General features: G+C 48.7%; 2 protein-coding genes and 1 pseudogene across 4 annotated transcripts; 2 read left to right on the top strand and 1 right to left on the bottom strand.

Annotated features, from left to right (window-relative positions):
• Nucleotides 1-41,716: 41,716 nt before the first annotated feature.
• Nucleotides 41,717-121,091, top strand: LOC101444137 (butyrophilin subfamily 2 member A2). Of its 3 annotated transcripts, none has more exons than XM_058285359.1 (8): nt 41,717-41,743; nt 99,591-99,743; nt 100,388-100,735; nt 114,510-114,791; nt 115,778-115,978; nt 116,365-116,385; nt 116,477-116,503; nt 118,446-121,091. In XM_058285359.1, exons 2-8 carry the CDS (start codon nt 99,629-99,631, stop codon nt 119,030-119,032), a joined length of 1,581 nt encoding a protein of 526 aa, XP_058141342.1. In that variant the 5' UTR covers nt 41,717-41,743; nt 99,591-99,628; the 3' UTR covers nt 119,033-121,091. The 3 variants fall into 3 exon arrangements, with proteins under 3 accessions (XP_058141342.1, XP_058141343.1, XP_058141341.1); XM_058285358.2 differs by lacking the exon at nt 41,717-41,743 and adding an exon at nt 99,086-99,386; XM_058285360.2 differs by lacking the exons at nt 41,717-41,743; nt 99,591-99,743 and adding an exon at nt 99,085-99,386.
• Nucleotides 42,846-61,353, top strand: LOC101410994 (butyrophilin subfamily 2 member A2-like). The gene is made up of 6 exons (XM_058285116.1): nt 42,846-43,092; nt 56,794-57,075; nt 58,060-58,281; nt 58,642-58,692; nt 58,784-58,810; nt 60,767-61,353. Exons 1-6 carry the CDS (start codon nt 42,846-42,848, stop codon nt 61,351-61,353), a joined length of 1,416 nt encoding a protein of 471 aa, XP_058141099.1.
• LOC101427172 (butyrophilin subfamily 3 member A3 pseudogene) lies at nt 95,812-98,811 on the bottom strand (annotated as a pseudogene).
• Nucleotides 121,092-138,196: the final 17,105 nt, after the last annotated feature.

Here is a 138,196-nt window from a genome sequence, read left to right as displayed (position 1 = left end):
CTCGAGTGCGCACTGGTGCCGTGGACTGTGGATGCGAGGGGAGGGCTGGAGCAGCAGGCCCCAGGGGAGGGGCCACCAGGGAGCCAGAGAGCCGGGAGGGGCCATGGCTGTGAGGGTGGTCACACTGTGGTCCTTGGAGCTGGTGGCCCATCCCCACCCAGCTCCAGATTTCCAGACCACACAGTAGAGCTTCCCAGGCCTAGAGCTGGGGGGAGAAGGATGAAGGCGGCGCCCACGTGTGGATCTGGCCTGGTTCAGGGTCCCTGTAGCACACCAGGGGCCAGCCTCAGCCTTCAGGCGTGGCTTCAGGTCAAGGCCCCAGCTAAGGTGAGTTACTGAGCCAAGCTGGCCACAGGGTCCACGCTTGGTGGAGAGGGCAGCAGTTTCAAGCTTTTATTTTTTAAAGGAGGTACCTGGGATTGAACCCAGGACCTTGTAGGTGGTCAACCACTGAGTTACATGTTTTCCCCAGTTTCAAGCATTTGAAACTTAAAATTGTTGTGGACTCCAAAGAGTTTTTGTGCGTTTGTGGTATGTCTGTCAATATTACTGTTTGAATCTGAGAAAGTTTGAAAGATGTATTAATTTATATTAAGATAATAATAAAACAATTACAAGTTAATAAAAACATTTTTATGAAAATAACTTATTTCCAAAGCAAACTAAATTTTAATTTGAAGTGTGGCAAAGCTACGATCTATGTTAATAGAAAAGACTGGATTCTCATACTTGCTTCTGCATTCCATCTGTGATGATATCAGGTCATGTAGGCTCTAGAAAACTTCACTGCATGCATATGAGAAAATGAAAACGGCTAATAATGTCTTAGTATCATTACAGAAATAGTTTTGACCTTGTTTCTCCCGAAACACATATCAGGGAGTCCCATGTGTCCCCAGACCATATTTTGAGAATTGAGATAAAGGATCCTGGAATTGAACTGGACAGGTAACATGATGGCTTCAATGGCGATGCTAGGATTTCAGATAATTTAGGATCCAACTTTAAAATTGGGTAGGAAAAACATTTTTTAAAAGTCCAAAATTTCAGCAGTGCAATCACAAATGGACACAGTCTTGAAAGAATTGGGATCATATGCAAATAGTTGATTTGTTAAGATGGCAGACGATGGGTTGTTTATGGGTTGTGTGATTTGGCTTATTGTTGGCAGGACAATAATATTATTTGAACTGTTCTAACTAAAGACACTTAGACCCAGCAGTAATTGTTCCATCTCCTTGAAAAAGCCTCCTTGCACCACTTCCAACCAAAGGGATCTGTCCTGTCTCCAGAGCTCCCCAGTCTAGAGCACCGGTCACACTGTTCCCACTGGCTGCAGGAGCGCCCCGCCCTTCTGCCCACAGCTCCTGCCCTATCCAAAGGCCACCTCAAGTGTAAGCTCCTCCTTTAGGAGATGTTCCAGGGCTGTGTTTCCCAAGATGGCTTCTTCTGTATTTTTTGCTGAAGTGTGTGAAGTTCTTTTTATTTTTTAGGAGGTACTGGGAATTGAATGGGGAACCTTGTACATAGGAAGTAGTCACTCAACCACTGAGGTGCACCCACTCCACCAAGTTCCAATTTTTTTTTTATTTAATTTTTCCCACACCAGTGTTTCTCCCCTGCCATAGTTGAACTCCTCTGTGATCCAAAACTTATTAAAAAATGGAGGCTAATATATTGCCAAATGCAATTAGTAGGAAAATGAAATAGTAATGATAGGTTTCAAGATTAGAAATAGAATACACACTATTTTAGAAAAACTGAAATAAAGTAAAAATTAATTTGGGGTATTAAAAATAAAAAATATAAAACTTTGGCATTTGGCCTTTCATAACTGTAATAGATGTTGCCCTGTATGTACAGTGCAAGGCCATCTCCTCCATTCCTTCCTCAGTGTCTACATCCTTTTTTTTTTTTAATTTAAAATTTTGTCTTCAAAAAAGTTTTAGATCACAGTAAAGTCACATATACAATATAGGGGACTCCCATAAATCTGACATCAAACCCTTTTGCTCATTCTCCACCAATGATCTTTTTACAAGTTCCTATTATATTTGCCACAACTGATGTACATATAGAAACATAGCTACTAACCTTGGTTCTTTTTTGGTTTACAGATGTTTATATTTTAGACTATATAGTTTACTAAATTTTTACTTACATTATGGTTTACATTTTACACTATACACTTTTATAAATTTTTGGTGAATTTTAACATGTCCTGTATCCATCATGCACGATCTTATGGAACACCTCCATTGCCACCCAGTTACCCCACTTCCATCTCTTCTATTCCTCTCTCCCTCTTCCCTCAGGGCCCACAATGACAACCAAGCTTCACTGCTTGAAGGACCAGATTCATAGATACTTGCCACAATGCTGAGAGCTTGACATACTAGATTGTCCTCCTGCATTGGGAGCCACCAACACTCTCGAGAGACACCCTTCCCTCTGTTTGAGAACATCAGGCCTCCCCAGGATGGAGGTACACCTTCCCACTAATTATATGGGTCTCCACCCCATGATATAACACAGTACGACAAGGTGAGCACTCACACACTCCCTAGAAGCCTGCCCCTGTGCCAGATGCCCCCCATCACCATCTTAAACAAAAAACCCTTCCTTATATTCTCTAAAGAGTTTTTGCCACATTATAGTTTCAACCACATACTCAACAATCTCCAATGTTCTTGTGCTCCCCCCAACCCTCGCCCCAATTCCTTGGTCCTCCCAACCCTAGTCCCGCTCCAGCCTGCAAATCCCCACCCAATAGTATCTCTGTGGCCCCATTTTATCCCTTCCCTGCTCAACTACTTACCTCCAATTTATCATAGATTTCACCCACGTAGGCGTCAGCTCACAACCTTCCTCTCCCTCCCCCCCAATTTCCGGAAAGCCTTTACATGGGAAGTAGTCGCTCAACCACTGAACTCAGCCTGCTCTACCAAGTTCCAATTTTAAATGCCCAGGTGCTCCTACTCATGGTTTACCTAGACCCGCTGTGTGTGCATCTTCCTTTTCTGCAATTATGCACTTTGGTGTTTATGAGGAATCTATTAAAGAAATAAGGCCACCTTCTCTCTCCATTGCCCTGGGACCTGATCCTGAAGTCCACGTGAGAGCTCAAAAGTGTGGGTGGCCCTGGCTGGTCCTCAGAGCCCCAGGTGCAGTGGAGACCTCCACCTCAGAGAGCTGAAATCTGGATGAAGTAGACCTGTTCACAGAGCCGCTTTGTGGATCATCAGAGACACCTCCCGGGTGAATGGCCTTTCTTGGCCAGGAAAAGATGGTAGAGACTTCCATGACACCTAAATTGTGGAATTGATACTGAGTGTCCTTCAGCGTCAGAGCTCCCCCTTCGGACACCTGCCTCGCAATGACCTGTGGCCAGAGTTGCCTGCTTATTCAGGAACAGCTCCTAGAGATACTGATCTTACTCTCCAAATTGCCCCATAAAGAACCTGACAATTAATAAAAATAAAAGTCTACAAAGGAGAGAGGCCTTCAAGGAAGCAGACTTCCTTGAGCACACTTAGCAGTTCCAGATGAATCTTGAGAAGGTGAGAAAGGGAAGACATGAGACTCTCCAGTTGAAGGCAGAGTCCTTTCCTCACTTTGTCATATTTTGTGACTGCAGAGGAAAAGTGCTATTTCCCCCATAAAACTCACCTCTCCCCATCCCCACTCACCTCCTCCCATTCTCTCATTTCCTACATTGCCTTCATCAGTTTGGGAAGATTTAAACATCAACTCTAATTGTTTAATTCCATTCTTTATCTCAGAAGCCCTTCACAAAACATCTCTGATTGACTCTCTGCATTCTTCTTTTCCCCTCTCAGAAAGGGTCAAAGTTTCTGAAAATATCAGGTGGAGTTGAAGACACCATTTTTGCTGTGGGAGAGAAGTGTGAATTAGAACACCGAGATGGATGGGATTGGAAGGAGAAGTCACCCTATGCCAACTCCAGTGTAATCAGGAGAAAACCTAAACTTCCCCAGAGTTTCTTACCAAACTTACTGGGGCATTTAGTTTTAGCTGCAACAAGCCTTGGACTTCTCATTCTGCCAAAACTTTTCTTTTGGAAACAAAATGGGGGAAAAGAGAAAAAGGAGAAGAGAGGAAGTTTGAGTTTGATCCTCTGCAAATGGCACCATTTCAGTTTACTTGTTTGTTTCCTTGGAGGTTTAAACTTTAGAGGTGATCGAATTCCATACCCTTTACGATGAATTCCACTGAGAAATCATCTTCATCTAGAAATCTGTAATCTAAAACAATGATTATCGCATTGTAAAAATTGGAAAGAACTATCAAGGTTTCCAAACCCCAAATACCTTTAGATCCAAGGGAGAACACAGAAGAGCAGAATTATGAAATGCTTCAGGCACCAATGATGAAAATAATGCAATGGTCATTGAAATTGCTTTGATAAAGAATTTATTGGGTTAAGTGGACTTGGCCCAATGAATAGGGTGACAGTCTACCACATGGGAGGTTCGTGATTCAAACCCCAGGCCTCCTTGCCCCATGTGGTCAGCTGGCCCAAGTGTAGTGTTGATGCAGTCAAGGAGTGCCCTGCCACACAGCAGTGTCCCCTGCGTAGGGGAGGCCCACCTGCAAGGAGTGCATGCAGTAAGGAGCATCACCCAGTGCAAATGAAAGTGCAGCCTGCCAAAGAATGGTACCGCACACATCGAGAGGTGGCACAAGATAATGCAACAAAAAGAAAGAGATTCCCAGTGCTGCTATTAAGGATGGAAGTAGTCACAGAAGAACACACAGCGAATAGACACAGAGAGCAGACAACTTGAAAATGGGGGTGAAAGGGGAGAGAAATAAATTAAAAATAAATCTTTTTTAAAAAAAGAATTCATTGGATTCTTAGAGGTGTTACGATGAGGCATTAGATGTAAGTGTGTATATTAGCCAAAGAGGTGCTGATGGAAAATACAAGAAATTGGTTGGGTTTTTTAAAGGGTATTTATTTGGGGTAGGAGCTTACAGATACCAGGCCAGAAGCATAAGTTACTTCCCTCAGAAAATCTATTTTCACATGTTGGAACAAGATGGCTGCCAATGCCTGTGAGGCTTCAGGCTTCCCGGGTTCCACTGGGCTCAGCGCCTCTGTTTTCTCCACAAGGTCAGCTGTAGACTATGAGGCTCTCTAGACTTAGCCTTTCTCCACAAGGTCAGCTGTAGACTGTCAGTGAATGGCTCTGTCTCTCTCCCTGGGGTTTCTGCTGTGTCTAAGGAGCCGTCTCTGTTCCTGTGTTCTTCTCCTGGCTCTCGTCCTCTCTTCCTGGGGTGGCTTCTCTTTCCCCTGTGTGCTGACTTCCTGGGGCTCCAGCTTAAGACTTCAGCATCAAACTCCAACATCAGCAACCCTCAGCTCTGTCCTTTGCCATGCCTTTTATCTGTGAGTCCCCAGCCACAAAGGGGTGGGGACTCAATGTCCTAATGATTTGGCCCAATCAAAGTACTAATCCTAACTTAATCACACCCAGGTACAGACCAGATTACAAACATAATCCCATCTCTACTTTTGGAATCCATAGCCATAACAAATTGCTGCAGTGAGCTTCGCTCAGATGTGCATTATGGTGCATTGGGTGTGAGTTCAATGTTAATGAATCAACGATAAGATTAAGTAAGGGGCCTTTAAACAGGAACACACACAAAAGCCTGTGCACTGGCTGAGCACCAGCAGCCTGGCCCAGGGCCTGTCACAGGGAGCAGCTGCCAGGGAGCGGCCGTGGGCCCTGCTCCCACGGGCCCGGGAGTGGAAGGGCAGCCGTCACAGGAATTTGGGGGGAGAGGTCTGTGGAGGGGGGTCTCTGAGCAGGACCCAACAGAGGTGTCAGGGGAGGCCGAGGAGGGCGTTCCAGCAAGGGGCACAGCGCCCTAGGACCTGGGCTGTCCAAGGCGCCACGGGGCAGGAGGGCAGCTGAGGCTGAGCTGTGAGGCTCTGGAGCACTGGCTGAGGAGTCAGCTGCTCTCCCACCCGCGGCGTGGCGGAGGCGGTTAGTCTAGGAACGGGGGTGGCCTCTGGTCAGAACAGTCATGAGACCCCGCCCAGAACCCCCCGAGGGGCAGCTGCAGCTTGAGAACTAAGCTTAGCCCAAAAGCCCGCCAGCACCCTGGTCACGAGGTCCCATTTGAAACTCAGGGGCCAAAAGAAGCCCCGGATACCTCCAAACAGATAGGCCTCCCCACTGGCCCGGAGAGCTGACAGGTGGGCTAGAAAGGCAGCCAGTCGGGACCGCAGGGAGCTGAGCTCCCTCCTTGGTATGTGTGGAGGGAAAAGGTCCTCAGAGGCCTGCCCAGGGCCCTGCCCTCCCCCTGCAGCACGCTGCACCCACGTGTGCTGCCTCTCTTCCTGTTTCTTAATAAGCTCTTCTTACTGGCCCCATTAAAAATAAAAATTTCTGTATTAAAGAGCTGATGAAGACGTGATATGAGCAGAGGCTCACAGGAACGAAGCCCTGTCTGTCCACCAGGAGCAGTGGCCCAGCATTTGCTAGTTCAGGCTCACGGTCACTGCACAGAACATGACTACCTCTCCTGTATCTGGTAACATGTACGGCAGGCCACATGGTGGTAAATGCTGAGGACACAAACAAGTCAGAGTAAGGAAGATGCAAGTGCCATTTTAAATAGGTGGTGATGAAGCGGGGAGCCAGCTCTAGGAACACCTGGGGGAAAAGCATTCACTTACAGGGAACAGCATGCCAAGGCCCAGAGGCAGGAGCTGCACGGCTTGTTTGAAGAGTAGCAAAGGAGCTGGTAGCTAGAGCACAGGGAGGGCCAGGGAGCAGAGGAGGGGGTGATTTCAGAGGGGTTTCAGATCTGATACGATCTTGAAAGCCTTCGTACTCTCTTCATCTTTGCCTTGAGAGGGTTTTGAGCAGAGGAGCGACCGGCTCTAACTTATGTTTTGAGAGTTCCTCCAGGGGCTCAGCTGAGACTAACCTGCAGGCAGCAAGGACAGAGGGAAGCTGGGAGCTACGTAGAGGTCCAGGCAGGAGACCCAGGGGAACTATGCCGATGCTCAGAGGTGGGCAGGTGCCATGTTTATTTTGAAGTTCAAGTATAGAGACTTTGGGGATGGATGTGTGACTCCAAGGTCTTAGGCATAAGAAATTAGGAAAATGGAGTTGCCGTTTACCGAGATGGGGAAAGGGGGAGAGAAGCAGGCTCTCGGGCCAGAGAAGAGGAGGCCTGGAATTGTTAGTTCAGTTCCGGATGCCTTAAGGTCAAGGAGCCTATCAGAGACCCAAGTGGAGAGACAGAGTGGGCGTTAGTGGCTCCAGGCGTGCCGCCGGGTGACAGGTGAGGGCTGGAGGTGTAGGTTCAGCTTTGGGGCCTTCAGTCTCCTCGTTGTCCCCACTGGTCCCTTGCCCGCCCCCTCTGCCTCGGGTACCTCTTGTTGTTGGGCTGCAGCCCAGTGGCTTACACAGGGCCCGTTGGTCATCTCAGTTTCTGGTGGCGACAAGTCTGGGCAGAGCTCAGCTGGGTCCTTTTCAGGCTCAGGCTGTGGTCAGGGTGTGGGATATAGGCTATGGGTGGGGGACTGTTCATATCTTCATAGATCACCTGAGCTGTGTGTGTCCTGAGCTGTGCGTGTGGACAGTGAGAGCTGCAGCCCTGCCCTTGGTGACCATGACAACAACTCATCCCAGAAAAACAGTTAAGCAATGCAGACTCTATAAACTTTAAATATTCAGGGAAAATGCAAACCAAATGTGCTAAAAGCTTACCTAGAATGTGTGAAGTCCAGGCTAAAAGCTTACCTAAAATGTGAGAAATATGTGTTAATTTAAACTTATTGAGCACTGAAACAAAAGACCATTTAACTCTTCCTCTGTATAAAAGGAACCCGAAAATCTTGTTTGGGGCTCGGATATTGAATAAAATGTTCTGAGCCCGGCCGGCCTTAAATAAATTCCTTTTTCCTTCCCAAAATTAGTACTGAGTCCTGGCCTTTTCATACGCAAGTAATTAAACCTCTCTCAACACGTCCACGGGCTGTGGTCCCACCTGGGTAAGAAGCCCTGGCCAAGCGCACTCAGGCTGTTGGCAGAATTCCTTCCTTTCCTTACACTGGTAGGACCTTCCTCCGCTCCCCTGTCTGCCGTGATGACTGACCCCTGCCTTTACACACATGAAACACGTCCCTGCCTCCCAGCACGGGGGCAGCACCCTTCTCTGGGCTCTCTTCATGGGCCTCCCTAGGGAGGGCTCCCCCGTTCAATCTCCAGGGCCCCTTGGTTCTTTCCAGGGGCTCCTTTAAGTCTAGCCCTTCTGGGTGTGCCCCGAGCCCCAGGCCCGAGCTCTCTCCTCACCCCATGCTCTTCCTTGGGGCCCAGTGCACTTTCAGGGCTGGAAACTGCCTCCAGCCCCGGGTTTCTGTCCCCAGCTGTCCACTCCCTAAACCCCCCGAAATGCCCGCGGGATGATTTCCCATTAGAGGCCTCAGAGACAGTGTCCCGAAAACTAACCTGCAAACCCTGTCCGAGTGAATGAGCCACTGAACAGTCCCTTCCAACTCATCTTGCTCTTCTTGGAGCCTCCACATCAGGCTAATAGCCCAGTGCTGCTGCTTGCACTTCCCTTAAAGCAGTGCCACTTGGTGGTTAGAAGGGAGACTCTGAAAGGAGACTGCCTGGGCTCAAGTTCCAGCTCAGCCAGTAACCCTTTGTGTGGCCCTGGATGAGCTCTTTACCCTCTCCAGAATCCAGTTCCGGACTAAATGGGGCAAATAGGCACCTCCACCTCCTCGTTTTGTGCTGCGTGCTGTGTTAATACAGGTGAGGCCCTAGAGCAGTGTCAACCACTAGGTAGGTTCTTGTTTAATATTCAAGTCCGCTCCTCTTCCCATCCCCAAGGCCGGGGCCTAGCTTCATTCCCCATCATTTCTTGCCTGGAGTGTCACAATAGTTTTCCACCTGACACCTGCCTCCCACCATCTGTCTCATCATCGAGTACCAACGGGGGGTACCATGCCAGAGAGAAAAATCTAAACACGCCCCTGCTCCCCTCTTTCCTGCCCCATTGCTAGTTCCAGTGTGCATGTATTCTCATGCCAAACTTGTCAGGTTTCCCCTTCACCCATGGGGAAAACCCCAGCTCCACAGCCAGCACATTCACTGAGGTTTAATATGTGCAGATGCTGTGCTTGGTTCTCCCCACACACGTTCTGGAGCAGATGCTGGTCTCCTGCCCACCTTACAGACACAGAAGCAGGGACATTGATTGAATTACCCAGCTCCTGGTTCCATGCCTAGCGAGTTGTGGAGAACAACATATGGAGTAGAGGAGAGCAGTGATCAGGGACCTGTAAGCCATAGTGCCTGGAAGAGGTGACTTCACCACCATGAGGAACGGATGATACCTGCCATGCCGACTAGAAGTAAAAGGCAGATCTCCAGCCACTGGCTGCACAGGGCACTGCACCAGGTCTTGAGAAATAGGCAGGAGATGACAGAGTTGAGCACGTGGCCATGCGAGTGAGCAGACCAGGGACACAGGAGGTGAGAGGTGGACCCCGACCACTTCTGTCCTGTCCAGGGCTGTGCCCCACATGCTGGCTCCACACATGTCTGCATATGAGAGTACTGTCGGCTGCTGAGGGACAGATGCCACCCAGTTTGGAGGAGGAGGATGGATGATGTGGTCCCAAGCTATGTTTGAGGATCAAGGAGGGGAAACCGAAGAGCCCATTTCCTCTGGCCTCCCTCTCCCTGGAGTCTACCCTTGGGGGGTGGCAATGCAACCCGGGAAGGCTGGAAGAGAGTGAAGAGGACACCAAGGATGCACAAAGGGCCATGAAGCCCTTGTTTCTTGTGGCTCCAGCCAAAGAGCAGTCACCTCTATTTAGTTGTTGTTGTTGCAGATTGGAGAGCAGTCCAAGCCTGTGGCCTGCTCTCCACAGTCTCAGGCCAAAGCCCCCTGAGGAAAGAAATTAGTGCCCAGCCCTCTTGCTTCCAAATAGTGTCCTGGTGGGGTGACCTAGGGAGAACCCAGACCACCGAGAGTTCATGCTGCCCCAGCCCGTGAGCACCTGAGCCTTTGCCTTTTCCAGACATTTAGCTCTTCCTTTTTTTTACTTCCTAAGCCCTTCCCACCCATTTTCTCTAGGGTTTTTCCATCCTCCTGAATATTTTCTGTATTAAGCTTAAGGGTACAAGTCCATTCAATGAATGTTCAGTCTCAAACAGGTTATGTGCTTCTTAGGGGAGATTTGGAGACTGATCACCTAATTTCCTCTCCACTCGGAGCAGAAGTACAACTTCATCATTGGTTCCCCCATGGAAGACTCTAAAAAGGAAGAATAAATAAATCTTGTAGAATGACTTTTTAAATAGTTTACTGAGCAGCTACTACCATGTGCCAGATATTGGTCCAAGGCTTTCCATGCGGCCCCCCATTTACTGGTGCAGCAGGCTAGAAGGAAGGAGTGTTGTTATGCCCATTTACAGTGGAGGAAAGTAATCCCCAAAGCTTTGGTCCAAATCACACAGGCAGGGAGTCTGGCCCCAGAGCCTGCACTCTTAACCAGTAGGCCACGCTTCCTTCCCTGATCATTCAGTTTGGGACAGAACTACTCCATTCCTTCATTCTTACAATCCACAAAAGAACACCCAGAAATTTCAGATAACCTGCTCAAGGTCGCACAGCTGATTAATTCTCACTCCAGGGATGCTGACTCTTCCTTGTCCATCCCTAAATGTGGTGTTCCCAGGGGTTCCGTGGTCTACCTCTCACTCTACATGTGCTCCTTGGGCAGCCCACATGCAGAGCATGCCCATGTTCCTAGCTCGAGGTTTCTTTCCCAAGCTCCAGGCCCACCTACCTCTAAATGTGTCCCACAGGGTTGGCCCACAGGCACCTCGGACCAGGCTAGATTCAACACACTCCCTACCTCTCCAATACACGTTTCTTCTTTCTCTGGTATCTTTCTTAACAGCACCATTATCTATACAACTGCCCAAGTAATGATTTCATTCATCCAGGATTCCCCCTTTTTTTACCCGACTCGAATCAGTAAATTCTGTTGGTTCTTCCTTCTAAAGGACCCTCAAATCCATCTTGCATGCTCCCTGCCATTGCCCTGGTGCAAATAATCCTCCTTGATTTATTACTTCTCTTTTGTTATTGCCTCATTTATGCAATACATAGGTTCTAAATGCCTTTCAAGTGCTAGGCTATGGAGAAGGCTAACGGGGTGCAGACACAGAGAATGAATGAGGAAGACTTGTCATGGGAGGGAGGTCAGGGAAGGTGGCATTTAAGTCAAGACAATGGATGGGACAGAATCAGCTTGTAAATACTCCAAGTTTGCCCTGTTCCAGGCAGGGGTTGGGGGTGGATGCAATGGTCCCAAGGTGGGAAAGATGGAGACTGAGGAACTGGAAGGAGGGCTAGGTGGCTGGAGGAGCAGTGTGAGTGGGAGAAGTGGTCTGAAAGACAAGCCATGACCTCATCATGGAAGCTCTTCCAGGGCATGGCCATGTCTTTGGATTTATTTGAGTGTGATGGAAACCAGGGGGACTTTTGGGCTCAGGAGTGATATCATGATTTTTGGTTTTAAAAGGTAGGACTTTGGCTGCTGCTGTGCTGAGAACAGACTATGGGGAGGCAAGAGGGGAAGCAAAGGAGCCAGTGAGGATGCTACAGCAGGAGCCCAGACAAGATGTCATTGCCGCTTTGATGGAGACCGTGAAGAGCGTCTGATGGAGTTGGGTTATATATATATATATATATATATATATATATATATATATACACACACATATATTTTTTAAAGCTTTATTTATTTATTTCTCTCCCCTTCTCCCCCACCCCACTTGTCTGTTCTCTGTGTCTATTTGCTGTGTGTTCTTCTTTGTCTGCTTCTCTTGTTGTCAGCGGCACAGGAATCTGTGTTTCTTTTTGTTGCGTCATCTTGTGTCAGCTCTCTGTGTGTGCGGCACCATTTCTGGGCAGGCTGAACTTTCTTTCATGCTGGGCAGCTCTCCTTAAGGGGCGCACTCCTTGTGTGTGGGGCTCCCCTATGCGGGGAACGCCCCAGCATGGCAGGGCACTCCTAGCCCGCATCAGCACTGCGCATGGGCCAGCTCCACACATGTCAAGGAGGACCGGGGTTTGAACCCTGGACCTCCCAAGTGGTAGACAGATGCCCTAACCACTGGACCAAATCTGCTTCCCTGGATTTGGGTTATATTTTGAAGGGAGAGTTGAAAAAGACCTGCTGATGATCTTTTCTGATAGGTCTTTCCAGAGTCTTTGGCCTAAGAACCTGGATGAATAGTATGGAATTTCTAGAGTTTAAGAATTCTGCTTTGGACTGGTGTCACATAGGCAGTTGAATATATGGATCTGGGGACCAGGAAGACTCCGGAGCTGGACCTTGGGAGCTATGTATGTAAATATGGCAGTTTAAATCACGGGATGGGAAGGGTTTCCTTTAGAGTGTGCAGATAGGGGAGGAGACAAGATGGTCGCTGAGTGAACTTGCGTTTGTGGTCTGTCCCAGGAAGAGACGGCTGGGCGCGGCGGCAGGTTCTCCAAGGCGAGGCTTTTTCGGGATTTTTGCAGGGCAGAAGTGCCGGGACATCGATTGGGTGGAAAGGTAACGGAGAGGATTGGTCTAGAAGATATAATTTGGGTTCTATTGCCCGCAGGTGAGACCCGCGCACCGGCTCCTCCCTGTTGGGGGTGGGGGGAACCGCGGTCCTGTCCTGGGGTTCCACTTTTGGATGGCTCTGAAGGGCTAAGGAGTACATGAGCTCTGGGCAAGCTGTTGACAGATTGATGTGACAGATCGCCTTTGTAGATTGATTTGGGAAGATAGACAGTGTTTTGCTGTGAAGCGGGAGAAACTTTTGAGTGAGAATATAAACAATAGCGCTTCCGCCTGAAGCCCCGCCCCCAAAAGCCCGGCAACCATTCTCCAACCCAAATAGGCTGTAGGCAATAAAGAGAAGTAATTGGAAAATTGTTCTAGGCTGAGGCAAGGGGGGGGGGGACACGTCTGGAAGCTGATTAGGGAATATTCTGCGAAGCTTGAGAATTCCGGGTTTCGAATCTGTTTTCGGCGTCACAGGCCGGGCTTCGGATCTGTACTAGCAAAGTGGCTGCGGTATAGAGGCGCCCTCTAGTGGTAGTGGTTTGGAATCACAGGACGGGAGCTGTCCAAAAGCTGAAGTGAAAGATAACATACCAATGAGTCCAGCAAAGTAAGTGAATTGCAGGTTTCAGTCACAATATAGAGTTTGCGGATCTGACCTCCCCCATAGGGTTGGCACCCAGCTGTGGGGATCCCTGAGGGCTGTGTTACACTGAGGGGCTCCCAGGCTTCCTGTTGACCAGATTGGAGGCTGCCAGGTCTGAATTCCCTAAATTCTGGTGGCCCACACTACAGAGACTCACACCTCTCGAGTCCGCAATATCTCAGACTTCCCATCCCTGAATCCATCACGCACTGAGGTCCATCTGAGGTCCTTAAATGCCCTAGCCTTCAACGTTGGCGTTTTTTCTTTATCGTTTCATTTTGTTTTGTTTTTATTTTCATTTTGACTTATTCTTTACTTTTTTCAATTTCCTGATTGCTAACACTGCATTATCCCCTAGTCTTCTCTCACAGCGCATCCCACAAAGTCTTTTTTTACTCAGTTATTTAAGGTTTTTTTTGTGTGTGGTAGGTGCTGTGTAGTGGGTGTTTTAATTCTGGTTCGTTATCTGTTTTGCTTTTTTTTTTTCTTTTCCCTACCTGTTCCCCACCCCTTGCCCACCCTCTTTTCCTTTCTTCCTCTCATCCCTGCCTCCCCCCCTTTTTTTTCTCTCCCTTTTTTTCTGTTGTCTCTCTCCCTCTTGTCCCTCATATTCTACTTAGTTTATTTTAACTCAGTTATACAAGAGGTGCGGCAGGAAACACCTCACATTCGCTGGGTTTTCTCATCCTTCACTGCCTCATTTCTGTGTGAACTGATTTAGGGTACCTACACTATCCTTTTTCCCCTACATCTTGATATCCTTCACCATCTACTGGCTTTCCTATATTCCACCTCCCACCTCCCTTTCTTCGATCCACGAAGGGTCTAAGTCTTAATTTCTAATACCTATGTTTTGTTTTCTGTCTGTTATCCACTCTTGAAACTATTACCTTTCTTTTCTCTTTCCCTCTCTCATGAAATCAATAGCTTTTTAGCTCATACCATATTCCTCCCATATTCAATCATCTACCTCATAATAGGTACTCTACCTACTGCTATAACTCTACACAATTTACATGAATCTAACCTCCATCCTCCCAGATCTCATATTCTTGCTTTGATAACATATATCACCAATACTACTTTACACTTTTCCCTTGCTTACACAATTGCCTTTCCCCAACACTAATACTTTCCTTTAAAGTGAACTTAACCAACAACAAGAAACTAGAATAAGAAGAAAAAAGTGACAAAGAGAAGATATAACACCTATGCAAAAATAAAGCTAATTAACCTCCAAGAGCAGACAAAGAAGCTAAGGAACTGATTAAATCCGTCAAGATAAAGAGATGACCAGAAAGCAACAAAAATCTACAAACCAAACCAGTAATCAGGAAAACATGGCTGAATCCAATCAACAAACCAATAATCACGAAGGGGAGCAAAACTTGGCACAAGCAATGAAAGATCTCAGAACATTTATCACCGACAAATTTGACGAAGTAATGAAAGAGGTTAACAACATGAAGACATCACTTGGAGGGGAAATTGCAGACATACGCAAAAACATAACAGATATGATGGGAATGAACACCACAGTTCAAGAAATCAAAAATACACTTGCAGCAAATATCAGCAGACTAGAAGAGACAGAGCAGAAAATTAGTGATGTGGAAGACAGTACATCAGAAATCAAACAGATAGTAGAAGGGGTCAATAAGAAGATAGAAAAAATCCAATTAGGACTTAGGGACCTGAATGACAATGCAAAACACTCAAACATACGTATTATAGGCATTCCAGAAGGTGAAGAGAAGGGAAAGGGGTCAGAAAGAGTGTTGCAGGAAATAATGGCTGAAAACTTCCCAAACCTACTGAAAGAGACAGATGTACATATCCAAGAAGCACAGCGCACTCCACTAGTCATAAACCCCAACAGGCCCACCCCAAGACATATACTTGTCAAATTATCCACTGCTCAAGACAAAGAGAAAATCCTAAAAGCAGCAAGAGAAAAGAAAACCATCACATACAAGGGAAGCTCAATTAGATTAAGTGCTGATTTCTCTTCTGAAACCATGGAGGCAAGAAGGCAGTGGTATGATATAGTCAAGGTACTAAAGGAAAAAAATTTCCAACCAAGAATACTCTATCCAGCTAAACTAGAATTCAAACATGATGGAGAGTTCAAAATATTCGCAGACAAACAGAAACTGAAAGAGTATACCAAAAAGAAGCTTCCCCTTCAAGAAATTCTAAAGGGAGTTCTGCAGGAAGAAAGGAAAAAACAGGAAAGGCAGAGTTGGAGGAGAGTATAAGACCAACAACAACAACAAAAAAGACAAAAAAATATACAAACAAAATATGACAAACACAAATCCAATCAAAATATGGCTAACACAAATAATTCCTTGAAAGTAATAACACTGAATGTCAACGGATTAAACTCACCTATCAAAAGATTCAGACTGGGACATTGGATAAGGAAATATGACCCATCCATATGCTGTCTACAAGAGACACATCTTAGACCCAGAGACGCATGGAGATTGAAAGTGAATGGCTGGAAAACAATCATACAAGCTAACAATAACCAAAAAAAGGCAGGAGTAGCTATATTAATATCAGACAAAATAGACTTTAAATGTGAAACAATTGTGAGAGACAAAGAAGGATACTACATTTTAGTGAAAGGGAAAATCTGTCAAGAAGATCGAACAATCATAAATATTTATGCCCCTAACAAGGGTGCCTCTAAATACGTCAGGCAAACGCTGGAAAAACTAAGTGAAAGAATAGATACATCTACAATTATAGTGGGGGATTTTAATACACCACTATCAACTCTGGACAGAACATCTCAAAAGAGAATCACCAAAGAAACAAAACATCTGAATAGTATATTAGAGGAGCTGGATCTAATAGACATATATAGATCGCTACACCCAAACACAGCAGGATATACATTTTTCTCAAGCGCACATGGATCATTCTCCAAGATAGATCATATGCTAGGCCACAAAGAAAGGCTGAATTAATTCAGAAACATTGAAATCATACAAAACATTATCTCTGACCACAGTGGAGTCAAGCTGGAGATTTGCAAGGGACAGAAGCCCAGATTTCACACCACGATATGGAAATTAAACAGCACACTCTTAGAAAAACAGTGGGTTAAAGAGGAAATCTCAAAAGAAATCAATGACTACCTTGAAACAAATGATAATGATAACACAACATACCAAAATTTATGGGATGCAGCAAAAGCAGTACTGAGAGGGAAGTTTATAGCCATAAATTCATATATCAAAAAAGAAGAAAGAGCAAAAATTGAATAACTAACTGCACATTTGAAGGAATTAGAAAAACAACAACAAAGTAACCCAACAGGAAGAAGAAGGAAGGAAATAACAAAGATAAGAGCAGAACTAAATGAAATAGAAAATAAGAAAGCACTTGAACAGATAAACAAGACCAAGAGCTGGTTTTTTGAGAAGATTAACAAAATTGACAAACCTTTAGCGACACTAACAAAGAAAAAAAGAGAGAAGATGCAAATACACAAAATAAGAAATGAGAAAGGCAATATCACCACTGACCCCACAGAAATAAAGACTATCATAAGAGGATATTTTGAAAAACTATATTCCAACAAAAATGACAATCTAGAGGAAATGGACAAATTCCTAGAAACACATAAACAGCCCATATTGACAAAAGAAGAAATTGATGATCTTAACAAACCAATCACAAGCAGAGAGATAGAATCAGTTATTAAAAATCTCCCAACTAAGAAGAGCCCAGGGCCAGATGGCTTCACAGGTGAATTCTACAAAACATTCCGGAAAGAACTGACACCAATCCTGCTGAAACTATTCCAAAAAATCGAAACAGAAAGAACATTACCCAACTCCTTCTATGATGCCAACATTACCCTAGTACCAAAGCCAAACAAAGACATCACAAGAAAGGAAAATTACAGACCAATTTCTCTAATGAACCTAGACGCAAATATACTTAACAAAATACTTGCTAATCGTATTCAACAACACATTAAACGTATTATACACCACGACCAAGTGGGATTCATCCCAGGTATGCAAGGATGTTTAAACATAAGAAAATCAATCAACGTAATACACCATATAAACAGATTGAAGGAAAAAAATCACATGATTATATCTATTGATGCAGAAAAAGCATTTGACAAAATACAGCACCCTTTCTTGATAAAAACACTCCAAAAGATTGGAATACAAGGGAATTCTTTGAACATGATAAAGAGTATATATGAAAAACCTAAAGCCAATATTGTTTACAATGGAGAAATCCTAGACTCCTTCCCTCTAAACTCAGGAACAAGACAAGGATGCCCACTGTCTCCGCTCCTATTTAACATTGTCTTAGAAGTACTTGCTCGAGCACTGAGGCAAGAACCAGAAATAAAAGGCATTCAAATTGGAAAGGAAGAAGTCAAAATTTCATTATTTGCAGATGACATGATCCTATACATAGAAAACCCTGAGAGATCTACAACAAAGCTTCTAGAACTCATAAATGAGTTTAGTAAAGTTGCAGGTTATAAGATCAATGCGCAAAAATCAGTAGCATTTCTGATCACCAATAATGAGCAAGATCAGGAGGAAATCAAGAAACAAATACCATTCACAATAGTAAATAAAAAAATCAAATACTTAGGAATAAATTTAACTAAAGAGGTAAAGAACTTATACACCGAGAAGTATACAAGATTGTTCAAGGAAATCAAAGAAGACCTGAATAATTATTAAGACTGAACATTATTAAGATGTCTATCCTACCAAAACTGATCTACACATTCAATGCAATCCCAATAAAAATCAACACAGCCTTCTTTAAGGAACTAGAAAAACTAACTATGAAATTTATTTGGAAAGGAAAGAGACCCCAAATAGCCAAAGACATACTGAAAAAGAAAAACGAAATTGGAGGAATCACACTACCTGACTTCAAAACATACTACAAAGCTACGGTGGTGAAAACAGCATGGTATTGGCATAAGGAGAGACACATAGACCAATGGAATCGAATTGAAAGCTCTGATATAGAACCTCACATATACAGCCACATAATATTCGATAAAGCCACCAAACCCTCTCAACTGGGAGAGAGTGGCCTATTCAACAAATGGTGTCTGGAGAACTGGATAGCCATATGTAGAAGAATGAAAGAGGATTACCATCTCACACCTTATACAAAGATCAACTCAAGATGGATCAAAGACCTAAATATAAGAGCCAAGACCATAAAAACCTTAGAAAGCAGTGTAGGGAAACATCTACAGGACCTTGTAATAGGAAATGGATTTATGAATATCTCACCAAAAGCACGAGCAGCAAAAGAACTAATAGATAAATGGGACTTCCTCAAAATTAAAGCCTTCTGCACCTCAAAGGAGTTTGTTAAGAAAGTAAAAAGGGAGCCCACACAGTGGGAGAAAATATTTGGCAATCATATATCTGATAAGAAACTTATAACTTGCATATATAAAGAACTCCTATATCTTGAAAATAAAAAGATAAACAACCCATTTAAAAAATGGGAAAAAGACTTAAATAGACACTTCTCTGAAGAAGAAATACAAATGGCAAAAAAGCACATGAAAAAATATTCCAAATCTCTAGCTATCAGGGAAATGCAAATCAAAACTACAATGAGATACCATCTTACACCCATAAGATTGGCAGCTATGAAAAAAACAGAAGAATACAAGTGCTGGAGAGGATGTGAAGGAAGGGGAACACTCATCCACTGCTGGTGGGAATGCAGAAGGATCCAACCATTCTGGAGGACAGTATGGCGGTTTCTCAAAAACCTAGCCATAGATTTGCCATTTGACCCAGCAATACCACTGCTGGGTATATACCCAGCAGAACTGAAAACAAGGACACAAACCAATATATGTACACCAATGTTCATAGCAGCATTGTTCACTATTGCCAAAAGTTGGAATCAACCCAAATGCCCATCAACAGATGAGTGGATCAATAAAATGTGGTATATACACACAATGGAATACTACTCGACTGTAAGAACAAACACACTACAAACACATGTGATAACATGGATGAATCTTGAGAACCTTATGTTGAGTGAAGCAACCCAGGCATTGAAGGACAAATACTACATGACCTCAATGATATGAAATAACCAAGCTGCCCTAGATAGCAAGAGACTGAACAATAGGCTTACAGGAAATTGGAGGGTGGAGGAAGGATGTGAGCCGATGTCTGCAAGGGTGGAATTTAAGACGAGATGGTGGTAAGTATGAACACAAAGAAGAGATAAAAGGGGGGCAAGGGGTTGCCTTTGGTTGGGGCTTTGCGGGTTTGAGGGTGGCTGGGGAGGGACGGATGGGTAACATTGCCCAAAAGTGGGGGGAGGGAGGGGTAGCATACGAACACAGGAGAGGGTCAGGTGTTGGTGGAGAGTAAAACGCCGAGAAAATCATATCAAAATATAATAAAGAGGGTTACCTGTTTAGAATGCTCGGAGGGGAGGGTCTGATGCAGGACGGGCTCCTGGGGAATGTCTAAATGCTCATTCTGCCAGAGTGGGTGACACCATGGGGTAGAAACCCAAGTAGTGAGAGTGGGGGTGGACCCACATCCTGGGGAGGACTAATGCCACCAAATAGAGGGAACTGTATCCCTCGAGAGAAAGGGTGGCTCCCAGGGCATTGGGGCAGTTGAGCAAGTTAGGCCCTGAACACTATTCCATCTATATCTGGAAGTGGCTCCTCAGGAAATGGGGGTTGGCTGTCACTGTGGGCACCAAGGTGGAAGGGAAAATGGACGTTAAATGTGTGGAACCAAGGTAAATGGGGGGTAAGAGAGGAGTTTCTTGAGAGTACACAAGGATGGATATAAAACATGTAATATTACACCATAACATATAGGAGATAACAGACTGAAAATGTAAACCATAATGTAAAACATAGGATAACTAAGAATGTAAAAAACTGTGTATCCTAAAGTATGCACCATAATGTAAGCACAGATGTCACCTTGTTAGAAAGCTAGTGTCTCAGACTCTGTACATCACGTTAAGTAAATATGATGTGAATAGGATGTAAGAGTAGCACTGTGGAAGGGAAAAGGTTTTGTGGTGGATGTATGGGAGTGCTGTATATTATATATATGCATTGCTGTGGTCTAGGGCTCCTGTGAAGAGAAGCTGAATAATTAGGGGGGGAAAAAAAAAAAAGAAAAAATAGAGTGTGCAGATAGAAAAAAGCAGAGGTTTAAGGTACTGAACTCTCAGGACCCTCCAAAATTCAGAGGTTGGGAAAAGGGGTGTCCAGCAAAGGAGACTTAGAAAAGGTGACCAGCAGAATGAGAAGAACACGGGGAGAGGGTGGCATCCAGAACTCAATGGAATAAATACTATCAAGAAGAGGAGGGACCTGAGGGAGAGTTGACCTTGCCCCTGACCCCTCCTCAGGCATCCCTGCTCATGTGTAGCAGTTTGACATAGTTATGAATTCCAAAAATAGATATTGGATTATGTTTCTAATCTGATCTGTACCTGAGCATGATTGAGTTATGATTAGAACTTTGATTGGGCCATGTCATTAGGGTGTTGTGTCCCTACCCCTTGGTGGGTAGGGACTCACAGATAAAAGGCATGGCAAAGGACAGAGTTGAGGGTTTTTGATGTTAGAGTTTTGATGTTGGAGTTTGATGCTTAAGCCTTCCACTGGAGCCCTGGGAAGTCAGCTCACAGAGGAAAGAGAAGCCAGCCCCAGGAAGAGAGGAACCCTGAGCCCAGGAAGAAGCAAGCCCTGGGAAGAGAGGAACCCAGGAAGCCTGAACCCTCACAGCCATCAGCAGCCATCTTGCTCCAACATGTGAAAATGGACTTTGGTGAGGAAAGTGACATGCATTATGACCTGGTATCTGTAAGCTCCTACCCCAAATAAATACCCTTTATAAAAACCCACCAATTTCTGGTATTTTGCATCAGCACCCCTTTGGCTGACTAATACACCATGACTCCCTAGAAGCAGGCCCAGCTTTGACTGCTATACACGTACACATTGCCTGTGTCAAGCACATCTTGTTTTGAAAAAAGCACATACCGAGAGGTGTTCCCATAACTTACATACAAGCCCTGGCATTAGCCACCTTTGTCCCTGAACTATATGGTACCTGTAGAGTGGCAGCCATAGGTGTGGACCTATTGGAGTGAATTTACCAGTTTCATTGTCCATTGTGAGGTAGCTGCAGCCCTCCGTGTAAACAAAACTCCTAATAAATGCTTTTGGATAGATTTTAAAAAAAGAGTAGGGAAGCAAATATGGCTCAAGCAACTGAACTCCCGCCGACCACATGGGAGGTCTGGGGTTCAGTTCCCAGTGCCGCCTTAAAAAGACAGTGAGCTGGAGTGATGGGCAGGTGCAGCAAGCTGACACAACAAGAGACACAAGAAGAGAAACATAATGAGTGACACAACAGAGCAGCAAAAGGAGATGGCTCAATCATTTAGGCATCTCCCTCTCACATCAGAGGTCCTGGGTTCAGTTCCTGGTGCCTCCTAAAGAAACAAGAAAGGCAACAGACACAAGTGCAAACAACAAGGGGTTGGGGAGAGAAAAATAAAATAAATCTTTTAACAACAAAGAAAAGGAGGAAACATTCAAATATATCAGGGGTGGCTGTGAGTTCGAATAAGGTGGGAACTGAAACTTAACCATCAGATTTGGCAAAATGAGGCTGGGCACTGAACTTTGATGACAAACAGAAAAGTAGAGTTGGAGAATTAGAGACATGGCGAGTGTTTGTTCAGGGAAAATAGTAGGAACATGGTTTGAAGTTGAAACGTTTCCATAAGGCAGGCAAAATATGTGGGCTTAGGAACACCAGCCTTGACTAGATGGAACACCCTCTGGGCAGCATGAAAAAATGTTTGTGTGAGGAGGTGTTTGAACTTTGTTCAACCTGTTCCTTATTATTGTAATTGTTGCACTCATTCCTTATTATTGTGAATAACAAACAGCGGCTTGTTATTTCCCAAATAAATCCATTGTGCCAACTAGGGTTGGCGCTCTCAGTTCCAGAAGCCGGGAGTCCCCTGGTCCCATCTTTATTTCCTCTCTTGTGTCTTTCTCTTTCTGTCCTTTATTTCTTTAAGTTATGTCTTGCCTTCCTTTCGAAGTTGCCCTGCAAGGCGGGGAGTCCTGTTGCCACACAGGGGCTGGGCTCCGTGGAATAGGCCTGCCAAAGACCTGCCAGTGGGTTTGAGCTTCAGAGAATGACTCTGACATCAGTATATGTAGGCTACTAAAATAGGAAAGTAATACATTACAGAGCATTCTCTGAAGTCAATGAGATGGAGAATAAAAAATCAATTTGAAGGCTTTTGGAAAGATGAGCCAGTAAGATTTTCTAGACCTTCTCTGTGAATCCAGCATGATTTGCTTCTTTCTTTTCTTCTCCATGACACTGAGCGCCTTGAGGGCTCCTCAAGGGTGGGGACCCTGTTGAACCCTCTGTCAAGCCTCACCGTCTAGTCCATGAAAGAACTGTCTCATTGTTTTCACAGAAACAGCCTGTTGTTTTGTTGTAAGGAACAACACTGAAATCTCCTGAAGGAAGCATAGTAAAAGGTTATTTCTTTGTCTCTTCAGAGTTCAAGGCAGATCATTTGGGGGAGGGGAAAGCCCCACACAGATCTCCTAGGGCAGCAGATGCAGATGGCAGGGGGGCGACATTGTACAGAAGGTTTCCATGGGCCAGGCCTGGAAAGGGTTAACTCATCCCTGAGAACTGGTGGAGGCTGGGACATGTCATCCTGCTGTGTCCCCCAGGAGAAGGAACCAGTTTCCCCCACATGACTCTTCTGAGCTTTGTGTCTCTGGGAAAATCTGTAAAATACAGGCCTTGACTAGACCAGGGATCCTGCACCATCGGCCACAGCCCATGCCTCCTGCCCTCTGCACGACCCCCAGCAGCCACAGGGGCAGCCAGAGGCTACCACAGGACTGTCCCCAGCCCTTCATCCACACACATTTATTGAGCACCAACTCTGAGCAGGGACTGGCTGTGCCAGGCAATGAGAGCACAAAGATGAGCAAACAGTCCTTACCTTCCAGCGGCCTAGTCTAGTGGAGAAGAGAGACACAAACAACTGCTAACACCACTGTGGTGAGAGCGGCTTGGATGAAATGCTGTGACAGATGACAGCACGGAGGGGCTGGCTCCTGGTTGGCCACCCTTGGTCCCAGGGACTCTGCGATTTCAGGAAATAAAGACCATCTCATCCTTGTAAGAGTGTCTGAGCTCCCCTGTGGCTCTTTTTTTTTTTCCCATGTTTACATTAATGTTTTTTATTTTTGAAACATTTTATTATGGAATTTTTCAGTCATATACAAAGGAAGAGATAATAATGAATATACATTGCCAAGCTTGAACACGTAACCACCTGAAATCAATCTTTTTATTTTTATTAAAATTATTTATTTTAAAAAATTACATTCAAAAAATACGATGTCCCAATCAACCCCACCGCCCCCACCCCCCACTCCCCCCACAGCAGCACTCTCTCCCATCATCGTGAGACATCCATTGCACCCACTAAGTACATCTCTGAACATCACTGCACCCCGTAGTCAATGGTCCACATCATAGCCCACACTCTCCCACGTTCCATCCAGTGGGCCCTGGGGGGATCTACAATGTCCGGTAATTGTCTGTGAAGCACCACCCAGGACAGCTCCACGTCCTGAAAATGCCTTCACATCTCATCTCTTCCTCCCATTCCCCAAACCCAGCAGCCACCATGGCTACCCTTCCCACACCCATTCCACATTTTCTCTGTGGACATTGGATTGGTTGTGTCCATTGCACATCTATGTCAAGTGTCGGCTTAGATTCCACATGGATACAGGATGCACTCCTCCTGCTTTCAGTTGTAGACACTCTAGGCTCCATGGTGTGGTGGTTGACCTTCTTCAACTCCATGTTAGCTGAGTGGGATCAGTCCAATAAATCAAAGTGTAGGAGCTGAAGTCTGTTGAGGCTCTGGGCCTGGGTGTCATATTATCAGTCCAGAGATTCAAATCCCCTACATATATCTTAAACCCCAGCACCAACTACAATTCCAATAAAGTAGCATGCAAGTCTTGTGAGAAGAGATCCCCTCCGAATCCAATTCCATCATGTAGAAACACCAGCTCCAAAGAAGGGCCATCTGCCATGGCAGTGAACCCCATCTGCCATGACCATAGAACCCGTGGGTCTCTTTATCCCTCAAAAGAACCAATACCTGGGGTTGTATCTACTTTATCTGTCTCTTAGACTCTGCTCAATTGTGCATAAGGGCATTCATTCTGACAACCTCCAGACTCTTTTTTAGAGACTCATAGCCTTATAATCTCATTTCTCCTCTCCATTTCCCCCTTACATTAGGTCAAACAGCATTTTGAAGTCATGTTATTATATATAGACAGGGATATTCTGCTGATCCATATTGAACCTTTAATTCAAGGTCATTTTCTAGTTGTATCTTCAGCTGGTATGTGGTAGTGATCCCTCGTTGCCAGGGAGGCTCATCCCCGGGTGTCATGTCCCACGCTGGGGGGAATGCACTGCATCTACATGCTGAGTTTGGCTGTGAGAGTGGCCACATTTGAGTAACATGAAGGCTGTCAGGAGGAAACTCCCAGGCACAGTGCTACTCTAGGCCTTGTTCTTATTGCAGGTGTATAGGCTCAAAAGCATAGCCATTAGTATCAGGAACCCACTGTTGGGCCCTCCTTCCTTCCTGGTTCTTGCCGTTGCCCCTGGGGGACTGCCGCTGCTCCCCCAGGGTCCATGACAGTGACCCCCGGCCAGGGGCCCAGTACCCCCCCAGCTGTTGTTTTTAATAGTTTCCACTATGAGTATATCTAGACATTACTATATAGCCTGGGCATATGCCCTGTATAACTCCCTGTCAGCCATATATATCCTGTCAATAACATCCTATATCAGTATTCCTCCGCTGCCATTGTTGAACCACTCTGTGATCCAAAACTTCCTGTAAAGTGAATCCCAACATAATGTCAGCTTCACAAGAGTCTTAGATAACCAAAATTCATATATACAATATACAGTAATTCCCCAGATCCACCATAAAACCTTTTCCCTTCCACAGCAATTATCTTTTAGCTTATTCATATCATATTTCCTGAAACTGATGTACAGATTCAGAGACAATAGCTTTCAAACAAGGTGACATCTGTGCTTACTATGTGGTCCATACTTTAGATTGTACCATTTTCTAAATTTTTTAGTTATCCTATGTTTTGCCTTATGGTTTAAATTATTAGTCTGTCATCCCCTATGACCTCAATGATATGAAATAAGCAAACTGCCTCAGAGAGCTAGAGTCTGGAAAAGAGGCTTACAGGAAATCGGGGGGTGGAGGAAGGATGTGAGTTAACGTCTGCAGGGGTGGAATCTGTGATGAGCTGGCGGTAAGTATGAGCACAAAGAAGGGACAAAATGGGGGCAAGGGGTTGCCTTCGGGTGGGGCTTTCTGGGTTTGAGGGGGGCTGGGGATGGGAAGAGGGGTAATATTGTCCAAAAATTGGGGGGAGGGAGGGGCAACACACGAACATGGGAGAGTGTTAGGTGTCCGTTGAGAACAAAATGTTGAGAAAATCTTATCAAAGTATAAGGTGGGACACCTGGTTAGGATGCTCAGGGGGTATGGGCTGATGCGGGACGGACTCAGGGGGAATAGTTGAAGGCTCAATTTGCCAAGGTGGGTTGTACCATTGGGGAAGAGACCCAAGAAGTGAGAGTTGGGGTGGACCCACATCCTGGGGAGGACTAATGCCGTCAAATAGTGAGAACTGTATCTCTCGTGAGAAAGGATGGCTCCCAGGGCATTAGGGCAGTTGAGAAAGTCAGGTCCTGAATACTGCTGCAAGTATCTCTGGACATGGCTTCTTGGGAAATGGAGATTGGCTGGCGTTGTGGGCCCCAAGGGGAGGGGAAAATGGATGTGGAATGGATGGAACAAAGGTAAATATGGGGGCAAGAGAGGAGTTCTGTGAGAGTACACGAGGATGTATATAAAACATGTAATATTACACCAGAAACATATAGGAAATCAATCTTATTTCATCTCTTCCATACTAATCACCATGGGATTTACTTTTTAATGTAGAATCCAGACATATTTTATTTTTTCAGTATTCATCTTTAAAATCTGTGGCTCTGTGGGGCCTGTCTTGGAAGATAGAGGGGGAGGGGGGGTATTTTCACTCCAGCTCTTTAAAGATGCAAGGAGGAGTTCGGGTTTAGGGCCAGCTTTTGCTGGCTTCTTCCCAGCCGTCAACATCCCCCAGGCCTCCTTCTCGGGGCCCCACCTGCTTTCTTCTGCCTCTGACCATTGGCCACTGAGGCCATCGGTACCTGGACTTACTCCCAGCTCCACCTGTAGGGCAGAAGTTGGCCCCGGGGACAACAACCCTTGAGCCCCTGTAGCCAGGCATGGATGCTGAGCCCCTCTCACTTCCTGCTCTCAGAGCAGCAGACACTTCTTTCCCAGCCCTTCCCAGGTTCAGAGGTACAGGCAGCCGAGAAGGGACAGCTGTGACACTACAGAGCTTTTCGGAAGAGTTCGTCTGTCGGAGTCTTGGTCGGTGACCCGAGGTATCGGGAATGAAAGACAAAGAAAGACTGGGTTCAGGGGATCTGAGAGTATTGATTTCTCAAGCTCATCAGACAACTTTATTGAGTCGAGGTGCTAGTATATATACCCCTAACATACGTGACATTCAGCACAAAATCAAGTTACCTATTACCCTTACCTTATTCTATATTAACTAGTGATTGATGAACACCAACAAACTACTGGAACTATTATTATAAAAATCAGTAACTATACTCATAAATCTTGTTACTCAGGTTGTTCTGTTCTATATGTTATTATTCTGCCTGCAGGTGTGCTTTCCCAGCCAAGATTGTGATCCGCACCGATAATCACAAGGGACAGTTTGACTCAGTGGTCAAGGAAGTAACTTGCTTCCATGGAAACAACATGCCTTTGTTTCCCACATTCGTCTGTTGTTATCCCAGCGAGAAACTGGCTAAAACAATTAAGAAATCTCAAGGGGAGAAAGCAGAGACAGGAAATACTGATGGAAAAGTCAGGGACACCGACCTCTGACTTCCACGTCCTTGCTCCATAAGGAGAAGAATGGCAGATGCCTACTAGCAGTGGGGGTCTCCAGTATTCCCCAGAGCAAGACCATTAGGAAGCTCATGTGCAAACATTAGATTTGTTTTTGACCACAGACAACCCTGGATGATATTAAGTAGAGCACACAAAGAAAAGTCACCTCTCCCAAGTAGCCCCAGATACTGGACTTGACATCTAACATAGTATAGCAATTTGACATGGTTATGAATTCCAAAAATAGATATTAGATTATGTTTGTCATCTGGTTGTACCTGGGCATGATTAAGTTATGATTAAGGCTTAGACTGGGCCACATCATTAGGGCACTGAGGGGTGGGGACTCACAGATAAAAGGCATGGTGAAGAACAGAGTCGAGGGTTGCTGATGTTGGAGTTTTGATGTAGGAGTTTGATCCTAAAGTCTTAAGCTGGAGCCCCAGGAAGTCAGCATATAGAGGAAAGAGAAGCAAGTCCTGGGAAGAGAGGACCTGAGCCAGGAGATGAACACAGGAATAGAGACAGCTCCTTAGACATGGGAGAAACCCCAGGGAGAGAGACAGAACCATTCACCTGATAGTCTACAGTTGAACTTGTGAGAGAGGCAAAGTCTAGAGAACCTCCTAGACTACAGCTGACCTTGTGGAGAAAACAGAGGAGCTGAGCCCAGAGGAACCTGGGAAGCCTGAACCCTCGTAGATGTTGGCAGCCATCTTGCACCAACACGTGGAAATAGACTTTGGTGAGAAAAGTAACTGATGCTTTATGGCCTGGTAACTGTAAGCTCCTATCCCAAATGAATACCCTTTATAAAAACCAACCAATTTCTGGTATTTTGTATCAGCACCCCTTTGGCTGACTAACACACTCTTTTCTCTGTAGGACACAGCACTGCCTTCTTGTGCTTAGAAACACTGGACAGCACCTCAGCACTACTCTTGGGGGACATTTTAAACAGTGAAACTCCCCCTCAAAGAGCACAAAAACATGAAACACATGGCACTAAATATACTGTGGAAATGTCCCTTGTTTATGTCTGAGAGCTGAAACAGGAAGGCAGCGCATCGCCTTGGTCACCCTCAGCGGGGAATGTGCATTTCAGGGGACTCGAGTTCTTCGCCACTTTGCCCATCCATGAATAATTGTGGCAGTGCTGTGGGTGTTGATTTGGGGATTACAAATAAACTTTAGTAAGCGGGCAAATTTGCAAACATGAGGATCACCTGTGTTTGTTCTCCATCTGCTCCCATCACTGGGAATGGGGACTTCCTGTTCTGTTGCTTCTGGGCCCCCAGTGTCTACAACGATGACTGGCAGGCGGATGGTGCTCGAGGAGCCTTGCTGGATGAAAAAAGGAATGAATGATCTGAGCAGAGAAGCCCAGAGGGAAGCTGGAGAGTGTGGGGGGCAGGACAAGGGTGAAGGATGACCCTCGGTCAGGAGAAAGGACAGCTTCTTCATGGAATCAAAGGAAAAGATGAGAAGGGGCAGGTGCAGGTGGCAGGGCCAGAAGCTGAGGCCCTCCCCTTCAATTTTTCTCTCTGAGGTGGGAGGTTGGGTCGCCATCTGAGATGTGAGAGAAGGATGTGGTGATGAGGATAGTGGATAGCAGACCCCAGCCATAGCTGTGGTGCTCTCACAGCGTGACTCGCTTCCTAAGCTCTGCTCCGGCTCATAGGCACAATCAAGGGGAGAAAAGGAGAGGTTCAGAGAGGGTAAGGACCCTGCCCCAGCAGAAAGTGTGCAACAAACAGGGGCTAGCCAGGTGTGTTGACCTGGCAGAGGAAATGGTCTTAGAAGCAAAAACTGCCTGATGTGTCTGGGGCACAGCAGGTGGTGTGGTCAGCCAGAGGGGTGGCACGTGCCAGGCAATGTTCAGAGGGAGCAGAAGTAGGAAGAACTAGAGTGCCAGGTGCCTTTAATGCAGATAAAGTCGAGGGAAGCTGTGCTTATTTACAAGAAACTTGGTTAGGCAAAAATTAATTTCCGGAACACACCTTAGACCATATCCTCATATCCCTGAGGAAGGTGGGAACCAGTTTGAAAAATGCTGCATTGAAAGTTAAAAATAGGGAAGCGGATGTGGCTCAAACAATTGGGCTCCTGCCTACCACACAGGAGGTCCCTGGATCGTTCCTGTTGCCTCCCAAAGAATACAGTAAGTTGGCACAATGGGCAGGCGCAGCAGCAGCAAGAGACAACAAGAAGAAAAACATAATGAGAGACACAACAAAGCACAGAGGTGGTTCAAGCAATTAGGTGTCTCCCTCCCATATCGGAGGTCCCACATTCGGTTCCTGATAACTTAAAGAAACAAAGAAGACCAACAGACAAACAGACATAGCAAGTGCAAACAACGAGGGGGTGGGGAGAAATAAATAAATAAATCTTTTTTTAAAAGTGAAAACTATATCATTAGGGAACTCATAGTCACTGATTATAAACATAGCAATTAGCTTTGCATTAGGAATCGCTGCAAAATTTTATAAAGATATCAAGCACATTAAACAGAATCTGCTTCACTTGGGTTTTTTAAATATTAGGATTGGCATAAAACAATTTTTTTAATTTAAGAAATTATTTTAGAACTCACATATCTCCATAGCATTACCTACCCCATTAAGACTGCAAGAGGCAATGGGGAGCCACAGAAAGTTTGGGACTCAGAGGAATGTAATCAGGTTTTTGTTTTAGCAAGTTTACTCTGAAATTATGACTATGCTAAATACTGTAATAACTTTAAAAAGCAATATGCTGTCTATGCTGGCTGTTTTTTCAGATTGTTGTTGGTTTGTTTGTTTTTGATACCTATTTAAACTAAATGTCTTAAAATGGAGAAGGTGGCTATAGATTTTGGGGGGAGGACAGCAGAAGCACAGGGGGTAGAGTGGGTTGTGGGTGACTGCTGTTAAAAGAAGGACCATGGTAACGTGAGTCCCAGGAAGCTGTGATAAAAGAAGAAAGAAAATATTGGGGAGGTGGAGCCTGCCTGAGAAGGGGCTCTGGATCAAGCAGAGCAAAGGGCTTGCCTACTGAGGGGGAGGAGAGAGAGGTGTCCGCTTGGGTGGGTGGTGGCACAGGAATTCAGAAGGGGGAGCAGGCGGGAGGGAAAGTGTGTGGAGTGTGAAGAACCACTGGGGCACCCACGAAGGGATGGGCAGATGGGATATATGGATTAGGACTCCAGAATGTGAAAGATGGAGCAAGGCCTCAGGGAGAAGATGGAAGGTAAAGGCACCTATTAAACGGGGCAGGTAAAGTCTCAGGAAAGCAGCTTTCAGTTTACTCACCATCCACTTTCTGGGCTTTTCTCCAGCCTGTGATAGAACAAACAGATGTCATGAGGCAACGATAACCAGCATGCAAGAGGACGTCAGATGACACACTGAGGAGAGGGGAGCACAGAACTCACCGAGCTCTCTTTGGAGTTTCTCTGACAAGGAAGATAAATTACTTGGTACCCTCCACAGAAGAGGAGGCAGTTCCATTTGGTGAAGGGCCTCCTGGAAACAGCTCCCCTGGGAAGTGTGTGTGCACGGAATCCTGTGAGCTGCCCCAGAGCTTGGAAGTCTAGGTCACGGTCAAGGTCACGACTTGGGCCAGATCAGTGGAGGCACTGAGAGAGGAAGGACTCCATCAGAACCTCAGTAAAAAACCCCGATCCTCTTCCCCTCTTTCCATCACCTCTGCAACTCACTGTCTCAGTCCTCCGACTGCTTTATCTTTGAGCTGACATTCTCACTCTTTCTCCTGGTAAAGTTTCCAGATGATGCTAGGAGCACTCACCAGGGGAATCCCAGGACAAGCAAGAGTGAAACCTGAGCTGCTGCCCAGGAAAGCCCTTTGGGAAGAGAGCACCTGAGCCGGGGCTGTGGAGCATCCTTCCTGCTAAGTCAACTGGAGAAGGCCAACAGCTGCAGGGTGCTGGATCCCAGAGAGGTGGCCACAGGGAATTCCCAAAGTCATTGGCCAGTCGGCCCTGCTGGACAGTGGCTCCAGTTCTGCTCCATTTTCTTGCACAGGGTGGTTGGGAAACCAAGAAACCTGGAGAGTCTCCATAAAAAATGTGGTGTGCTGGGGTTGGTGTATGCCCAGGAGACTTGACTCTCAGGACTGGCCATGTGCCAGCTGGGCCCTGAGCCACAGGAGAGTTGCAACTCCTACTCTCCAGTTCATTGGACATACCCAGGTCAACTAAAAAGGAGATGAAGATGGTCAACCACCACACAAGGGAACCAAGAGTCTACAGCTGCAAGCAGGAGAATCCCATCCATCAGGCATGTGGGATCTAAGCTCCCTCTCAATTTAGAGGTGGAGTGGACTTCACTATCCCAGGATCCACAGGATGGAGGAATAAAATATGGATTAGAGTGGACTTACTGGTATTGTACTATAGAACTATTGTGACTCTAGCAATGGAAGAAAGTATATCATTGATGTGGAGACAGTGGCCATGGGAGTTGCTGAGGGCAGGGAGAGGGAAACAAAAGTGTCACATGGAGGCATTATTGGAACTCGGCATTGTCCTGAATGATATTGCAGGGACAGATGCAGGACATTATATATCCTGCCATAGCCCACTGAATGGACTGGGGGAGAGTGTGAACTACAATGTAAACTATGGTCCATGTGGTGCAGCAGTGCTCCAAAATGGACTCATCAAATGCAATGAATGTGCCACAGTAATGAAAGAAGTTGTTGATGTGGGAGGAGTAGGGGGTGTGGGGAATGGAATATATGGGAACCCTCTTATATTTCTTAATGTGACATCTTGTGTGACCTATGTATCTTAAAAAAAGATAATAAAAATAAATAAAACATAAATAAATAAGGAGGCACAATCACCCCGTGGAATACAGGACTGAAAGTGGGGTGCTGAGGAATTGGAAATTGTTCCATATCCTGTGAATTATGAGAAGAACCACCTCGAAGGCAGGAGGACCCCAAATGGCAGCAATTGGTGTGTGAAGTGTTTTCAGCCGGAAAGAGAATGGCGGGGTAGAAATCCAGGGCCTGAGCACCAGCCCACCTCGGCCGCTGCATGCAGCCTCAGCCACGCACCCCGTGTCTCACCGTCTTGGCGTCTTTCCTGTAAAATGGAGAGTTTGGTAATATTATCTGTCCTATTCACACTCCCAGGTCAAATAAGAAAACTGTCGGACTAGAACTTGAAAATTCATACTGAACTTTTGTTCCTGGGTTTCTTTTCCTTTCTCCTTTGCTAAGCCAGGAAAAATAAAAGGATCCCCTGGGAAGAGAAATCCTTTTCTAGGGGTTTTCCACAAAGGAAGCCTCTCCCTCAGAAGCCGGCCACAGTCCCCCACACGGGTGGGGCCTCTGCTTTATTTTTGGCCATTGCACTTATGTTATAACCACCTTTAATTTTTCCCTGTTTATTATCTGTCTCCCTGCTCTAGAGTGTAAACTCCATGAGGGCAAGGATGTGTGTCTGCTTTGTCCTCTGCTGAATCCCCAGCACCTAAAAAGGAGGTAGGTGGGTTGCCAGGTAAAATCCACTGCCTTTCCATTTGTGGAGGACTCGCAGTATGCATTTGTGGAATGGATACATAAGTTTTGCCACTTTCCCAGCAAGGCAAGGGCAGAGGGAAGCTGGAGATGGCCCTCACCCATCCCTGCCATGAACAGAGCTGCTGCTGCAGGTGCCTGAGGAGACAGAAGGGGACAGATATGGGCAGGCGGTGGTGGGTCCTCAGAGAGCCCAACACAGGCAAAGGTGAGCTGTGGGGAAGCAGATGCCCAAGCATCTGCAGCAAGATCTTGAAACAGTAGGCAGTCCTGCTGCCAGGATGATCACCCATTTGCCCAAAACTGTCCCAGTGCTTTTCTCTATTTTCCTCATTAAACAAACAAACAAAACCCACTAGTTACTTTAAAAACCAGAAAACCTAGTGTGGTGGTTGGGAGCTGTAGGTACCCCAGAAAAACATGTTTCTAAACTTAATCCAATCCTGTGGGTGTGACCGCATCGTAAGAAGGACCTATTGAAGAAGCTACTTCATGTGGGGTGTGTCCCCCCTCATTTAGGATGGGTCTTAGTCCTATTACTAGAGCCCTTTATAAGAGAATGAAATTCAGACTAAGAGAGAAAAAGCCATGCAAGCTGGAAGCTGGAATCAGCGAGGCGCGGAGGAGAAGGAAGGGACCAGCAGAGGCTGCCATGGGCTCGCCTGGTGGCAGGGGAGACAGGGTGGCCACTGGCCGGCCTCAGGACACTGGCCTTCAGGAAAAGCATCTCCCTAATGATGCCTTGGGCATTTTCCTAGGCTCAAAACCACAAGCCAATAAATTCCCATTGTTTGAAACAACCCATTTCATGTTATTTGCTTTGAGCAGCATGGGAAATGAAAACACCCCCTGTTATGTGAGAGATGTTTTTGCCAATGAAGAGGCAACCCCCCTTTCCCTCCGGGGCTAGCATTCTAGGAGGGAAGGGGGGTAGATGTTCTGACTGGTCAAGCTCCCCCACCCCACGCAGAGCCCGCAGACCTCACACCACCATTGTGTAGAGGGCCTCAAGAATTACTTTCCCAAGGCACAGATCTAAATGTTGTCATCAGGTACCAAGTGTTTCCCTTCTGAGTCCATTTAAAACTTTGCAGTTAAATGCTCCAATGGCTCTGCAGGTGCCTGATGCCCCCTACTGCACTCTGGGGCCAGGACTCAGCTTCCCAAGCCACTCTCTTCCCCTGAATCACTCCCTCCACTCTGCCTCTTGAAATCCTGGCCAGCCTTCATGTCCACCTTCTCCAAGAAGTCCTCCCGGATGCTCCCAGACTGGAGTGTTCTCCACTTGCGCTGACTCCCAAGGATTTTGTGTCTGCCCTGGATTCTTGTTCTCTGGCTCCCAGTCATTTCTTCCTGGTACTTTAATTATCTGCTCCTCAGGGCAGGCACTTTCTGATTTCTCTCTCCCATAGAGGGCCTCGCCCTCTGCTCTGAGCACAGCTGCCTGCCCTTCGATGCATGCCCAGAAAAGCAAGCTCAGTGTGAGGCCCTTCCCCAAGAGCAAGACCCAGATGGCAGCAGGATCAGACCAAGAAACTCAGGAGCTCTTGGGCAGGGGGAGGCAGTCAAATGGACCACCCAGAGTTAGCTACCAAGGCGGGTTTTCTATGCTCTGCAAAGGGAGATTTTGACAAGATAAAAGCATCCTTCTCATGCAGCAGCCTTATCCATCCCCCAGGCTCCTGGTTTATAATAAAAGTGGGTTCTGAGCTGAGCAGCCGCTGAGAGCAATGTCCTAAGGGCTGGGCCATCTGGGTCCTCCCGCCTGGAGCTGGGTTGCTCTTGGCAGGGACTGGAGAAGAGGCTGTGAGGGTCTAAGAGCCTAGCTGGCCCCAAATCCAGCCTGAAGAAAATAAGGTCTGGGTTCCGGAGCAGCTTGTGCCAGAAGCAGCTCGTGTAGCCAGGTGGGAGCCCCCGGCCAGCTCCCTGGGTCCAGGGCAGGTCCCTGAGCTAAAGGTGAGCTTGTGTGCTCTGAGCAGGAGGCCCACTGCCCACCAGGTGGCCCGGGAGGAACCAGGCCTAGCTGGGATGACCCACGCTGGACAGAGGTGACATGACCCAGCCAGAGTCTCTATCTTGGCAAGAATACGTGCAGAGGAGGGTCACCTCTGCATGGCTCTTCATGGCCCCAGGGTACCTGCCAGTCCTGGAAGAACCAGAGTGGCCACTGACCCCCTGGTTTCCTTGCAATAAGCTGCCATCATGGGAGGCAGGCTGACTGTGCCTCTTCCCTCGAGTCCCCTCGAGCCACGGGTCTTCCCAGGCAAGGCTACAGACATGGAGCAGCAGAGTGGCCGTTCCTGCCTCCCTGTCCTAATTCCTGACTCACGGAATCAATAAGCATAGGAGAATGGTCCTTCTAAGCTGCTAAGGGGTAGGGTGCAGCAAGCCTAACAGGACCATGTACCCTATCTCATGAGAACAAATTTCACAGAACACGTGGCAGGGAAACTGGATCCCCAAAGGCACTGGAACCAAAGCTGGGAAAGTGACCCAAATGCCCTCTCCCCCTCAAACCCTTGCCTCTCTCTGCACATCTGAGACCACCTTCCTGTGCCTCTCTGGACCACACTGTGGGTGGAAGGAGACTTCTCTCAGCTTCCATGCACTCAGGTGACACCTCTCAGAAAAGTTCAGTGAAAATCCCTGAAGCTGGATTCAGCCCCAGACCAGCCCTTGTGGAGGGGCAGGGGCCTGTGGTGTGGACACGTTCCTGGGCGGCCAGAAGTCACCACTGCTAAGTGGATGGGGTGGGGAGGGCAGATGGGACTGAAGACGCCTCTGTCGCATTCCCAGAGGCGGAGCCCCATGAACAGACGCTGCTGATGCTCTATGCCAGGTACCCTTGACCCACCTCAGGCCACCTGCAGCTGAGAAAGTCAGTTTCCATGAAGGTGACAACCCGAGACCTGGGGCACCTGCCTCTTCTCCTCTGCCTGAGGGCTTTCTCCAGCACCACCGAGGCTTGCTTCCTTGCAGGTCCACCCTGGAAGTACACCCCTTCAGTGGATGGGAGAGGGGAGCTGTGGATAATGCTGCAGGCTCCCCGCTCTGCTATCTTAGCAGTCCCAGGCTTCTCCCACAATTCCATGTGGTATCTTAGAGAGCCCTCGGTGGGACTGGCCCAGCTGCCTGCACTGATAACCCACTTGGTGCTTGTTTTATCTTAATCGGCTTTTGGTCTTTTTTGTCCTCACTTCCTGGAATCAGCTCCCAAATAGACTACCTGCTCCCAAGTCCTTGACTCGAGGTCAGCTTTTGGGAGGCCCTAACTAAGAGATTCTGCTACGTAGAAATTTTAGCACATGCCATTCAGTCGTGAGAAGGCTTTTTTTTGGAGATGTGTATTGACATGTATCATTGGATCTAAGAAGTGAAGGAAGGGCTACAGAGAAATTTTTTTATTTTTAAAGATTTTATTTCTTTCCACCCTGCCCTCCCACCCCCAGTCGTCTGCTCTCTGTGTCCATTCGCTGTGTGTTCTGTGTCTACTTGCTCTCTCAGCAGCACTGGAAATCCGTGTCTCTCTTTGTTGCATCATCTTGCTGCATCAGCTCTCCACTTGTGCGGTGTCACTCCTGGGCTGGTTGCAATTTTTTTGTTGCATAGGCTGCTACCCCTGCAGGGCACACTTATTGCACGCAGGGCTCCGCTATACAGGGGACACCCCTGCATGGCAGGGCACTCCTTGTACATGCATCAGCACTGCACATGAGCCAGCTCACCACAGGGGCCAGGAGGCCCTGGTTTTGAACCCTGGACCTCCCATATGGTAGGCGGACGCTCTATCAGTTGAGCCACATCCTCCTGCCCAGAAAAAATTTCTAAGAGTCGCCCTCACTGAGATTCAGGGGAACCCTCCAGCCACGGGGGCACTTGGTCTCCACAGCAGCCATACAGGGTGGAGGCCCCTCCTTCCGGGTGAGCAAAGCGGCCGTGCCTTATGACACCTGATGACCACCCCACCCCACCCCTGCCGCACATGTCCACACTGGAACCTCTACAACCTGCTACTGTCATGACAAAGGGCCTGACAGATGGAAAGAAGGTTATGGGCCATGAAACAGGAAGAGGATCTTGGATTACCCAGGTGAGCCAATCTAATCACATACATGCTTAGAAATGAAAGAGGAAGACGGAAAAGCTGGTGGAGAATCAAATCCCCAAGAGGGACTCGACCTGCCACCGCGGGCTCTGAAGTTGGAGCAAGGGCCACACTGGGGAAGGCGGGAAGCGCCGAGAAGCAGCGAGCAGTCCTCACATCCCACCAAGGATGAGGCAGGCTCCGTCCTGCAGCCCCAGGAGCTGAATTCTGCCAACAGCCCCAACGAGCAAGGAAACAGGGCCTGCCCCTGGCCCCCGACACCCGGCTTAGTCCAGCGAGACTGTGTCAGACTTCAGGCCCACAAAACAGTGAAATGGTGCATCTGCATGGTTTTAAGGTGCTAAATGTGTGGTCACTGGCCACGGCAGGAATAGAAAACTAATACAAAGAAGCTTTTGTGGAAATGTTGCCATGAAACTAACTGTCGGGAGTAGACTGTGGGGGCTCATCAGAGTTGAGGAAAAACTCAGTTGAACAGTGAGGACTGTTAGGAAATTTATTTACCCAATGTAACATTAAGCCGCACACGAGGTAGACAGGAAACTGTGGTGGGTGCTAAAGGTGAGGATAATGAACAGTAGTTTTCTTTAGCACATCTGCTGCAAGGAACATCAGCTACATCAATCAGTGATGGGAGAGGAAAATACCCCTTTCCCAGAGAAAGCTGGTCCTCTAAGATTTATCACGTCTAGTGATAAAATATATCCCCGAAGTTCATCCAGCTGCCTTCCTCTCAGATTTCTTGTTTATTCTGACACCTTCTGTACAGCCTAACATTCCCCTTTGCACCACGTTCATAACCCCAGTTCAGGGGTGGAAGCACTTCCGCAATGTCGTGCTACCCGCACCACCATCCAGTACCCAAACCCTCCCATCACTCCAAACAGAAATGCTGCACCGTTTAAGCATTAGCTGCCGGTTTTAAAGTTTATTTTCCAAGGGACCCCACCCAACACGTGCTGATTTTTTTCCTTCTTTTCCAGAGAAGCTCAAGCATGGACTCAGGAAGTTCCGATTGCGTGAGACCTGCGCGCCCCTCTCAGCGTGCGCGCTTTAAATGCCCTCATGACTCCTCGCCCTTTATTCCTTGCAGAGTGGAGGAGGATCCAGTACATGACTCGTGAGTGGCGCCGGCATCTCCTCTGAGTCAGGACTCTCCTCTCGGTCACTTTGCAGGCCCTTTCTCTTTAGCCATGGCTGAGAAGGGCCCTGGAGCCCTTTCTGGCGGAAGAAAGTTAGGATGGCTGATTGCAGGAAGGACAGCGAGAGCCTTTCTTTCTTTAAAAGGAAGAAAAAGTGCTGTCCATCTCTCTCCACAAGAGGCCCACAGGCTCTCTAACCCTGCAAGATGCCGAGGAATATCCAGGGGTGCACTTCAAATAAAGGGGCTGAGGAGGATGGAGCCCCGTAGGTGAGCTGGCCTCCTTGTGCCAGCAGACTGCCAGCTGCTTTACACCTCTGCAGCCCACAGAGAATTTAAAATAAGGAAACATTAAAAAGAATGAGGAAAGCAGAGATGGAGGATAAGATACGGTGTTTCTCATAAAGAGGAGAAGAGTGGTGCGGTGGTTACAGATTTGTTGCACCTGCCTTTAAAAATCAGTGTCTGAAATGGCCTCGTTGAGTTTTTCAAATTCTCTTCCAAAATAGGCGGGGAACAATATAAATTGAGAAAGATGGATTCTAGTATACCTACTGTGTACAAGCAACACCTGCGCCCAGGTATGGTGCACACACTGTGCCCTACTCGGTGTCTGTGACAACGTCAGCTCGTGAGCGGTGCTTGCAGGCCTGCTGTCTGGGAGGAGGGAGGATGGAGTTGGACCTGCAGAGGCAGGAGGTCGGGGTGGGCTGGGCCTAAGGAGAGGCTGGAGGGAGGCGAGGGGAAGAGAAAGGCAGGGAGTCAGCACACGTGGTCCAGGTGACAGCTCTGCCTTTCTCCCAACGCAGGAGGGAAGAAGTCCCCGCACTACCCTGGTGAGTGGTCCAGACTTTGCAGGAGCACAAGCCCTGGCACTTTCCTCCGTGGCTGGGGCTCCCAAGAGGAATAATCACATCCAGCGCAGAAGCTCTTTTCCGTGGGAGCGGCGACACCTGCTTTTCGAGACCCGAGAGGAACTTCCAGATACAGCCTCCATGTGTCTTTGGCTATAGCACACGCAGGCACCCAGCCGTGTCTGATCTGTCAGCGCTCTGCAGAGGGGAGGCATTGGGAGACAATCTGAAGGGAGAGAGAAAAGAAAGAGGGAGCGGGAGAGGTGGGGGATGAGCCGAAATAACAGCCTGTTCTTCATCTCGCCTCCTTTTCAGAGTGGAATAGGCCCTCTTCCAAGCTGGTGAGTGAAGTGCAGGCTAACGACCAAGGGACCTTCCCCCCTTTTTCTCCTCCAACACCTGAGATCCTGGGGAAAGAAGCCATTGCACCCTGCGCCTTCCAGCTGAGAGCCCAGAGAGTCAGGGAGAAGGGCTCTCCTTTGTGGGTGGAGCCAGGGAAAGGAGAGGGAGACAGAACAGGAATGCAGGGAGAGCGAGGTGACCATGACACAGGAGAAGGCAGTGTGCCAAGAGCGCAGCCTTCCCATGGCCCCCCAAAACTCCTCGAGTTACCTAAGGCCTCTGCCTTTAGAATCCTCATTCTTAGGTAGTGCGCATAATTCCTGGTTCTCAGGGGTTGGGGTGAAGACTGAATGAGGTCAAGGCTGAAGGGGAGGGGCAGGGCCATTCGGGAGCCAAGGGGGCCCTGGTCCCAGGGGAGGCCTGTGGGCAGCAGACTTGCCTTGCGTAGCCGCTGGCAGGGAGGAAGCAGGGAGAAGAAGGGCTCTGTCCCTCTCTCTTTCCTGTTCCAATCTTCTGCCAAACCCAACAGGAAAGCAGAGGCAAGGGAGACAACCAGGAAGTTCTATTCCTGGAGCCAGGAAAAGGGGAGAGAAGGGTAGCGAGGGCAGTGGAGCACAAAACCCGCCCCTGGTCCCGAGTACAGAGTAGGCATGGCAGTGCTGCAGCCTCCGGCATGTCCTCCGGTGTACCCTTCTCTAGTGTGTTCCCTGTGTTAGCACAGTCAACCCCAGAGAACGGTCTTAGCCCCAGTTTTCAGATGAGGAACAGGAGGCTAGAGGTACGTGGGTGTCACCTGAGTTGGATCTATGGAAAGAGCATGCAGTGTTAAAAGGAAAAGCCACCTAGCCAGGTGTGGCAGAGCTGTGGCTAAAAGCACAGGTGGCCAGAGTAGGTTGGGGACAGAAGCAGGAGAGTGGAAGAAGGGCTCCATGCTGCCACCTGAGCCTGCACCAGGTCAGGAAGGCGTGTGTGGCATCTCACCACCACCCCTTCCCCACGCACACTGGACACCAGTGCTTTCCCTCTGGCGGTTGCGGGGAGGGTCACTTTCAGGGCAGGCTGGGGACCCCAAGCTCTGGGCTCAGGACCTGGAGGCTCTGAGGTCCAGGCAGATGGGCTGACCGCACGGGCCACCCTCCATCCCCTGCAGGGGACGTGGTCCTGGACCCCGCCAGGGCGAACCCCATCCTGGTGGCCTCCGCAGACTGGAGGAGTCTGCGGCGGGCAGAGGCGCGGCGGGATCTGCGCGACCACCCCGAGCGACTCGCCTGGCATTACTGCGCGCTGGGCAGCGAGAGCTTCACGGCGGGAGACGTTCCTGGGAGGGGGAGGTGGGGACAGAAAGGAGTGGCATGTTGGGGTGTGCAGTGACGACGTGGAGAGGAAGTGCTGGGTTAAGATGACACCCGAGAACGGATGCCGGACCATGGGGCTAAGCGCCGGGAACGACGACCGCGCCCTCACCCAGCCGCCGACCAAGCTGCCCGTCGCATGTTCAAAGCTCCTGGCTGCCATTACTTGAATTACACCATGTAACAACTCTGTGACTTTGGTATCCCTTTATTGTCCTCTTTTTGAAAAAATGAATATGGAATAGGCTCCATTTATTTAGGCCTTCTTTGATTCCTTTTGGCAGTGTTGTATAGTGTTCTGTGTACAAGTCCTTTATTTATTTATCTTTAAATTTAATACATATTTTTATTAGAAAAGTTATGAGTTTACAAAGCAATCATGCATCACCTATAGGTTTGTCATATGGGTCTGCACCACCCGTATCTTGCATTGTTGTGAAACATTTTTTATAATTGTTAAAACAGCATTCCAATACTACTAACAATGGTCCATAAATGTATTGGGGGCATTTTCCCCATAAACCACCCTGTTTATCCTCTTTATACACGTGAAGAAAACTGGGCTGCAGAAAAACGAATGAACTTTTCAAAAGCAGGAGAACTGGGATTGGAATAACAGGCTCATTGGCCTAGAACTTGAAATGGGCAGGTGCCGTGCTAAGTACTTTAAGTGTAACACTCCCTGTTTATCACTCACAGCACCCCTGGGAGATGTCTCCTTTTGTGGGTGCAGAAACCGAGCAGAGCAGAGATGGGAGGCCCCTGGGGCCCCACTGCCTGGCCCGCAGCCCGGGCTCAGGGCGGGAGCCCCGTCTCAGAACCTTGAACTTGGCAACCACAGAGCAGACACGGCAGGGCCACACAGCTTGGGACCCACGCCTGCGGGAGGGGAAGGCTGGTTCTCTGGTTGTGACTGTGTCCAAGGGCGCATTGGAGAGACCGGGGGTGACAGGAAGCTCGTCTTTAGGGTCCCAGGGGAGACACCTGGAGAGGAGCCCTGCGCGGTAAGGGGGCTGAGCTCCGGGTGGGGCATGAACGCAGGCGGCTGCGCAGGGAAGGCGGGGTCCAGGCCTGGGCTCCCCCCGCCTGGCTGGGGCGGGGAGGGGAAGGGGCATGGTGGGCAGGAAGCCTCCCGGGTCCACCTGGGGGGGAGGGGGCATGAGGGTCCTGGCGTGTGTCCTGGAAGGTCTGATGACTCATCTCTCTGGAGGTACCTGAGCCGGGAGAAGAAGGGCAGACGTGGCGCCGATGCTCCCAGGGGGCCCAGGTCTGGGGCTGATGGAGCCAGCCGCTTCCCTGCGCGTTTCCCCACAGGGAGGCCTTCTCTTCCTCCTCTTCCTCAGCGCCTTTGGCCAGCTCTCAGGTAGGGGTTCAGGCCACTTGCTCCTTCCCAGAAAGGAAAAGCTGCACTCAGGCCCCAAAGCAGAGGAGCCCGGGCCCATCCACTCCTTGCGGGCATCTTCCTTGAGTGTCCATCAGCTCTGCCCCCTAGAAATAGAGCGACAGGCCCAGATGCCAGCCTCCTGTGTAATTTTAAATTCTAAAGTAAGGCACTGCCTTCAGAAAAGTAAACACATGAAATAAATGGTAATGGCATATTTGATTTACCCCGACATATGCAAAGCATTTTTATTTGATCATTAGATTAATGTAAGAAATTTTCCATTAGATTTTTTTTTAATATACTAAGCTTTTAAAATACTATGTTTATGTTACATATCAGGACTTCTCAATTCTGAGGAGCTAGTGGCCACCGTACTTCAAAGCTCAGGCTTCCACTACCTTCCAGGCACGGTGCTGGCCTGGGGAGTCGAGGAAAAGATCCTTTGGGGACAGTTTCTCCCCTAACAGAATTCACAACCACACCCAGAGGTGCCTCCCCGAGGACCCACACCCATGGCACCCCTGCGACCCCAGAGAGAAGCCGTGGCCCCTGCCCTGGCAGCCCTTCCCCCTGCAGTTCTGGCTGCTGAGGCCCCTTTCTGATCCCACCCCCTCGTGAACAGCCCAGTTCACCGTCGTGGGGCCTCCCGAGCCCGTGCGGGCCATGGTGGGAGAGAGCAGCATGTTGCACTGCCACCTGTCCCCGAGAGGAGCGCCGAGGCCATGGAGGTGCGCTGGTTCCGCACCCACTCCTCCGCCGCCGTGCTGGTGTACAGGGGCGGGCGGGAGCGGCCGGAGGAGCAGATGCAGCAGTACTGTGGAAGGACGAGCCTCGAGGGCGCGGGCCTGCGCCAGGGGCGCGCGGCGCTGGTCATCCACAACGTCACCGCCCACGAGGACGGCAACTACAGCTGTTCTTTCCAAGAAGGCACGTCCTACGAAGAGGCCATCGTGAACCTCGAAGTGGCAGGTAGGTGGCCTTTCCAGTGGGACTCCTGGGGAAAGGGCTCCCTGCTCACCGCACTGCAGACCAGCGGTTTTTGCTGGAATCCCACCTGCTCGCCCTGTGCTCCTGGGAGCAGGTTTGCCTGCCAGGCCGCGGGCGTCACAGCTTGAGGAGCTCACACGGACCTGGCTGTGGCCTGCAGCAGGGGGGAATGTTCAGTCCCACAGATGGGTCTGCTTTCTCTTTTTCCTTGTTATTAGAGCGACATATATACATAATTCAAAATTTCCCATTTTACCACTTTCAAGTGTACAATTCAGAGTTGTTAATTACGCTCACAGTATTGTGCTACAGTCACTAACATCCATTACACCTTTTCATCTCCTCAAGCAGAAACTCTGCACCCACTGAGCAATAACTCCCCATTCCACATGTCCACACACACACAGACCCTGGACCCCTACTGACCTGTCATCTGTCTATCTCTGAATTTGCTCTCCCAGCTTCAGATCAGTTTCATGCTGTTGTAGGGAAGTGGGGTGTGCGTGGTATTGAAGGCCAGGACACGAGAACTCAGAGAAGGAAGTTGGTTTATTTTGACTGGCCGGACTTGTCAGACTCTTGTCCTAATAAAAACCGAGCCCTGAATAGCATTTTTCAGGCTCTTTTATACAGAGGTTTAAGGTTAGGGAGACAAGGGGTGATGGTATGCAAACAGACCTTTGGTTAGTTTCTTCAGTGTTTGAGCTGGGTATCAGGTAGGTTATTTCCTCCAGGTGAGTTACATATTCCCCACATTGCAAGCCAGCTTGGATTTAGCATATCTTCCACAGCTGGGATTCAGCATATCTTCCACATTCCATCTGGATGCAACCTTGAATACACCTTCAGTCTTACATCCCTTCTGAACATTCAAAGACTGTAGGGCCTATACTACTTATTTGGCCATTTTGGGAACTAGGTACACTTGGAAACAATTTTGAATTTACACACAGGCTCTATCATATTCCCCCCTTTGAGGCCAAGCTTAAGTTATAATGCTTTGGCATCACTATTGTCTGAGTCCCTCTGGACTGACTGGTATGTATATAGAGCCATGAGATGGGAGGCTGTTTGCCTTCTTACTATACCATTTATTAGGGTTCACAATCTTTTTATGTTGAAAGGGAGGAGGCATGGAAGGATGGTGTATGCGCCTATGAAAAAGGCAATTATTCCCAGTAGATGCTTGAAATTGTTTACTATTGACTGCCAGCTTACAAAGGGATTCTTTAAATTCCAACCATTCCAGTTTTGCACTGGGACATGAGCAATTTTTACTATTTTGCTTGTAGTTTCATCAGTAACCTTTCCAGTGTTATCTAATTCAAGGGAGCAGTTAGAGACATTGAACTTTCCACAAACTCCCCCTTCAGCGCCAACAGATAGTCTAGGGCAAGACTGTTTTGATAGATAGCATTTCTGAATTTAGTTTGCTGTTGGGCTAGTAAGTTTAGTGCATGGCAGTTTCATTAGTTATTATCTCTACCACAGCTTGTAGGTGGATGATTCAGCTTAGCATATAGATAGGGGTTCGATAAGCCCACATGCCATCCTCTGCCCAAGTTGCTGGCCCGTAGTATTGGATTATATGCTCACGGTCATTCTTCACCTCACCAGGTTGTGACAGCCCTTTTTCCTCTTGTGTTTTGATATACTGGCTGGTGTAGCTCTTTCCCTTCTGTTAAGGGAATGAGGAAGAAGGAGGGTTTTATTGTACCAAGCATACATGTTCCACACCAGTTTCGCAGAAGTTCTCAGAATGCACCCTTCCCACAAATCCAGTAGAAACCATTTGGGGCAGTAAAGGTGCCCTTTGCGGTGGAGTTCCACACTGTGATTAATTTGGGGAAAGTATAATTTATGAGAACGAGGTCAGATTCGTTCCATGTTTCCCAAGGCTCTGTTATTTTGTAGTATAATTTTGGAATGTTCCCCCTGTACATGTTAGGTTTCCAACAGCTATAGAGGAGCTTAGGCAGGCCCTTGAAGCACAATATTTTCCTATGACAGATATTTGCAAGGGCCACAGACTATCTCGGGGGACAGCCGGGAGGTCAGTTGCATTATATGGTTGGCTGTAATTGTATTCCCTGGTTTCGCAGGGCCATTGGTCTCCCACATTAGTACCTCCACATACGTAGCATGAGGAGACATTTAAGGCTGCCCCTTCCACTTCAGCCAGGTTTATAAAGAGGTTTCTAGCTGCTTTTGGGATGGAAAAGGGCTTTGCCATTTCTTCACAGAAAGAGTGGAGCACAGAATGAGCTTTACTTGTGAGTGGGTATTCCCGATACCCAACCCAGACGTAGGCTCCTAGGTCTATTCCTTTACCATCAATGCAGAGTCCGATTTGGACTCCTGAGTCTGCCAGGATTCAGGTTTAAGGATGGTGAGGTTTAAGGGGTTACATTGACCACGTGGACAGTTACCCGGGGCCATTCCCTTGGTGAGGATGGTTGTTTGCTGTGTCTGTGCTCCAGGTGGCCCAGGTGACACAGGACCAGCAGGGGCAGTAGTATGCACCTATGTACTTGCACCAAAAGCCCCTCTCCTTGGGCTGCACTTCCCATTTCTGGAGCGCACATGTACTTATTGTTATGAGTATACATCTATTCTCAGCTGAGCCCTCCACAATCTGTGTTCCATGGTATCCCGGAGTCTATAACTTGACATGCGTCAAATAGGAGGGACACTCGTTGGTTCTGGCTCATGACTGGTGTGGAGGAAAGTAGCTCCCCATTTTGATCAAGCACTCTTATTTCCCATTTACGGGAGACTCCTGGGGGTCTAGGGTCATAGCAGGTTATTTGGCCAGATGCATTACAGACACTACAGGAGATTCCCTGAAACTGACAGGTTGTTACCTGGCCCTTGCAGGTGTAATGACTATGATATATTAATGACTATGATATATTAATGTGGTGTTGACATTGGCCGCTGTACGTACCTTTTGAATACATGGCTCACACTCTGTGGTGTTGACCTGGGACCAGGGGAGGGTTAGGGCTAGAAGCAGGAAAAATAGCCAAAGGGGCATTTAATGGCTTAAACCAGATTCCTAATTGTCGGCTGTGGGTAGACTTATCAGCTTTCCTTGTGTGTCTGGAGCAGGGCTTGGTGTTCTGTCCTCACTCTTCAGCCATGCGTGGACCCGTCAGCTTCTGGGGTGTGACTGGAGCAGGGCTCAGTGTTCCCCTTTTTTGCAAGATGAGTTTGGTTGAGCTGTGGGTATCTGGAATACAGGTCCAGGACTCTCGCTTGACTCGGCTATGTTGTATCCAGGGGGTGATTTCAGCTCTTTTAACTGCAGTGGGTGTGGATAAAATGACAAGATAGGGTCCTCACCATTGAGGGGATGGTGGAGCTGACTTCCAGTGCTTGACCCAAACTGCATCTCCTGGCTTGTACGGGTGTACAGAGCTGCTTAAGCTAATGGGGGCTCTTTCTTGGGCCCAGTGATGCAGATTATGTAGGGGCTTTCCTAAGCTGATCATCTGCTGAGCTATTGGTAAGTTTCCTGTTTCTCTGAGATCCCCTTCTATATCTCCAATTATGGGAGGAGGCCTCCCAAAGAGGATTTCATAAGGGGTTAGCCTTAGTTTTTGGCTTGGGCTGTCTCAAACTTGTAGGAGAGCACTTGGAAGTACTTGCACCCATGTGAGCCGTTTCTTGGCAAATCTTGGCAATATAAGTCTTTATTGTATGGTTCATTCACTCTACCTTTCCTGAGCTCTGAGGATGGTAAGCAGTGTGCAGTTTCCATTGGATGTGCAGCGCCCTTGCAATCTTTTGTGTGATTTCGGAGATGAAGGCAGGTCCATTGTCAAAGCCAATCGAGAGCAGTAGTAGCCCACAGCGAGGAATGATTTCCCTGAGGAGAACCTTAGCTACTTCTTCAGCTTTTTCTGTTCGAGTGGAAAAGGCTTCCACCCAGCCAGTAAACATGTAAACAAGGACTAGGAGATATTTATAAACTCCAGATCGTGGCATTTCTGTGAAATCAACTACTAGATTTTCAAGAGGCATACGGCCAGTTCTCTGGACCCCTGGGGCTCCTGTGGGCCCCTGGCGAGGGGTATTCCTTGCACATGTCACACACCATTGGCATACAGCATGGGTGATAGCAACGAGTCTTGGGATGTCAAAGAATCTTTCTAACATTTCCTTCAAATGGGTTTTTCCCAAGTGTGTGTTCTCATGGTAGTCTTGAACTACAGTTGCTGCTATTATTTGTGGCACAACTATTCTGAGATGAGGCCATGTCCACCATCCATTTTCTTCTTGTGTCCCTCCCTCAGAGAGAATCAATTCTCTCTTGGCTTGTCTATATTGTGACTCTTTGTGACTCAGAGGCTGTGGGATGAGAGCAGGAAGTGTATACTGGAGTTTCTGATAATTTAGAGGTTGAGAAATGAGAGTGGTGGTCAGGTTTTCAGATAGAGACCCTTCCCAAGCCACTCCTTTTGCTTCAGCATCTGCCTTACAACTTCCCTGGGCAATGGGTATGTGGCTTCTCTGGTGTCCCTTACAGTGCATTACAGCCACTTTGACAGGCTCCCAAACTGCTTCTAATAGCTCCAGAATCTGTGTACCATATTTAATGCTCTTCCCTCCTGAATTAATGAGTCCCTTTTGTTTGTATAATGCTCCATGCACATGTAGTGTAAGAAAGGCATATTTCGCGTCTGTGTAGATGTTAACTTTGGCTCCAGCTGCAAGTTGCTGGGCTCAGGTGAGGGCAATGAGTTCAGCTGTCTGTGCTGATGTGTTATCTGGTAGGCTTTGCACCTCTACTGTGGTTTCAGATGTTACTACAGCATATCCTGCTTGCCGATTGCTGTCCTGCATAAAGCTACTCCCATCTGTGAAGAACTCCATGTCAGGAGTTGCCAATGACTGGTGTTGAAGGTCTGGCTGGCTGGAATATACTTCTTGCAATGTTTCCAGGCAGTTATGGGCTGGAACCCCTGACTCCACGAGTAGCAGGGTGGCTGGATTTAGGGGTTTTATAAGTTCCAGCTAGTTGGATGTATTTTCACATGATAGGGTTTATTATTTAACCAGGTGGCTATTAGTAAACCAATGTGTTTCTATGGTTTCTAAGATTGTAATTACTGCATGCAGAACCCGGACAATTATAGGCTGCCCAAGAGTTAGTGTTATAGCTTCTACTGTAAGCATGGCTGCAGCTGCTACAGCTTGCAAACATGAGGGCCATCCCTGGACTACAGTGTCCACTTGTGTGGATAGATATGCTACAGGTCTTTGCCAGGAACTGAGGTATTGAGGGAGTATTCCTACTGCAATGCTTTGGCGGTTGTGAACGTAGAGGTAGAATGGCTTAGTGATGTCTGGAAGTCCGATGCTCGGTGTTTCCATTACAGTTTGTTTGAGAGCAATATAAGCATTTTTCTGTGGGCTTTCCCAGAGCAGGGGATCACGATCTCCTCCCTTCGTGGTTTCATTTAAAGGGCACATGAGGACCACAAAATTGGGAATCCAATTGCAGCAGAATCCACTTGCCCCAAGGAACTCTCGCAGCTTCTGGCAGGTATTAGGCTCAGGGAGACTACAGATCGCTTTCTTTCTTTCAAGTCCCAGTTCACGGCACTCCTGTGTTATTTTATAACGTAGATATTTGACCTGAGGTAGGCAGATTTGGGCTTTTTTCTTAGACACCCAATAGCCCTTTTACTGTAGATGCTTTAAAAGAGCATGGGTTCCACCAGCACACTCTTGATAGGTAGGACTTCCGAGAATGTGGTCATCTACATATTGGAGGAGAAAACAATTATGGCTTTCTGCTTTAAAGGATTTGAGATCTCTGGCCAGGGCTTGTCTAGAAATACTGGGTGCATTTTTAAATCCCTGAGGCAATCACATCCATGTTAGTGGCTGCTTTTCACCTGAGTTTCAATTTTCCCATGTAAAGGCAAAATTGGCTGGCTCTGGGGTGCTACTGGAATGCAGAAGAAGGCATCCTTAAGATCTAGGCATGAAAAGTAGATTGCCGATGAGGGTATTATGCTGATGACAGTATAAGGATTAGAAACCGCAGAATGAAGGGTTATTACTGCCGAATTAACTGCTCATAAATCCTGGACTGGGTGGTAATTTCCATCAGCCTTTTTAACAGGGAAGAGTGGGGTGTTCCAGAGAGACTGGCACGGCCTCAATGTGCCCTCATTCAGTAATCTCTGAATATGTAGCTGGACCTTTTCTTGCACTTCATGTGGAACTGGATATTGCCTTATGCTTACTGGACTGGCCGTTGGATTTATTTCAATAATAATTGGAGGAACGTCATGTGCCATCCCCATTGGGTTACCCTCTGCCCACACTTCAGGAACATCTTCAAAGGGGAGCTGCATGGCCATGGATTGGCCAGTCTCACTGAGGCAAAACAGTCTCCATTCCTCCTGCAGAGGAAGGGTTAGCACTATTTTTGGAGGGTCCTGTGGCCCCAGTGTCAGTGTGAATAGCCCCGTGGCATCAAAGATAATTTGAGCCTGTAGTTTAGACAGCAGGTCTCATCCCAGGAGGGTTGCTGGGCAATCTGAAAGATAAAGGAATTCATGAGTGACGTCCTTCCCCCAGTGTTGCAGGTCCTGGCTTGAAGGAAAAGCCATTGGGCACTTTTGCAGTTGCCCCGATAGTGGGTTGTCTATTTGATAGAGGCTCAATTGGCTTTGTCATTACAGAATGTTGAGCCCTAGTGTCATTGTATGGTACGGCCCCCAATTTGGACTCCAACCATAGGCTCCTTGGGGCCGAGAGAATAGGAGCCCAGTCTGTCCTAATAATCTCTCTCAGACTCCTCCATTCCTGCCAGTCCAATGATCTGATCTATAGGGTTTTTTTCTGAACCTCTTTGGACCCAGCATTTGGGTTGTAAGGCCCCACTGGCTTTTCTGGGTAATGTTTTGGCCGCAGAGTCCGGGTCAAGTGGCCAGCTGGGACACTCTCACTTCCAATGCCCATCCTCTTTGCAGTATGCACACTGATTTCACCCTAGATGTGGGCCTTTCCCTCTCCTTGGGGCTGGGGCTTGCCAAGTTACTTTCCTTAGCACAGGAATGGATTTTTCCACAATTGCCGCTGCCAGAAGATCTGCCTTCTTTTTCATTTTTCTATTTTCTTCCCTTCTTGTTTCTACATCACAGTTGACATAGACCTTAGGAGCTACTTCCATGGGCTGAGAGATACTCATTCCAGCAAACCCATCCAATTTCTGCAGCTTTCTTTGGATGTTTGTCTCTGATTGGGCAACAAATGCTGCATTGACCATTGTTTGGCTCTGTGGAGCATCTGGGTTAAAGGGCGTGTGTACACAAAACGCTTCACACAGTCTCTCATAAAATTGAGCAGGACTCTCATCCAGGCCTGTAGAATTTAACAGGTCATTGCCATATTCACTGCTTTGTAGCTCCCCACCATGAATCCTTCAACTAAGGCCCTATGGAATGTTTCTAGTTGGTTGTGCAATCCGGATCGCTATTCGGATCCCACAGGGGTCCTCCTCTGGGAACTGCAGGTGGGCATATTGATCACTGTCCAAAGTTCCCTCAGGTGCGTGCTCTCTAAGCCAGGTTAGAAGTCCCTGCGTGACACCCATTCTCTTTTCAAAGTTCAATAAAGTCGTTATAAGTTGTTTACAATCAGCCCAGGTGGGTTTGTGGGTCTATATGATGAACTGGAAAAGGTCTGTCATGGCCTGAGGCTTCTCTGAGAATGGTGGGGTGTGGCTTTTCCACTTAAAGAGATCCATTGTCGTAAAGGGCTGATAGATGAATATCCAGTTTCCCCCCTGAACCTGGCCATTTGCATCGTAAAAGATTGGGGTCCTGGCTTCATGGAGAGGTAGCTGTAAGGCAGCCCTTCTCTCTGCTCCCTCTGGCCCCTGGGCTCACTGTTGTTTGAGTTGTTGCCTCTCAGCATCTCCTTCCTGACTGATGGGCAGTGCTGCAGGGGCGTTGCCAGGGGCAACAGGCTGTAAAAGCAGCTAGTCTGCATTTTCCCTTGCGGAAGCTGCCAAAGACCACTGCGGAGACCGTGAAAGCTGCTGTGGGGATGGCATAGGGCTCTCAGGTGCAGATGGCAATAAAGGCAACTGCGGGGATGGTATAGGTGCCCTCTCTGATGGTGATAAAGGCAGCGGTGGGGATGGTGTGGGCGTCGCACTTCCCCATGTGGATGACGACAACAGGGCACTGCTTAGGGACACTAGCTCATTTTCATTCCTTAGTACTTCCGTGATGGGAGTCATCGCATAAGGCGACAGAAATTCATGTTTATATGGCCCTTCTAAAATGGGCAGATCGGCACTGGATTTGGGGCACCCTTTCTCTGGGCCCTTTGCACAGTGATTGCTTGGTCCTTGGTACAGCACTCCTCAGTTTCTGTATTAAGTAAATTCTAGCTTCCTTAGTCACCCACTCCCTAATCAAGGGGGGTTTTGGCTTACAGCGTTTTCCCAAGCATCGATGTTGGGGAATTAGTCTGGATGCCCTGGATTTCCAGTTACCACATTGCGGACCTTACGATGATCCAGGGATCCAAAGTGACCTCCTGGGGTCAGCCCATGCTGAAAGTTGGCCATTCTAATTCATAAAGCATCTTAAGCTTTCCTGGCTGAAATCTTATGCTGTGCGCATCTTCACGGAATGCATGGGGGAAGTTTTTCAGCATACAGCCTAACGGGGTTTGACTGTGTGTGTTTCCCATTTCCACCCTGTGCCGATGTTGCACAGCAGTCACTCAAGCCTTACACTTCATCTGGCCTTACGGGTCTCTGGCCACATCCATCGTGGGAGTTTTCGGTTCCTCTTGACCTTTGCGGTTTGGTATAAGCCCCCGATACTGAAGAGGGTCCCAGACTGTCCTTGATCTTATGAGGTCACCACGGAACCATGGATCAGGACTCTGCACTCACCACGCAGTAGTAATTTTCTGTGTCTCACTCAGTCGCCACAAGCACATGCACCCAACCACCCCCTTTCCTTTCCTCGGACCTGGAGAGGAGACGGCTTCCTCCTGTATTCTCAGGAGTTAGGGCCTCCCCTTTGAGAGTTGATCAGCCTCCCTCCTGATTTTAGAATTAGGCTTTTCCTGCACTATGCCCCTGGAGTCTTACCAGTCCAACACGCGGAGCTCCTTGTTTCGATCTGAGGGTCTCTCAAACCCTCCAGTGCCTCTGGTTTGTCTGGGAGGGCTCCAGCGAAGACCACAAGCTATTTTTGGACTCAAATGGGATGTCCAGGGGCGTCCAGGGCTGGGTTTTTCCTGGGTCCTCCTAGCCTCCTCGGGGACATCCGGGAGGGGCAAACAACTGTTGCTGCCTCTCACCTTCTCAGCACAATCCCGGCGAACCCCAAAATGTTGCAGAGAAGTGGGGTGTGCACGGTATTGAAAGCCAGGACACAAGAATTCTGAGAAGGAAGTTGGTTTATTTCTACCACCCGGGCTCGTAGGACTATTGTCCTAAAAATAACCGAGCCCCAAATAGCAATTTTTGTCTCTTTTATACAGAGGTTTCAGGTTAGGGAGACAAAGGGTGATGGTATGCAAACAGACCTTTGGTTAGTTTCTTCAGTGTTTGAGCTGAGTATCAGAAAGGTTATTTCCTACAGGTGAGTTACATAGTCCCCACATTGCAAGCCAGCTTGGATTTAGCATATCTTCCACAGCTGGGATTTAGCATATCTTCCACATTCCATCTGGATGCAACCTTGAATACACCTTCAGTCTTCCATCCCTTCTGAACATTCAAAAACTGTAGGGTCTATATTACTTATTTGGACATTTTGGGGACTAAGTACACTTGGAAACAATTTTGAATTTATGCACAGGCTATATCAATACCTCCTTAAAGATCTTTAAGGACCTTTCTCAGTAACATGTTTTAGAATTAGATGATTTTATTGTGAACTATAAAACACATACAGAAAATGTAATAAAACATTAATGTTTGGCTTACTGAATAATTATGATCAAGGAACCATTATTCCCATCAACAGAACAGGGCCTTCTCCCGTCCCTTCTCAGTCATAGCCCCTTTCCTCCCATCTCAAAGGTAAACTCTGTCCTGACTTCTAAAGTGATATTCCCTTGCTTTTCTCTATAGATGTACCCCCAAAATTTTATCTTTGAAAATATGTAGTTTAGTTTGCCTGTTTTTGAATTTTATTTACATGGAGTCACACAGTATATTTTCTACCTGTCTTCTTTTCACCCTCCATTTTGTATTTGAGATTTATTAGTGCACTTGTGTGTAGCTGTAGTTTCTTGATTTTTAATTGCTACTCAATTTTCCATTGTGCAACTGTGCCACAGTGTATTCATCCATTCTGCTCTTGAGGATCTTTTAAGTTGGTTCCAGCTTTGTGCTATCATAAAAAATGATGCTAAGAATATTCCTTTATAAGTACCATGGCACCCAGGTCAGCATGTTTTCATTGGGTACAGAGCGACACCTCACTGTCTGGGAAGAAGTATTCATCTAACCATGTGCCCCGGTGAACTGAATATTTTTGGTAGGCATCACTAAAAAGGTACTTTTTATGGTATATACATACTTTTATAGTGGTTGTTGCTACACACACTTTTAAGAGCATTATAGCCCGAACCACAATCAGAACCAATCAGATCTAACACCAGCAGTTATTCCTCCCTCCATATCCAACATCTAGCAAATAGCTTGACTACCAGTAAGTACATGGCAAAGTTGTTAAATGAATGAGCAAAACACATGATTGGCTGATATCAAAATTTTAGCGAGGGAAAAATTTGTCTTTGGGGTTCCTCTTATCATAGACACTCCTGAATTCAATCAACAAATACGTATCAAGTGTCTCCTATATTTGAGGCATTCTTCTAGAAACCTGCGAACAAAACGCAGGAAAACTGCTGCCCTCATTGAACTCCCATTCTGGAGGGAGTACAGAGTGATAAGTGAAATAAGTAGGTAAAATTCGTAATATGGCAGATGGTGATGGGTTCTATAGAAAAAATAAAGCATGGAACAGGGGTAGGGATGTTGGGCAGGGAGGAAATTGTCATTTTAAATAGGATGGTCAAGACCACAATGGCTTCACTGAAAAGATGGAATTGAACAAAGCCCTAGAAGAAAGTGAGGGAGTGAGCCGTGCACCCGCCGGGCTCAGTGGGTGGTGGAGGTTTGGGGAGGGTGTGCCTTTCCCAGAAGATCCTGTCTTTGTTACTCAGAAGCACAACCTTGCTCCTGACTGATACATAATGGAGGAGGGTTTCTGGGCCTTGCCTGTCTTTGTTTTTTGTTTTTTTTAAGATTTATTTATTTCTTTCTTTCTCTCCCTTTAACCCCCTCCTCCCCCCGGCCCCCCAGTTGTCTGCTCTCTGTGTCCATTCTGGGTGTGTTCTTCTGTGACCACTTCTATCCTTATCAGTGTCACCGGGAATCAGTGTTTCTTTTTGCTGCGTCATCTTGTGTCAGCTCTCCGTGTGTGTGGCGCCATTCCTGGGCCAGCTGCTCTTTCTTTCGCACTGGGTGGCTCTCATTATGGGGCGCACTCCTTGTGTGTGGTTACACCTGTCTTTGTAGCAAATATAACTCTTCCTCTATTCTTTTCTTGCAAATATAACTGCTCTGTCCTGCCCATGCTGAATTGAATAGTTGTAGAAATTTTTGTGTTTTTGTTCAGTTAGTTGATTGATTAGCTGGTTTTGACCCTAAGTCTATTATCCCTTGCTTGCCTCCTTGAACCAGGCTAAATGTTGTGTAGAAACATTTTTTCTCATTTGTTATTTTGCATTTTATTCCATTGCAGAGTTTCTGTGAGAGCAGTTAAATATCCAGCTAGGTTTTTCTCTCTATTTCTTAGAAAAAAATAGACTGAGCAGCAAGAACTGTTAAGTGATTGCTTTGATCTCCTGTCTTTGCTATAATTTGTTGGGTCAGGCTTGAAAAAGGAACTACTCAAAAGAGGTTTGGATGACCAGGACCACATTTTTGCAGCCCTTCATGTCCTGTTACTCACTTTTATTGAAGATCATTTTAAAGATAGACTATCATTAGTCAGAGTCTGGATTCACAAGATTTTTTCAGCTAATTTTTAAGTTAATTAATTTGTTATAGTCTGGGTGGTTTTTTAAAAATTTTTATTAGGGCAATTGTAGGTTTATAGAAAAATCATGGAGAAAATACAGCTCCCATATTCCTAGCCTCCCCCGTTCACACATACACACTGTTTTCCTATTACTTACACTTTGCATTAGTGTGGTACCTTTGTTACAATTGATGAAACAATATTATTATCATTCTACTAGTAAATATAGTCCATAGTTTACATTAGGGTTCACTTTTTGTGTTGTACCATTGTATGAGTTTTTATATTTTTATTCTATTAACACAAATACAACCTAAAAGTTCCCATTTTAACCACTTTCAAGCATACAATTCAGAAGTGTTTATTGCATGTATGCTGTTGTACTATCTCGTCACCATCCTTCACCAAAACTTTTCCATCACCCCAAACAGAAACTCTACCAATTAAGCATTAACTGCCCATTCCCCACTCCCACTCGGGAGCCTGTTAACCTGTATTCTAGTTTCCAATGCTGTGAATTTGCACATTCTAATTATTTCATGTGAATAAGCTCTTACAATAGTTGTCCTTTCTGTCTGGCTCATTTCAGTCAACATGATGTCTTCAGGGTTCATCTGAGCTGCATCATGTAGCAGAACTTCTTTCCTCTTTGCAGGGCTGGAAAATCCCATTGTCTGCATATACCGTATTTTGCTTAGGGATTCCTAGGGTTTTTGAGGATTTTGTTCTGATGGCAGCCTTCGAGGAGGCAGTATTTTATCTTTAGGACCCCAGGACATCCAGATCTTTCTAGTAGGTGGATGTTGTGGAGGACAATAAGAAAACTGCCTAATTGAGCCTCTGGTGGAGAAACTTCTCTGCACTGGGCTAAGTGTTGGCTCAGCAGGCCAGCTCTGTCCATTTTCCTGAAAAAACAGAACCAGATAACTGCGGTGGTGTGAAGCCCTGAGCCAGGTGATGGAGTGGGGTCTTCCAGTCAGAAAGTGTCTCAGGGTTCTGCTGGCCGGGCAGCTTTCAGTCCTTATATTATTCTAGAGCTTGAGGAAGTCAAGGCTACTGAGAAGATTTCCCAGGAGCTGAAAGTGAAATACCTTTTCAGGTCTGAATGGACATACTAACCAGCAGTGAGAAAATTAGAGCCCCTGATGGAATGAACCAGGCAAAAAGCCCGTGTCAGGAGGCTGAGAAAGTGTGATGTGTGCAAGTGTGATGGAGAAAGACTACCATGTTGTGCTAGTCCCTGACCTTGGCGATCTCACAGCTTCTTTGGCATTTTGCTCTCCTGGGATTGTCCTGGAAACAGGGTTCTTGCTTCCTTCCCTTTTTTCTTCCTTCCTTTCTCCCTATCTCCTCCTTCCCACCCTGCCTCCTACCTTCCTTCCTCCCCTTCTTCCTCTGCAGAGGTTAGGCAGATGGGGGCCATATGAGCCAGGTTCACAGGAGCAGCCGCCTGGCTCTCCCTCCTCCCCTTGGCTCTCCCTCCTCCCCTTGGCTCTCCCTCCTCCCCTTGGCTCTCCCTCCTCCCCGTGGATCTCCCCCTTAGAGCAGAGCTTCCAGGACACCCCTGCCTTTTCAGCTGAGCCCCTGTCTCCCTCCCCAGGCATGGGCTCCAAGCCCCTCGTGGAGATGAAGGGCCAGGAGGACGGGGGCATCCGGCTGGAGTGCACCTCTGCCGGCTGGTACCCACAGCCCCACGCAGTGTGGAGGGACCCCTACGGGGAGGTTGTGCCCGCCCTGGAGGAGGCTTACACTGCCGGCGCCGACGGCCTCTTCACCGTCACCTTGGCCATGATCATCAGAGACGACTCTGTGAGAAACATGTTCTGCTCCATCCACAACACCCGGCTCGGCCAGGCGGTGGAAGCAGGAATCTTCATTCCAAGTGAGCTCCCTGTTCTCTGGAGACTCATTGTGGGGAGCCAGGGCCCTCAGGAATCAGGCTGGAGCCCTGAGAGGGGGTCAGGTGGGTTCCTGGACCCCAAAGAGCTTGGGGCTGCAGCCAGAGCTGAGGCTGCTCCCTTTGCCAGAAAGGGTGATCAAGTATTCTAAAAACCCATGAGAGGTGCCTCTTCACTGTGGGTAAATCTGACAATTTTTCTCATGACCGTCCTTGTCTTGTGACAATTATTTAAGATTTAAGAACCATCGTAATAATTGCTGGTTGGTCTGGGTTGCTGCTGAATCCTCAAGGATTTCCCAAGGGACAGAGCTGGGGAAAGTCCCTATCTGCAGACACTCATTTATTCATTCAACAAATACTTAGAAAGCATCTCTTATGCTCGAGGCCTTGTTCTAGAAACAGAGGATAAACCAGAGATCCCTGCCGTCATGGAACTCACATTCTGGAGAGATGTAGAGCAATAAATGTAATAATTAAGTAAAAGTGTATTATACCAGAAGGTCATAAGAACTATTGGAAAAGTAAAGTAGAGAAGGGAATGGGGCCCCCAGGGAATTGGGGGTGTTTTAATTATAGCTTGGATGGTCAGGAAAGAACACGTTCTCCCTGCTCCGTGAGCACAGGCTGTGGAAGTGAAGGGAGAAGCAGGAGGGCATCGCACTACTGCAGGCAAGACGTGACGGTGACTTGTCCCGGGGTGGTGGCCGTGGGGATGTGGCAGCGCTGCTCAGCTCTTATTCCCGCAGCCCCATCCCATAGTGAGTCCGGGTATTTCTGCTTTTCTGGCTCCTGCACCCCGGGCCTGGCCATCATTGTGGGGTGAGCCAGTGCAGGCCATGAGTCTCTTTCTCTTTCTGGGGGAGAAGCCAGCAGACCGGGGACCTGAGGGCGCTCTTTAGACGTGCCCTGAGGGCTGTGCTCACCCACGGCTCTGGCTAAGTGGGCCTTCCCCGGCTCCCCTTGCAGAATCCTTCATGCCCAGCACATCGCCCTGGATGGTGGCTCTGGCCGTCATCCTGCCCACCCTGATCCTCCTCATGGCCGGTGTCGTCTGTCTCGTGAAGAAACTCCAAAAGGAAAAAGAGGTTCTGGCAATGGAAAAAGAGGTTCTGGCAGTGGAGAAAGAGGATGAAAGGGAAGAAAAAGAAATTGCATGGAAGAAACTGTGGGAAGAACGTCTAAAAGAAGGTAAACATTAAGAGGGAGGTTCACAGCCATACAGAGGGTGCAGTTCAGACAGGCAGGAGCACAGGGACAGAGAAGGCAGCAAAGAGAGTCAGCATCAAGGGCTTGGCACTGTCACATCCCAGTAACTATCCCACGGGCACTGGCTTTCCATGTCCTGCAAACGCGGCCTTCGTTCTCTGGCTGCACGCAGCACTGCTGTGTGGTGAAGGAGCGCTGATAATTCCAGCCTCCTGGTCATCGTCCTTCCTGGACACTTGCCAATTCCTTAGGCATGGGGCGTGGGTGCGGATGGGGGCAGTTCCTAAAGGGCCCGTCCTCCATCATTTATACAAACCTAAGTCTCCTGGTTCTTCTACTGAGGACATTCGTTTATTTCTGTTTCCTTTTCAAAGCAACTTCAAGAGGAATTACGTAAGTTTAGCATTTTTTGAACCACTCCCTGCATACTGCCTTCTGCTTTGTTAGCCATTGTCTTCTGATGTCCCCCTCTGTCCCTTTACAGGGTGGAGAAGAACCGTCCTACACGCAGGTGAGCACCTCTTACCTTCCCTCAGATTCCAACTTTCCTCCAACCCACCAGCCATCAGCACACGTTAAAGGGGCTCCAAGACTGGCTGGGGGGCCACAGAGAGCAATTCCCCTCCGTAGCAGTCAGGGTTCTCCAGAGAAATAGAAACACATACATTAAGAGATCTATTATAGGAACTGGCTCATGTGACTGCAAGGTCTGGTAAGTCCAAATTCCATAGGACAGACCAGGAGCTGGAAATTCCAACAAAGGTGATTAGGAAATCTGGCCAGTCCCTACACTATTGTGCAGGCCTAAGGTGGAAACTCCAATAAAGCTGAAGTTGCATTCCCCAAGGGAAGCTGGTTGTCTAAAGTAGAGGCAGAAATTCATCTTTCAGATTTTTGAAATCCTCAGTTCTAACATTTAAGATTTCCATCAGATTGGATGAGGAGAGGCTCCACATTTCTGAGGCCAGTCTCCTTTGTTGAATGTAGATGCAATCAGCTATAGATGCAATCAACTGATTAGATGCAAATCCATCTATGATACACCCTTGCAGTAACAACCAGGCCAGTGCTTGCTTGAGAAACAACTGGATACCATAACCTAACCAAGCTGACACATGAAATTCACTGTCACGCCACCTAGGGCTGGATGCCAGCTCTGATGCTGAGGAATTCCAGGAGCTCTGAGTCTATCTTACAGTTTACTTTTGACAGCCTTTTCTTTGTTACAATAGTTTAATCCTTGTTTACCAGAGGTCCACCATATCTGTTTCAGTAGTCGTTGCCCTTTGGCTCAGGGATTAATCTGAAAGAAGACAGCACTGGCTTAGCTGTTTCTAACCCGGAAGGTGGTAGAGTCTGGGCACAGTTGAAGAGCCAGGTTGGGGGAAGGCAATAAGCTTCCTCACACCCCTCTCAAGGATGTATAACTATTGGCCAGGAATGCCTTCCTGCTCCCAGGAGAACTTGGGATACTCTGCAGAGAGAGCGTGAGGGGACAGACAAGAGAGCTTCCCACCACTACCCCTGCCTCCTGCCAGGGGCATATCTCATTTCATGATTTTATAATTTCTGCCCATAAGCACCTCCGAATCCAGGCTTTGCCAGATACCACGGCACTTCAGCCTTTCCCCTTTGGCACTTCAGCCTTTCCCCTTTGGCACTTCACCCTTTCCCCTGTAGCTAAGTGAATTTCAAAATGTAGCTGTCAAAAGTGTCACCGTGAAGAAAGGAGAATATCATTTTAACACAGTACAGACCTGGCGGGCACAGGTAATATACGCAAACTAAGATGTGTGTGGAATGCCAGACGTCCAACGCATTTCCTACTCCCAGAGGAGACGCAGCTGGGCTCCTCCCACCCGGGCTGTTAGAGCAAAACTGAAGGGTGATATCACCCCAAATCTCAGGCAGCAGGCAGGGGACGTTTGTCTTCCTTGAACTTCTGGAGGGTGCCCTTGCCAGTCACTGGAATGACTTGTCATGGGGTCACATAGCGATTGGATCAGGGGACCCATGACGACTCCAGTCAGGGCTCTGGGACATGGGCTGGAACTGCTCTGCAGGGGTGGGAGGGGGATGTGAAAATGGGCTTCACTGCCTCCTGGGAGGGATGTGGCCTCTTTTCTGGCTTAAGCCTAGCTGGATGGTTTCCAACTAGAGAGGGTGCCGTGGAGCATGTGTCCCGACTAGAAAAGGGGACAGACCTGAGAATGCTGGGAGGAAGTGGGGGCCCTGATTTGGGCGCATTTGGTAAATGTTCTGAGCTGCTTAGAGAATGGGTGCCCTTCCCCAAAGGCAATGCCCTGCACCCAGAGGTAGAAGTGCAGCTGGAGTAGTTCTGTGAGGCGCAGAGGGCTGTCACGTGGGGGGCCCACCAGCTTTTGGGGGCCTCTGGGAGGACCAGGAGGGACACGGTTTCCGGGGGTACCGAGGCCCCCACCCCGCTAACCCTGTGACTCCCCCGCAGCCGACGTGGTCCTGGACCCGGCCACGGCTCACCCCGAGCTCTTCCTGTCCGAGGACCGCAGGAGCGTGTTCCGGGGCACCCGCCGGCAGGAGGTCCCCGACAACCCCGAGAGGTTCGACCGCTGCCCGTGCGTCCTGGGCCTGGAGCGCTTCAGCTCCGGGCGGCACTACTGGGAGGTGGAGGTGGAGGACGTGATGGCGTGGGCCGTGGGCGTGTGCGGGGCCGACCTGCCCAGGAAGGGCGAGGTGGCGGCGGGCGGCGGCGTCTGGGCCCTGGAGCTGTTCGGGGACCAGTACCGCCCGCTGGCCGCCCCCGCGCTCCTGCTGCCGCTGCGCGGGCGGCTCGGCCGCGTGGGCGTCTTCCTGGACTACGAGGCGGGCGACGTGTCCTTCTACAACATGCGGGACCGCTCGCACATCTACACGTGCCCGCGCTCGGCCTTCGCGGGGCCACTGCGGCCCTTCTTCTTCCTGGGGTCCGATGACAGCCTCCTCTCCGTGTGCCCCGTGTTCGTGGGGGCGCAGGGGGTGACAGTGCCCGAGGCCGGCCTGGTGCTGCACGGAGCGGGGGCCCGCCGCGGCCCCTAGGGCCACTGCCCCGGCCTCTCTGGACTCCGGTGGCATCCCGCCCCTGGCCACACGGGCCCCTCTCCCTGGTGGCATCAGGGAACCCCGCCTGGGTGGCCCTCTGACACCCACGCCAGGCCCCTGCCAAGCCGCCCCCTCATCCTGGCAGTTGCTTTCCCGTGGCAGGGGCCATTTGCAGGGAGGCTGGTGCTGCCACGTGGGGAAAGGCAAGGGGGACAGTGCGTGGAAGTGCCTGCGGGAACCCACTGCTTTCTCATCAGGGTGAGGCGTTCAGCGCGGTGAAGCTCGAGTGCGCACTGGTGCGGTGGACTGTGGATGCGGGGGAGGGCTAGAGCAGCAGGCCCCAGGGGAGGGGCCACCAGGGAGCCAGGGAGCCGGGAGGAGCCACAGCTGTGAGGGTGGTCACACTGTGTTCCTTGGAGCTGGTGGCCCATCCCTACCCAGCTCCAGATTTCCAGACCACTCAGTAAAGCTTCCCAGGCCTAGAAGTGGGGGGAGAAAGATGAAGGAGGCACCCACATGTGGATCTGGCCTGGTTCAGGGTCCCTGTAGCACAGCAGGAGCCAGCCTCAGCCTTCAGGCATGGCTTCAGGTCAAGGCCCCAGCTAAGGAGGTGAGTTACTGAGCCAAACTGGTCACAGGGTCCACACTGGTGGAGAGGGCAGCAGTTGCAAGCTTTTATTTTTTAAAGGAGGTACGGGGGATTGAGCCCAGGACCTCGTAGGAGGTCAACCACTGAGCTACATCTTTTCCCCAGTTTCAAGCTTTTGAAACTTAAAAATTATTGTGGACTCCAAAGAGTTTTTGTGTGTTTAGGGTATGTCTGTCAATATTACTGATTGAATTTGAGAAAGTTTGAAAAATGTATTAATTTATATTGAGATCATAATAAAGCATAATAAAACAACATGTTTATGAATATAACTTATTTCCAAAGCAAACTACATTTTAATGAGAAGTGTGGCAAAGCTACTATCTATCTTAACAGAAAAGCTGGATTCTCATCCCTCCTTCTGCATTCCATCTGTGATGATATCAGGTCACGTAGGCTCTAGAAAACTTCACTGTATGCACGTGAGAAAATGAACATGGCAAATAATGTCTTAGTATCGTTATGGAAATAGTTTTGACCTTGTGTCTCCACAAACACATATCAGGGAGTCCCATGTGTCCCCACACCGTATTGTGAGAATTGAGATAAAGGATCCTGGAATTGAATTAAACAGGGAACATGATGGCTTTAATGGCGATGCTAGGATTTTTGATAATTTAGGATCCAACTTTAAAATTGGGTAGGAAAAACATTTTTTAGAAGTCCAAAATTTCAGCAGTGCAATCACAAATGGACACAGTCTTAAAAGAATTGGGATCATATGCAAATGGCTGATTTGGTAAGATGGCAGACAATGGGTTGTTTATGGGTATGTGTGTTTTGGCTTATTTTTGGTAGGACAATAATATTATTTGAACTGTTCTAACTAAAGGCACTAGACCCAGCAGGAATTTTTCCATCTCCTTGTCAAAGCCTCCTTGTATCACTTCCAACTACAGGGATCTGTCCCATCGCCAGAGCTCCCCAGTCTAGACCACTGGTCACACTGTTCCCACTGGCTGCAGGAGCGCCCCGCCCTTCTGCCCACAGCTCCTGCCCTATCTCAAAGGCCGCCTCAAGTGTAAGCTCCTCCTTTAGGAGACGTTCCAGGGCTGTGTTTCCCAAGATGGCTTCTTCTGTATTCTTTGCTCAAGTGTGGGAATTTTTTTTTTTTTTTTTAGGAGGTACGGGGGATTGAATCGGGAACCTTGTACATGGGAAGTATTCACTCAACCACTGAGCTGCACCTGCTCCACCAAGTTCCAATTTTTTTTAATTTTTAATTTTTCCCACACCAGTGTTTCTCCCCTGCCATAGTTAAACTCCTCTGTCATCCAAAACTTCTTAAAAAATGAAGCGTATTTTATTGCCAAATTCAATTAGAAGGAAAATGAAATAGTAATGATAGGTTTCAAGATTAGAAATAGAATACATACTATTTTAGAAATACTGAAATAAAGTTAAAATTAAATTGGGGTATTAAAAATAAAAATTATAAAACTTTCTTTTTGACATTTTGCCTTTCATCACTGTAATAGGTGTTGCCCTGTATGTACAGAGGCAAGGCAATCTCCTCCATTCCTTCCTCAGTGTCTACATTCTTTTTTTTTTTCAATTTTAAATTTTGTCTTCAATAAAGTTTTAGATCACAGTAAAGTCACATATACAATATAGGAGAGTCCTGTATATCCAACATCAAACCCTTTTCCCAATTCTCCACCAAGATCTTTTTACATGTTCATCTTATATTTGCCACAGCTGATACACATATAGAAACATAGCTATTAACCATGGTTTCATTTTGGTTTACAGATGGTTTATATTGTAGACTATACAGTTTACTAAATTTTTATTTACATTATGGTTTACATTTTAGACTATAAACTTTGATAAATTTTTGGTGAAATTTAACATGTCCTATATCCATCATTGCACGATCTTGTGGAACACTTCCATTGCCACCCAGTTACACCCCACTTCCATCTCTTCTATTCCTCTATTCCCCTCCCCTCAAGGCCCACAGTTACAACCAAGCTTCACTGCTTGAAGGACCAGATTCATAGATACGTCCCACACAATGCTGAGGGCTTGACATACTAGATTGTCCTCCTGCACTGGGAGCCACCAACGCTCTCGAGAGACACCCTTCCCTCTGTTTGAGTACATCAGGCTCCCCAGGATGGGGGTACGCCTTCCTACTCATTGTATGGGTCTCGACCCCGTGATATAACACACCAGGACAAGGTGAGCACTCACACACTCCCTAGAAGCCTGCCCCTGTGCCAGATGCCCCCCCCCCATGAAGCAATTTAAACAAGTAACCCTTCCCTATTATATTTTCTAAAGTGATTTCTCAACACTATAGTTTAAACCACATACTCAACAATCTCCCATGTTCATGTGCTCCCCCTAATCCTTGCACCAATTCCTTGGGCCATCTGATCCATCCTCCAAACCTTAGCCCCGCTCAAGCCTGCAAATCCCCACCCAACACTATCTCTGTGCCCCCATTATCCCTTCCTTGCACTACTACTTACCTCCATTTTATCATAGATTTCACCTATGTAGGCATCAGCTCACAACCTTCCTCTCCCCCTCCAATTTCCTGTAAGCCTTGTATATGGGAAATAGTTGCTGAGTCACTGAGTCACTGAGCTCTCCACCAAGTTCCAATTTTAATTCCCAGGTGCTCCTACTTGTGGTTTACCTAGACCCGCAGTGGGTGCATCTTCTTTTCCTCAATTACGTAGCATTGTGTTTATGAGGAATCTATTTATGAAATAAGGCCATTTTCTCTCTCCACTGCCCTGGGCTCTGATCCTGAAATCCACTAAAGAGCTCAAAAGTGTGGGTGGCCCTGGCTGGTCCTCAGAGCCCCAGGTGCCGTGGAGACCTCCACCTCAGAGAGCTGAAATCTGGATGAAGTAGACCTGTTCACAGAGCCACTTTGTGGATCATCAAAGACACCTCCCGGGTGAATGGACTTTCTTGGCCAGGAAAAGGCAGTAGAGACTTCCATGACACCTAAATTGTGGAATTGATACTGAGTTCCTTCAGCGTCAGAGCTCCCCCTTCAGACACCTGCCTCGCAGTGACCTGTGGCCAGAGTTGCCTGCTTATTCAGGAACAGCTCCTAGAGATGCTAATCTTACTCTCCAAATTGCCCCCCAAAGAAGCTGGCAATTAATAAAAATAAAAGTTAATAAAGGAGAGAGGCCTTCAAGGAAGCAGACTTCTTTGAGCACACTTCCCAGTTCCAGATGAATCTTGAGAGGTTGAGAAAGGGAAGACATGAGACTCTCCAGTAGAAGGCAGAGTCCTTTCCTCACTTTGTCATGTTTTGTGACTCCAGAAGAAAAGTGCTATTTTCCCCTTAAAACTCACCTCTCCCCATCCCCACTCACCTCCTCCCATTCTCTCATTTCCCATCTTGCCTTCCTCAGTTTGAAAAGACTTAAACATCAACTTTCATTGTTTAATTCCTTTCTTCATTTCAGAAGCCCTTCACATAACATACTTGATTGACTCTCTGCCTTCCTCTTCTTCCCTCTCAGAAAGGGTCAAAGCTTTCTGAAAAGGTCAGGGTGGAGTTGAAGACATCGGTTTTGCCATGGGAGGGAAGTGTGGATTAGAGCACTGAGATGGAAGGGACTGGAAGAAGTCACCCTACGCCAACCCCAATGTAGTCGGGAGAAAACCTCAACTTCCCCAGGGTTTCTCACCATCTGGGGCATTTAGTTTTAGCTGCAGCAAGCCTTGGACTTCTCATTCTGACAACACTTTTCTTTTGGAAATAAAATGGGGGAAAAGAAAAAAAGGTGGAGAGAGAAAGTTTGAGTTTGATCCTCTGCAAATGGCACTGTGTCAGGTTACTTGTTTGTGCTCTTGGAGATGTAAACTTTAGAGGTGATTGGATTCCATACCCTCTACAATGAATTCCAGTGACAAACCATCTTCATCTAGAAATCTGTAATCTAAAACAATGATTAGAGCATTGTCAAAGTTGGAAAGGACCATCAAGGTTTCAATACCCCAAACACCAAGGGAGAACACAGAAGAGAACAATTGTGAAATGCTTCAGGCACCAATGATAAAAATACTGCAATGGTCATTGAAATTGGTTGATAAAGAATTTATTGGGGAAAGCGGACTTGGCCCAATTGTTAGGGCGTCCATCTACCACATGGGAGGTCCACAGTTCAAACCCCGGGCCTCCTTGTCCCGTGTGGAGCTGGCCCAAGTTCAGTGCTGATGCACGCAAGGAGTGCCCTGCCATGCAGGGTTGTCCCCCTCATAGGGGAGCCCCATGCACAAGGAGTGTGCACAGTAAGGAGAGCCACCCAGCACAAAAGAAAGTGAAACCTGCACAAGATTGGTGCTGCACACATGGAGAGGTGACACAAGATGATGCCTCAAAAAGAAATAGATTCCCGATGCCGCTGATAAGGAAAGAAGCAGTCACAGCAGAACACACAGCAAATGGACACAGAGAGCAGACAACTTGGGGTTGGGGGGTGGAAGGGGAGAGAAATAAATTAAAAATAATTCTTAAAAAAAAAGAATTTATTGGATTCTTACAGGTGATATGATGTGGCATTAGATGTAAGTGTGTGTATTAGCGAAAGAGGTACTGATGGAAAATACCAGAAATTGGTTGGATTTTTTAAAGGGTATTTATTTGGTGTAGGAGCTTACAGAAAGCAGGCCAGAAGCACAAGTTACTTCCTTCAGAAAATCTATTTTCACCTGTTGGAGCAAGATGGCTGCCATCATCTGTGAGGGTTCAGGCTTCCTGGGTTCCTCTGGGCTCAGCTCCTGAATTTTCTACAAGGTCAGCTGTAGACTATGGGGGTCTCTAGACTTAGCCTTTCTCCACAAGTCAGCTGTAGACTATCAGTGAATGGCTCTGTCTCCCTGGGGTTTCTGCTGTGTCTAAGGAGTCTCTCTGTTCCTGTGTTCTTCTCCTGGCTCTTGTCCTCTCTTCCTGGGGCTTGCTTCTCTTTCACCTGTGTGCTGACTTCCTGGGGCTCCAGCTTAAGACTTCAGCATCAAACTCCACATCAGCAACCCTCAACTCTGTCCTTTGCCATGCCCTAAAGATTTGGCCCAATCAACACCCTAATCCTAACTTAATTCCTCCCAGGTACAGACCAGATTACAAACATAATCCAATATCTATTTTTGGAATCCATAACCATATCACACTGCTGCAGTGAACTTTGCTAAGATGAGTGTTATGGTGTTTTGGGTGTGAGTTCAATGTTAATGAATGAACGATAAGATTAAGTAAGGGGCCTTTAAACAGGAACACACACAAAAGGCTGTGCACTGGCTGAGCACCAGCAGCCTGGCCCAGGGCCTGTCACAGGGAGCAGCTGCCAGGGAGCGGCCGTGGGCCCTGCTCCCACGGGCCCGGGAGTGGAAGGGCAGCCATCACAGGAGTTTGGGGGGAGAGGTCTGTGGAGGGGGTTCTCTGAGCAGGACCCAACAGAGGTGTCAGGGAGGCCGAGGAGGGCGTTCCAGCAAGGGGCACAGCGCCCCAGGACCTGGGCTGTCCAAGGCGCCAAGGGGCAGGTGGGCAGCTGAGGCTGAGCTGTGAGTTCTGGAGCACTGGCTGAGGAGTCAGCTGCTCTCCCACCTGCGGGGTGGTGGAGGCGGGTTAGTCTAGGAACGGGGGAGGCCTCTGGTCAGAACAGTCATGAGACCCCGCCCAGAACCCCCCGAGGGGCGGCTGCAGCTTGAGATCTAAGCTTAGCCCAAAAGCCCGCCAGCACCCTGGTCACGAGGTCCCATTTGAAACTCGGGAGGCAAAAGAAGCCCCGGATACCTTCAAACAGATGGGCCTCCCCACTGGCCCGGAGAGCTGACAGGTGGGCTAGAAAGGCAGCCAGTCGGGACCGCAGGGAGCTGAGCTCCCTCCTTGGTGTGTGTGGAGGGGAAAGGTCCCCAGAGGCCTGCCCAGGGCCCTGACCTCACCCTGCAGCACGAAGCACCGACGTGTGCTGTCTCTCTTCCTGTTTCTTAATAAACTCTTTTTACTGGCCCCTTTAAAAAAAAAAAGGTTCTGTACTAATGAGCTGATGAAGATGTGATGTGAGCAGAGGCTCACAGGAACGAAGCCCTGTCTGTCCGCCAGGAGCAGTGGCCCAGCATTTGCTAGTTCAGGCTCACGGTCACTGCACAGAACATGACTACCTCTCCTGTATCTGGTAACATGTACAGCAGGCCACATGGTGGAAAATGCTGAGGACAGAAACAAGTCAGAGTAAGGAGGATGCAAGTGCCATTTTAAATAGGTGGTGATGAAGCAGGGAGCCAGCTCTAGGAACACCTGGGGGAAAAGCATTCAATTACAGGGAACAGCAGCGCCAAGGCCCAGAGGCAGAAGCTGCATGGCTTGTTTGAAGAGTAGCAAAGGGGCTGCTATGACCAGAGGACAGGGAGTGATACGGAGCAGGGGAGGGGGTGATTTCAGAGGGGTTTCAGATCTGATACCACCTTGAAAGCCTTCGTGCTCTCTTCATCTTTGCCTTGAAAGGGTTTTGAGCAGAGGAGCGACCGGCTCTAACTTATGTTACGGGAGTTCCTCCAGGGGCTCGGCTGAGACTAACCTGCAGGCGACAAGGATGGAGGGAAGCTGGGAGCTACGTAGAGGTCCAGGCAGGAGACCCAGGGGAGCTGTGCTGACGCTGAGAGGTGGGCAGATGCCAAGTTTATCTTGAAGGTCGAGTAGGGAGGCTTTGTGGATGGATGTGTGACTCCAAGGTCTTAGGCCTAAGAAATTAGGAAGATGGAGTTGCCGTTTATCGAGATGGGGAAAGCTGGAGAGAAGCAGACTGTGGGGGCAGAGAAGAGGTGGCCTGGAATCATTAGTTCAGTTCCAGATGCCTTAAGGTCAAGGAGCCCATCAGAGACCCAAGTGGAGAGGCAGAGTGGGCGTTAGGGGCGCCAGGCGTGCCGCCGGGTGACAGGTGAGGGCTGGAGGTGTAGGTTCAGCTTTGGGACCTTCAGTCTCTTCGTCGTCCCCACTGGTCCCTTGCCCGCACCCTCTGCCCCAGTTACCTCTTGTTGCTGGGTGCAGCCCAGTGGCTTACACAGGGCCCATTGGTCATCTCAGTTTCTTGCGGCCACAAGTCTGGGTGGAGCTCAGCTGGGTCCTTTTCAGGCTCAGGCTGTGGTCAGGGTGTGGGATACAGGCTATGGGTGGGGGACTGTTCATATCTTCACAGATTACCTGAGCTGTGTGTGTCCTGAGCTGTGCGTGTGGACAGTGAGAGCTGCAGCCCTGCCCTTGGTCACCATGACAACAGCTCCAGTCCCAGAAAAATAGTTTAGCAAGGCAGACTCTATAAACTTTAAATACTCAGGGAAAGTGCAAACCAAATGTGCTGAAAGCTTACCTAGAATGTATGAAGTCCAGGCTAAAAGCTTACCTAAAACGTGAGAAATATGTGTTAATTCAAACTTATTGAGCACTGAAACAAAAGACCATTTAACTCTTCCTCTGTATAAAAGGAACTCGAAAACCTTTTTTGGGGCTCGGATATTGAATGAAAAGCTACGAGCCGGGGTGAACTTAAATAAATTCCTTTTTCCTTCACAAAATTATTACTGAGTCCTGGACTTTTCATAAGCAAATAATTAAACCTCTCTCAGCATGTCCATGGGCTGTGTTCCCACCTGGGCAAGAAGCCCTGGCCAGGCGCGCTCAGGCTGTTGGCAGAATTCCTTCCTTTCCTTACCCTGGTAGGACCTTCCTCCGCTCCCCTGTCTGCTGTGACGACTGACCCCTGCCTTTACACACATGAAACGCATCCCTGCCTCCCAGCACGGGGGCAGCACCCTTCTCTGTGCTCTCTTCATGGGCCTCCCTAAGGAGGGCTCCCCCGTTCAATCTCCAGGGCCCTCGTGGTTCTTTCCAGGGGCTCCTTTAAGTCTAGCCCTTCTGGGTGTGCCCCGAGCCCCAGGCCCGAGCTCTCTCCTCACCCCATGCTCTTCCTTGGGGCCCAGTGCACTTTCAGGCTGTAAACTGCCTCCAGCCTCGGGTTTCTGTCCCCAGCCGTCCACTCCCTAAACTCCCCAAAATGCCCGCGGGATGATTTCCCATTAGAGGCCTCAGAGACAGTGTCCCCAAAACTAACCTGCAAACCCTGTCTGTGTGAATGAACCATGGAACAGTCCCTTCCAACTCCTCTGGCTCTTCTCGTAGCCTCCACATCTGGCTAATAGCCCAACGCTGCTGCTTGCACTTCCCTTAAAGCAGTGCCACTTGGTGGTTAGAACAGAGACCCTGATGTGAGAATGCCTGGGCTCCAGTTCCAGCTCAGCCAGTAACCCTTTGTGTGGCCCTGGATGAGCCCTTTAACCTCTCCAGAATCCAGTTCTGGCCTAAATTAGGTAAATAGGCGCCTCCACCTCCTCGTTTTGTGCTGTGTGCTGTGTTAATACAGGTGAGGCCCTAGAGCAGTGACAACCACATGGTACCTTCTAGGTTAATGTTCAAAGCCGTTCTTCTTCCCATCCCTAAGGCCGGGGCCTGGCTTCATTCCCCGTCATTTCTTACCTGGAGTGTCACAATAGTTTTCCACCTGGCCCCTGCCTCCCACCATCTGTCTCATCATCGAGTACCACCGGGGGTACCATGCCAGAGATCACAATCTAAACGCGCCCCTGCTCCCCTCTTTCCTGCCCCATTGCTAGTTCCAGTGTGCACGTATTCTCATGCCAAACTTGTCAGGTTTCCCCTTCACCCATGGGGAAATCCCCAGCTCCACAGCCAGCACATTCACTGAGGGTTAATATGTGCAGAAGCTGTGCTTGGTTCTCCCCACACACCCTCTGGAGGAGGTGCTCATCTCCTGCCCACCTTACAGATGCAGAAGCAGGGACATTGATTGAATTACCCTGCTCCAGGCTCCCTGCCTAGCGAGTTGTGGAGGACAACATATGGAGGTCAAGGAGAACGGTGAGCAGGGACCTGTAAGCCATAGTGCCTGGAACAAACTAGGGACAGCACAGATAAAGCCATGAGGAAACCTTGCGTCCCTCAGAGTTCCTCATGTTGGAGGAGGTGACATCACCACCATGAGGAACGGATGCTTCCTGCTGGGCCAAATAGATGGAAAAGGCAGATCTCCAGGCACTGGCTGCGCAGGGCACTGCACCAGGTCTTGGGGAAGAGGCAGGAGAGGACAGAGTTGAGCGCGTGGCCATGCGAGTGAGCAGAACAGGGGCACAGGAGGCGAGAGGTGGACCACGACCACTTCTGTCCTGTCCAGGGCTGTGCCCCTTGTGCTGGCTCCACACATGTCTGTATATGAGAGTACCATCGGCTGCTGAGGGACAGATGCCACCCAGTTTGTAGGAGGAGGATGGATGTGGTCCCAAGCTGTGTTTGGGATCAAGGAGGGGAAACTGAAGAGCTCATTTCCTCTGGCCCCCCTCTCCCTGGAGTCTACCCTTGGAGGTGGCAATACAACCCGGCAAGGCTGGAAGCGAGTGAAGAGGACACCAAGGATGTTTCTTGTGGCTCCAGACAAAGAGCAGTCACCTCTATATACTTGTTGCAGATTGAAGAGCAGCCCACGCCTGTGGGCTGAGTGACCTTCTCACTTCCACCGTCTCAGGCCAAAACCCCCTGAGGAAAGGTCTTAGTGCCCATCTCTCTTGCTTCCAAGTAGTGTCCTGGTGGGGTAGCCTGGGGAGATCCCAGAGCATCGAGAGCTCATGCTGCCCCAGCCTGTCAGCACCTCTGCCTTTGCCTTTTCCAGACATTTAGCCCTTCCTTTTTTTTTTGCTGCCTAAGCACTTCCTGCCCATTTTCTCTAGGGTTTTTCCCTCCTCCTGAATATTTTCTGTATTAAGCTTAAGGGTACAAGTCCATTCAATGGACGTTCAGTCTCAAATGGGTTATGTGCTTCTTAGAGGAGATTTGGAGACTGATCACCTAACTTCCTCTCCACTCGGAGCAGAAGTACCACTTCATCATTGGTTCCCCCATGGAAGACTCTAGAAAGGAAGAATAAATAAAATCTTGTAGACTGACTTTTTAAATAGTTTACTGAGCACCTACTACCATGTGCTAGACATTGGTCCTAGGCTTTCCATGTGGCCCCCAATTTACTGGTGCAGCAGCCTAGAAGGAAGGTGCTGTTGTTATGCGCATTTACAGTGGAGGAAAGTAATCCCCAAAGCTTTGTTCCAAATCACACAGGCAGGAGCTGGTGACACTGGGATGTAAGCCCAGGGAGTCTGGCCCCAGAGCCTGCACTCTTAACCAGTAGGCAACGCTTCTCTCCCTGACCATTAGTTTTGGAACAGAACTACTCTAGTCCTTCATTCTTACAATCCACAAAAGATCACCCAGAAATTATAGGTAACCTGCTCAAGGTCGCACAGCTGATTAATTCTCCCTCCAGGGATGCTGACTCTTCCTTGCCCATCCCTAATGTGGTGTTCCCAGGGGTTCCGTGTCTACCTCTGACTCTACATGTGCTCCTTGGGCAGCCCACATGCAGAGCATGCCCACGTTCCTAGCTCAAGGCTTCTTTCCCAAGCTCCAGGCCCACCTACCTCTAAATGTGTCCCACAGGCACCTTGGACCAGGCTAGATTCAGCATACTCCCCACCTCTCCAATACACGTTTCTTCTTTCTCTGCTATCTTTCTTAACAGCACCTTTATCTACACAACTGCCCAAGTAATGATTTCATTCATCCAGGACTCCTCCTTTTTTATCCCACAAAAATCAGCAAATTCCGTCATTTCTTCCTTCTGAAGGACCCTGAAATCCATCTTCTATGCTCCCTGCCATTGTCCTGGTTCAAATAATCCTCTGTGATTTATTACTTCTCTTTTGTTATTGCCTCATTTACGAAATACATAGGTTCTAAATGCCTTTCAAGTGCTAGGCTATGGAGAAGGCTAACGGGGTGCAGACACAGAGAATGAATGGGGAAGACTTGTTATGGGAGGGAGGTCAGAGAAGGTGGCATTTAAGTCAAGACAATGGATGGGACAGAATCAGCATGTAAAGACCCAGAGTTTCCCTTTTCCAGGCAGGGTTTGGGGGTGGATGCAAAGGTCCCAAGGTGGGAAAGATGGAGCCTGAGGCACTGGAAGGAAGGCTAGGTGGCTGGAGGGGCAGTGGGAGTGGGAGAAGTGGTTTGAAAGACAAGCCATGGCCTCATCATGGAAGCTCTTCCAGGGCATGGCCATGTCTTTGGATTTATTGTGAGCGTGATGGAAACCATGGTGCACTTTTGGGCTGGGGAGTGATATCATGAGTTTTGTTTTTAAAAGGTAGAATTTTGGCTGCTGCTGTGTTGAGAACAGACTATGGGGAGGCAAGAGGGGAAGTAAGGGAGCCAGTGAGGAGGCTACGGCAGTAGTCCAGGCAAGATGTCATGGTGCCTTTGATGGAGACTGTGAGGAGCGGCTGCTGGATTTCAGTTATATTTTGAAGGGAGAGTTGAAGAAGACCTGCTGATGGTCTTTTCTGATAGGTCTTTCCAGAGTCTTTGGCCTTAGAACCTGGATGAATAGCATGGAATTTCTAGAGATAAAGAATTCTGTTTTGGACTGGTGTCACATAGGCAATTGAATGCATGGATCTGGGGACCTGGAAGACACTGGAGCTGGACCCTTGGGAACTATGTATGCAGTTAGGGTATTTTAAATCATGGAATGGGAAGGGTTTCCTTAGGGAGAGTGTACAGATAGAAAAAAGCAGAGATTTAAGGTCCTGAACTCTAAGGACCCTCCAACATTCAGACGTTGGAAAAGGGACATCCAGCAAAGGAGACTAAGAAAAGGTGACCAGCAGAAGGAGAAGAACATGAGGAGTGGGTGACATCCCAGAACCCAATGGAAAAAATGGTACCAAGAAGAGGAGGGACCTGAGGGAGAGTTGACCTTGCCCCTGACCCCTCCTCAGGCATCCCTGCTCATGTGTAGCAGTTTGACATAGTTATGAATTCCAAAAATAGATATTGGATTATGTTTGTAATCTGATCTGCACCTGAGCATGGTTGAGTTATGATTAGAACTTTCATTGGGCCATGTCATTAGGGCACTGTGTCCCCACCCCTTGGTGGGTAGGGACTCAAAGATAAAAGGCATGGCAAAGGACAGAGTTGAGGGTTTTTGATGTTAGAGTTTTGATGTTGGAGTTTGATGCTTAAGCCTTAAACTGGAACCCTGGGAAGCAAGCTCACAGAGGAAAGAGAAGCCAGCCCCAGGAAGAGAGGAACACTGAACCCAGGAAGAAGCAAGCCCTGGGAAGAGAGGAGCCCAGGAAGCCTGAACCCTCACAGCCATCAGCAGCCATCTTGCTCCAACATGTGAAAATAGACTTTGGTGAGGGAAGTAACTTATGCTTTATGGCCTGATATCTATAAGCTCCTACCCCAAATAAATATCCTTTATAAAAACCCACCAATTTGGGGGTATTTTGCATCTGTACCCCTTTGCGTGACTAATACACCATGACTCCCTAGAAGCAGGCCCAGCTTTGACTGCTATAAACGTACACATTGCCTGTGTCAAGCACATCTTGTTTTGAAAAAAGCACATACCAAGAGGTTTTCCCATAACTTACATACAAGCCCTGGCATTTAGCCACTTTGTCCCTGAACTATGTAGTACCTGTAGAGTGGCAGCCATAGGTGTGGACCTATTGGAGTCAATTTACCAGTCTCATTGTCCATCGTGAGGTAGTTGCAGCCCTCCATGTAAGCAAAACCCCTAATAAATGCCTTTGGATAGATTAAAAAAAAAAAGAGTAGGGAAGCAAATATGGCTCAAGTGACTGAACTCCCGCCTACCACATGAGAGGTCTGGGGTTCAGTTCCTGGTGCCTCCTAAAAAGACAGTGAGCTGGAGTGATGGGCAGGTACAGCAAGCTGACACAACAAGAGACACAAGAAGAAAAACATAATGAGTGACACAACAGAGCAGCAAAAAGTAGATGGCTCAAGCAAATAGGCATCTCCCTCTCACATCAGAGGTCCTGGGTTCAGTTCCTGGTGCTTCCTAAAGAAACAAGAGAGACAACAGACACAGCAAATGCAAAAAACAAGGGGTTGCGGAAAGAAAAATAAAATAAATCTTTTAACAACAACAAAAAAGGAGGAAATATTCAATTATACCAGGGGTGGCTGTGAGTTTGAATGAGGTGGGAAATGAAACTTAACTATCAGATTTGGCAAAAAGAGGCTGGACTCTGAACTTTGATGAAAAACAGAAAAGTAGAGTTGAAGAATTAGAGGCATGGCATTTGTTTGTTGTGGGAAAATAGTAGGAACCTGGTTTGAAGTTGAAATGTTTCCATAATGCAGGCAAAAGTGTGGGCTTAGGAATACCAGCCTTGACTACTTGGAACACCTTCTGGACAGCATGAAAAAATGTGTGTGTGAGGAGGCATTTGAACTTTGTACAACCTGTTCCTTATTACTGTAAATGTTGCACCCATTCCTTATTATTGTGAATAACATTCAGCTGCTTGTTAGTTCCCAAATAAATACGATATGCCCACTAGGGTTGGCGCTCTCAGTTCCAGAAGCCGGGAGTCCCCTGGTCCCATCTTTATTTCCTCTCTCGTGTCTTTCTCTTTCTGTCCTTTATTTCTTTAAGTTATGCATTGCCTTCCCTTCGAGGTAACCAATTGCTGAGCTAGTGCTGCAAGTGTTAGACTGAGTCTACTGCCCTGTAAGGCGGGGAGTCCTGTTGCCACACAGGGGCTCAGCTCCGTGGAATAGGCCTGCCGAAGACCTGCCAGTGGGTTTGAGCTTCAGAGAATGACTCTCACATAAGTATATGTAGGCTATTAAAAGAGGAAAGTAATCCATTACAAAGCATTCTCAGAAGTCAATGAGATGGAGAATAAAAAATCAATTTGAAGGCTTTTGGAAAGAACCGGCAAGATTTTCTAGACCTTCTCTATGACTCCAGCACGATTTGCTTCTTTCTTTTCTTCTCCATCACACTGAGCTCCTTGAGTGCTCCTCGAGGGTGGGGACCTTGTTGAACCCCCTGTCAATCCTCACCATCTAGTCCATAAAAGAATTGTCCCATTGTTTTCACAGAAACAGCCTTTTATTTTGTTGTAAGGAACAACCCCGAAATCTCATGAAGGAACATCGTAAAAGTTTATTTCTTTTTCTCTTCAGAGTTCAAGGCAGATCATTTGGGGGAGGGGAGAGAACCACACAGATCTCCTAGGGCAGCAGATGCAGATGGCAGGGGGGCGACATTGTACAGGAGGTTTCCATGGGCCAGGCCGGGAAAGGTTTAACTCATCCCTGAGAACTGGTGGAGGCTGGGACATGTCCTCCTGCTGTGGCCCCTGGAGAAGGAACCAGTTTCCCCGGCATGACTCTTCTGAGCTTTGTGCCTCTGGGAAAATCTGTAAAAGACAGGCCTTGACTAGACCAGGGATCCTGCACCTTCGGCCACAGCCCACACCTCCTGCCCTCTGCACGACCCCCAGCAGTTGCAGGGGTGGCCAGAGGCTACCACAGGACTGTCCCCAGCCCTTCATCCACACACATTTATTGAGCACCAACTATGAGCAAGTACTGGCTGTGCCAGGCAATGAGAGCACAAAGACGAACAAACAGTCCTTACCTTTCAGCGGCCTAGTCTAGTGGAGAAGAGAAACACAAAACAACTACTAATGCCACTGTGGCAAGAGCAGCTTGGATGAAATGCTGTGCCAGATGACAGCACAGAGGGACTGGCTCCTGGTTGGCCACCCTTGCTCACAGGGACTCTGCGATTTCAGGACATAAAGACCATCTCATCCTTGTAACAGTGTCTGAGCTCCCCTGTGGCTCTTTTTTTTTTTCTTCTCTCTCTCTCTGTGTTTACATTAATTTTTATTTATTTTTGAAATATTTTATTATGGAATTTTTCAGTCGTATACAATGGAAGAGATAATAATGAATATACATTGCCAAGCTTATACACGTCACCACTTGAAATCAATCTTCTTTCATCTCTTCCATACTGCTCGCCACGGGATTTACATTTTAAAGTAGATTCCAGACATATTTTATTTTTTTGGTATACATCTTTAAAACCTGTGGCTCTGTGGGGCCTGTCTTGGAGGATATTGGGGGGTAATTTTCACTACTGCTGTTTTAAGATGCAAGGAGGAGGACTTCGGGTTTAGGGCCAGCTTTTGTCGGCTTCTTCCCAGCCATCAACATCCCCCAGGCCTCCTTCTCGGGGCCCCTCCTGCTTTCTTCTGCCTCTGACCATTGGCCACTGAGGCCATCGGTGCCTGGACTTGCTCCCAGCTCCTCCTCCAGGGCAGAAGCTGGCCCCGGGGACAACAACCCTTGAGCCCCTGTAGCCAGGCATGGAGGCTGAGCCCCTCTCACCTCCTGCTCTCAGAGCAGCAGACATTTCTTTCCCAGCCCTTCCCAGGTTCAGAGGTACAGGCAGCCGAGAAGGGACAGCTGTGACACTACAGAGCTTGTCGAAAGAGCTCCTCTGTTGTTATCCCAGTGAGAAACTGGCTAAAAAAAAAAAGGAATCTCATGGGGAAAAAGCAGAGACAGGAAATACTGATGGAAAAGTCAGGGACACCGACCTCTGACCTCCATGTCCTTCCTCCGTAAGGAGAAGAATGGCAGGTGCCTGCTAGCAGTGGGGGTCTCCAGTATTCCCCAGAGTAAGACCATTAGGAAGCTCATGTGCAAACATTAGCTTTGTTTTTCACCACAGACTACCCTGGATGATCCTAAGTAAAGCACACAAAGAAGAGTCACCTCTCCCAAGTAGCCCCAGATACTGGACTTGACATCTAACATAGTGTAGCAATTTGACTTGGTTATGAATTCCAAAAATAGATATTGGATTATGTTTATAATATGGTCTGTACCTGGGCATGATTAAGTTATGATTAGGGCTTTTATTGGGGCTCATCATTAGGGCATTGAGTCCCCACCCACAGATAAAAGACATGGTGAAGAAGAGAGTTGAGGGTTGCTGATGTTGGAGTTTTGATGTTGGAGTTTGATGCTGAAGTCTTAAGCTGGAGCCCCAGGAAGTCAGCATGGAGAGGAACAAGAAGCAAGCCCTGGGAAGAGAAGATATGAGTGAGGAAAAGAACATAGGAATAGAGATGGCTCCTTAGACATGGGAGAAACCCCAGGGAGAGAGACAGAGCCATTCACCTGATAGTCTGCAGCTGACCTTATGGAGAGAGGCAAGTCTGGAGAGCCTCATACTCTGCAGCTGACCTTGTGGAGAAAACAGAGGACCTGAGCCCAGAGGAATCCAGGAAGCCTGAACCCTCGTAGATGTTGGCAGCCATCTTGCACCAACACGTGGAAATAGACTTTGGTGAGAAAAGTAACTTATGCCTTGTGGCCTGGGAACTGTAAGCTCCTACCCCAAATAAAGAGCCCAAAAAAACAACCAATTTCTGGTATTTTGCATCAGGACCCCTTTGGCTGACTATATACACCTAACTAACACACTCTTTTCTCTGTAGGGCACAGCACAGCCTTCTTGCACTTAGGAACACTGGACAGCACTTCAGCACTACTCTTGGGGGCCATTTTAAACAGTGAAACCCTCCCCCAAAGAGCACAAAAACATGAAACACATGGCACTAAATTTACTGTGGAAAGGTCCCTTGTTTATGTCTGAGAGCTGAAACAGGAAGGCAGCGCATCGCCTTGTCAACCTCAGCTGGGAACGTGCATTTCAGGGGACTCAAGTTCTTCACCACTTTGCCCATCTGTGAAAAACTGTGGCAGTGCTGTCGGTATTGATTTTGGGATTACAAATAAACTTCAGTAAGCAAGCAAATTTGCAAATGTAATGAGGATCAACTGTGTTTGTTCTCCATCTGGCTCCCACCACTGGGAACGGGGACTTCCTGTTCTGTTGTTTCATGGGCCCCCAGTGTCCACAACAGTGACTGGCAGGTGGTTGGTGCTCAAGGAGCCTTGCTGGATGGAAGAATGAATGAATGGGCTGAACAGAGAAGCCCAGAGGGAAGCTGGAGAGCGTGGGTGCAGGACAAGGTTGAAGGATGACCCTCGGTCAGGAGAAAGGACAGCTTCTTCATGGAATCAAGGGAACAGATGAGAAGGGGCAGGTGCAGGTGGCAGAGCTGGAAACTGAGGCCCTCCCCTTCAATTTTCTCTCTGAGGTGGGAGGTTGGGTCCCCATCTGAGATGGGAGAAAGGATGTGGTGATGAGGATAATGGATAGCAGTCCCTGGTCATAGCTGTGGTGCTCTCACAGCGTGACTCACTTCCTAAGCTCTGCTCAGGCTCGGAGGCATGATCAAGGGAAGAAAAAGAGAGGTTCAGAGAGGGTAAGGACCCTGCCCCAGCAGAAAGAGTTCAACAAACAGGGGCTAGCCAGGTGTGTTGACCTGGCAGAGGAAATGGGCTTAGAAGCAAGAAACCGCCTGATGTGTCTGGGGCACAGCAGGTGGCATGGTCAGCCAGAGGGGTGGCACGTGCCAGGGAATGTTCAGAGGGAGCGAAAGTAGGAAGAACTAGAGTGTCGGATGCCTTTAGTGCAGATAAAGTTGAGGGAAGCTGTACTTATTTACAAAGAAACTTGCTGAGGCAAAAATTAATTTCCAGAACACACCTTAGACTATATCGTCACATCCCTGAGGAAGGTGGGAGCCAGCTTGAGAAATGCTGCATTGAAAGTTAAAAATAGGGAAGTGGATGTGGCTCAAACAATTGGGCTCCTGCCTACCACACGACCCTGCTGGACAGCGGCTCCAGTTCTGGTCCATTTTCTTGCACAGGGTGGGAAACCAAGAAACCTGGAGAGTCCCCATAAAAAATGTGGTGTGCTAGGGTTGGTGTATGCACAGGGGACTTGTACCTGTGGACTGTGCATGTGCCAGCTGGGCCCTGAGACATAGCAGAGTAGCAACTCCCACTCTCCAGTTCATTGGACCTACCCAGGTCATCTAACAAGAAGATGAAGATGGTCAACCACCACAACAGGGAACCAAGAGTCTACAGCAGCAAGCAGGACAATCCCATCCAACAGGCATGTGGGATCTAAGCTCCCTCTTCATTTAGAGGTGGGGTGGACCTTGCCATCCCAGGGTCCACAGGATGGAGGAATAAAATATGGATGACAGTGGAGTTACTCGTATTCTACTATAGAACTATTGTGACTCTAACAATGGAAGAAATTATATCATTGATGTGGAGACAGTGGCCATGGGAGTTGCTGAGGCAGGGAGAGGGATAAAGAAGTGTCACATGGAGGCATTTTTGGAACTCGGCATTGTCCTGAATGATATTGCAGGGACAGGTGCAGGACATTATATATCCTGCCATAGCCCACTGAATGGACTGGGGGAGAGTGTGAACTGCAATGTAAACTATGGTCCATGTGGTGCAGCAGTGCTCCAAAATGTACTCATCAAATGCACTGAATGTGCCACAGTAATGAAAGAAGTTGTTGATGTGGGAGGAGTAGGGGGTGTGGGGAATGGGATCTATGGGAACATCTTATATTTTTTAATGTGACATCTTGTGTGACCTATGTATCTTAAAAAAAAAGAAAATAAAAATTAACAAAACATAAATAAAACATAAATAAATCAATAAATAAGGAGGCACAATCACCCCGTGGAATACAGGACTCAAAGTGGGGTGCTGAGGAATTGGAAATTGTTCCATATCCTGTGAATTATGAGAAGAACCACCTTGAAGGCAGGAGGCCCCCAATGGCAGCAATTGGTGCATGAAGGGTTCTTGGCAGGAAAGAGAATGGCGGGGTAGGAAGCCAGGGCCTGAGAGCCAGCCCCACCTCGGCCACTGCACGCAGCCTCCGCCACGCCTTGGCATCTTTCCTGTAAAAGGCACAGTTTGGTAATATTATCTGTCCTATTCACACTCTGAGATCAAATAAGAAAACTGTCGGATGGATCTTGAAAATTCATACTGAACTTTTGTGCCTGGGTTTCTTTTGCTTTTTCCTTTGCTAAGCCAGAAAAAGGATCCCCTGGGAATAGAAGTCCTTTACAAGGGGTTTTCCACAAAGGAAGCCTCTCCCTCAGAAGCCGGCCACAGCCCCCCACACGGGTGGGGCCTCTGCTTTATTTTTGGCCATTGCACTTACGTTATAACCACCTTTAATTTTTCCGTTTATTATCCGTCTCCCTGCTCTCGAGTGTAAACCCCATGAGGGCAGGGATGTGTGTCTGCTTTGTCCTCTGCTGAATCCCCCGCACCTAAAAAGAAGGTAGGTGGGTTGCCTCTACCCACCACTACTGCGTTTTCATTTGTGGAGGACTCGCGGTATGCATCTGTGGAATGGATACATAAGGTTTGGCGCTTGCCCAGCAAGGCAAGGGCTGAGAGAAGCAGGAGATGGCCCTCACCCATCACTGCTGTGAACAGAGATGCTACTGCAGGTGCCTGAGAGGACAGAAGGGGACAGGGGCGGGCAGGGGGTGGAGCGGCCTTGGAGAGCCCAAGACAGGCAAAGGTGAGCTGGGGGGAGGCAGGAGACGCCCAAGCATCTGCAGCAAGATCTTGGAACAGTAGGCAGTCCTGCTGCCAGGATGGTCACACATTTGCCCAAAACTGTCCCAGTGCTTTTCTCTATTTTCCTCATTAAAGAAACAAACAAAACCCACTAGTTACTTTAAAAACCAGAAAACCTAGTGGGTGGTTGGGAGCTGTAGGTACCCCAGAAAAACATGTTCTAAACTTAATCCATTCCCATGGGTGTGACGGCATCGTAAGAAGGACCTTTTGAAGAAGCTACTTCATGTGAGTGTGTCCCCCCTCATTTAGGGTGGGTCTTAGCCCTATTACTGGAGCCCTTTAGAAGAGAATGAAATTCAGACAAAGAAAAAAAGTCACGCAAGCTGGAAGCTGGAATCAGCGAGGCGCGGAGGAGAAGGAAGGGGCCAGTAGATGCTGCCGTGGGCTCGCCTGGTGGCAGGGGAGCCAGGGTGGCCACTGGCCGGCCTCAGGACGCTGGCCTTCAGGAAAAGCATCGCCCTGATGATGCCTTGGGCATTTTCCCAGGCTCCAAACTGCAAGCAAATAAATTCCCATGGTTTGAAACAACCCATTTCATGGTATTTGCTTTGAGCAGCCTAGGAAACAAAAACACCCCCAAATGCAACTGGTTATTTTAAGCATTCATCTCTGGGGAGCCGGGCCAGCCTCTCCCTGCCCCTGTGGCTCTGGGTTTCCCTTCCAAAGGAAGCGACAGTTTCTCTCAAGCCACCAACCTCTGGCAAGCATCAGCCTGTTGAGAAGCAGGGGTTAATCGCACCCAGCCTTTTTCTGTGTGTGTCGTCAGCTCCCAAGTGAATAAGCACGGGGACTGCTCCCCCACCAGCTTCTGAAGTCGCGCATCCCCGAGCAGGAGCCTGCGGATGTGCCCGTCCCAGTGAAGGGATCAGCAAAGCATGGGAGAACAGTCTCTCCTTTTCAGTGTGGAAACGCCCCCAGTCTCTCCAGGCTCACCTCCTCGGCCCTACCCCACCTTCAGAAATAGATCAGAAGTTCTCTTCCGATTTGTTAGAAACTGCTGCCGTGTAGGAAAAGGAAAACTGCTGGAATCCCTGTGCAGACTCTAGAGGTGCAGGCGGGCGGCTCAGAGTCTCGTATCAAATCCAGGACCAAAGGGGGGGATCTGGAGCTTGTCCCCCTTGGGCGAGGTGGGCGTCAGTTTCATCTCCAACTGAAGGGTCAATTTCACTAGGCCACCTCCGAGCTCCCAGCCTTTTCTGCTTATTTGATTCGACTCACTCCACATGGGCTTGGGGAGATAAAAGGAGCTGGGTTCGGTTGGTAAACAGAGGCCTGTGTCTCTGTGTGTGGGGCAGCGCCCTTGGCCCCAGGTTGCCCACTGGCCCGCTGACACCCTCCTCTCTCCACCCACGCTCACCTGGTGGACTCCCCAGGGCCCATTCACCAACACCCATGTGCTCCACTCCTCCCCTCAGCTCAGCTTTTGAATCGCCTTAGGATGCAGATGCTGGGCAGGGTGGGGGCCCATTGTCTCCTGCACCAAGAACTCAAGTCCAAGGGGAAGGAGAGTGCTGGGCTGCCCTTGGCAGAGCACCGCTGGGGACTGCACCTGACCAAGACGTCCCGCTCTCGCCTGGGCAGGGCTGAACCCTGAGCTGAACTCCCTTCGCCCTGCACTTACAACCTAAGATAGAGATGACTTCGGGGAAAGCAGCCAAGTCTGACATCCACCAGACAGACACAGGCTGGCCTGCCGGCCGCAGCACAGTCCCTGTAGCTGTCACATCCCCTGGCCTTGGGAGGCCTTTGAACTCAGCCGGCCTGTTGGCAACACCTCGTGTGCTTGGGAAAGAGCTGGTGATGCAGTCGGGGTCCTGGGTGTGGAGAACAAGCTGGACAAAAGCAACTCTATTAAAATAAGACCAAACGAGCACAACACAGAATATGCCTGCTAAACACTTTTTCTTTCTTTGGTCCTACAGGGATCTGCAGGGGACTGAGTTGGTGGAGTTTTGGGTCCACTCTCCGGCCTTAAAAAGCATTTGGATCATTCACAGAAAGGAGAGATTAGTTCTGGCCAGAAGAATCAAGGAAGGCTTTGTGGAGGCATTGACATTTGAAGAGATGAACAAATGAGTGAGCTAAGCACCGTTTCCACCACAGTCCTGGCAGGAAATAGGCCCAGTCCAGCCGGCTGAGGAGCGTTTCATGGAGGGACTGATGTAGGCTATGGATGGGGGGACTGTTGGTTGCATCATAGATAACCTGACTGAGCAGTTTGGGACAGTGAGAACTGCAGCCCTGCCCTTGGGAACCATGACAACAACTCCAGTCCTGGAGAAAGAGTTTACAATGCAAACTCTATAAACTTTAACTATTCAGGGAAAATGCAAACCAAATGTGCTAAAAGCTTACCTAGGATGTGGAAAATATATGCTAATTCAAGCCTATTGAGCTTGAAACAAAGAACCATTTGGCCCTTCCTCTGTATAAAAAGAGCTAAAAAATCTTGTTCAGAATGGGTTTTGGAAAGAAAATCTATGATCCCGGTTGTAAATAAATCCTTTTTCTTTCCCAAAATTATTCCTGAGTCCTGGCCTTTCAGGACCACTTGCAAAAAGGCATGGGAGGGCTTAAGGAAGCCAGTAAGGAATGGTGACATACAGCAGGAACTATTGCCAGCAGGCCTAGTGGAGCTGGTCATTTTCAAAGTGTATGGGCCTCGTAGCACAGCAGAGGGTCCCACAGGAGCTGGCACACTAGGGAAGAAGGGCAGTCACTGCTACCAGCCACCCTGGCGTCCCTGACGTCCCCACGTTGTTCTCCCACCATTGCCTCCCCGTGGCAGATCCCCAGCAGAGGCCAGCCTGCAAGGGCTGCTGACACGGTCCTCATGCTGGGAACAGGCTGGAGAAGAGCAGGGAGCAGATGTGGAGGGGGCGCAAAGAAAGACAGCAGCTCAGATATCCCCCTGCAAGGGTCTGCAATCTGGAGAGAGAGCTAGAGGTCAGTCATCAACCACACAACTGGGCGGCCTGGAGCAGGAGCTCTGAGAGCCGCAACAAGCCCGTGCTGAGTGCCCTGGATCGGCTCCTGCTCCAAAGGCTTCCCGAGCAGCCCCGGCTCTAGCTTCACCACCTTCCAGGAAGCCACCGCTACAATAAAACTGTCTTGTAAGGCGGCTTGAGGAGAGCGGGTGGGGCCCCTGGGCTTTAGCTGAGCCCTCTGCCCCTGCCTGGGCCCTGCTCCTGCTTGCCCGTGGGTGCCACATCTAGAAAGTCCTGGGGGACGAAGCACTGTCCAGGCATCTGCAGACTGGACTTGGCAGTTTGGTCTTTGCATTCACATGGAGACTTCCTAGCTGACGGCTCATTCCACACACAGAGATGGGAGCAGGGGCCTCATGTTGGGCAGGGGCCCCCAGTTACCAGGAAAGTCATGGACTGAAATGGACCCAAGATGCAGGGTCTGAGAAGAGGGGGTGCTGGGGGGCGCAGTGCTTCAGTCTGGCCTCTGAGTGGGACTTGGAGCTGTGGGCATTGCTCCTTCAGCAACCTGCGTAAAGGTAAGACCTCATTGGGAAAATAGGAATAGAACTACATTGGGAGGTGGGAATTGCAGGTGCCTTCAGATAGATAAATGAATTAAGGCAGCCTCCAAGGAGAGTGCCAATAAATAACTCAGGACTGCCCACAAGAAAAGTGCCAATAAATAACATGGGGCTTTTAGAAAAAAATAGATATGCTATTTTCAGCTAAACGCAGTGTTCCGCTTCTGTGCCTACTTGCTCGTAAACCCACTCCCCCTCCTAAAAGGCTATAAAAACCCCTCTTCCCTGAGACTCGGGGCTGCTCTCTCCTCTGCGGAGGATGTGGCAGTCACTGCATGGCTAATAAAGCTCTCAATTGGAACTTTTTTCAAAGTCTAAGTCTGGTCAATATCGCTAATCTATAACATTTGGAGGCACCAGCAAGGCTGATCGATGAGATCCCCCACTCCAGCAGGGTTGATCTCCTCAGACTCAGGGAGACAGGTACGTTCTGGGGATGGACCAGCGGTCTAGGGGAAGGCCTCGGAGAGATGTTCCTCTTCCCCGGGCCCTGCCGAGCCCTGGAAATTGTCTCCACATAAATTCTATCTGGAGAGCATCAGGAGTTCCTGGGCCCAGGATCAGCTAATGGGATGTCTCTCAGTAAGTCTGTTTTCTGGAAAACCTCTGCAATCTGCGGAATGTGGGGAAATGAATCTGCTGGATGCAGCAAATAGATCCCACCCACTAGTCAGAGAGAGACATCGCTCTTGACTGTGGTTCAGGTTGTCTGGTTTGTCTTTTCGTCTGTCTTAATTTTTAGTCTTTTTGTATTTCTGTTCTGTGTAATCTGTGAAAAATTATGAGTCAATTGTAAACTGTATGTTTCTGCTAATATGTTGTAAATGTTTTGTGTTTGCCTGCTCAATGTCACTTATATTTTGATACCTCCAGATGGTGATATAAATTAATAAATAAAAAAATTTTTTTAAAAAGAGCTCTTTTCAAATGGCCAATATAAAATAAACACTTATATTAATACATAAGTTTGAATATTAATGGGATTTCTACAATAACAAAAAATTGTAAGTCTTAACAAAATTACTATGTCTTTTCATTAAAAAATAGTTCTTGTCTAAATTGAAATGAACATTTTTCTTCACAGGATAAAATGAAGGATGTAAAACTTAAATGAATATTAAAGAAATTTAAAAGTTTGTGGAAATGCTAACTGAGATTTAATGAGTTTTGTCTGGAAAGATGTGTTTTGTCCTAAAATAGAATAGCTGATTTTCATGAACTCTTAGAACTCAGATGCATGCGGCAAGTTGTAAAAGGTATTGTGGTAACTTTAAGTAAGGGAATATGTTCTGTAAAGATAAATTTGTCTTAAAATTATAAATAATTATTAAAAGTTTAATGAAACATTGTTTAAATTAAAGTATGTAAATGGCTAGTTCCAAAAAGTCTTTATTAAACAAAACCTGAACTGATAATACTTCTAATAAAAGGTAATTTTATAACAGGAAAACTTGTTGGTGGCCAGCATCCCCTGCCAACTTGCTTCTAAAAAACAGTTTCTGGTATTACATGCTACTAAGTATTTAAAGTGAAGAAAAGTTCATTATTTTAACAAGCTTGTTTAGTGTTTATGGCAATTATATGTTGTAAAATGTTTGCCTGGTAACTTTTTATGTGGGATATATGGAATGTATTTTTATTGTTAAGAAAACAGGAGATGATTTTGTCCTCAGATAAAATGATTGATTATTAGAAAGAGTAGAGTGTGGGACAAAATCTGAATGAATACTGAAAGTGTGGAAGGTTTGTGGAAGAAAAATTCTTATGATTAAAACTGAGTAAGATTTGATGGGTCTGTCTATAAAGTTTTAAGGTTTAGTATCAAATAGTGTACTGATGCAAAGTTAAAACTGTTGTTCTTTCTCAAAGTCTCTCTAGTCATTAGTCTCTTTTAGTAAAAGTTTCCTGAATAATCAATATACAAAGTAAGTCTGTTTTATCAAAATGGCTTCTTGTGCTTTTAACCTCATCATTTCCTCATTGTTTGAAGAAGAAAGGGTCTTATCTCTTTTAAGAGAACATAATGGTCTAAAAATCAAATCCCAAAAAGTAGCTTTTTGTTTCAAACTCACTGCAGGAAATTTGTTACTTTACCTTAAAGGAAAAATTAAAGTAAGAGTTAAGTTCATTTAATATGTTATAAGTCCAATGAAAGGTATTTAAAAGTGATATAAAATTAACAGGTTTATAAAATTAAATATGCAGTTATATATGTGAATAAATATTCTTGGAGCCCAAATTACACTGAACAAGATGAAAAGAGTCTTATAAAAATCTAATTATAAAAACTATTAAAAAAGAGCCTCCTCTCTGCAAGAGTTTCAAGGGCAAGACTAAGTGTGACATATTAAACCTATCTATTGAGCTAAAAAATTAAAAATCAGTTTGTCCTGTAATTTCCCAGTTTAAACCTTTTAACAGCCATAAAATAAAAGTAATTAATAGTTCTGTTAACAAATTTCAGTAAATAAATGTTAGAGTTTTAGACCAGAAGCGTATCAGGAATGTAAGAAAGAGAAAAGGCGGGGGGAGGGGGGTACAAACAAAAACACTAAGGAGCTGAAATCAAAGAGTCTGTGAGTAAAGACTCCTCAAACAACTTTATTTTATATATGTGGCATTATATATACTCAAACTATAAAGATAACAAGCAGTGTAAGTACACATTACCAAGACTCGTAAATTAAAAAACTTATCTCAAAGTACAAAGATTCAGTATTCCTTTCAAACTACAGTGTGTTTATTCATATTTCTCCCTGCCCCAGACAGCTCTATCCTGTTAACTTGAAAGGCTTAATTGCTGCATTCCTATGTTAAAAGCGTAGCCATAAAAATAGCACGTCTCCCTTTGTGAGACCACCATGCCTCAGTTTCCAACAAGTAAAAAAGTCCATAAAAACTATGGAAAAATCTTTCTGACATTATGATAAAACAAATTAAGTAACTGTGCAATGTGTTTTAAAACCTGGTAGTCTGTATGCTTTTGAAAATTATTCATTTTTATAACTTAAACAAAAAAGAAGTTTTAGCCTCCTGTAAAGAAAAAACCATTCCTTACATAAACTACAGTAATTTTGATTTTGTTTAGCTTGAGTGTAACATCCCTAGGGTTATGAAGTGCCCATTAAAAAAATTGACATTGTATGTACAGGGTCTTTGAGTAATAGAAATTATAAGTTTACCTTGATAAAATTAAGCTAAAGAAAAAAGATTGTGGATGTGATCTCTTAAATATATAAAGTAAATTTCTTTAGTTAGTAATTGTAATTTAATAATTTTATTAAAACTTAATGTAACTGGTCAGTGTGGTTATAGTCAATTATAAAATGTTTGTAGAGCATCTTCGGGGCTAAAAACATTTAAATAGTTCTAGTTCTAAAAGTCATTGTTAACTAGAAACTTGAATTTATATTAGTCACAAAACATAACTTTGTGTTAATAAAACCTGTCTGGAGGCCACCACAAGGTGCATATTTAAGTAAATAATAATAAAAATTATTTTGATTCTACTAGGAATCTTCTGTTTTCATTTTAACAATGAAAAATAGTTTTTTCCCTCTATGACTAAAGTAAAATACATTCTATTATCTTCATGGTAAAATTGTATAAGTGAACAGTCATTTGATACATGATGTGTTGCATTAAATCATTTAAAATATATAAAAAAAACAAAGAGTAAACTTTAACATTGTCAAAATCTTTTATGCATTCAAACCAGGTCTTGAATACATTACAAGGTGCCTCTCCATGTGAGTTATTGGCTAGGCTGGTCACTGACCCCTCAATTAAAAAGATTTGCTATATCAGCCTCTGGTTTTGCTCCTGAAGTCAAAAGAAACTACGTTGCAGGTTCAAGCCCTTGCAGCAACCAATGATGACTCGGTACAGCCAAGTGTACAATGGATATCGCCTCCAGACTGGCACTGTTCCATAGTGCCAGAGAGCACTATGCACCAGGCTAGTAGAATACTGGAAAATCTCTCTAAGATCAAGGATGCTGCGACTTGCTCACTGCATGAAAAACATGCTAAGTGGAGCCATGATACCAGGATACTGTAAGTGAAACTTAAACACAATTGGCATTATGGCCTGCTCTCATGGAGAGATAACATGTAGAATACCAGAAACCTGAAACTTAAACCTATTAATTGCAACTCTAAATCCTTTGCATTAAGTAATACATTAATTAATATTAAGTACTGCACTCTTATTCTGTACTAAATATATGCCTAATAATTATAACGTTATCTTTTCTATTTTGGATCAAGTGCAGAAGTATATTAAACATGTTAAACCTCTAGTAAATACATTTTCTAAACAGTTAATAAACATGGCAATAGCATAAGTTGGCAGTCTCGGCCAAGCTCAGTCAACTTACTATATTCTACTGTACTCTACTGCGTAACAAAAATGAAGCTTGCTTGCTCATAATGAGTCACCTATTGTACAAGTCAAAATGACTAAAAATTGCACAATTAAAACCAAAATGTTAAAACCTTTATTCTGTAGTTCTGATCACTACCACAGCTAAAAACCAAGAAAATTTCCAACTTGGTATACTAATCCTGAATAAAACCAATTGCCCAAAGGGTGCCAGTTCACCAGGAACATCTGACAGAGCACATGAGTGCCAGTCATTAAACAGCTTGAAATGTGTCTTCAAACAAAGCTAAGTATCTATTGCAATTTCTTTCTGAAAATATAAATAATAATAACTTAAAATAACTTAAATATATATATTTATATACTGTTCCCACCAGCTTTAAAAAGGGTGCCATCTATAAGCACCTAACCTTGTCTACCTCTGTGATCCAATGTCCTCTTTTAAAAATGAGTATTCAAAATTTTTAATTAAGTTTGTTTCTTTCAGAATAAATATCTTATTAACCATATGAAAACTTCATCCAACTTCATACAGAATGCCAGATCCATCTTCCTCCAGTTAAAATAAAATAAGAGTTTTACACCTTGTTAGGCAATGACTACAGCCCATGGCCAGCAGAAAGCGGTTACAGAAAAGAAATCATCTCCCTTCAGCACCCCTGTAAGATTAAAGGTGTAAAGTCTTTAAAGGTCAAACAAAATTAAGAGATGGATCTGGAGCCTGACTGGAAATCCACGTGAGCGCCTGTGGCCCCAAAATAACTGCAGGGGGCCCTGCCCCAAGATGCTGCTGTCCAAAATAAAAACTTCTAAACTTCTGCTGATTCCTGTAAACACTGTGCAACTACAAACTGGACAAATTCAAACAAATCCTGGGTATTGGGTGTCCCTCCTCCAGGAACTTGGTTTGCCTGCATCTCGGGTCTAACCCCTTGTATTCTCCCCGGCTCCAGCAATCTCTGTGTCCTAATGACTATAATCCCCCAGGTTTATAACTACCCGGGGCTTAAGGGCAGGGAGCTCTTCGACTTGTTAAAAGTACCAGAACCAGGTGACTGAATATATAAAAAAGCCCCTGTTTATTCTACTTGTACTGCTTACCTGCAGCCCACATATAATCAATAATTTTAAAAATTAGTACAAAAAATTCCAAACTGTTAAACTTATAATTTTAAATGCCCCCTACCAGTTAGTGCCTACCCACAAAGAAATTCAAAAATTTGAATTACCATAAAGGAAAGGGAGAAATGTAAGGGTAAGGTCACATTGGGAAAATAGGAATAGAACTACATTGGGAAGTGGGAATTGCAGGCGCCTTCAGATAGATAAATGACTTAAGGCAACCTCGAAGGAGAGTGCCACTAAATAACTCAGGACTGCCCACAAGAAAAGTGCCAATAAATAACATGGGGCTTTTAGAAAAAAAAAATAGATAAGCTATCTTTAGCTAACTGCAGTGTTCTGCTTCTGTGCCTACTTGCTTGCTCGTAAACCCACTCCCCCTCCTACAAGGCTATGAAAACACCTCTTCCCTGAGATTCGGGGCTGCTCTCTCCTCTGCGTAGGATGACACAATTGCCCCGTGGCTAATAATGTTCTCAATTAGAACTTTATTCAAAGTCTGAGTCTGGTCTATATCGCTAATCTATAACAGGTTGGAAGGATGGTGTACCGTGGGCAAATGCTCCGACACTCCTGCATTTCCTGTGGGTGTGAGCCTGTTCTAAGTAGGAACTTTGGCAGAAGTCATTTTTAGTTAAAGTGTGGCAACTGAATCAGCAGGGGTCTTTATCCTGTTACCAGGGGACCTTACAGAGATGCCACAGGGAGAAAGCCAAGTGGAGCAGAAAGCCTGGAAGTGGAGGGAAGGCAGAAGAGAGGACACTGCCGGTGCATTGCATCTGGTGGAGGCCAAGGACCCACCCGTCACCACGGTCACCAAAAACAAAGCTACGATTTTGGATGTCTAGCCTCCAAGCCATGGATCATTTAAGCCAACCCACTGTATGGTATTGTTTTACCAGCTGCAGACGAGACAGTGGGTGACGGCAGGGACATAAGCAACCCACTTTCCAAAGCCAGAGGATTCTTCCTCCAGTTGCTCAGGCTTGGGTGTGGGGCCCGTAGCCCTACTGGAAAGGCTGGAGAGGGGATGGCTGGAGACCAATGGGAGCAGCAGCTGCAGCTTTCATGCATTCCTTACCTTGTCATTCACTCAGAAGCTGTTTAGTGGGAGATGTTTTTGCCAATGAAGAGGCAACCCCCCTTTCCCTCGGGGGCTGGCATTCTAGGAGGGAAGGGGGGTAGATGTTCTGACTGGTCAAGCTCCCCACACCCCATGCACAGGCCGCAGACCTCACGCCACCATTGTGTAGAGGTCCTCAAGAATTACCTTCCCGAGGCACAGATCTAAACATTGTCATCAGGTACCAAGTGATTCCCTTCTGAGTCAATTTAAAACTTTGCGGTTAAATGCTCCAATGGCTCTGCAGGTACCTGATGGCCCCCTACTGCACTCTGGGGCCAGGACTTGGCTTCCCAAGCCACTCACTTCACCGGAATCACTCGCCCCACTCTGCCTCTTGAAATCCTGGCCAGCCTTCATGTCCACCTTCTCCAAGAAGTCCTCCTGAATGCTCCCAGCCTAGAGCGTTCTCCACCTGCACTGACTCCCAAGTGTTTTGCTTCTTCCCTGGATTCTTGTTATCTGGCTCCCAGTCGTTTCTTCCCGGTAGCTTAATTATCTGCTCGTCAGGGCAGGCGCTTTCTCATTTCTCTCTCCAGTAAAGGGCCTAGCCCTCTGCTCTGTGCACAGCTGCCTGCCCTTCGATGCATGCCCGGAAAAGCAAGCTCAGTGTGAGGCCCTTCCCCAAGAGCAAGACCCAGATGGCAGCAGGATCAGGCCAAGAAGCTCAGGAGCTCTTGGGCGGGGGGAGGCGTTCAAATGGACCACCCAGAGTTAGCTACCAAGGCGGGTTTTCTGTGCTCTCTGAAGGGAGATTTTGATGAGCTAAAGAAGGCCCCAGCTGACCCCTGAGCCATCTCTTCTCATGCAGCAGCCTTATCCACCCCCCAGGCTTCTGGTTTATGATAAAAGTGGGTTCTGAGCTGAGCAGCCGCTGAGAGCAATGTCCTAAGGGCTAGGCCATCTGGGTGCTCCCGCCTGGAGCTGGGTTGCTCTTGGCAGGGACTGGAGAAGAGGCTGTGAGGGTCTAAGAGCCTAGCTGGCCCCGACTCCAGCCTGAAGAAAATAAGGTCTGGGTTCCAGAGCAGCGATTGCCAGAAGCAGCTCATGTAGCCAGGTGTGAGCACCAGCCAGCTCCCTTGGTCCAAGGCAGGTGCCCAGAGCCAAAGGTGAGCTTGTGTGCTCTGAGCAGGAGGCCCACTGCCCACCAGGTGGCCCGGGAGGAACCAGGCCCAGCTGGGATGAGCCACGCTGGACAGAGGCCACTGACCCAGCCAGAGTCTGGATCTTGGCAAGAATACATGCAGAGGAGGGTCACCTCTGCATGGCTCTTCATGGCCCCCGGGTACCTGCCAGTCCTGGAACAACCAGAGGGGCCACTGACCCCTGGTTTCCTTGCAATAAGCTGCCATCACTGGAGGCAGGCTGATGGTGCCTCTTCCCTCGAGTGCCCTCGAGCCACGAGTCTTCCCAGCAAAGGCTACAGACATGGAGCAGCAGAGTGGCCGTTCCTGCCTCCCTGTCCCAATTCCCAACTGGCGGAATCAATAGGCACAGGAGAATGGTCCTTCTAAGCTGCTAAGGGGTAGGGCCGCAGCAAGCCTAACAGGAACATATACCCTATCTCATGAGAACAAATTTCATGGAACACGTGGCAGGGAAACTAGGCCCCCAAAGGCACTGGAACCAAAGCTGGGAAAGTGACCCAAACACCCTCGCCCTCTCAAACCCTTGCCTCTCTCTGCATATCTGAGACCGCCTTCCTGTGCCTCTCTGGACCACACTGTGGGTGGAAGGAGCCTTCTCCCAGCTTCCATGCACTCAGGTGACACCTCTCAGAAAAGTTCAGTGAAAATCCCCGAGGCTGGATTCCATCCCAGACCCAGCCCTTGTGGTGGGGCAGGGGCCTGTGGTGTGGACATGGCCCTGGGTGAGAAAAAGTCACCACTGCTAGGTGGATGGGGTGGGGAGGGCAGACGGGACTGAAGAGGCATCTGTTGCATTACCACAGGTGGAGCCCCATGAACAGACGATGCTGATGCTCTGGGCCAGCTACCCTTGACCCACCTCAGGCCACCTGCAGCTGAGAAAGTCATTTCCATCAAGGTGACAACCCCAGACCTGGGGCGCCTGCCTCTTCTCCTCTGCCTGAGAGCTTTCTCCAGCACCACCGAGGCCTGCTTCTTTGCAGCCCATGCTGGAAGTGCACCCCTTCAGCCGATGGGAGAGGGGAGCTGTCGATAATTGCCGCAGGCTCCCCACTCTGCTATCTTAGCAGTCCCAGGCTTCTCCCACAATTCTATGTGGTATCTGAGAGAGCCCTCGGTGGGACTGGCCCAGCTGCCTGCACTGATAACCCACTTGGTGCTCATTTTATCTTAATCGGCTTTTCAGTCTTTTTATTTCCTCACTTCCTGGAATCAGCTCCCAAATAGACTAACTGCTCCCAAGTCCTTGACTCGGGGTCAGCTTTTGGGAGGCCCAAACTAAGAGACGCTACTATGTAGAAATTTTAGCATATGCCATTCAGTCGTGAGAAGGCTCTTTTTTGGAGACATGCATTCACATGTATCCTTGGATCTAAGAAGTGAATGAAGGGCTAAATATAAAAATTTTTTTTTAAGATTTTATTTCTCTCCACCCTGCCCTCCCACCCCCAGTTGTCTGCTCTCTGTGTGCATTCTCTGTGTGTCTACTTGCACTCTCAGCGGCACTGGACATCTGTGTCTCTCTTCGTTGTGTCATCTTGCTGCATCAGTTCTCTACGTGTGGGGTGCCACACCTGGGCTGGCAGCACTCTTTTTTTACATGGGGCAGCTCTCCCTGCAGGGCACACTTCTTGCACGCAGGGCTCTCCTATGCAGGGGACACCCCTGCATGGCAGGGCACTCCTTGTACGTGCATTGAGTCTTGGACCTCCCGTATGGTAGGCAGATGCTCTATCAGTTGAGCCACATCCTCTTGCCCAGATAAAAGTTCTAAGAGACACCCTCGCTGAGATTCATGGGACCCTCCAGCTACGGAGGCCCTTGGTCTCCACAGCAGCCATATAGGGTGGAGGCCTCTCCTTCCGGGTGAGCGAGGCGGCCGTGCCTTATGACACCTGATGACCCCCCACCGCACCCCCGCCCCACATGTCCACGCTGGAACCTCTACAACCTGCTACTGTCATGACAAAAGGGCCTGACAGATGGAAAGAAGGTTATGGGCCCTGAAACAGGAAGAGGATCTTGGATTACCCAGGAGGGCCAACCTAATCACATACATGCTTAGAAATGAAAGAGGAAGATGGAAAAGCTGGTGGAGAATCAGAGACCGAGAGGGACTCGACCTGCCACTGCGGGCTCTGAAGGTGGAGCAAGGGCCACGCTGGGGAAGGCGGGAAGCGCTGAGAAGCAGCGAGCAGTCCTCACATCCCGCCAAGGATGAGGCAGGTTCCCTCCTGCAGCCCCAGGAGCTGAATTCTGCCAACAGCCCCAACGAGCAAGGAAACGGAGCCTGCCCCTGGGCCCTGACACCTGGCTTAGTCCAGCGAGACTGTGTCACACTTCAGGCCCACAAAACAGTGAAATGGTCCATCTGCATGGTTTTAAGGTGCTAAATATGTGGTCACTGGCCACGGCAGCAATAGAAAACTAATACAAAGAAGCTTTTGTGGAAATGTTGCCATGAAACTAACTGTCGGGAGTAGACCATGGGGGCTCATCAGAGTCAAGGAAAAACTCAGCTGAACAGTGAGGACTGTTAACAAATTTATTTACCCAATGTAACATGACAGCTGCACACAAGGTAGACAGGAAACTGGTGGGTGCTAAAGGTGAGGGTAATGAACAGTAGTTTTCTTCAGCACATCTGTTGCAAGGAAGATCAGCTACACCAGTCAGTGATGCGAGAGGAAAATACTGCTTTCCCAGAGAAAGCTGATCCTCTAAGATTTATCACGTCTAGTGATAAAAAATATCCCCGAAGTTCATCCAGCTGCCTTCCTCTCAGATTCTCATTTCACCATCTCTGGGTGACTGGTAGGCTTCCCAGGGTCTTGAAAGGAGGAAGAATTGGTTCTGGCTCCACGATCCTGCTCCGCATTGATGGGCTGGGCACACCTGTGCCCTGTTGTCAGCTGAGCCTGGCTTCTAGTGCCCGCCAGGTCATTCTGGGGACCGAGACACCCCGGAGAGCAGTCCAGTGAAGTGCTGGACCTAACACTCTGACAACGGGACGGAGGGCACCAAGTCGGGTGCCACCTCCACAGTCACCCACAAACATCTTCCTATCTCCTGGCTGCACGTCGTGCCCTTCCCCAAGCCGACAATCGAGCTGCAAAGGAAGGGCAGGCGCATGGCCAGGGTGGAGGCGGTTCCCTGCCAGCCTCTCAGGTGACTTAACTCTGCTCCGTTTCTGCACCCACAAAACGAGGCCATATCCCAGGGGTGCCGTGAGTGGTGAACGAGTGGAACACAGTTAAAGTACTTAGCACGACACGCACCAGCCCATTTCAAGTTCTCGGCCAATGAGGCTGTTATTCCAATCCCAGCTCTGCCACTTTTGAAAAGTTCATTTGTTTTTCTGCAGCCCAGTTTTCTTCATCTGTATAAAGAGGATAAATAGGGTGGTTTATGGGAAAAATACATCTAAGATAGTTTATGGACTATTGTTAGTAGTATCAGAAAGCTGTTTCATCAATTATAAAAGATGTTGCACAACAATGCAAGATATGGCTCGTGGGGAACCTTATGGGAATCCTATAGGTGATGCATGATTGCTTTGTAAGCTCATAACTTCTCCAATAAAAAATACATATTAAAAAATAAAGATAAATAAATAAGGACTTGTACACAGACCACTATGCAACATTGCCAAAAGAAATCTAAGGCTTAAGTAAATGGAGACTATTCCATACTCATTAAAAATAAAAAAAGAGGATAATAAAGGGGTACCAAAGTCGCAGAGTCGTTCCGTGGCGTAGCTGAAGTACTGGGAGCAGGAGCTTGGAACCCGCGTGACACAGCGACTTAAGGTGGGCGGGGTGGGCATCCTGGGCTCCAGGCTGCTCAGGGAGAAGCAGGGACCTCACCTCGGCCTGAGGGTCCCCGTTCTCGCGAGCCGAGTCCAGGGTCCCTGGGCGCTCCAGGGCACGGTCAGGCCCCAGATCAGGGACCAGGCACCCCTGCTCTCCTCTCGGCGCCGGACAAACGGTCAGGGAGGTGGGCTCCAGCGTCAAAATTCGGAAACCAGACCACAGGGGCCCGGAGAAGGAGGTGTGCGGGAAGGTGCAGAGGTGGGAGCCGTCGGCGGAGTCGTAGCAGGACACCTCGCCCATGTCGTGGTCCAGGAACACGCCCACCCGTCTGGGGGGCGCGGCCACGGGCAGCTTGGTCCGCGGCTGGGTGAGGGCGCGGTAGTCGTTCCTGGTGCTCTGCCCCATGGTCCAGAATCGTTCTCGGGGGTCATCTTAACCCAGCACTTCCTCTCCACGTCCTGGCTGCACTCCCCGCCGTGCCACTCCTTTCTGTCCCCACCTCCACCTCCCAGGAACGTCTCCCCGCTGTGAAGCTCTCGCTGCCCAGCGCGCAGTAATGCCAGGCGAGTCGCTCGGGGTGGTCGGGCAGATCCCGCCGCGCCTCTGCCCGCTGCAGTCTCCTCCGGTCCGCAGAGACCACCAGGATGGGGTCCGCCGTGGCGGGGTCCAGGACCACGTCCGCTGCAGGGGTTGGAGGGTGGCCCGTGGGCTCAGCCCGTCGGCCTGGACCTCAGAGCCTCCAGGGCCCGAGTCCAGAGCCTGGGGTCCCCTGCCTGCCCTGAAAGTGACCCTCCCCACAACCCCCAGAGAGAAAGCACAGGGGTCCAGTGTGCGTGGGGAAGGGGTGGTGGTGAGATGCCACGCAGGCCTTCCTGACCTGGCAGGGGCTCAGGCGGCAGCACGGCGCCCTTCTTCCACTCTCCTGCTTCCCGTCCCCCAGCCGGCTCTGGCCACCTGTGCTTTTAGCCACAGCTCTGCCACACCTGGCTGGGAGGCTTTTCCTTTTAACACTGCATGCTCTTTCCATAGATCCAACTCAGGAGACACCCACGTACCTCTAGCCTCCTGTTTCTCACCTGAAAACTGGGGCTAAGACCGTTCTCTGGGGTTGACTGTGCTAACACAGGGAACACACTAGAGAAGGGCACTCCGGAGGACGTGCCGGAGGCTGCAGCACTGCCATGCCTCCTGGAGGCAGCGAGAGCTTCACGGCGGGGAGACGTTCCTGGGAGGTGGAGGTGGGGAAAAGGAGTGGCACGTCGGGGTGTGCAGCGTCGACGTGGAGAGGAAGTGCTGGGTTAAGATGACCCCCGAGAACGGATTCTGGACCATGGGGCTGAGCGCCGGGAACGACTACCGCGCCCTCACCCAGCCGCGGACCAAGCTGCCCGTCGCATGTTGGAAGCTCCTGGCTCCCATTACTTCAATCATGCCACCTAACGACTCTGTGACTTTGGTTCCCCTTTGTGAATGCCCCGGCCAGCGGGGCAGCAAACTGGGGCTCGTGGCTTGCGTGGAGGAGAATGATTAGACAGGAGATGCGAGGAATGACAGCGAGACAGGGTGAGGATCAAGCTGCAAATTTTATTGAGGGGAACAAAGCATATATACTCTTGGGAAGGGGAGAGGTAATAGGCGGGGGTGGAAGTTAGGGATTGGCTATAATCACTACTGACGTGTAGGGTGGGTTTCAGTTTCCCCGCCTTGCGCCTGCGCACTGCCTTATCAGTCTGGGCAGTGGCGGGAAGACGGAGAACAAAGGCCTAAAAGGGAAGGAGAATAAGGAAGTGACAAAGCAGATTTGAGTTCTGCCATGATGTGGGACCCACCATGTTGTGGTGAGCTAATTATAGCTTGCTCAAATGAGAAAGTTGGTTCCTCTCTGGCAGCCGTGCTGTTAACTCTTGCTGAGTTTGGCATACATTCTATTTTATCACTCCCAACACCCCTTTATTATCCTCTTTTTTAAAAAATTAATATGGAATATTCTCCATTTATTTAGGCCTTCTTTGATTTCTTTTGGCACTGTTGTATAGTGTTCTGTGTACAAGTCCTTTACTTATTTATTTATCTTTACATTTAATACATATTTTTTTATTAGAGAGGTTGTGAGTTTACAGAGCAATCATGTATCACCCATAGGTTTCCCATATGGTTCCACACCACTCATATCTCGCATTGTGGTGAAACATTTTTTATAATTGTTAAAACAGCATTCCAATACTACTAACAATGGTCCATAAATTATCTTGGGTGTATTTTCCCTATAAACCACCCCGTTTATCCTCTTTATACAGATGAAGAAAACTGGGCTGCAGAAAAACAAATGAACTTTTCAAAAGCAGGAGAACTGGGATTGGAATAACAGCCTCATTGGCCTAGAACTTGAAATGGGCAGATGCCGTGCTAAGTACTTAAATATAACACTCCCTTTTTATCACTCACAGCACCCCTGGGAGACATCTCCTTTTGTGGGTGCAGAAACTGCGCAGAGCAGAGACAGGAGTCTCCTGGGGCCCCACTGGCTGGCCCGCAGCCCAGGCTCAGGGCGGGAGCCCCGCCTTGGATCCTTGAACTTGGCGACCACAGAGCTGACAGGGCCGGGCCACACAGCTCAGGACGCCACCCCCGCGGGAGGGGAAGGCTGGTTCTCTCGTTGTGACTGTGTCCAAGGGCGCATTGGAGAGACCAGGGGTGACAGGAAGCTCGTCCTTTAGGGTCCCAGGGGAGACACCTGGAGAGGAGCCCTGCATGGTAAGGGGGCTGAGCTCCGGGTGGGCCATGAATGCAGTTGGCTGCGCAGGGAAGGTGGGGTCCGGGCCTGGGCTCCCCCAGCCTGGGGGGGGGGGGGCGGCGGGGAAAGGGGCTTGGAGGGCAGGAAGCCTCCACCTTGGGGGAGAGGGGGCAGGAGGGTCCTGGCGTGTGTCCTGGAAGGTCTGACGACTCATCTCTCTGGAGGTACCCAAGCTGGGAGAAGAAGGACAGACGTGGCGCTGATGCTCTCAGGGGGCCCAGGTCTGGTGCTGATGGGGCCAGCCGCTTCCCTGAGTGTCTCCCCACAGGGCACCCTTCACTTCCTCCTCTTCCTCAGTGCCTTTGGCCAGCTCTCAGGTAGGGGTTCCTGCCATTTGCTCCTTCCCAGAAAGGAAAATCTGCACTCGGGTCCCAAAGCAAAGGAGCCCGGGCCCATCCACTCCTTGCGGGCATCTTCCTTGAGTGTCCATCAGCTCTGCCCCCTAGAAATAGAGTGACAGGCCCAGATGCCAGCCTCCTGTGTAATTTTAAATTCTAAAGTAAGGCACCACCTTCAGAGAAGTAAACACATGAAATAAATGGTAATGGCATATTTGATTTAGCCTGACTTATGCAAAGCATTTTTATTTGATCGTTGGATTAATGGAAGAAATTTTCCATTAGATTTTTTTTTAATATAGTAAGCCTTTAAAATCCTATATTTCTGTTACATATCAGTACTTCTCAATTCTGAGGAGCTAGTGGCCACCGTACTTCAAAGCTCAGGCTTGCACTACCTTCCAGGCATGGTGCTGGCCTGGGGCGTTGAGGAAAAGCCCCCTGTGGGCACAGGGTCTCCCCTCACGGGACTCACAGCCCCACCCAGAAGTGCCGCCCCCAGGACCCTCGCCCAGGGCACCCCTGCGACCCCAGAGAGAAGCTGTGGCCCCTGCACTGGCAGCCCTTCCCCTCACAGTTCTGGCGGCTGAGGCCCCTCTCTGGTTCCACCCCCTCGTGAACAGCCCAGTTCACCGTCCAGGGGCCTTCCGAGCCCGTGCTGGCCATGGTGGGAGAGAGCAGCACGTTGCGCTGCCAACTGTATCCCGAGAAGAGCGCCGAGGCCATGGAGGTGCGCTGGTTCCGCACCCACTTCTCCCCGGCCGTGCTGGTGTACAGGGGCGGGCAGGAGCGGCCGGAGGAGCAGATGCAGCAGTACCGCGGAAGGACGAGCCTCGAGGGCGCGGGCCTGGGCCGGGGGCACGCGGTGCTGGTCATCCACAACGTCACGGCCCATGAGGACGGCGACTACCGCTGTTACTTCCAAGAAGGCATGTCCTACGACCAGGCCATCGTGCACCTCGAGGTGGCAGGTAGGTGGCCTTGGGCAGTGGGACTCCTGGGGAAAAGGCTCCCTGCTCACCCCACTGCAGACCAGCGGTTTTTGCTGGAATCCCCGCTGCTTGCCCTGTGCTCCTGGGAGCAGGTTTGCCTGCCAGGCCGCGGGCGTCACAGCTTGAGGAGCTCACACGGACCTGGCTGTGGCCTGCAGCAGGGGGGAATGTTCAGTCCCACAGATGGGTCTGTTTTCTCTTTTTCCTTGTTATTATGACGACATATATACACATAATTCAAAATTTCCCATTTTTACCACTTTAAAGTGTACAACTCAGAGTTGTTAATTACGCTCACAGTATTGTGCTTCCATCACCAACATCCATTACACCTTCTCATTCCCTCAAGCAGAAACTCTGCACCCACTGAGTAATAACTCCCCATTCCACATGTACACACACACACACAGACCCTGGACCCCTACTGACCTGTCATCTGTCTATCTCTGAATTTGCTCTTCCAGCTTCAGATCCATTTCATGCTCTTGTAGGGAAGTGGGGTGTGCACGGTATTGAAGGCCAGGACACGAGAACTCAGAGAAGGAAGTTACTTTATTTCGACCAGCCGGACTCGGAGGACTCTTGTCCTAATAAAACCTGAGCCCTAAATAGCATTTTTCGGTCTCTTTTATACAGAGGCTTAAGATTAGGGAGACAAAGGGTGATGGTATGCAAACAGAACTTTGGTTAGTTTCTTCAGTGTTTAAGCTGAGTATCAGGTAGGTTATTTCCTCCGGGTAAATTACATATTCCCCACATTGCAAGCCAGCTTGGATTTAGCATATCTTCCACATTCCATCTGGATGCAACCTTGAATACACCTTCAGTCTTACATCCCTTCTGAATATTCAAAGACTGTAGGGCCTATACTACTTACTTGGACATTTTGGGGACTAGGTACACTTGGAAACAATTTTGAATTTACGCACAGGCTATATCATATTCCCCCCTTTGAGGCCAAGCTTAAGTTATTAAGCTTCAACATCATTATCGTCTGAGTCTGTCTGGACTGACTGGTATGTATATAGAGCCATGAGATGGACGGCTGTTTGCCTTCTTACTATACCATTTATTAGGGTTCACAATCTTTTTATGATGAAAGGGAGGAGGCATGGAAGGATGGTGCATGCTCCTATGAAGAAGGCAATTATTCCCAGTAGAAGCTTGAAATTGTTTACTATTGACTGCCAGCTTCCAAAGAGATTATTTAAATTCCTGGGCATTCCAGGTTTGCACTGAGACATGAGCAATTTTTACTATTTTGCTTGTAATTTCATCAATAACCTTTCCAGTGTTATCTAATTCAAGGCAGCAGTTAGAGAGATTGAGCTTTCCACAAACTCCCCCTTAAGCTGCCAAGAGATAGTCTAGGGCAAGACTGTTTTGATAGATAGCATTTCTGAATTTAGTTTGCTGTTGGGCTAGTAAGTTTAGTGCATGGGCAGTTTCATTAGTTATTATCTCTACCACAGCTTGTAGGCGGATGATTCAGTTTAGCATATAGATAGGGGTTCCATAACCCCACATGCCATCCTCTGCCCAAGTTGCTGGCCCGTAGTATTGGATTATATGCTCAGGGCCATTCTTCACCTCCCCAGGCAGTGACAGCCCTTTTTTCTCTTATGTTTTGAAATACTGACTGGCTTAGCTCTTTCCCTTCTGTTAAGGGAATGAGGAAGAAGGAGGGTTTTATTGTACCAAGCATACAAGTTCTACACTAGTTTTGTGGAATTTCTCAGAATGCACCCTTCCCACAAATCCAGTACAAACCATTTGGGGCAGTAAAGGAGCCCTTTGTGTGGTAGTTCCACACTGTTATTAATTTGGACAAAGTACCATTTATGAGAACGAGGTCAGATTCGTTCCATGTTCCCCAATGCTCTGTTGTATTTGTGGTATGATTTTGGAATGTTCCCCCTGTACATGTTAGGTTTCCAACAGCTAAACAGGAGCTTAGGCAGGCCCTTGAAGCACAATATTTTCCTGTGACAGTTGTTTGCAAGGGCCACATACTATCTCAGGGGCAGCAGGGAGGTCAGTTGCATTATATGGTTGGCTGTAATTGTATTCCCTGGTTTCCCAGGGCCATTGGTCTCCCACATTAGTACCTCCACATCTGTAGCATGAGGAGACATTTAAGGCTGCCCCTACCACTTCAGCCAGGCTTAGAAAGAGGTTTCTTGCTACTCGTGGAATTGAAAAGGGCTTTTGCATTTCTTCATAGAAGGAGTGGAGCACAGAATGGGCTTTACTTGTGAGTGGGTATTCCCGATACCCAACCCAGACTTAGGCTCCTGGGTCTATTCCTTTACCATCAATGTGGAGGCCCATTTGGACTCCCTGAGTCTGCCGGGATTCAGGTTTAAGGATGGTGAGGTTTAAGGGGTTACATTGACCACGTGGACAGTTAGCCGGGGCCATACCCTTCTTGAGGATGGCTGTTTGTTTAGCTGTGTCTGTGTTCCAGGTGGCCCAGGTGACACAAGACCAGTAGAGGCAGTAGAATGCACCTATGTATTTGCACCAAAAGCCCCCCCCCCCCTTGGGCTGCACTTCCCATTTCTGGAGCGCACATGTACTTATTGTTATGAGTATACGTCTGCTCCCAGCTGAGCCCTCCACAATCTGTGTTCCATGGTATCTCAGAGCTCATAACTTGACATACGTCAAATAGGAGGGACACTCGTTGGTTCTGGCTAGTGACTAGGGGGGAGGAAAGTAGCACCCCATTTTGATCAAGCACTCTTGTTTCCCGTTTACGGGAGACTCTTGGGGGTCTAGGGTCATAGCAGGTTATTTGGCCAGATGCGTTACAGACACTATAGGAGATTCCCTGAAACTGACAGGTGGTTGCCTGGCCCTTGCAGGTGTAATGACTATGACATATTAATGTGGTGTTTCATGGGCCCCTGTACACACCTTTTGAACATGTGGCTCACACTCTGTGGTGTCAACCTGGGCTCAGGGGAGGGTTAGGGCTAGAAGTAGGAAAATTAGCCAAAGGGGCATTGTAATGGATTAAACCGGATTCCTAATTTTCGACTGTGCATAGGCCAGTCAGCTTCCAGGGTGTGATTGGAGCAGAGCTCGGTGTTCTGTCCTCAATCTTCAGCCATGCGAGGACCTGTCAGCTTCTGGGGTGTGACTGCAGCAGGGCTCAGTGTTCCCCTCTTCTGCAAGATGAGTTTGGTTGAGCTGTGGGTATCTGGAATACAGGTCCAGGACTCTGAGGCAGCTCGCTTGACTCAGCTATGGTGTATCCACGGGGTGATTTCAGCTACTTGAACTGCAGTGGGTGTGGATAAAATGACAAGATAGGGTCCTCGCCATTGAGGGGATGGTGGAGCTGCCTTCCAGTCCTTGACCAAAACTGCATCTCCTGGCTTGTACGGGGGTACAGAGCTGCTTAAGCTAATGGGGGCCCTTTCTTGGACCCAGTGATGCAGGTGATGTAGGGTTTTTCCTAAGCTGATCATCTCCTGAGCTATTGATAAGTGTCCTCTTTCTCTGAGATCCCCTTCTATATTTCTGATTAAGGCAGGAGGCCCCCAAAGAGGATTTCATAAGGAGTTAGGCTTAGTTTATCACTTGGCCTGGCTCAAATTTGTAGGAGACCACCTGGAAGTACTTGCACCCATGTTAGCCCAGTTTCTTGGCAAATCTTGGCAATATAAGTCTTTATTGTATGGTTCATTCACTCCACCTTTCCTGAGCTCTGAGGATGGTAAGCAGTGTGCAGTTTCCATTGGATGCGCGGTGCCTTTGCAATCTTTTGAGTGATTTCGGAGACGAAGGCAGGTCCATTGTCAGAGCCAATTGAGAGCAGTAGCCCATAGCGAGGAATGATTTCCCTGAGGAAAACCTCAGCTACTTCTTCAGCTTTTTCTGTTCGAGTGGGAAAGGCTTCCACCCAGCCAGAAAACGTGCAAACAAGGACTAGGTGGTATTTATAGCCTCCAGATCGTGGCATTTCAGTGAAATCAACTACTAGATCTTCAAGAGGCATACGGCCAGTTCTCTGGACCCCTGGGGCTCCTGTGGGCCCCTGGCGAGGGGTATTCCTTGCACATGTCACACACCGTTGGCATACAGCATGGGTGATAGCAACCAGTCTTGGGATGTGGAAGAATCTTTCTAACACTTCCTTCAGATGGGTTTTTCCCAAGTGTGTGTTCTCATGGTAGTCTTGAACTACAGTTGCTACTAATATTTGTGGCACAACTATACTGTGATCAGGCAATGTCCACCATCCATTTTCTCCTTGTGTCCTGCCCTCGGAGAGTATCCATTCTCTCTCGGCTTGAGTATATTGCAGCTCTTGGTGACTCAGAGGCTGTGGGATGAGAGCAGGCAGTGTATGCTGGAGGTTCTGATAATATTGAGGTTGAGGAATGAGAGCGGTGGCCAGGTTGTCAGATAGGGATCCTTCCTGTGCCACTCTTTTTGCTTCAGCGTCTGCCCTCCGATTTCCCTGGGAGATGGGACTCTGGTTTGTCTGGTGTCCCTTACAGTGCATTACAGCCACGTTGACAGGCTCCCAAACTGCTTCTAGTAGCTCCAGAATCTGTGTGCCATGTTTAATGCTCTTTCCTACTGAGTTAATGAGTCCCTTTGTTTGTATAAGGCTCCATGCACATGCAGGGTAATAAAGGCATATTTGGCATCTGTGTCGATATTAACTTTGACTTCACCTGCAAGTTGCAGGGCTCGGGTGAGGGCAATAAGTTCAACTTTCTGTGCTGATGTGTTATCTGGGAGGCGTTGTCCCTCTCTTGTGGTTTCAGATGTTACTACAGCATATCCTGCTTGCCAATTGCTGTCCTGCATAAAGCTACTCCCATCTGTGAAGAACTCCATGTCAGGACTTGCCAGTGGCTGGTGTTGAAGGTCTGGCTGGCTGGAATATACTTCTTGCAATGTTTCCAGGCAGTTATGGGCTGGAACCCCTGGCTCCACGGGTAGCGGGGTGGCTGGATTTAGGGTTTTGATAGGTTCCAGCTGGGTGGATGGATTTTCACATGATAGGGCTGAATATTTAACCAGGAGGCTGTTAGTAAGCCAATGTGTACCTTTGGCTTCTAAGATTGTAATTAGTGCATGCGGAACCCAGACAATTATAGGCTGCCCAAGAGTTAGTTTTATAGCTTCTACTGTAAGCATGGCTGCAGTTGCTGTGGTTGGCAAACATGAGGGCCATCCCTGGGCTACAGTGTCCAGTTGTGTGGATAGATACGCTACAGGTCTTGGCCAGGAACCGAGGTATTGAGTGAGTACTCCTACTGCAATGCTTTGGCGTTTGTGAACGTAGAGGTAGAGTGGCTTAGTGAGGTCTGGAAGTCTGAGCTTGGTGCTTCCAGTAGAGCTTGTTTGAGAGCAGTGAAAGCATTTTTCTGTGGGCTTAACCAGAGCAGGGGATCACGATCTCCCCATTTGGGGCTTCGTTATAAAGGGCGTTTGAGGACCCAAAATTGGGGATCCAATTGTGGCAGAATCCAACTGCCCCAAGGAACTCTCACAGCTTCTGGTGGGTATTAGGCTCAGGGAGACTACAGATCACTTTCTTTCTTTCAAGTCCCAATTCACGGCATCCCTGCATTATTTTATAACCTAGATATTTGACCTGAGATAGGCAGATTTGGCCTTTTTTTTAGAAACCCAATAGCCCTTTTGCGGTAGACACTTTAAAAGAGCATGGGTTCCACCAGTGCAGTCTTGATAGGTGGGACTTCTGAGAATAAGGTCATCTACATATTAGAGGAGAAAATAATTATGGCTTTCTGCTTTAAAGGATTTGAGATCTCTGGCCAGGGCTTGTCCAAAAAGAGTGGGTGCATTTTTAAATCCCTGAGGCAATCACGTCCATGTTAGCTGCTGCTTTTCACCTGAGTTTGGATTTTCCCACATAAAGGCAAAATTCGGCTGGCTCCGTGGTGCTACCTGAATGCAGAAGAAGGCATCCTTAAGATCTAGGCATGAAAAGTAGATTGCCGATGAGGGTATTACGCTGAGAAGAGTAAAAGGATTAGAAACCGCAGAATGAAGGGTTATTACTGCCGAATTAACTGTTCATAAATCCTGGACTGGGCAGTAATCTCCATCAGCCTTTTTAACTGGGAAGAGTGGGGTGTTCCACGGAGACTGGCATGGCCTCAATGTGCCCTCATTCAGTAATCTCTGAATATGTAGCTGGACCTTTCCTTGTGCTTCGCGTGGAACTGGATATTGCCTTATGCTTACTGGACTGGCCATAGGCTTTATTTCAGTAATAATTGGAGGAATGTCATGTGCCATCCCCATTGGGTTTCCCTCTGCCCATACTTCAGGCACATCTTCAAAGGGGAGCTGCATGGCCATGGATTGGCCAGTCTCACTGAGGCAAAACAGTCTCCATTCCTCCTGCAGAGGAAGGGTTAGCGCTATTTTTGGAGGGTCCTGTGGCCACAGGGTCAGTGTGGATTTCCCTGTGGCATCAAAGTTAAAGTGAGCCTGTAGTTTAGACAGTAGGTTTCACCCAGGACAAAGACTGGGCACTCTGGAAGATAAAGGAATTCATGAGTGACCTCCTTCCCCCAGTGTTGCAGGTCCTGGCTTAAAGGAAGGACCGTTGGGCACTTTTGTCAGTTGACCTACGATCGTGGCTTATCTTTTTGATAGAGGCCCATTACAGAATGGTCATTACAGAATGTTGAGCCTCAGTGTCAACCATCATATATATGGTGCGGCCCCCAATTTGGACTCCGACCATAGACTCTGAGGGGCCAAGAGAATAGGAGCCCAGTCTGTCCTAATAATCTCTATCAGAGTCCTCCATGCCTGCCAGCCCAATTATCTGATCTACAGGTTTTTTCCCTCAAACTTTACAGACCCAGCATTTGGGTTGTGTGCCCCACAGGGTTTTCTGGCTAATGTTTTGGCTGCAGAGGCCGGGTCAAGTGGCCAGCTGGGACACTCTCACTTCCAATACCCATCCTCTTTGCAGTACACACTGATTTCACCCTAGATGTGGGCCTTTACCTCTCCTTGGGGCTGGGGTTTGCCAAGTTACTTTCCTTGACACAGGAATGGATTTTTCCACAATTGCTGCTGCCAGATGATCTGCCATTTCTTTCATTTTTCTATTTTCTTCCCTTCTTGTTTCTACATCACGGTTGACATAGACCTTAGGAGCTACTTCCATGAGCTGAGAGATATTCATTCCAGCAAACCCATCTAACTTCTGCAGCTTTCTTCAGGTGTCTGTCTGTGATTGGGCAACAAATGCTGCATTGACCATTGTTTGGCTCTCTGGAGTGTCTGGGTTAAAGGGCATGTATACATGAAACGCTTCACACAGTCTCTCATAGAATTGAGCAGGACTCTCATCCAGGCCTGTAGAATTTAACTGGTCTTTGCCATATTCACTGCCTTGTGGCTCCCCACCTTGAATCCTTCAACTAAGGCCCTATGGAACGTTTCTAGTCAGTTGAATGTGAAGGCGCTATTCGGATCCCACAGAGGGTCCTCCTCTGGGAACTGCAGGTGGGCATATTGATCACTGTCCAAAGTTCCCTCAGGTGGGTGCTCTCTAAGCCAGGTTAGAGGTCCCTGCATTACAGGGCATTCTCTCTTCAAAGTTTAATAAAGTCATTATAAGTTGTTTACAATCAGCCCAGGTGGGTTTGTGGGTCTGTATGATGGACTGGGAAAGGTCTGTCGTGGCCTGAGGCTTCTCTGAGAATGGTGGGGTGTGGCTTTTACAGTTAAAGAGATCCGTTGTCGTAAAGGGCTGATAGATGAATGTCCGGTTTCCCCCCTGAACCTGGCCATCTGCATCGTGAAAGATTGGGGTCCTGGTTTCATGGAGAGTAGCTGAAAGGCAGCCCTTCTCTCTGCCCCTCTGCCCCCGGGGCTCCCTGTGGTTTGAGTCCCTGTCTCTCAGCGTCTCCTTCCTGACTGATGGGCAGTGCTGCAGTGGCATTGCCAGGGGCAACCGACTGTAAAAGCAGCTGGTCTGCATTTTCCCTTGTAGAAGTTGCCATACTGCTGCAGAGACAGTAAAAGCTGCTGCGTGATATCTTAGGGCTCTCAGGTACAGATGGCGATAAAGGCAACTGTGGGGATGGTATAGGTGCCCTCTCTGATGGCCATAAAAGCAGGGCTGGGATGGTGTGGGAGTTGCACTTCCCTGCGTGGATGACGACAACAGGGCACTGCTTAGGGAGACTAGCTCAATTTCATTCCTTAGTACTGCCGGGGCAGGAGTCATCACAAAAGGCCACGGAAATTCATGTTCATATGGCCCTTCTAAAATGGGCGGATTGGCACTGGATTTGGGGTGCACTTTCTCTGGGCCCTTTGCACGGTGATTGTTTGGTCTGGTCCCTGGGACAGCACTCGGTTTCTGTCTTAAGCAAATTCAAGCTTCCTTAGTCACGCACTTCCCTAACCAAGGTGGGTTTTGGTTTACAGCATTTTCCCAAGCATCAATGTAGGGAAATTGGTCTGGATGCCCTGGATTTCCAGTTACTGCATTGCAGACTTTACGGATGATCCAGGGATCCAAAGTGCCCTCCTGGGGCCAGCACACACCAAAAGCTGGCCATTCTAATTCACAAAGCATCCTAAGCTTTCCTGACTGAAACCTTATGCTGTACACATCTTCACGGAATGCACGGGGGAAATTTTTCAGCATATAACCTAACGGGGTTTTACTGTGTGTGTTTCCCATTTCCACCCTGTGCTGAAAGTGCACAACAGTCACTCAAGCCTTCTGCTTCATCCGTCTCTGGCCACATCCCTCGCGGGAGCTTTTTGTGCCTCTTGACCTTAGCGGATAGGTATAAGCCCCCAATACAAAAAAGGGTCACTTTGCAGGGACCCCCCCAGACCACCCTTGATCATGTGAGGTCACCACAGAACCGTGGATCAGGACTCCGCACTCACCCCACAGAAGTGATTTTCTGCATCGCATTCAGTCACCACAAGCACACACACACAACCACCCCCCTTTCCTTTCCTCAGACCTGGAGAGGAAACGGCTTCCTCCTGTGTTCTCAGGAGTACTAGGGCCTCAACTTTGAGAGGTGATCAGCCTCCCTCCTCATTTTAGAATTAGGCTTTTCCTGCACTATACCCCCAGGGATCTTACCAGTCCGACGTGCAGAGCTCCTTGCTTCATTCTCAGGGTCTCTCAAACCTTCTGGTGCCTCTGGTTCATCTGGGAGGGCTCCAGCGAAGACCGCAACCTCTTTCTGGACTCAAATGGGGTGTCCAGGGGCACCCAGGGCTGGGTTTCCCCCGGGTCCTCCCGGCCTACTCAAGACATCCAGGAGGAGCAAACAGCTGTTGCCACCTCTGACCTTCTCAGCGCAATCCTGGACGAGCCTCCAGAATGTTGTAGACAAGTGGGGTGTGCGCAGTATTGAAGGCCAGGACATGAGAACTCTGAGAAGGAAGTTGGTTTATTTCGAATGACCAGATTCGGCGGACTCTTATCCTAATAAAAACTAAGCCCAGAATAGCATTTTTTGGTCTCTTTTATACAGAGGTTTAAGATTAGGGAGACAGAGGGTGATGGTATGCAAACAGACCTTTGGTTAGTTTCTTCAGTGTTGGAGCTGAGTGTCAGATAGGTTATTTCCTCCAGGTAGGTTATATATTCCCCACATTCCAAGCCAGCTTGGATTTAGCATATCTTCCACAGGTTGGATTTTGCATATCTTCCCCATTCCATCTGGATGCAACCTTGAATACACCTTCAGTCTTACATCCCTTCTGAACATTCAAAGACTGTAGGGCCTATATTACTTATTTGGACATTTTGGGGACTAGGTACACTTGGAAACAATTTTTATATTATGCACAGGCTATATCAATACCTCCTTAAAGATCTCGAAGGACCTTTCTCAGTAACATGTTTTAGAATTAGATGTTTTTATTGTGAACTATAAAACACATACAGAAAATGTAATAAAGCATTAATGTTTGGCTTACTGAATAATTATGAAGTGTAACTCAAGTAAACATTATTCACATCAACAGAACAGGGCCTTCTCCCATCCCTTCTCAGTCACAGCCTCTTTCCTCCCATCTCAAAGGTAAACTCTGTCCTGACTTGTTAAGGGACATTCCCTTGCTTTTCTCTATAGATGTACCCCAAAAATGTTTATCTTTGAATATATGTAGTTTAGTTTGCTTGTTTTTGAATTTTATTTACATGGAGTCACACTGTGTATTTTCTATCTGTCCTCTTTTCACCCTCCATTGTGTATTTGAGATTTATTAGTGTGCTTGTGTGTAGCTGTAGTTTCTTGATTTTTAATTGCTGCTTAATGTTCCATTGTGCACCTGTGCCACAGTGTATTCATCCATTCTGCACTTGAGGATCTTTTCAGTTGGTTCCAGCTTTGTGCTACCATAAAAAATGATGCTAAGAATATTCCTTTATACGTCCCGTGACACCCAGGTCATCATGTTTTCATTGGGTACAGAGCTACACCTCACTGTCTGGGAAGAAGTATTCATCTAACCATGTGCCTGGTGAACTGAACATTTTTGATAGGCATCACTGAAAAGGTACTTTTTATGGTATATACATACTTTTATAGTGGTTGTTGCTACACACACTTTTAAGAGCATTATAGGCCAAAACACAATCAGAACCAATCAGATCTAACACAAGCAATTATTCCTTACTCTATATCCAACATCTAGCAAATAGCTTGACTTCCAGTAGGTACGTGGCAAAGTTGTTAAATGAATGAGCGAAAAACATGAATGGCTGATATCAAAATTTTAGAGAGGGAAAATTTTGTCTTTGGGATTCCTCTTATCATAGACACTCCTGAATTCAATCAGCAAATACTTAACAAGTGTCACCTATATTTGAGGCATTCTTCTAGAAACCTGCGAACAAAATGCAGGAAAACCCCTGCCCTCATTGAGCTCGCGTTCTGGAGGGAGCACAGAGTGATAAGTGAAATAATTAGGTCAAATTCATAATATGGCAGATGGTGATGGGTTCTATAGAAAAAATAAAGCAGGGAACAGGGGTAGGGATGCTGGGCAGGGAGGACATTGTAAGTATAAATAGGATTGTGAAGACCACAATGGCTTCACTGAAAAGATGGAATTGAACAAAGACCTAGAAGGAAGTGAGGGAGTGAGCTGTGCACCTGCCGGGCTCAGTGGGCGGTGGAGGTTTGGGGAGGGTGAGCCTTTCCCAGAAGGTCCCGTCCCTGTTACTCAGAAGGGCAACCTTGCTCCTGACTGATACAGAATGGAGGAGGGTTTCTGGGCCTTTCCCCTATCTTTGTTGGGTTTTTTTTTTTTAGATTTATTTATTTATTTATTTTTCTCCCCTTACTCCCCTCTCCCCCCTGCCAGCCCCCCAGTTTTCTGCTCTCTGTGTCCATTCTGTGTGTGTTCTTCTGTGACGGCATCTCTCCTTATCAGCGGCATGGGAATCTATGTTTCTTTTTGTTGCTGTCATCTTGTGTCAGCTCTCCATGTGTGTGGCGCCATTCCTGGGCAGGCTGCACTTTTTTTCCTGCTGGGTGGCTCTCATTACGGGGCGCACTCCTTGCGCGTGGTTGCACCTGTCTTTGTAGCAGGTTGAGTCATGTGTGGTACTGACCTTCTATTCTCTTCTTAAAAACATAACTGCTCTGTCCTGCCCATGCTGAATTGGATAGTTGTAGAAACTTTTGTGTTTTTCTTCAGTTGGTTGATTGTTTGGCTGGTTTTGCCCCTAAGTCTATTATCTCTTGCTTGCCCTCATTGAACCACGTTGAATGTTGAATAGAACCATCTTTTTCTCATTTGTTATTTTGCTTTTTATTCCATTGCAGAGTTTCTGTGTGAGTAGTTAAATATCCAAATAGGTTTTTCTCTCTATTTCTTAGAAAAAAATGGACTGAGCAGCAAGAACTGTTAAGTGATTGCTTTGATTTCCTGTCTTGCTATAATTTGTTGGGGCAGGCTTGAAAAAGGAACTACTGAAAAGAGGTTTGGATGACCAGGACCATGTTTTTGCAGCCCTTCATGACCTGCTATTCACTTTTATTGAAGATCCTTTTAAAATAGAATATCGTTAGGAAGAGTCTGGGTTCACAATACATTTTTCAGCTAATTTTTAAGTTAATTAATTTGTTATAGTCTGGGTTTTGTTTTCTTAATTTTTTATTAGAGCAATTGTAGGTTTACAGAAAAATCATGGAGAAAATAGAGCTCCCATATTCCTACCCACCCCCATTCACACATACACACAGTTTTCCTATTACTTACACTTTGTGTAGTACCTTTGTTCCAATTGATGAAACAATATTATTATCATTCTACTAGTAACTATAGTCCATAGTTTACATTAGGGTTCACTTTTTGTGTTGTATCATTCTATGTGTTTTTATATTTTTATTCTATTAACACAAATACAACCTAAAAGGTCCCATTTTAGCCACTTTCAAGCATACAATTCAGGAGTGTTAATTGCATGTATACTGTTGTAATACCATTGTCACCATCCTTCACCAAAACTTTTCCATCATCCCAAACAGAAACTCTACCAATTAAGTATTAACTGCCCATTCCCCACTCCCACCCAGGAGCCTGTTAACCTGTATTCTAGTTTCTGGTGCTGTAAATTTGCACATTCAAATTATTTCATGTGAATAAGCTCTTACAATAGTTGTCCTTTCTGTCTGGCTCATTTCAGTCAACATAATGTCTTCAGGGTTCATCTGTGCTGCATCATGTAGCAGAACTTCTTTCCTCTTTGCAGGGCTGGAAAATCCCATTGTCTGCATATACCCCATTTTGCCTAGGGATTCTTAGGGTTTTTGATGATGTTCTTCTGATGACAGACTTCGAGGAGGCAGTATTTTATTTTTAGGACCCCAGGACATCCAGATCTTTCTAGTAGGTGGATGTAGTGGAGGACAATAAGAAAACCACCTAATGGAGCCTCTGGTGGACAAACATCTCTGCACTGGGCTAAGTGTTGGCTCAGCAGGCCAGCTGTGTCCATTCTCCTGAAAGAACAGCCGCAGATAGCTGCGGTGCTGTGAAGCCCTGAGCCTGGAGATGGAGCGGGGTCTTCCGGTCAGGAAGGCTCTCAGGGTTCTGCTGGCTGGGAGCTTTCAGTCCTTGTATTATTCTAGAGCTTGAGGAAGCCAAGGCTACTGAGAAGATTTCCCAGAAGCAGAAAGTGAAATGCCTTTTCAGGTCTGAATGGACATACCCACCCCGAAGTGATAAAATTAGAGCCCCTGATGGAATGAACCAGGCAAAAAGCCCATGTCAGGAGGCAGAGAAATGCTTGGAAGTGTGATGGAGAAAGACTACCATGCAGGGCTAGTCCCTGGCCTTGGAGATCTCACAGCTTCTTTGGCATTTTACTCTCCTAGGATTGTCCTGGCCTCAGGGTTCTTGCTTCCTTCCATTCTTCCTGCCCTTCTTTCTCTCTGTCTCCTCCTTCCCACCCTGCCTCCTTCCTTCTTTCCTCCCCTTCTTCCTCTGCAGAGGTTAGGCACATGGGGGCCATGCAATCCAGGTTCAGTGGAGCCGCCGCCTGGCTCTCCCTCCTCCCCTTGGCTCTCCCTCCTCCCCTTGGCTCTCCTTCTTCCCCTTGGCTCTCCCTCCTCCCCTTGGCTCTCCCTCCTCCCTTTGTCTCTCCCTCCTCCCCTTGGCTCTCCCTCCTCCCCATGGCTCTCACCCTTAGAGTGGAGTTTCCAGGACACTCCTGCCTTTTCAGCTGAGCCCCCATCTCCCTCCCCAGGCCTGGGCTCCAAGCCCCTGTTGGAGATGAAGTGCCAGGAGGATGGAGGCATCCGGCTGGAGTGCACCTCTCCTGGCTGGTATCCGCAGCCCCATGCGGTGTGGAGGGACCAGTCTGGTGAGGTCGTGCCTGCCCTGGAGGAGGCTTACACTGCTGGCGCTGACGGCCTCTTCACGGTCGCCTTGGCCGTGATCATCAGAGACGACTCTGTGAGAAACATGTTCTGCTCCATCAACAACACCCGGCTCGGCCGCAAGGTGGAAGCGGGAATATTCATTCCAGGTGAGCTCCCTGCTCTCTGGAGACTCATCGTGGGGGGCCAGGACCGTCAGGAATCAGGCTGGAGCCCTGAGAGGGGGTGGGGTGGGGTCCTGCACCCCAAAGAGCTCGGGGCTGCAACCCGAGCGGAGGCTGCTCCCTTTGTCAGAAGGGGAGATCAAGTATTCTAAAAACCCATGAGAGGTGCCTCTTTACTGTGGGTAAATCTTACAATTTTCCCCATGACAGTCCTTGTCTTGTGACAATTTTTTAAGATTTAAGAACGATCGAAAAAATGGTGGTTGCTATGGGTGGCTGCTGAATCCTTAAGGATTTAACAAGGGATAGAGCTGGGGAAAGTCCCTATCTGCAGACACTCATAAATTCATTTGACAAATACTTAGAAAGCATCTCTTATGCTCAAGGCCTTGTTCTAGAAAATGAGGGTAAATGAGAGATCCCTGCCCTCATGAATTTCACATTCTAGGGAGGGGAAGAGAGCAATAAATTTAACAATAATATAAAATGTGTATTATACAAGATGGTGATAAGTACTAACGGAAAAGTAAAGTGGAGGGGGGGATAGGGGCGCCCAGGGAAGTGGGGGTGTTTTAATTATAGCTTGGATGGTCAGGAAAGAACATGTTCTCCCTGCTCCGTGAGCACAGGCTGTGGAAGTGAAGGGCAGAAGCAGGAGGGCATCGCACTACTGCAGGCAAGACGTGACGGTGGCTTGTCCTGGGGTGGTGGACGTGGGGATGTGGCAGCGCTGGTCAGCTTATTCCCGTGGCCCCATCCCATAGTGAGTCTGGGTATTTCTGCTTTTCTGGCTCCTGCACCCCAGGCCTGGCCACCGTTGTGGGGTGAGCCAGTGCAGGCGATGAGTCTCTTTCTCTTTCTGGGGGAGAAGCCAGCAGACCGGGGACCTGAGGGCACTCTTTAGACGTGCCCTGAGGGCTGTGCTCACCCAGGACTCTGGCTAAGCGGGCCTTCCCTGGCTCCCCTTGCAGAATCCTTTATTCCCAGCATATCGCCCTGGATGGTGGCTCTGGCTGTCATTGGGCCCACCCTGACCCTCCTCCTGGCTGGGGCCTTCTGGCTCGTGAAGAAACTCCAAAAGGAAAAAGAGTTTTTAACTGAAGAAAAAGAAATTGCATGGAAGAAACTATGGGAAGAACATGCTACAAAAGAGGAAGAACGTCTAACAAAAGGTAAAACATAAAGAGGGATTTTCACAGTCATACAGAAGATGCAGTTCAGATAGGCAGGAGCACAAGGACAGAGAAGGCAGCAAAGAGAGGCAGCGTCACAGGCTTGGCACTGTCACATCCCAGTAATTAACCCACAGGCACTGGCTTTCCACATTCTGCAAACGCCGCCTTCGTCCTCTGGCCGCACGCAGCACTGCTGTGTGGTGAAGGAGCGCTGATAATTTCAGCCTCCTGGTCATCGTCCTTCCTGGACACTTGCCAATTCCTTAGGCATGGGGTGCGGGTGGGGGGCTGTTCCTAAAGGGCCCGTCCTCCATCATTTACACAAACCTACATCTCCTGGTTCTTCTACTGAGAACATCCATTTCTTTCTCTTTCCTTTTCAGAGCAACTTCAAGAGGAATTGCGTAAGTTTAGCGTTTTCTGAACCACTCCTTGCAGATTGTGTTCTGCTTGGTTAGCCATTGTCTTCTGATGTCCCCCTCTGTCCCTTTACAGGGTGGAGAAGAACCCTCCTACATGCAGGTGAGCACCTCTGACCTTCCCTTGGATCCTCCCACCCACCAGCCATCAGCACACATTAAAGGGGATCCAAGACTGGCGGGGGCCACAGAGAGCAGTTCCCATCCATAGCAGTCAGGGTTCTCCAGAGAAATAGAAACACAAACATTAAGAGATCTATTATAGGAACTGGTCATGTGACTATAAGGTCTGGTAATTCCAAATTCTATAGGACAGACCAGGAGCTGGAAATTCCAACAAAGGTGATTAGGAAATCTGGCCAACCCTACTCTATTGTGCAGCCCTAAGGTGGAAACTCCAATAAAGCTGAAGTTGCTTTCCCCAGGGGGAGCTGGTTGGCTAAAGTAGAGGCAGGAATTCATCTTTCAGATCTCTGAAATCCTCAGTCTGACGTTTAAGATTTCCAACTGATTGGATGAGGAGGCGCTCCACATTTCTGAGGCCAATGTCCTTTGTTGATTATAGATGCAATCAGCTGTAGATGCAATCAACTGATTATAGGTGCAAATCCATCTATGATACACCCTCACAGTAACAATCAGGCCAGTGCTTGCTTGACCAAACAACTGGATACATTAACCTAAAAAAGCTAACACATGAAATTAACTCTCACACCACCCAGTGCTGGATCCCAGCTCTGACGCTGAGGAATTCCAGCAGCTCTCAATCTACCTTACAGTTTACTTTTGACAGCCTTTTCTTTTTTGCAATAGTTTAATCCTTGATTACCAGAGGTCCGCCATATGCAGTGGACCTCCCCAAGAATTCCATTTCAGTAGTCGTTGCCCTTTGGCTCAGGGATGAATTTGAAAGAAGACAGCCCTGGCTTAGCTGTTTCTAACCTGGAAGGTGGTAGCGTCTGAGCACAGTTGAAGAGCCAGGTTGAGGGAAGGCAATAAGCTTCCTCACACCCCTCTCAAGGATGTATAACTATTGGCCAGGAATGCCTTCCTGCTCCCAGGAGAACTTGGGGTACTCTGCAGAGAGAGTGTGAGGGGACAGAGAAGAGAGCTTCCCACCACTACCCCTGCCTCCTGCCAGGGGCATTTATCATTTCATGATTTTATACTTTCTGCCCATAAGCACCTCCGAATCCAGGCTTTGCCAGATACCACGGCACTTCAGCCTTTCCCCTTTGGCACTTTAGCCTTTCCCCTTTAGCTAAGTGAATTTCAAAATGTAGCCATCAGAAGTGTCACCGTGGAGAAAGGAGAAAATCATTTTAACACAGTAGAGACCTGGCGGGCACAGGTAATAAACACAGACTAAGATGTGTGCAGAATGCCTGGAGTCCAACGCATTTCCTACTCCCAGAGGAGATGCAGCTGGGGTCCTCGCACCCGGGCTGTTAGAGCAAAACTGAAGGGTAACACCCCCCACATCTCGGGCAGCCGGTGGGGGGGACGTTTGTCTTCCTTGAACCTCTGGAGGGTGCCCTTGTCAGTCACTGGAATCACTGGTCATGGGGTCACATAGCGATGGTGCCCAGGGGACCCGTGACGACACCAGTCAGGGCTCTGGGACATGGGCTGGAACTGCTCTGCGGGGGTGGGGAGGGGGATGTGAAAATGGGCTTCACTGCCTCCTGGGAGGGATGTGGCCTCTTTTCTGGCTTAAGCCCAGCTGGAAGGTTTCCAACTAGAGAGGGTCCCATGGATCATGTGTCCTGACTAGAAAAGGGGACAGACCCAAGAACGCTGGGAGGAAGTGGGGGCCCTGATTTGGGCTCATTTGGTAAATGTTCTGAGCTGCTTAGAGAACAGGTGCCCTTCCCCAAAGGCAATGCCCTGCACCCAGATGTAGAAGTGCAGCTGCAGTAGTTCTATGAGGGATGTCACGTGGGGGTGCCCCACCAGCTTTTGGGGGCCTCTGGGAGGACCAGGAGGGACATGGTTTCTGGGGCTCTCTAGGCCGCACCCCTGCTAACCCTGAGACTCCCCCGCAGCTGACGTGGTCCTGGACCCAGCCACGGCGCACCCCGAGCTCTTCCTGTCCGAGGACAGCAGGAGCGTATTCCGGGGCACCCGCCGGCAGGAGGTACCCGACGACCCCGAGAGGTTCGACCACTGGCCTTGCGTCCTGGGCCTGGAGCGCTTCAGCTCCGGGCAGCACTACTGGGAGGTGGAGGTGGAGGACGTGATGGCGTGGGCCGTGGGCGTGTGCGGGGCCGACCTGCCCAGGAAGGGCGAGGTGGCGGCGGGCGACGGCGTCTGGGCCCTGGAGCTGTTTGGGGACCAGTACCGCCCGCTGGCCGTCCCCGCGCTCCTGCTGCCGCTGCGCGAGCGGCTCGGCCGCGTGGGTGTCTTCCTGGACTACGAGGCGGGCGACGTGTCCTTCTACAACATGCGGGACCGCTCGCACATCTACACGTGCCCGCGCGCGGCCTTCGCGGGGCCGCTGCGGCCCTTCTTCCTCCTGGGGTCTGATGACAGCCCCCTCGCCGTGTGCCCCGCGTTCATGGGGGCGCAGGGGGTGACGGTGCCTGAGGACGGCCTGGTGTTGCACGGAGCGGGGGCCCGCCGCGGCCCCTAGGGCCACTGCCCCGGACCCTATGGATTCTGGTGGCACCACACCCCTGGCCACACGGGCCCCTCTCCCTGGTGGCATCAGGGAACCCCGCCTGGGTGGCCCTCTGACGCCCACGCCAGGCCCCTGCCACAGCCGCCCCCTCATCCTGCAGTTGCTTTCCCCTGGCAGGGGCCACTTGCAGGGAGGCTGGTGCTGCCGCGTGGGAAAGGCAAGGGGGACAGTGCGTGGAGGTGCCTGCGGGAACCCACTGCTTTCTCATCAGGGTGAGGCGTTCAGCGCGGTGAAGCTCGAGTGCGCACTGGTGCCGTGGACTGTGGATGCGAGGGGAGGGCTGGAGCAGCAGGCCCAGGGGAGGGGGCCACCAGGGAGCCAGAGAGCCGGGAGGGGCCACGGCTGTGAGGGTGGTCACACTGTGGTCCTTGGAGCTGGTGGCCCATCCCCACCCAGCTCCAGATTTCCAGACCACACAGTAAAGCTTCCCAGGCCTAGAATTGGAGGGAGAAGGATGAAGGCAGCACCCACGTGTGATCTGGCCTGGTTCAGGGTCCCTGTAGCACACCAGGGGCCAGCCTCAGCCTTCAGGCGTGGCTTCAGGTCAAGGCCCCAGCTAAGGAGGTGAGTTACTGAGCCAAGCTGGCCACAGGGTCCACGCTTGGTGGAGAGGGCAGCAGTTTCAAGCTTTCATTTTTTTAAAGGAGGTATCTGAGATTGAACCCAGGGCCTTGTAGGTGGTCAACCGCTGAGCTACATCTTTTCCCCAGTTTCAAGCTTTTGAAACTTAAAATTATTGTGGACCCCAAAGAGTTTTTGTGCGTTTGGGTTATGTTGTCAATATTACTGATTGAATCTGAGAAAGTTTGAAAAAGGTATTAATTTATATTAAGATCATAATAAAGCAATTACAGGTTAATAAAAACAACATGTTTATGAAAATAACTTATTCCAAAGGGAACTAAATTTTAATGAGAAGTGTGGCAAAGCTATGATCTATCTTAATAGAAAAGGCTGGATTCTCATACCTCCTTCTGCATTCCATCTGTGATGATATCAGGTCATGTAGGCTCTAGAAAACTTCACTACATGCACGTGAGGAAATGAAAATGGCAAATAATGTCTTAGCATCATTATGGAAATAGTTTTGAACTGTGTCTCCCCAAACTCCTATCAGGGAGTCCCATGTGTCCCCACACCGTATTTTGAGAATTGAGATATTGAATTAGACAGGTAACATGATGGCTTCAATTGCGATGCTAGGATTTTAGATAATTTAGGATCCAACTTTAAAATTGGGTAGGAAAAACGTTTTTTAAAAGTCCAAAATTTCAACCATGCAATCACAAATGGACACAGTCTTGAAGGAATTGGGATCATATGCAAATAGCAGATTTGTTAAGATGGCAGACGACGGGTTGTTTATGGGTATGTGTGTTTTGGCTTATTGTTGGCAGGACAATAATATTATTTGAACTGTTCTCACTAAAGGCACTAGACCCAGCAGGAATTGTTCCATCTCCTTGTCAAAGCCTCCTTGTACCACTTCCAACCAAAGGGATCTGTCCCATCTCCAGAGCTCCCCAGTCTAGACCACCGATCACACTGTTCCCACTGGCTGCAGGAGCGCCCCACCCTTCTGCCCACAGCTCCTGCCCTATCTCAAAGGCCGCCTCAAGTGTAAGCTCCTCCTTTAGGAGACGTTTCAGGGCTGTGTTTCCCAAGATGGCTTCTTCTTATTTTTTGCTGAAATGTGTGAAGTAATTTTTTTTTTTTTTTAGGAGGTACTGGAAATTGAATTGGGAACTTTGTACATGGGAAGTAGTCACTCAACCACTGAGCTGCACCCGCTCTTCCAAGTTCCAATTTAAAAAAAAATTTTTTTTCCCACACCAGTGTTTCTCCCCTGCCATAGTTGAACTCCTCTGTGATCCAAAACTTCTTAAAAAATGAAGCCTAATATATTGCCAAATTCGACTGGTAGGAAAATGAAATAGTAATGATAGGTTTCAAGATTAGAAATAGAATACATACTATTTTAGAAAAACTGAAATAAAGTAAAAATTAAATTGGGGTATTAAAAATAAAAAATATTATAAAACTTTGTTTTTGACATTTTGCCTTTCATCACTGTAATAGGTCATGCCCTGTATGTACAGTGGCAAGGCAAATCTCCTCCATTCCTTCCTCAGTGTCTACATCCTTTTTTTTTTTATTTAAAATTTTGTCTTCAAAAAAGTTTTAGGCCACAATAAAGTCACATATACAATATAGGGGACTCCCATAAATCCAACATCAAACCCTTTTCCTCATTCTCCACCAATGATCTTTTTACATGTTTATATTATATTTGTCACAGCTGATACACATATAGAAACATAGCTACTAATCATGGTTCCTTTTTGATTTACAGATGGTATATTTTAGACTATACAGTTTACTAAATTTTTAGTTACATTACAGTTTACATTTAAGACTATACACTTTTATAAATTTTTGGTGAAATTTAACATGTCCTGAATCCATCATGCACAATCCTGTGGAACACTTCCATTGCCACCCAGTTACCCCACTTCCATCTCTTATATTCCTCTCTCCCCCTCCCCTCAAGGCCCACAGTGACAACCAAGCTTCACTGCTTGAAGGACCAGATTCATAGATACTTGCCACAATGCTGAGAGCTTGACATACTAGATTGTCCTCCTGCATTGGGAGCCACCAATGCTCTTGAGAGACACCCTTGCCTCTGTTTGAGAACATCAGGCCTCCCCAGGATGGGGGTACACCTTCCTACTAATTATATGGGTCTCCACCCCATGATATAACACAGTACGACAAGGTGAGCACTCACACACTCCCTAGAAGCCTGCCCCTGTGCCAGATGCCCCCCATCACCATCTTAAACAAATAACCCTTCCTTATATTCTCTAAAGAGTTTTCGCCACATTATAGTTTCAACTACATACGCAACAATCTCCCATGTTCATGTGCTTCCCTCAACCCTCGCCCCAATTCCTTGGTCCTCCCAACCCTAGCCCTGCTCAAGCCTACAAATCCCGACCCAATAATAACTCTGTGCCCCCATTTTATCCCTTCCCTGCACGACTGCTTACCTCCACTTTATCATAGATTTCGCCCATGTAGGCATCAGCTCACAACCTTCCTCTCCCTCCCCCCCAATTTCCTGTAAGCCTTTACATGGGAAGTAGTCACTCAACCACTGAACCCCACGTGCTCTACCAAGTTCCAATTTTTAATGCACAGGTGCTCCTACTCATGGTTGACCTAGACCTGCTGTATGTGCATCTTCCTTTTCTTCAATTATGCACTTTGGTGTTTATGAGGAATCTATTAAAGAAATAAGGCCACCTTCTCTCTCCATTGCCCTGGGCCCTGATCCTGAAGTCCACGTGAGAGCTCAAAAGTGTGGATGGCCCTGGCTGGTCCTCAGAGCCCCAGGTACAGTGGAGACCTCCACCTCAGAGAGCTGAAATCTTGATGAAGTAGACCTGTTCACAGAGTCGCTTTGTGGATCATCAGAGATACCTCCCGGGTGAATGGCCTTTCTTGAAAAAGTAAAGGTGGTAGAGACTTCCATGACACCTAAATTGTGGAATTGATACTGAGTTCCTTCAGCTTCAGAGCTCCCCCTTCGGACACCTGCCTCGCAGGGACCTGTGGCCAGAGTTGCCTGCTTATTCAGGAACAGCTCCTAGAGATGGTAATCTTACTCTCCAAATTGCCCCCCAAAGAAGCTGGCAATTAATAAAAATAAAAGTTTATGAAGGAGAGAGGCCTTCAAGGAAGCAGATTTCCTTGAGGACACTTAGCAGTTCCAGATGAATCTTGAGAATGTGAGAAAGGGAAGACATGAGACTCTCCAGTCGAAGGCAGAGTCCTTTCCTCACTTTGTCATATTTTGTGAATCCAGAGGAAGAGTGCTATTTCCCCCTTAAAACTCACCTCTCCCCATCCCCACTCACCTCCTCCCATTCTCTCATTCCCTACATTGCCTTCATCAGTTTGGGAAGATTTAAACATCAACTCTAATTGTTTAATTCCATTCTTTATCTCAGAAGCCCTTCATATAACATCTCTGATTGACTCTCTGCATTCTTCTTTTCCCTTCTCAGAAAGGGTCAAAAGTTTTCTGAAAATGTCAGGTGGAGTTGAAGACACCATTTTTGCTGTGGGAGGGAAGTGTGGATTAGAGCACTAAGATGGAAGGGACTGGAAGGAGAAGTCACCCTATGCCAACTCCAACGTAATTGGGAGAAAACCCTAAACTTCCCCAGAGTTTCTCACCAAACTTACTGGGGCATTTAGTTTTAGCTGCAACAAGCCTTGGACATCTCATTCTGACAACACTTTTCTTTTGGAAATAAAATGGGGGAAAAGAGAAAAAGGAGAAGAGAGGAAGTTTGAGTTTGATCCTCTGCAAATGGCACCATTTCAGTTTACTTGTTTGTTTTCTTGGAGATTTAAACTTTAGAGGTGATTGGATTCCATACCCTTTACGATGAATTCCAGTGAGAAATCATCTTCATCTAGAAATCTGTAATCTAAAACAATGATTATTGCATTGTCAAAATTGGAAAGGACCTTCAAGGTTTCAAAACCCCAAATACCTTTAGATCCAAGGGAGAACACAGAAGAGCAGAATTATGAAATGCTTCAGGCACCAATGATGAAAATAATGCAATGGTCATTGAAATTGCTTTGATAAAGAATTTATTGGGTTAAGCGGACTTGGCCCAATGGATAGGGTGACAGGCTACCACATGGGAGATCCGTGGTTCCAACCCCAGGCCTCCTTGCCCCATGTGGTGAGCTGGCCCAAGTGCAGTGCTGATGCAGTCAAGGAGTGCCCTGCCACACAGCAGTGTCCCCTGCATGGGGAACCCCACGCACAAGGAGTGCATGTGGTAGGGAGCATCACCCAGTGCAAATGTAAGTGCAGCCTGCCAAAGAATGGTACCACACACATCGAGAAGTGACACAAGATAATGCAACAAAAAGAAACAGATTCCCGGTGCCGCTGATAAGGATAGAAGTAGTCACAGAAGAACACACAGCGAATAGACACAGAGAGCAGACAACTTGAAAAGGGGGGTGAAAGGGGAGAGAAATAAATTAAAAATAAATCTTTTAAAGAAAAGAATTTATTGGATTCTTAGAGGTGTTATGATGTGGCATTAGATGTAAGTGTGTATATTAGCCAAAAAGGTGCTAATGGAAAATACAAGAAATTGGTTGGGTTTTTTAAAGGATATTTATTTGGGGAAGGAGCTTACAGATACCAGGCCAGAAGCATAAGTTACTTCCCTCAGAAAATCTATTTTCACATGTTGCGGGCAGCGGCGGGCCTCCAGGAGGGTCGGCGGTTGGCCGGGCGGGCTCTCCGGACGGGGCTGCCTCGTGGTCGAAGGAGAGGAGGGGGGTCGGCACGAAGCCGTTGGGCCCTCGCTCTCTCCGCTCAGGCACGGGGGACGCGCGGTGCAAGCAAGAACACCACGGAGACAAGGTTTAGACACAAGTCTGCTTTATTGTTGAAGGGGACATGGTTTTATAGGGTCTAGGGATGCGTAAAGGGACTTGATTGGTGCCGGCAGGTGCTGTTGCTTGCGTAGGCGGTTACTGGACAGTAGGTGGTTACTGGACAGTAGGCGGTTACTGGACAGTAAGCTGGCTAAGAGGTTAGGAGCAAGGGAGGGGAAGGGGAAAGTGTGGGCTGTCTAGATAACGGCTAGGCGGAAGATGGAGAAGGGGAGAAGGAGGGGCAGCGCCGGCTGCCAATACTGGGCGGGAAGGAGACGGGGACAATTGCTCCCTTTTGTTTAAAAGTATGTGCTTCGGGGGAGGTGAACTGGTGGCAGCAGGGGCAGTATGGGACAGGGTACTGGGGTAAGACGAGGGGAGGAGGGAGACCACGAGGACCGGCTGGCGGCGAGAAGCAGAGGGCCCTCCGAGCTGCTCTCAGCTGCAGAGGACACAGCGTCTGGCCAGGACGCATGTGCCTGCTGCTGGGGTCGGCGCACGCCTGCGCCTGGCGCGTGCCGAGAGCTCTGCCAGCAAAACGGGGTCGTGATGTTCCTGAACCCCTCGCCCGATTGGGGGAGAAGGAGGGAGATGAGTGAGGAAAGGGAGACAGGAGGTTACAGGCGTGCGGTTCGGTGTTTGTGGCGGGGGCGGGAGGAGCGCGGCGGGTGGCTTGGTGGTGGCTCTTTAGTGGCGAGGCGTTGATAATGAACCTGCACAAAGGAGCTGAATACCGCGTTGGCTTGGTCTTTGGTGAGGCGGACTATTTTTTTGATGGCCCAGGGTCCTACAGTGAGGGCTAAGATGATGATGATGAGTGGGCCTAAAAATGGAAGGAGGTATGGGAGGAGGGTATGGAGAACACTGGAAAAATAGTTCGCATTTTCTCACTCTTTGCGGCGCTTATCCAATCCCTCCTGGACCTTTCTCAGGTTGTCCTCGACTAAGCCGGTGGAGTTGGCATATACGCAGCACTCCTCTCCAAGGGCGGCACAGAGACCCCCTTCCTTAAGGAGGAGGAGGTCAAGGCCGCGGTGGTTCTGGAGGACTACTTCAGAGAGAGAATTGAGAGAATTTTTTAGATGTTTTACAGCATTGTGAAGGTAGGTGATATCTTCATCGACGGCCTGTCTGAGAGAGGAGAGGGCAGAGGACTATGTGGCGAGGGTGGCGATCCCTGTGCCTGCCCCTGCAAGACCTAGAAGGGTAGCGACTGTCAGGACTGCGGTGACAGGCTCTCTCCTTTGTAAGTGGAGGGAGGTTTGCCTGCTCAGCACGCGGCGGAAAAATTCTTGGTCGGAATGGTAAATGACTCGAGGAGCGAGAAGGATGAGCAGGCAAGTCTCATGGGTAGCATTGAGGGTGGCGACATTGAGGCAGGGGGTTAGCCCGGTGGAGGTGCAAAGCCATTGGGAGGTGTTAAGGGGGATTAAGAACGTGGCGGAAGCGCTGGGAGAGGAGTAGTTAGAGCAAGCACTAAGGGAGGGGTGGGGACCTTGACGAGAATGAACACAGCGTCCTGTGGAGGAAACAGATTGAAAGGTTAGGGGGACGGAGGAAGTGTTCCAGTTGCACTCGGCTGGGGCTACTGAAGTGGATTCATTGAACGTGAAGTTAACGGCGACAGGCTCATAGATAGGAAGGGAGGGGGAGAGGCAGAGCCAACAGTTCTTGGTGAGGTTGGGTTGAGAAGTATTTAGAGATAAGTAGGATGCATAGATTAACGCGAGAAGGGGACTGGAATACTTGGTAGGGGGGGTCATGGCTGGGGAGTGATGGACGAGGGGGGGGTGCCGCTGGAAGGGGGGGGAGGCAGGGGGATTGAGGACTTTATTGGGGCCAACGGCGAGGGGTGGGGATTCAGGCGTGGGCAGTAGTTTTCTGATGATGAGGAAGGCTTCCTCTTGCCAGCGCTGGAGGGTCCAATTGGAGCGTTGATGGGCCGAGTTGACAACGGCCGGGGAGATGAAGGGAAGCATGACGATGAGGAAGAACGGAACTACCCATGTGGCGGCGAATCATCTGTGGAGACAAAAGAGAGAGAGAAAACTACAAAGGAAACAGCGATGGGAAGGAGACAAGTTAGGTAGGCAACTCGTTAGGAGGATCATTGGTGTCAGCGTTAGCAGAAGCCTCGGCGGTGTGGGGCTTGATGAGACGTCCTGGGACCCAGATGGGCTGCGGCTCTGATTCAGGGAAAACGCAGGCAAATCCCCTTTCTTGGGCTAAGAGAGGGGCAGGTCCATGCCATTGGGTGGTCTGCGGGTCACGCCAGAGGACAAGCGGTGCAGGGGTGGGCTGGAATGTAGGCCCCCAGTGCATGTGGACCGGTGAAAAGCCTTGGGCATTGAAGGTCATCAGGTTGTGTCGGATCAGGGCCTCTGTGACGACGTCGCGAGGGGTGCGACACGGCTGGTGGGCAGATGTCTTGAGAATGAGGGTTTTGAGAGACTGGTGAGCACGCTCTACTAGGCCTTGTCCCTGCGGATTGTAGGGAATGCCGAAGTGATGGGTGATGTCGTAGAGCTTGAGGAATTTGGCAAAGGAGGCGCTCCGGTAGGCAGGTCCGTTGTCTGTCTTGATGTCCCATGGAACGCCCATGAAAAGAATAGATTCTCTGAGCGCTTGGATGGCGTGCTTGGCCGTTTCTCCGGTGAACGCGGTTGCGTGGCAGAGATGAGAGAAGGTGTCGATGGCTACGTGGAGGTATTTCCATCGGCCAAACTGGGGGACATGAGTGACGTCCAGTTGCCATCTGGAATTGGGGCGGAGCCCATGAGGGTTAACTCCCTGCGGTTGGAGCGGCCCCGAGGGCAGCAATGGAGCGCACGTTCAGCATGACCGCACAAGGTGTTTGCAGGTATGGATTGGGAGGTCTGGAAAGAGTTTGTGGAGGCCAGCTGCTGAGAAGTGAAATCTGGCGTGCAGCAGCTTGGCCTGATGAGGTCTCCGACTGCGACGGTGGTCTCGGCTGGAAGCAGGTGAACGGCCTGATCAGCAAGGTGGTTGCCGTGGGCCAGGGGCCCGGGAAGGCTGGAATGGCTGCGGATGTGAGCGATGAACCAAGGCTGTCGGCGGTTCTCTATGAGCTCTTGAAGGTCCAGGAGAGCGACGTTGATGCTTTCACTCGCTGAGTTGTCGGGCGGAAAAAATGCAGAAAAGGCGATGACTTGGCAGACTTGTAGGCAGTAGAGGCTGTCTGTAAAGATGTTCAGTGGACAGTGGGGATGGGTTTGGAGTGCTAAGATGACAGCACGCAGTTCGGCCACTTGCACAGAGGATTGATGGAGGCGCACGTGTGAACGTGGCTGGTGCTCGCCGGGTGCGAAGACAACGGCGGCAAACTTAGTCTTGGAGGCGTCTGTGAAGATGATGGTGGTGTCTGAAAGAGGCTTGCTGGACAGAAAAGGGAAATGGCCGCGGGCGGCGATTTCTAGCAGGGGAAGGCCCTGCAGTAACCGATGCTGTGGAAAGTGGTTATCGAAGTCCCCTCGGTAGAGTTCCATGAGCGCCTGCATATCTGAAGACTCCCGCAGCAAGGTGGTAGTTTGTTGCACAGTCAGTGGCCACACGAGAGTGTCTGGCGGGTAGCCGTAGTGGTGGGTGGCCTGATCGACCAGGGCGGTAGTGAGCTGGATGAAGAGAGTGGTTTGCGGGCAGATCTTTCTGAGCTTGCTCTTTGCCATTTGTACCCAGAGGAGGGGCCCATCCTGCCAGAGCAGGCCAGTGGGCGTGCCCCGTGTGGGGAGAACTAGTCCCAGCAATGTATTATCGGGGTCGTAGCGCTGAAGTTGGCAGCGCTCGAGGGCCTGGTTGAGCTGTAGTAAAGCTCCCTTCGCCTCTTCGGTGAGGTGGATTCTTTTGTTGGGGACCGATGAGAGCGGACCACCGGAGCACAGGAGCCGGAACAGAGGCTGGAGCTGCTGGGTGGTGATAGGAAGCGCTGGGCGCAGCCAGTTGACTTGACCGCAAAGTTGCTGTAGCTCGTGGAGCGTGAGCACATCGGGGATCTTGATACTGGGCGCTTGTGGTGCCACAGTGGAGGTGATGGAGAACCCCAAGAATTGATATGGTGGGTGGGTGGTCAGTTTTTGTGGATTGACCTTGAGGTTCAAGTCTTGCAGGTGGCTCAGTAGGCGGCCGAGCACGGTGCGCAATCCCGATTTGGAGGGATGCGACAAGCAGATCGTCCATATAGTGGATGATGTTGGCGTATTGCATGAGCGGCTGGACGGCTTCCCGAACGTATAACTGACAGATGGTGGGGCTGTTCCGCATGCCTTGAGGTAACACGCACCACTGATATCGCTGAGCTGGTTCCCGATGGTTGGTTTGAGGAACCGTAAAGGCAAACTTCGGCCGATCGGCCGGGTGGAGCGGTATAGAGAAGAAACAGTCTTTGATGTCCAGGACAGCGACGAACCAATGCCGAGGGACGGCTGTGGGATGGGGCAGGCCAGGCTGTGGCGACCCCATTGGTTTGATGTGCTTGTTGATCTCTCGCAAATCCTGTAGCAGGCGAGGCTTGCCACTTTTCTTTTGAATGAAGAATATTGGTGTATTGTAGGGGCTGGTGGAGGGCTCGATGTGCCCAGCTCGCAGCTGTTCGCTTACCAGTCCCTTGAGAATGTCCAACTTAGGGATTGAGAAAGGCCATTGTTCCACCCAGATGGGTTCCTCTATATCCCACTGCAGAGGAACGGGTGCCGGAGGTTGAACGCGAACAATGGCCAAAGCTATTGGGGGGGCAGCTGTGGCGGCGATGCGGTGAGAACGGCCCCCGATTGATGCAGGATGTCACAGCCCCAAAGAACTTGCGAGATTTCCTTCAGAACGAGGGGGCGGAAGGTTCCCTGTTGACCTTCTGCGTCTCTCCAGACGACGTCCTGGGCAACTTGCTGGGAGGGCGCTTGGCCGGTGGCTCCCACCACTAGGGGGCCATCGGTCAGAGGGAGGTGCCCGGCCTGGTCGAGTGGGATGCAGGAAATTTCTGCTCCTGTGTTGAGTAGCCCTGTGAGCCAGCGGCCGGAGACTTGGATAGAGAGAAGAGGCCTGGTGGAGGGTGCGATGGGAACAGACCAGAGCACTTTCATGGGCGGGGGCGCTGAGTCGTTGCGGCCTCTTTGTTGCGGGGCTGAGGCCTGCCCGCATGGCCGTTTAAAGGCTTGCGGCTGGTGTTAGGGACGCGGCAGTCGCGGGCCCAGTGGTATCCTTTTCCGCACCGCGGGCACGGAGTGGAAGGAGGCCGTGGTGGATGGCCTATGTTGGGCACGTCCGGCGGCGGTCGTGGCTTGTTGGGGCAGTCTTGAGCGAAGTGGCCGAGTTCGCCACAGTGGAAGCATTCATTGGAGGCCGAGACGGCAGCAAGGACAGCCTGGGCCACGGCGGAGGCCTGGGCATTGACTCCGGAGCAGGCAAGGACCCAGTCGTGGAGGGGCTTGTCTCTCAGCGGCCTGATGATTGCCTTGCAAGTTGGGTTTGCGCCCTCCTGAACAATGTCCTTGATGAAGGAGGTCTGGGCCTGTGTGCCAACGACCTTGCGCTCGGCCGCGGCCTGGACACGCGCCATGAAGTCGGAGAACAGTTCCTCTGGTTTCTGAAAAAGTCTGGTGAGTGGCTCGGGCGCAGAGGCGGCACAGTTGCAGAAGGCACGGAGGGCACACTGCTTTAGCTGGAGGAAGAAGCCTTGAGGGAGGGCGACATAGCTCTGTGGCATGGCGTAGCGCCCCAGTCCGAGGAACGCGTTGGCAGGATATCGGGTGCCGTCACGGGCGTTCTCGGCGATTTGTTTTTCGTTCTCGGCAGCGAAATGTGCGCGCCAGTCAATAAACTGCCCTGAGGGAAGTATGCCTCTCGCAAGGGATATCCAGTCGTAGGGGAGACAGCGGGCAAAGGTCATATGTTCAAGGAGGTCTTGAGCATGGGGGCTGGCGAGACCATCCTCTCGGATAGCACTGCGGAGGGTTTGCACGTCTTTCGGGGAGAAGGGAACCCATATTTGGGGGTTCGCTCGAGAACGATTGGGATTTAGCAGATACATATCAGCGATTGGAGCAGTGGGGGGCTCGAAGAGAAGATTATTAGAGCGCGGGAGGGGGTGTCTATTCAGCAGCACATAAGATGGCGGGCGCTCGTACGCATCATCTAGGTCGTCATCAGAAGATGGCGGATGAAGCGCTTCCGGTTCCATGTAAGGGCAAGATGACGCTGGTTCCGGGTAGGGGCAAGATGGCGCCGAGGCAGGAAGGGGAGGGTACAACGGCGGATAGTCCTTCCATGAAGAAGCAGGAAGGGGCGGGGAGTGCGGCTTCTTCCTCTTTTGGGAGGAAGAAGGAGGGAGCGTGCCCTCTTGGGTGGGCTTTCCTTTGTTTCGTGAGGAAGAAGGCGGAAGTGCGCCATCTTGGTCGGAGTCAGAATCAGCGGCGCAAGGGGGGTCAAGCTCAAGCGCGGCCTCCAACTGAGCCGAGAGCGATTCGACATTGGAGCCATTACCGGGAGCGCCGTCTTGGCGGCCGCGCCCTTCCCCTGACTCATCCACGGTATCGCATGGGAAGGCCTTAGCCTCGGGAGCGGGCACGCCTTGCAAACAAGCGCGAATGGCCACAAGAGCGGGGAGGAGGCCGGGGGGAAAGACCCGGCCCTCATGTTTCATGGCTGAGGCTACTCGTTTGATCAGCCGGGCATAAGTGTGAGGACTCCAGAGCGGGCAGGTGATGAGCCAGGGATTGAACGGGAGAAGTAAGTCCCAGTAGCGCTGAAGCTGGCGGACGGAAACTCTAACCTGGTTAGTTTCCAGGAGGGCAGCCAGGGCCCGAACCTGCGGGACCTGACGGGAGGAGAGCGAAGCACCCATTCTGGTTTGAATGGAAGACGCCGAAGAGTCCCTACCTTAAGCGAAGCGTGGGGGGTAGGCTTCAGAGTGGGTCCCACCCACATTGGGCGCCAAATGCGGGCAGCGGCGGGCCTCCGGGAGAGTCGGCGGTTGGCCGGGCGGGCTCTCCGGACGGGGCTGCCTCGCGGTCGAAGGAGAGGAGGGGGGTCGGCACGAAGCCGTTGGGCCCTCGCTCTCTCCGCTCAGGCACGGGGGACGCGCGGTGCAAGCAAGAACACCACGGAGACAAGGTTTAGACACAAGTCTGCTTTATTGTTGAAGGGGACATGGTTTTATAGGGTCTAGGGATGCGTAAAGGGACTTGATTGGTGCCGGCAGGTGCTGTTGCTTGCGTAGGCGGTTACTGGACAGTAGGCGGTTACTGGACAGTAGGCGCCTGGACAGTAAGCTGGCTAAGAGGTTAGGAGCAAGGGAGGGGAAGGGGAAAGTGTGGGGTGTCTAGATAACGGTTAGGCGGAAGATGGAGAAGGGGAGAAGGAGACGCAGTGCCGGCTGCCAATACTGGGCGGGAAGGAGACGGGGACAACATGTTGGAACAAGATGGCTGCCAATGCCTGTGAGGCTTCAGGCTTCCCGGGTTCCACTGGGCTCAGCGCCTCTGTTTTCTCCACAAGGTCAGCTGTAGACTGTCAGTGAATGGCTCTGTCTCCCTGGGGTTTCTGCTGTGTCTAAGGAGCGTCTCTATTCCTGTGTTCTTCTCCTGGCTCAGGTCCTCTCTTCCTGGGGCTTGCTTCCCTTTCCCCTATGTGCTGACTTCCTGGGGCTCCAGCTTAAGACTTCAGCATCAAACTCCAACATCAGCAACCCTCAACTCTGTCCTTTGCCATGCCTTTTATCTGTGACTCCCCACCCACCAAGGAGTGGGAACTCAATGCCCTAATGATTTGACCCAATCAAAGCCCTGATCCTAAATTAATCATGCCCAGGTACAGACCAGATTACAAACATAATTCAATATCTATTTTTGGAATCCACAACCATATCAAACTGCAGCGGCGAGCTTTGCTCAGATGTGCTTTATGGTGTATTGGGTGTGAGTTCAATGTTAATGAATCAACGATAAGATTAAGTAAGGGGCCTTTAAACAGGAACACACACAAAAGGCTGTGCACTGGCTGAGCACCAGCAGCCTGGCCCAGGGCCTGTCACAGGGAGCAGCTGCCAGGGAGCGGCCGTGGGCCCTGCTCCCACGGGCCTGGGAGTGGAAGGGCAGCCGTCACAGGAGTTTGGGGGAAGAGGTCTGTGGAGCGGGTTCTCTGAGCAGGACCCAACAGAGGTGTCAGGGGAGGCCGAGGAGGGCGTTCCAGCAAGGGGCACAGTGCCCCAGGACCTGGGCTGTCCGAGGCTCCAAGGGGCAGGAGGGCAGCTGAGGCTGAGCTGTGAGGTTCTGGAGCACTGGCTGAGGAGTCAGCTGCTCTCCCACCCGCGGGGTGGTGGAGGCGGGTTAGTCTAGGAACGGGGGAGGCCTGTGGTCAGAACAGTCGTGAGACCCCACCCAGAACCCCCCGAGGGGCGGCTGCAGCTTGAGAATTAAGCTTAGCCCAAAAGCCCGCCAGCACCCTGGTCACGAGGTCACATTTGAAACTCGATGGGGCAAAAGCAGCCCCAGATACCTCCAAACAGATAGGCCTCGCAACTGGCCTGGAAAGCTGACAGGTGGGCTAGAAAGGCAGCCACTCGGGACCACAGGGAGCTGAGCTCCCTCCTTGGTGTGTGTGGAGGGGAAGAGGTCCTCAGAGGTCTGCCCAGGGCCCTGCCCTCACCCTGCAGCACGCTGCACCCATGTGTGCTGTCTCTCTTCCTGTTTCTTAATAAACTCTTTTTACTGGCCCCTTTAAAAAAAAAAAGGTTCAGTATTAATGAGCTGATGAAGATGTGATGTCACCAGAGGCTCACAGGAACGAAGCCCTGTCTGTCCGCCAGGAGCAGTGGCCCAGCATTTGCTAGTTCAGGCTCACGGTCACTGCACAGAACATGACTACCTCTCCTGTATCTGGTCACATGTACGGCAGGCCACATGGTGGTAAATGCTGAGGACACAAACAAGTCAGAGTAAGGAAGATGCAAGTGCCATTTTAAATAGGTGGTGATGAAGCAGGAAGCCAGCTCTAGGAACACCTGGGGGAAAAGCATTCAATTACAGGGAACAGCAGCGCCAAGGCCCAGAGGCAGAAGCTGCATGGCTTGTTTGAAGAGTAGCAAAGGGGCTGCTGTGACCAGAGGACAGGGAGTGACAGGGAGCAGGGGAGGGGGTGATTTCAGAGGGGTTTCAGATCCGATACGACCTGGAAAGCCTTCGTGCTCTCTTCATCTTTGCCTTGAGAGGGTTTTGAGCAGAGGAGCGACTGGCTCTAACTTATGTTTCTAGAGTTCCTCCAGGGGCTCGGCCGAGACTAACCTGCAGGCGGCAAGGATGGAGGGAAGCTGGGAGCTACATAGAGGTCCAGGCAGGAGACCCGGGGGAGCTGTGCCAACGCTGAGAGTTGGGCAGATGCCACGTTTATCTTGAAGGTTGAGTAGAGATGTTTTGGGGATGGATGTATGACTCCAAGGTTTTAGGCCTAAGAAATTAGGAAGATGGAGTTGCCGTTTACCGAGATGGGGAAAGCGGGATAGAAGCAGGCTGTGGGGGCAGAGAAGAGGTGGCCTGGAATCGTTAGTTCAGTTCCAGATGCCTTAAGGTCAAGGAGCCTATCAGAGACCCAAGTGGAGAGGCAGAGTGGGCGTTAGGGGCTCCAGGCGTGCCGCCAGGTGACAGGTGAGGGCTGGAGGTGTAGGTTCAGCTTTGGGGCCTTCAGCCTCTTTGTCATCCCCACTGGTCCCTTGCCCGCCCCCTCTGCCTCGGGTATCTCTTGTTGCTGGGTGCAGCCCAGTGGCTTACACAGGGCCCGTTGGTCATCTCAGTTTCTTGCGGCCACAAGTCTGGGTGGAGCTCAGCTGGGTCCTTTTCAGGCTCAGGCTGTGGTCAGGGTGTGGGATACAGGCTATGGGTGGGGACTGTTCATATCTTCATAGATCACCTGAGCTGTGTGTGTCCTGAGCTGTGCGTGTGGACAGTGAGAGCTGCAGCCCTGCCCTTGGTCACCATGACAACAACTCCAGTCCCGGAAAACAGTTTAGCAATGCAGACTCTATAAACTTTAAATATTCAGGGAAAGTGCAAACCAAATGTGCTAAAAGCCGACCTGGAATGTATGAAGCCAGGCTAAAAGCTTACCTAAAACGTGAAAAATATGTGTTAATTCAAACTTATTGAGCACTGAAACAAAAGACCATTTAACTCTTCCTCTGTATAAAGGGAACCCGAAAATCTTGTTTGGGGCTCGGATATTGAATGAAAAGCTCCGAGCCTGGCCGACCTTAAATAAATTCCTTTTTCCTTCCCAAAATTATTACTGAGTCCTGGCATTTTCATTCGCAAATAATTAAACCTCTCTCAACATGTCCACGGGCTGTGGTCCCACCTGGGCAAGAAGCCCTGGCCAAGCGCGCTCAGGCTGTTGGCAGAATTCCTTCCTTTCCTTACACTGGTAGGACCTTCCTCCGCTCCCCTGTCTGCTGTGATGACTGGCCCCTGCCTTTACACACATGAAATGCATCCCTGCCTCCCAGCATGGGGCAGCACCCTTCTCTGTGCTCTCTTCATGGGGTCCCTTAGAGGGCTCCCCCATTCAATCTCCAGGGCCCCCTTGGTTCTTTCCAGGGGCTCCTTTAAGTCTAGCCCTTCTGGGTGTGCCCCAAGCCCCAGGCCTGAGCTCTCTCCTCACCCCATGCTCTTCCTTGGGGCCCAGTGCACTTTCAGGGCTGTAAACTGCCTCCAGCCCTGGGTTTCTGTCCCCAGCCGTCCACTCCCTCAACTCCCCGAAATGCCCGTGGGATGATTTCCCATTAGAGGCCTCAGAGACAGTGTCCCCAAAACTAACCTGCAAACCCTGTCCCAGTGAATGAACCACTGAAAAGTCCCTTCCAACTTCTCTTGCTTTTCTCAGAGCCTCCACATTGGGCTAATAGCCCAGTGCTGCTGCTTGACTTCCCTTAAAGCAGTGCCACTTGGTGGTTAGAAGGGAGACTCTGAAAGGAGACTGCCTGGGCTCAAGTTCCAGCTCAGCCAGTAACCCTTTGTGTGGCCCTGGATGAGCTCTTTACCATCTCCAGAATCCAGTTCCAGACTAAATGGGGTAAACAGGCACTTCCACCTCCTCGTTTTGTGCTGCATGCTGTGTTAATACACATGAGGCCCTAGAGCTGTTACAACCACATGGTAGCTTCTAGGTTAGTATTTGAGTCCTCTCCTCTTCCCATCTGCAAGGGTGGGCCCTGGCTTCATTCCCCGTCATTTCTTGCCTGGAGTGCCACAATAGTTTTCAACCTGGCCCCTGCCTCCCACCATCTGTCTCATCATCGAGTACCACCAGGGGTTACCATGCCAGAGAGCACAATCTAAATGCGCCCCTGCTCCCCTCTTTCCTGCCCCATTGCTAGTTCCAGTGTGCACGTATTCTCATGCCAAACTTGTCAGGTTTCCCCTTCACCCATGGGGAAAACCCCAGCTCCACAGCCAGCACATTCACTGAGGGTTAATATGTGCAGAAGCTGTGCCTGGTTCTCCCCACACACTTTCTGGAGCAGGTGCTCATCTCCTGCCCACCTTACAGATGCAGAAGCAGGGTCATTGATTGAATTACCCTGCTCCAGCTTCCATGCCTAGCGAGTTTTGGAGGACAACATATGGAGGTCGAGGAGAGCAGTGAGCAGGGACCTGTAAGCCATAGTGCCTGGAACAAACTAGGGCTGCACAGATAAAGCCATGAAGAAATCTTGCATCCCTCAGGGTTCCTCATGTTGGAAGAGGTGACATCACCACCATGAGGAACGGATGCTTCCTGCTGGGCCATCTAGAGGGAAAAGGCAGATCTCCGGGCACTGGCTGCGCAGGGCACTGCACCAGGTCTTGGGAAAGAGGCAGGAGACAACAGAGTTGAGCACGTGGCCATGCGAGTGAGCAGACCAGGGGCACAGGTGGCGAGAAGTGGACCCCGACCACTTATGTCCTGTCCAGGGCTGTGCCCCACGTGCTGGCTCCACACATGTCTGCATATGTGAGTACCATCGGCTGCTGAGGGACAGATGCCACCCAGTTTGGAGGAGGAGGACGGATGCCGTCCGAAGCTGTGTTTGGGGATCAAGGAGGGGAAACCGAAGAGCCCATTTCCTCTGACCTCCCTCTCCCTGGAGTCTACTCTTGGGGGGTGGCAGTGCAACCCGGCAAGGCTGGAAGCGAGTGAAGACGACATCAAGGACGCAGAAAGGGCCGTGAAGCCCTTGTTTCTTGTGGCTCCAGCCAAAGAGCAGTCACCTTGATGTAGTTGTTGTTGCAGATTGGAGAGCAGCCCACACCTGTGGGCTGAGTGACCCTCTCACTCCCTTGGTGTCAGGCCCAAGCCCCCTTAGGAAAGGTCTTAGTGCCCATCCCTCTTGCTTCCAAGTACTGTCCTGGTGGGGTGGCCCAGGGAGATCCCAGAGCATCAAGAGCTCATGCTGCCCCAGCCTGTGAGCACCTGTGCCTTTGCCTTTTCCAGACATTTAGCCCTTCCTTTATTTTCTTCCTAAGCCCTTCCTACCCATTTTCTCTAGGGTTTTTCCCTCCTCCTGAATATTTCTGTATTAAGCTCAAGGGTACAAGTCCATTCAATGGACGTTCAGTCTCAAACGGGTTATGTGCTTCTTAGAGGAGATTTGGAGAATGATCATCTAACTTCCTCTCCACGCGGAGCAGAAGTACCACTTCATCATTGGTTCCCCCATGGAAGACTCTAGAAAGGAGGAATAAATAAAATCTTGTAGACTGACTTTTTAAATAGTTTACTGAGCAGCTACTACCATGTGCCAGACATTGGTCCGAGTGCTTTCCATGCGGCCCCCCATTTACTGGTGCAGCAGCCTAGAAGGAAGGTGCTGTTGTTATGCCCATTTACAGTGGAGGAAAGTAATCCCCAAAGCTTTGCTGCAAATCACACAGGCAGGGAGTCTGGCCCCAGAGCCTGCTCTCTTAACCAGTAGGCCACGCTTCCTTCCCTGATCATTCAGTTTGGAACAGAACTACTCCAGGCCTTCATTCTTATAATCCACAAAAGAACACCCAGAAATTACAGGTAACTTGCTCAAGGTCACACAGCTGATTAATTCTCACTCCAGGGATGCTGACTCTTCCTTGTCCATCCCTAAATGTGGTGTTGTTCCCAGGGGTTCCGTGGTCTACCTCTCACTCTACATGTGCTCCTTGGGCAGCCCACATGCAGAGCATGCCCACGTTCCTAGCTCAAGGTTTCTTTCTCATGCTCCAGGCCCACCTACCTCTAAATGTGTCCCACGGGGTTGGCCCACAGGCAACTCATACCAGGTGAGATTCATCACACTCCCCACCTCTCCAATACACGTTTCTTCTTTCTCTGGTATCGTTCTTAAGAGCACCATTATCTACACAACTGCCCAAGTAATGATTTCATTCATCCAGGATTCCCCCTTTTTTATCCCACTTGAATCAGCAAATTCTGTCAGTTCTTCCTTCTAAAGGACCCTCAAATCCATCTTGTATGCTCCCTGCCATTGCCCTGGTTCAAATAATCCTCTGTGATTTATTACTTCTCTTTTGTTATTGCCTCATTTATGCAATACATAGGTTCTAAATGCCTTTCAAGTGCTAGGCTATGGAGAAGGCTATCGGGGTGCAGACACAGAGAATGAAT

Source organism: Dasypus novemcinctus, chromosome 22, assembly GCF_030445035.2.
Source record: "Dasypus novemcinctus isolate mDasNov1 chromosome 22, mDasNov1.1.hap2, whole genome shotgun sequence".
In the NCBI taxonomy this organism is placed as follows: Eukaryota; Metazoa; Chordata; class Mammalia; order Cingulata; family Dasypodidae; genus Dasypus; species Dasypus novemcinctus.
The sequence above is the reverse complement of the archived record's forward strand: the minus strand, read 5'-3'. Positions and strand labels throughout refer to the sequence as shown.

What these genes read in the sequence shown, in the direction of transcription:
- LOC101444137 (XM_058285359.1), top strand. Translation starts at nt 99,629, where the DNA reads ATGCTCTCAGGGGGCCCAGGTCTGGTGCTGATGGGGCCAGCCGCTTCC. An exon ending in TGCCTTTGGCCAGCTCTCAG is followed by an intron (nt 99,744 to 100,387) that starts GTAGGGGTTCCT and finishes CCTCGTGAACAG; the next exon opens with CCCAGTTCACCGTCCAGGGG. An exon ending in GCAACTTCAAGAGGAATTGC is followed by an intron (nt 116,386 to 116,476) that starts GTAAGTTTAGCG and finishes GTCCCTTTACAG; the next exon opens with GGTGGAGAAGAACCCTCCTA.
- LOC101410994 (XM_058285116.1), top strand. Translation starts at nt 42,846, where the DNA reads ATGGAGGTGCGCTGGTTCCGCACCCACTCCTCCGCCGCCGTGCTGGTG. An exon ending in GGAAGAACGTCTAAAAGAAG is followed by an intron (nt 58,282 to 58,641) that starts GTAAACATTAAG and finishes TCTTCTACTGAG; the next exon opens with GACATTCGTTTATTTCTGTT. An exon ending in GCAACTTCAAGAGGAATTAC is followed by an intron (nt 58,693 to 58,783) that starts GTAAGTTTAGCA and finishes GTCCCTTTACAG; the next exon opens with GGTGGAGAAGAACCGTCCTA.